Source organism: Neofelis nebulosa, chromosome 4, assembly GCF_028018385.1.
Source record: "Neofelis nebulosa isolate mNeoNeb1 chromosome 4, mNeoNeb1.pri, whole genome shotgun sequence".
Classification (NCBI taxonomy): Eukaryota; Metazoa; Chordata; class Mammalia; order Carnivora; family Felidae; genus Neofelis; species Neofelis nebulosa.
Window position 1 is genome coordinate 162,437,677 of NC_080785.1, and position 126,704 is coordinate 162,564,380.

Genomic DNA, 126,704 nt, shown 5'->3' on the forward strand with positions numbered 1-126,704 from the left:
CTGGGGGGCTCAGTCGGTGGAGCTCATGACTTTGGCTCAGGTCACGATCTCCTGGTTTGTGAGTCCGAGCCCCGCATCGGGCTTGCTGCTGTCAGCGCAGAGCCTGCTTCAGATACTCTATCTCTGTCCCCCCCCCCCTCTCTGCCCCTCCCCTGCTCATGCTCTCTCTCTCAAAAATTAAGAAGAAGAAGAAGGAGAGAATCCTGCCACTTGCAACAATATGGATGAACCCGCAGGACACCATGCTGAGTGAAATAAGCCTGACACAGACAAATACCGTATGATCTTGTGTATATGTGGAATCTAAAAGAATGGACCTCACAGAAGCAGAAAGTAGAATTGTGGCTTCCAGGGGCCGGGGAGTGGGGGAAATGGGGAGATACTGGTCAAAGGGTGCAGACTTTCAGTTATAAGATGAACAAGTTCTGAGGAGCTGATGTACAGAATGGTGATTGTAGTTAATACTGTATCGTACAGTCGGAATTTGCTAGGACAGCAGTGTTCTCATTACACCCCAAAATAATAACTAAGTGAGGGGCTGGACATGCTAATTAGCTGGATTGTGGTAATCATTTCACAGTGTGTACGTGTATCAAATCCTCACGTCGTGCGCTTCAAATATATGCAATTTTTGATTATTGATGATGCCACGATAAAGCTGGGGAAAACTTTTGCTTCTTAAACTTTCACAACTGGGGAGCTTGTGAAAAATACAGTTTCCTGGGACCTACCAGGTCTGGGAGAATCTGATGCCAGGGCCCAGGACTCTACATTTTTACCCTGTGCTGCTCCTGATGTGACCCATCCGTGACTTCCAATTTTCAAAATGCTGGTTTGGAGGCTGTAAGATACCCCCCCTCGCGCAAATGGTCTCCTCGCTCCTTCCGCTTGATGAGCTGGTTCAAGACTCCCAGGCTACAGTTGGGAGTGTGTGAGGAAACTTAAAAAAAAAAATGTTTGGTTTATTTGAGAGAGGAGAGAGAGAGAGAGAGAGAGAGAGAGAGAGAGAGAGAGAGAGAGAGAGAGAGAGAGAGAGAGAGAGAGAAGGGGCAGGAGAGGGAGACACAGAATCCGAAGCAGGCTCCAGGCTCCGAGCTGTCAGCATGGAGCCCCGATGCGGGGCTCAAACTCACAAACCGCGAGGCCATGACCTGAAGTCGATGCTTAACTGACTGAGCCACCGTGGCACCCCGGTGTGAGAAAACTTCCAGAGGCACCCCCAGTGCCCTAATTGGAGACTGTCTGGTCACCTCTCTTTGCCAGCTGGTTTCAATGACTTAGCGATTGCCTTCGGAGAGGCAGTTGCGGTCAATTAGTGGTCATTTCCAGGAAGGAGCTGTTTCACGTGAAATTCCTCTGATTTAATGGCCAGGGCAGGCCCAATTCTCATCCCTGCTCAGTGTGGCGAGGAAGATTTTCTTTGCAGTTCTAGAGCGGACACTGTGTGCTTTCACTTTGTGTGCCAGGAGGTGGGTCATTCCCCAGGGTCTGTCCACTGTTTTCCTTTAGGGTCTGGTGGCTGTAATGGGTGGTAGCCATGGGACTCAGGCAGGCTAAAGAAGGCTGCGGTGGACTGAGGGAGGCAAGGCAGGATTTGAGTGTCTTAGAAGGAAGGAAGGAAGGAGGCCCAAGCTTGAAGTGGGTTAGAGAAGTGGGGAGAAGTACTCTAGTGATTTACATAAATAGAATCATGCGGTGCGTCCTCCTCTATGCCTGATTTCTCTCACGTGTTTTTGAAACTTGTCTGTATTTTTGCATGGAGTAAGAGTGCTTATTCTCAATACTGAAGAGCAGGGTTCTGTAAACTATAGTTTGCAGGCCAAATCCACCCCCCAGTCTGTTTTTGCAGAAACTATAAGCTAAGAATGGTTCTTACAACGTTTGATTGTTGGGGAGAAAAAGAACAATATTTTGGGACATGTGAAAATAGTAGGAGATCATTGAAATTTCAAAGTGTCTATAAATAAAGTTTTATTGGAATATAGCTGTGCTCACTCAGTTACATAATTGCCAAGGGCTGTTCTTTGCAACGGACGAATTGAGTTGTTGCAACAGAGACTCTGACCCACTTGTCCTAAAATATTTACTATCCGACCCTTCCCAGAAAAAAAATTGTGACCCCTAGGTTTAGTATTCCATCGTATAATACGTAACTGTTTTATTATCGTTAGTGTTGATGTGGTCTTCAGGTTTTAGCTAATGCGAATAAAGTTCCTATGAATATTTCTGTACGTTTCCTTTGGTGGATAGAAGCATTTACTCCAGGAGTGGAATTACTGGGTCATAGGGCAGGAGTACATTTAGCTTTAGCAGACATTGAAAAATGATTTTGCAAAGTGGCCATACCATTTTGGACTTCTCTAGTAGAGAGTTTTGGTCTTGCTAACACTTGCAACTTTTTCCTTTCTTTTCATATTAGTCATCCGTGTGTGTGTGTGTGTGTGTGTGTGTGTAAGCTAACATTGCATTGAGGTTTTATTTTGCATTTCCCTGATGACTCATGTTGGGCAGCTTTTCATGGGAGTCTTGGCCATTTGGATATCCTCTTTTGTGAAGTGCCTATTCAGCTCTTGTCCGCTTAAAGCTCCAGACCATTATTTTTTTATTAATTTGAAGACACTCTGTGTGTATAGCAGATAGGAATCCTTGGTCGGTGAACATCTATCTATGGCTTATCTTCTAGTGATATCATTTGATGGACAAAAAAATCCTCTTAATCCAGACTAAAATTTTCTTTTATGATTAATGTACTTTATGTCCTGTTAAACAATTGCCTATCCCCAAGTCCCAAAGATGTTGTATGTTTTATTTTAAAAACTTTCTTGACTTTGCTTTCCTATATAGACCTGGAAGTCATCCGGAATTGAGTTGTGTATATGGTGTGAGGTAGGGATCAAGATTTACCTTCTTCCATTTAACCATCCAATGGGTCCCGCATCGTGTACTGAAAACACGAGCCTTTCCTTGCTGCTTTCCCAGTTGTTTTTATTTGACATAAATAACCACATGCATTCCAGAAAAAGCAAAATAAAAAAAAATCTTCAGAAAAACTCCTTTTCCTGCCCAAAGCTCCTACCCTGCTAGTTAACATTCCTTATCTCCAGGAAGTTAACCATTTCTTGTTTCTTTCCCAAGGTTTTATGTATAAACAAGTAAGTACACAGAATTTTCACCACTTTTTTGCATAAGCCGTATCACACTATGCATTCTGTTCTACATATTTTTTGTTTCCTAGTAGCAATTAAACAGAAAACTCTAAGGTATTAAATGGAAAAATATCCCTTTTGTTGTTGTTGCTGCTGAGATCTGTCACTGTGTGAATAGAATACGTCTTTAGCTTGATTTCACTGATGGAGAACTAGTTTTTTTCCAGTCCTTGGCTACAGACAAAGCTTAGTGAATAGCTGTGTCCACTTCTCATTTTGCACATGTGAGTGAATCTTGTGAGAAATTCCTGGAATTAGAATAGCTGAATAAAAGGGTGTATACATTTGTCATTTTGCTGAATGTTTGCAGACTAAACATTTAATGTTTGGGGGAAGGGGGGAAAGGCATCACACCCTCACCTATGCAGGGTTCTATGAACCCTTTTTTTTTTTTTAAGTTTTTTTTTTTATTTTGAGAGACAGCACAAGCGGGGGAGGGGCAGAGAGAGCGAGAGAAGGAGAGAGACAATTCCAAGCAGGCTCTGTGCTGTGCCTGACATGGGGCTCCATCTCCTGGCAGTAAGATCATGACCTGAGCCAAAATCAAGAGTTGGACACTCAACTGACTGAGCCACCACAGTGCTCCCCTTTTTAAACATGTTTATTTATTTTTGAGAAAGAGAGAGGGAAGGGGAGGGGAGGTAAGGGAGGGGCAGAGAGGGGGATGGAAGACCCAGAGCAGGCCCAGCGCTGTCAGCACAGAGCCCGACTCAGGGCTTGAACTTCTGAGCTGTGAGATCATGACCTGAGCTGAAGTTGGATGCTTAATAGACTTATTCACCTGGGCACCCTTCCACACCCCTTTTTAAAGTAATCTCCATGCCCAGCGTGGGGCTCAACTCACCCTGAGATCCAGTAGCATGCTCTACTGAGTGGGCCAGCCACGTGCCCCTCCATGAGTCTCTATTGTGTGCCAACTATATCCTGGGCACTTTGCTAGGTATTGGGCATAGGGGGGTATGACTGACCTAAACCATCACCCCCAAAATATGTGATCACCAGCTAAGGTAAGGACTCTAAAAGAGCTGTGATTCTCAGAGCCTCCCAGACTTCTGTTGGGCTGGGGGAGATCGGCAAAGGCTCCTCGAAGGGGGTGATGGTTGAGCCAAAGTAGAAAGAATGGATTAAAGATTTTCCAAGCAGGAGAAGTGGGTGTGTGGAGCAGCAGAGCTTTCCAGGCCAAGGGAACAGCAAATGCAGAAACTTTGCAACAATGGCCTCTGGTTGTATCACAAAACCCCCACAGTCTAGTGGCTTAGAACAACACCCATGTATTATCCTTCTCAACCCAACTGTGAGTTAGGAATTGGGCAGCAAAGTGAGTCGTTGCAGCTTGAGGGCTCTCCTACGTTACTGTCAGGTATTGCTGGGGCTGGAATAGCCACTTCCGGAAATGGCCTGCTCACATGGCTGGCTGATTGGTTCTTCTTGCCCTGCCCCCGCCCCCCCTCCACCCCCACAAGGCTGCTTGAGCCTCCTGACAATATGGCCGTTGGCTTCCCCCGCAAGAAGAAAGTGGTGCTGCAATGCATCTTATGACCTAGCCTCAGAGGTCCTGTACGTTCAGTTCTACATTCCTTTGGCCCTGGCTCCAAGTGGGAGAGGACCCCCCCCCCCCCAAGAGGATGAATACCAAAAAGGCAAAGGATGTTGGGGACCCTCGTGGAGACTGGCTACCACTGGAGACTGGCAGGAAAGGGCTGGGAATGACCCGATGTGGCTCAGCCGGGGTGAGCCAAGGAGTTATGTATGGCAACAGCTGACGTGGGTGGGGCTAAGTGCATGGGGTTGGGTTGGCCCTAAGAGCACAGACACGCCATGGGGTAGGGAGGAAGTGACCTGATCAGATGGATTCTGAGAAGAGCCCTCCCACTGCCATGGGATGCAAGAGCTGATTCTGTGGTGGGAGGGCTGAGTGGCAGCCCGGGAAAGAGGCCGGGCAGGCATCCGGGAGAGAGAGGTGAGGATGACCTAGGTTGGAGGCAGTGGCCTTGGAGGAGCAGATCGGCACACTGATTCAAGAGCTGTTGGAAGGAAAAACCTGCTGAGCTTGGTGGCAGGCCTCCTGTGACCCCAAATAGAAAGCCGTCTGCCTGTTCAAGGTCCCTGCAAGGAGCAAGTGGGTCCGTCCGGCACACTCCCGAGTTGGTTTCCCCGGCTCGGATTCCCGGCCACTTGAGCCCAGAGAGCGTGCTTGAGAGACCTACCCTGTGGGTCTCTTCCTGCCTGGCCCCTGTCTGGGGTGAGTGGCAGTCCCTTTTGAAACCTGGAGCGTCAGTGCCACCGCCTGAGGCTCTTGCTGGGCCTGGCACCAAGTGAGAACTCAGCAGCCGTGACTAATTCCCCAGCATGTGGGGTGACTCAGCTCTGGCCTTCTGGCTCAGAAGGCATGTGGCTCCAGGCATGTGGCCGTCCCTCCAGCAGCCCTGGCACTCGGGGCTGCCCTGACCTTGGTTGGGCTGACACCTAGCCTCTCCTGGCTTCTGGAGTGTGGCCCTCCCGCTGACGGCTGGAATGTGGTCTGGAAAGCAGGGAGTTCAGGCCTGTTAAGTCTTTCTCTTGAGGTGTTTATGAACGCTACTTTGGAGGTTGAGAGGCGGAGGTGGCTGAATGCCAGCAAGAGCTGAACCTGGTTTCTTCTGGAAGTTCCATTTGCTTCTCTCAAGGGAGGAGCCCATTTTTAGGTGTGGGAAGGGTCTCCAGGTCACTCTGGAGGTGCTTCGAAGCCATAAGTAGCACTTGGGCAAATCTATGTCCCTGAGCCCTTGCCTGGTCTGTAAGGCAAGTTGAATCCTCCCTCGGCAAAGGGATTGTGAAAAGAATCCTCTGAGAGGGGGCCTCCACTAAATGCAGCTGCTCTCCTGTGAGCTGAGGTCCCTGACAAAGACTCACGGTCTATCTTCTCTCTTTCCCCTGTCCTGTGAGCACCCTGTTTCCTAAGGGGTGTTAGGGGCCCAGATGCTGGCTTCTGGCCGGTTTACATGGCCCGATTCACCTTTTGGTGAGATGGTCTTCCATCAACTACACCCTTCCTGCTCATTAATTTACTCCCCCCAGCACTGCTACTGGGCCTCCCCGGGGCCTGACAATTGGGGGGGGGGGGTGTCCAGAGTTTTGCATTCAGGTTCTGGAGCTAAAGACCCTTTGGATTCATGGTCCTGCTGCTTACGGAGTCTATGATCTTGGATAAGCAGCCTCTGAGCCGGACTCCTTTCTGACAAGTCTCCCAGGCCATGGGAAATGGGATCCTGGGGCACCTGGGTGGCTCAGTCGGTTGAGCGTCTGACTTTGGCTCAGGTCATGATCTCACAGTTCATGAGTTTGAGCCCCACATGGGGCTCTCTCTGTGCTGAGAGCAGAGAGCCTGCTTGGGATCTTCTGTCTCCCTCTCTCTCTCTACCCCTTCCCTGCCCTCACAGTCTCTCTCTCTCTCTCTTAAAAATAAACATTAAAAAAAAGACAGAAAGAAAGAAAGAAAGAAAGAAAGAAAGAAAGAAAGAAAGAAAGAAAGAAAGAAAGAAAAGGGGTCCTGATCCTTCCCTTTACGGTTAAGAATTAAAATAATTCTCTAGGGGCACCTTGGTGGCTCAGTCCGTTAAGAGTCCGACGTTGGCTCAGATCATGATCTCATGGCTGCATCGGGCGGGCTCCCTTCTGTCCGAGCAAAGCCCACTTGGGATCCTCTGTCCCCCTCTCTCTCTGCCCCTCCCCTGCTCGTTCTCTCTCTCTCTCTCTCTCTCTCTCTCAAAATAATAATAAATAAACTTTAAAAGAAAAAAAAATTCTCTAAAGAGCATAGTATAGTGTATAAGCGTTGATTAACTATTAAACTGATAGCTATGAATTTTAGTCTTATTAATATTTCAGTCTTCCTGAATCCTGCCATGTGTGGGTAACCCATAGCAACCAGAGTCTGAGGTCCACGTCTGGCCAGGCTGACCCCTTCCGACCGGCTGTTGGGGGAATCTAGTTTACATGTAACTAATAAACCTAGTTTATGTGTATGTTTACAAATAAATTCACTTGTAAATTCTGTAACATAAAAATGTAAAAACGTACCATTATTTGTACCATAGTTTGTAACTCTGTTCTGGTGCTTTTTCCTTTGCTGTGGCAGATACATTTTTTTTTTTTTTTAAACTCAGCCCTATATTATTAATGGTTTATTTTTATTGTGGCAAGAAACACATAGCATTTACCATCTTAAGTTTTTTTTTTTTTTTATGTTTTTATTTATTTTTGAGACAGAGACAGAGCATGAGCAGGGTAGGGGCAGAGAGAGAGGGAGGGAGACACAGAATCTGAAGCAGGCTCCAGGCTCTGAGCTGTCAGGTCAGAGCACGATGCGGGGCTTGAAGTCACGGACTGTGAGACCGTGACCTGAGCTGAAGTCGGACGCCCAACCGACTGAGCCACCCAGGCGCCCCTTAAGTACTTTTTTTTAACGTTTATTTATTTTTGAGAGAGAGAGAGAGAGAGAAACAGAGCATGAGTGGGGGAGGGGCAGAGAGAGAGAGAGAGAGAGAGAGAGAGAGAGAGAGAGAGAGAGAGAGAGACACAAAGAATCCAAAGCAGGCTCTGGGCTCTGAGCTGTCCGCACAGAGCTGGTTGCGGGGCTCGAACCCCCCAACCATGAGATCATGACCTGATCTGAAGTTGGATGCTCAGCCACCTAAGCCACCCAGGTGCCCCCTTCCTAAATATTTTTTAAGTGTATGATAGTGTTAACTACATGCACACTGTTGTGCTGCAGATCTCTGGAACTTTCTCATCTTGTTTAAAAGAGATTCTGTTCCCACTGAACTACTTCCCTTTTCCATCTCACCAGTCCTTGGTAACACCGCTGTTTTTTTGTTTGTTTAGTTTTGATGTCTTTTTTTTTTTTTTTTTACTTTATATATATATTTTAAGTAATCTCCCCACCCAGTGTGGGGCTCGAACCCACAACCCCAAGATCAAGAGTCCTCCACTCTACTGAGTCAGCCAGGCACCCCTTGTTCTTTGTCTTTCTGAGCGTTTGACAACTTCAGATACTTCAAATAAGTGGAATCATGCAACATTGGCCTTTTCATGACTGGCTTCCTTCACTTGTCCTGATGATCTCAAGGTTTGTGCAGGTTTTCACAAAGGGCAGGGTTTCCTTTTTTTAAAGGCTGAATAATCCATTGTATGTAGATACCAAATTTTCTTCACCCCTACATCTTTCTGGGGCATTTGGGTTACTTCCACCTTTTGCCTCCTCTGAATAAGGCTGCAGTGAAGGTGAGCGTGCAAATATCTCTTCAAGATCGTGCTTTCAATTCCTTTGAATATATACTCAGAAGTGGGATTGCTGGCTCATATGGTAATCCTATTTTTTTTTAATGTTTGTTTATTTTGAGAGAGAGAGAGAGAGAGAGAGAGAGAGAGAGAGAGAGCACAAGCAGGGAAGGAGCAGAGAGAGAGGGTGATAGAGAATCTGAAACAGGTTCTGCCCCTGCAGCACAGAGCCCAACGTGGGGCTCAAACTCATGAACTGGGAGATCACGACCTAAGCCGAAATCAAGAGTCGGATGCTTAACTGATTGAACCACCCAGGCACTTCCTCATAATTCTATTTTTAATCTTTTGTGGAACCTCCATTCTTTTCCTTGGTGGCTGTAGTATTTTTACATCCCCACCAATAGCACACATGGGTCCTAATTTCTACATTCTTGCCAGCATTTATTTGTTTTTGTTGTTGTTGTTGTTGTTGTTGCTGTTGTGTGTGTGTGTGTGTGTGTGTGTGTGTCATTTTTATAGTGGTCATTCTAATGGGAATGAGGTGACTTCTCAGTGTGGTTTTGATTTACATTTCCTGGATTAGTGAAGTTGGGTGTCTTTTCACAAAGTCTGTTGGCCATTTGTGTATTTTTAGGTAATGGTTTATTCAAATCTTTTGCCCATTAAAAAAAAAAATGTCTATTTTGAGAGAGAGGCAGAGAGAGAATCCCAAGCAGGCTCCATGCTGTCGGTACAGACCCTGATGCAGGACTCCATCCTGTGAACCCTGAGATCATGACCTGAGCTGAAATTAAGAGTTGGACGCTCAACAAACTGAGCCACCCAGGCACCCCTTGTCCGTTAAAAAAATTTTTTCTTAATGTTTTTATTTTATTTTTGAGAGCGAGAGAGAGAGCGTGAGCGGTGAAGGGGCAGAGAGAGGGGGAGACACAGAATCCGAAGCAGGCTCTAGGCTCTGAGCTGTGGGCACACAGTCTGATACAGGGCTCGAACTCACATGACCTGAGCTGAGTGAGATCATGACCTGAGCTGAAGTCGGATGCTTAACTAAGCCAGGTGCCCCTCCCTTGCCCATTAAAAATTTTTTTTTAATTTAATTTTTTATTATTTTTTTTTAATTTTTGAGAGCAGGGAGAGGGGCAGAGAGAGAGGGAGACAGAGGATCCAAAGCAGTCTCCGAGCTGTCAGTGCAGAGTGCAATGCTGGGCTCTAACCCAAGGACTGTAAGATCAAGACCTCAGCTGAAGTTGGATGCCTAATGTTTTTTATTAGAGAGAGAGGGAGAGAGGGATGGGGAGAGAGAGAGAGAGGGAGGGAGGGAGGGAGGGTCTTAGGCAGACTCCACACTTGGCACAGAACCCACGACCCTGGGATCATGACCTGAGCTGAAATCCAGAGTTGGACGCTCAACCGAGCCACGCAGGTGCCCCTCTTTTGCCCATTTCGAAAATCAGTTTGTCTTTTTTTGTTGTTGAGTTGTAGCTCTTTATTCTGGATATTAACACCTGATCAGATACATGGTCTGCAAATATTTTTTTCCCATTCTGTAGGTTGCCTGTTCACTTTGTTGACTCCCTTATTGTGCATAAATGAAATCTGATGCAGTCCCATCTATTTTAGCTTTTGTTGCCTGTGCTTTGGTGACCTAATAAATCATTGCTAAATCCAATGTTGTGAAGCTATCTTCCCTCCCCTTTTGTTCCTTCCCTCCCCCCTGCTTCTAAGAGTTCTATGGTTTTAAATCTGCATTTAGATCTTTAATCCATTTTGAGTTAATTTTTAAATGGTGTAAGGTAAGGATCTAACTTTACTTGTTTGCATATTGATACCCAATTTTCCCAACACCATTTGTTGAAGTGACTATCTCAAGTTCTGGTGCTTTTTTTAAACACACAGGCTGTGGAAGTGGCCTGAGCCGCCCCACGCCGGGAGATCCTACATAGTTTGTGCATTCTCAAGATTTTCTGCGATTAGCACCTTTTTAAAGATGAGGAAATGGAGACTTGTCCAAGGTCGTTATAGTGAGCATATAGATGGAATTGAGTTCAAGTCCTCAGTTACAATCCCAAGAGCCCACATGCTGGAACCCCGACGCTCCCTGTTTTATCCCCAGCATGCTAGGAAGAATGAATGAATGAACCTCTCAAGCAAGGCTCCCAGCAAACAGCGGAGTTTGGATGAGCCCACTGCTCCATATGGGGGTGTGCGCCGGTCTCGCGCATGCGCGGCCCCTGTGCACGACCCGCTCCGCTCCATCTGCCGGCACATGGTATGGCCTCTATCCCTATGGTATGTCCCGCCTTCCCCCACGCCCGGGCCGAGATGGTACGCCCCGCCTCTGCTCGCCGCCCCTCCCCGTTGGTTTCCGCGCGAAAAGCCAGGGCTGCCTCTGCCGCCGCGGTCTCTGCTGCAGTTTCCGAGATGCCTGCCCGCACTGCCCCGGCCCGGGTGCCCACGCTGGCTTCCCGGGCCATCTCGCTGCCCGATGATGTCCGTAGGCGGTAGGTGCTGTGGGGGGGGTCCGTGAACTCGGATCGGGGGTGAGGGGGAAGTGGCACGGCGTTGGGGGTGGGGGGGGGGGTTGCTTCCCCTGTAGGTAGCCCTTGGCTGCCGCTGACAGACGGGCGCGCATGCGCGGGACGGCTCGGCGGCGGTTGGCGCGGGCAGGGTGGCACTTCCGGTCGCGCGCACCCCTGGCCGTTTGGCGCCAAAATGGGCCGAGGCCCTTCACAGTTCCCTGGTGACTCGTAACTTGGGGGTCCTTCCTGATTTCAAAGTAGAGCGAGCTTTGGGTTCTCCTCGGGGAACGCCAGCCCAGAGGAGCCACGGGCCTGGCTCCTGCCGCCGGCCGGCTCGCGCAGGAAGTGGGCAGCCCGCGGCCTCAGGACACCCCTCGGCCCGGGCACTTCGGCCTCCACTTCCGGTGCCCGGCCCGCTTGGGGGGTCGAGCTGGTCCGGTCCCCGGGGGGCGTTTTGGGGGGCCCCCCTTGGCACCCGGCGCAGCGCATCCCGATGGCGGCCTCCAGAGACAGACGTCGCCGCTCGGGGCCCGGGCGCGGCCGGCTCAGGTTTGCGAGCCCCGTCTTTCTTGGGGGGCTTCCTCCATCTCGGCCTGCCGGGGAAGTCACGTTCTGGAAGGAACCCCCACCGCGCAGCGCAGAAGCGGGGCTCGGGCAGCATGAAGGCTGTAAGAGCCTTTCCCAGTAAATCTGTGCCTGGGAGCGGGCATCAAGGAAGCCTTGCTAAGCTTCTGTGCACGGGGGTTGGGGGGGTCAGAACACTGGGCTCCCCTTTGTGAAAGGGCTCCAATTTCAGTCCTGAAAACTTGCACCCCTTGGAACACGAGTCCCGGGAACCTCGCCCAGGCCTGAACACTTCAGCCGGATTTGTGAGCCTGGTTGAGCCTTTGCCCGATTTCCCTGTGCCGGTTTCCTATGGTCGTGCCTGGCCAGTCGGATGGGGGCTTTTGGAGTTGGAGGTGTGTATGTGTGTGTGTATGTGGGGGCGGTGTTTGGGACTCCCTACCAGGTATTTAAGGTTCAGGCCACTTCTTAAGCACAAGAGGGGGTGTGTCTTGCCCAAGAAGCTTTACCTGTAGTCTCCAGGGATATGACTTAGAATGTAAACAGAATTGTGGAAGTCCCTGGCTTCATGATGTTGGACCCAACCTAGAGGCGTTTGGGCCTGATCTTCTTTACTCCTATGGTGAGACCTCCCATCTCCACTGGCTTGTTTGACCTGGGGCGAGTGTCATGAACAAGCTATCGGTGCGGACTAGATTGACATGGGCTCGAAATGCATAGTGGATGAAATGAGAATATGCCGAGACATAAAGGCCCACCTGTTAGCATTGTTATTGGCTAAGCCAACTTTTTTTTTTTTTCAGTTCTGCCAGTCAATTGTATACAAAACTTGACATACTCTCATTTAATCCTCAAGAGTTCTTTAGAGTGGGTGCTGCAGGAGTTCATCAAGAGGAAGCAAGGATTCCTGCTGATGTCTGCTTTTTGCCAAAACCGTTCCTTTCAACTAGGGTCTTTGAACAGGCCACTGGCTTGGGGGTTGTCTTGGGCCAGTGCAAGTGCTTGGCTGAATTTGAATGCTCTTAGGTGAGTTTTACAATCCACCATTCACCCTAGGTTCCATATCACTTTGAACTAGAATTGCTTACTGTAGGTGTGGTTTGGTGTTTCTGCCTTAGACCACGTGGTGGACATTGAAATGGTCTCATGTGACTCTCAACAGCTTTTCTTACATTTTGAATTTCAGTGTACAAAATCCACACATAAACATGGCATTCAACACTCCCTTAAAAGACTCATAAATAGAGGTACAACTTCTTTATGAGAATTAGAAGTATGATTTATAACACAGGAGGTCTCTAAGTCCAGTAGAATACTCTAAGAACAAAGTTAGGCCTGGTCCTCCTGCATTTGTCACTTCTACTTGTATATATATATCAGCTTGTTTTTTTTAGAGGGTGAGCATGGGAGGGGCAGAGAGAATTTTAAGCAGGCTCCACTGTCAGAACGCGGGGCTCGATCTCACAACCCTGAGATCGTGAACTGAGCCGAAATCAAGAGCCTGATGCTTAACTGATTGAGCCACCCGGGTTCCCCATGTCAGCTGCTTTTTTTAAACACACAGTTCCATTAGATATGTATCAAAGAATTTTCAATGTCTGGGTTTTTAAGTCTTTAACTTCTTTTTTGAAGTGTACTCTGCCCCAAATCTAAAAATGTTGCCTTTTTGGGACAAGCCGCATTCTTCTACTTATTTTTCTTACTCTGTCGAAACCACCATTTGCACAGGAAAAGCGAGAATTCTTTCACTGGTCTTCCTGTTGCCACTCAAGGCTTTTCTAGCAGCGGAAACTGTGATCCTCTTAAAAAAGTTGGATCTGATGGTTTCCTTGCCCCGCACTGGTCCTGAAGTTCAGAATCCCTGTCCACTTGCGTCACTCATCCTGTGTTCCTCTCACAAGCCATACAGACCTCCTTTTAGGTTCTCAGGGCCTGAGACCTTGCAGAGCAGCTGGTGTGAGGCTGAGCTCTAGCTACTCCTTCCCCAGGCTGGCTACTGTCCATTCGTCCTTAAGACCGTCCTCGGAAAGACCATCCCTTTTCCCCATAATAGGAAGGGTGTCGAATTCTATCTGTGCACCCGCATGCTGCCTTTCCAAACCTGGAGCTGATGGTGATTCGTTTGCCTTGTTCACTGTATCTGTAGCTTGTGTAGACTCTGAAAGGCATGCATGCCAGACTTTCCCCTTTTATGAAGCCTGGATTCACACATTGATTATAGCAACCTCCTTTGCACAACTCTGATTAGCTTTCGTAATTGTGACAGCTCTTTTAACTGCTAGCCATTCTGTGATTAGATTAAGCTGTTTTTCAGGTTTTAAAAAATGTTATTTATTTATTTGTTTGTTTGTTTGTTTTTAATGTTTTTTGAGACCACAAGCGGGGGAAGGACCGAGAGAGAGGGGGACAGAGGGATCCGAAGTGAGTTCTGTGTTGACAGCAGCAAGCCCGATATCAGGCTCGAACTCACAAACCTCGAGAGCATGACCTGAGCCGAAGTCGAATGGTCAACTGACTGAGCCACCCAGGCGCCCTTCAACTTCTTAACTCTAGTTCCATGGCTCCCACTAAGTGGGTATTGAATGGACTTACCCTTTTTTTTTTTTTTTATGTTTATTTATTTTTGAGAGAGCGCGTGCGCAGAGGGGCAGAGGGAGAATCCGAAGCAGGCTCCAGGCTCCGAGCTGTTGGCACAAGCCTGATGCAGGGCTCAAACCCACGAACTGTGAGATCGTGACCTGAGCTGAAGTCAGGCACTTAACCGACTGAGCCACCCAGATGCCCCGGGACTTCTCTTTTCTAGTTCTCCTCTGCAGGAGTATTCTAGAGGTGCAGACTGCTGGGGTTCAAATCCTTCCTACCATAGCTGTAGGACTAAGTTGTTTAACCTCTTGGTGCCCTATCTGTAAAATGGTGTGGCGCTACCTGCTGCCCTTGGGCGTTATGAAGACTCGCCCGGCTGATAGGTGTAAATGTGGCGGGGGAGCACCTGCAAGAAAACCCGTGCTGCTTATCACAAGGTCACCTGTGTGTGTCATTTCCATTAGGGGAGCATAATTTAGTGCAGCAACATGCACATCTTATACTGAGGCAGATGCTCGTGTAGCAGTGAGTGCCGTTCAGAGATGATGTAAATTCCTGCTAATCATTCCAACCTTCACCTTGGCTTGGCTGCTTATAGAATTGTCTGGTGGTCTGGACTTGTTCCTTCTGCCACCTTAGCTTTTGTGCCAGGTATCCAGTCCTACTCTTTTTTTTTTTTTTTTTCTTTTAAGTGTGTTTATTTGGAGAGAGGGGGGCAGAGGCAGACAGAGAGGAAGAGCAAGAATCCCAAGCAGGCTCCGTGCCAGTAGCACGGAGCCTGATGCGGGGCTTGATCTCCTGAACCGCGAGATCATGACCTGAGCCGAAATCAAGAGTCAGACGCTTAACCCACTGAGTCACCCAGGCACCCCCAGTTCTACCCTTGATCAGACATTCTTCTATTAAGGATTGAGGTGGTGATCTATCCTTTTTCATCTCTCAGTATCTTGCTTTTTAATCCTTTCTATCCTTGGCTTTTGTGATGCTGTTTACTACCAGGGATGCTCTTTCTTCATCAACACCCCCCCCCAACCCCCTTAATCATTTTTCTTTCATTCTTGGACCCTTATCTCTTCTAGTCCTAGGACTTTGTTGTTGTTGTTGTTGTTGTTGTTGTTGTTACTTATTTATTTAAATGATTTTATTTTTTAACATTTATTTATTATCGAGAGACAGAGACACACACAGCGTGAGCAGAGGAGGGGTAGAGAGAGGGGGAGACACAGAATCTGAAACAGGCTCCAGGCTCTGAGCTGTCGGCACAGAGCTCGACGCGGGGCTCGAACTCAAACCACGAGATGATGACCTGAGCGGAAGTTGGTCACCCAACCAACTGCGCCACCCAGGCACCCCTTAATTTGTTTTTTAATGTTTATTTACTTTTGAGAGGGAGAGAGAGACAGCGTGCGAAAAGGGGAGGGGCAGAGAAAGAGGGAGACACAGAATCTGAAGCAGGTTCCAGGCTCTAAGCTGTCAGCACAGAGCCTGACGCGGGGCTCGAACCCACAAACCTTGAGATCGTGACCTGAGCCGAAGTTGGCTGTTTAACCGACTGAGCCACCCAGGCTCCCCTAGTCCTAGGACTTCCGTGTAGCAGTTGGGCCTGTCAGCAGGACAGGACTACCTCCAGTTTTGATATCTCTCTCAGGAGAGCCTCTTTTAATTTTTTTTTTTATTTTTTTTATTTTTTTTTTAACGTTTATTTATTTTTGAGACAGAGAGAGACAGAGCATGAACGGGGGAGGGTCAGAGAGAGGGAGACACAGAATCCGAAACAGGCTCCAGGCTCTGAGCTGTCAGCACAGAGCCCGACGCGGGGCTCGAACTCACGGACCGCGAGATCGTGACCTGAGCCAAAGTCGGCCGCCTAACCGACTGAGCCACCCAGGCGCCCCAGGAGAGCCTCTTTTAATCTCTAGCTGCTGAATAGCCATCTAGAGAGCTGCTATTCATTGAACCATCACTCCTCAAACTCCTGGCCTTTTTACTTTTTCCCTACCAAAATGTCCTGAATTTCTGATACAGTATTCGTTTTCAGTTGTAGCCATAACTAGTTATCTCAGTGGCTTAAATAACCCATACATCTGTTTTAACAGTTCTATAGGTCTGAAATCTGGTTTGGGTCTCCCTGGATGCAAAAGTGTCCACAGGCTGCATTCCTTTCTTGCAGGCTCTAGGGGAGAATCTGTTGCTTCCTCTTGCAAGTTGGCAGAATTCAGTTCCTTGCGGTTGTAAGACTGAGGTCGTTCTTCTCTTGCTGGCTCTAACCATGCCCAGCTTCTGGAGGTGATGTATCCTTTGGCTCATGGCCCACTTCCTCCCATATTTAAAGCCGGTTCTCCTGTCACATCTCTCTCTGAACCTTCTGTAGTCACATCTTTCGAAATGCAGCTGGGATTTTTTTCTGCTTTTAAGGATTTAAGTGATTAGTTTGGGCCCACCTGGCTAATCCAGGATAATCTGCCCATCTCAAAGGCTCTAACCTTAATCACATCTGCAGAGTCCCTTTTGCCAGGTAAGACAACATATTAATAGGTTCTGGGGGATTAGGGCATGGACATCTCTCTTGGGGAGGGGTCACTATCCTGCCTACCACAGATACTGTCTCAGATGGCCCTACCCTGACTGCCACGTAGACAGTTACAAAACTCCGTTAATTCTGCCTCTTGTAACTTCGCTAGCGTGCTCTCCATTCCTGCTGCTAAATCCCGTTTCAGACCAGCATTTCTAGTTTCAGGGTGTTAGGGAGTGATTTAACATCTTGTAATCTCTTCCTGTCTAATCTACATCATGTATTTTTGCCAGATTAATTTTCTTAAAACATGGCTCTGATGTCTTGGATTCCTCCTCCCCCCATGGTTCCTTCAGTGGTGTAACTATGGAAGAAAATCAATTTTTTAGCCTGGTGTTGCCTACCTCCCTCAGACTGGCACTAGCCTGACTTGTGTGGGTTTCTTGGGTGTACCCTGAGCCAGCTCCCTGTTTGGGCAGGTCTCCCTGCTCCGTTCCCACTGAGCCCTCTCCACTCCCCTGGGCCAGTCCTTCCTGATGGTGTTCTTAGACCTTTGCTCTTCAGAAGCCCTCAGAACTGTATTTGCTTTATTCCTTCAGTTGTTGATACACGTTTTTAAAATGTATTTATTTATTTACGAGTGTGCTTGTGCAAGCAGGGGAAGGACAGAGAAAGAGGGAGAGAGAAAGTCTCAAGCAGGTTCCACTCTGTCAGCATGGAGCCCGACGTGGGGCTCGATCTCCTGAACCGTGAGATCACAACCTGAACCAAAGTCAATAGCTGGACGCTTAGCTGACTGAGCCACCCAGGGACCTGGATATGTTTTTATTTCCCTTCTAGGACTACTGCATGAGGGAAGCAACTAGAAATGAATCATGGGATCTTGGGCTGGAAGGGACCTAAAGTTTTATCTCATAACATGGCTGCCGTTCTGAGTATTCTACCTGGTCCTTCACGTCTTTCCGATCCTCCGGCCCTGAATGTAAAGCAGATGTGTGGTGGTGTCATCGGTTTTGCCGGGGAAGGGATGGACTCTCCGGTGAAAGCCTGGGTGTCAGGGGAGGTGCGCTGACCAGCTTCCTCCTTGCCACACTCTGGCTCCTCAGTGCCTGCCCTGGGCTCTTAACCTTCCTCTCTGGGGCCAGACAGGTTAAATCCAGTCTTTGCAGGGCATGACATTTTTGGTATTCTGAAGATTTTTTGGTTTTTCTCTGCCAAGCTAGACAATCCCAGTTCATAGGAGAGGTCAACAGCATTTAGACCCACAGATCTGTCTCGTGCCCAGATGTAGGGGTTGTCAGCATTGGTGAAGAGGGTACTTTGATGGGCTTCACAGGCAGCTGAGCATTGTTCTTAATGCCTGACTTGAGGATCAAGGGGCTGTGTGTTGCCACAGTTTTGTGAGTGGGATGACTGGGAAGTCCAATGTTCCATTCCTGTAGCGGGATGTGTACCTCTGGCTGTGCATACAGAGTTGTGTAGCTATTCTCATGTGGCTCTCCCAGAACCTGGGTTACTTTGAAAGTGGAATGACTTGGGAATGCAAACTGGTACAGCCACTCTGGAAAACAGTGTGGAGGTTCCTCAAAAAATTAAAAATTTTTAAGATCTACCCTATGACCCAGCAATAGCACTGCTAGGAATTTACCCAAGGGATACAGGAGTGCTGATGCATAGGGGCACTTGTACCCCAATGTTTATAGCAGCACTTTCAACAATAGCCAAATGATGGAAAGAGCCTAAATGTCCATCAACTGATGAATGGATAAAGAAATTGTGGTTTATATGCATAATGGAATACTACTTGGTAATCAGAAAGAATGAATTATGGCCTTTTGTAGCAACATGGGTGGAAATGGAGAGTGTTATGCTAAGTGAAATAAGTCATACAGAGAAAGACAGATACCATACGTTTTCACTCTTATGTGGATCCTGAGAAACCTAACAGAAGACCATGGGGGAGGGGAAGGAAAAAAAAAAAGGGGCGCCTGGGTGGCTCAGGGGTTAAGGGGTTAGAGGGGCGCTTGGGTGGCTCAGTCGGTTAAGCAGCCGACTTCAGCTCAGGTCGTGATCTCGCGGTCCGTGAGTTTGAGCCCCGCGTCGGGCTCTGTGCTGACAGCTCAGAGCCTGGAGCCTGTTTCAGATTCTGTGTCTCCCTCTCTCTGACCCTCCCCCGTTCATGCTCTGTCTCTCTCTGTCTCAAAAATAAATAAACGTTAAAAAAAAAAAAAAGTTAGAGAGGGAGAGAGCCAAACCATAAGAGACTCTTAAAAACGGAGAATAAACTGAGGGTTGATGGGGGGTGAGAGGGAGGGAAGGGTGGGTGATGGGCATTGAGGAGGGCACCTGTTGGGATGAGCACTGGGTGTTGTATGGAAACCAATTTGACAATAAATTTCATATTAAAAAAAAAAATGTAGAATGACTTGGCCTGGAAGGGGTTACATGCAAGGAGTGTGTGTGTGTGTGTGTGTGTGTATAATATATATAGTATATACTGTCACCATATCTGCAGTCAGTCTTGTCTATACTATAGAAAGACCTTTCCTGACCCACCCAGGTCAGGAGGTCCCTGCCCGGCAGTCCCTGCATCCAGTTACCCAACTCATTGCCTGGAATAGGGCTTGGCATAACAGGGACCCATAGATGTGTTGGGGATCAAAGCTAGAGGCGGGGTCCACATGCACTTGGAGCAGCCACTGTATGACCTTAGTCCAGCAAAGCCTGTTGCTTGCATTCCTGATTTTGCTGCTCGCATTTGCCCTTGGAAAAACCAGCCGGGAGAGCCCTGTTCTTGCCCTTTCAGCTGGTGATAGATAACGGGTTATGCCATCTGTACAGGTGCTGAGTGGGAGGGTTCAGAGATGATGAAGGCCTGGTCCCTGCACAGGGTACTTCTTCTCCAGTGACAGATGCTAACCAAGCTGGTTAGACCTGTTCTCCTCCCATGTCTACAGCTGGCACCCGGGCTAGGAACCACAGCTTGTTTCTTCCTCTCTCTTTCCTTGGTGTCTTCTGCTCTTGCTCCTTTCCTCTTCTCTCCTGCCACTGCCCCCCCCCCCCCCCCCCAAAAAAAAAAGGCAAGACGCTAATCCTCAATAATCAAATCAGGTTGTGCTTTTCCAGCCAAACTCCTGACCAGTGTGCACTCCTAAGAGATTAGGTACAGACACTCGAAACGAAGAGATCTTTGGTGAGGTGCCAGCCAGTCTTCTCACTCCCATCTGTTGCCTCTGAGTGTGGGCGCCTCTGCTGCCCCAGATGCCTTTACTTCCCCAATGCTTACATTCCTCATTAGAATGCTGCCTACCCCCCCTCCCCACATCCCCCCAGCCTTTGGGAATGTTAGCTGGCTGTTCCCCACAGCATCTTGTGGCCTTGGTCTACTCACTCCAACGCTGGCCACCCTGTGGTGTGCCCTTCCTTGGGGTCTTGCCAGAAGAACTAGAGGGAGACCACCTGTAAGTCAGTGAACAGGAGGACCCCAACTGTGCGGGCTGCTTTCACTGTCCCAGTTCCTTTGGAAATAGCACCTGTTCTCTCAAACTCCTCTAGCCCCTCACCTTCAGAAAAAGTGAAGAAGAAAAACTGAAAAACTAAAGAGGCGGACCTCCTTCAGGTTGCATGTGCCTTCTTAATGACTTTGTAGGCATTCTAGCAGGACTTGAGGACCTCAGGAGGAGGAGAAAACCACCACATATATATATATTTTCTAACACTCATATATATCCAGTTTATTTCCAAAGTTCTTGTAAAACTGTGGTATTAATTCTTAAAGTAAACAAAGTTGCTTAACAGCCTTTCTTTCTCCCCTGTTTTCTTCCCACAGGCTCAAAGATTTGGAAAGAGATAGCCTTACAGAAAAGGTAATCCCCACCTTAAATTTTATTACCAAATGTGATTATTTGACAGACACTTTGTGCCTCAAGCATTTTTTTTTTTCACGTACGTTTGTTTTTGAGAGAGAGAGAGAGAGAGAGAGAGCACGCAAGAGCACCCAAGTGGGAGAGGGACAGACAGAGAATCCAAAACGGGCTCCAGGCTCTGAGCTGTCAGCACAGAGCTTGATGTGGGGCTTGAACTCCTGAACCAGGAGATCATGACCTGAGCCAAAGTCAGACACTCAACTGAATGAGCCACCCAGGTGCCCCTGTGGCTCATAAAAAGTTTAAGTTGGAGTTGGCTTATCCCCATAGTTTCAAGGATAACGTAAATATTCTTTTTCTTAAAAATTTTTTTTAACGTTTATTTATTTTTGAGACAGCATGAATGGGGAAGGGTCAGAGAGAGAGGGAGACACAGAATCTGAAACAGGCTCCAGGCTCTGAGCTGTCAGCACAGAGCCCGATGCGGGGCTTGAGCTCATGAACCGCGAGATCATGACCTGAGCTGAAGTCGGACGCTTCACCGACTGAGCCACCCAGGCGCCCCTAGATACTATTCTTAATGTGCTGCTAATTTGGTTCATTTTTGGTAACTCATTGACAAGTTTCCCAGTCTAGGTTCCACACCATCAGTTCTGAATTGTAACTTATCCTGGTCTTATTCCTCAAAAGCACAGTTTTTCCTAAAACACTGTTCTAGGTCTCTGTCCCACATCTAGCCTTTCATTTTTCACCACTCTGGAGATACATTTGTTAAGATCACATTGTACCATCACAAATGTGTCTTGTGAATATTCAGTTTTTTAAGGCAGAATCAGCATTTCCTGCCATTCGGTTATTTTGTGATCAAGCAGCTTAATTATCTGTGTTATTAGTCCATTAGTTAGTAACTCGGGTGTTTGAGGACATCTAAACCTATATTCTTCCCTTAGGAATGTGTGAAGGAGAAATTGAATCTCTTGCATGAATTTCTGCAAACAGAAATAAAGAATCAGTTATGTGACTTGGAAACCAAATTACATAAAGAAGAATTATCAGAGGTAAGTCACTTCTTGACATCCTGGCGTCTAGGAAACATCCCCTCCCGTGTTAACTCCTGTGTGACCAGGGAGGCAGAATCCTCCCAGCTCTCCCTGTTACCCAATAGTTATAAAGGAAATGCGTGTTTCCTTATTCTCTTATTGCCACGTGTTTGCATTCACTGCTACTTAAATTATCCTTTCCTGCTATAGGAGGGCTACCTGGCTAAAGTCAAATCCCTTTTAAATAAAGATTTATCCTTGGAGAATGGAGCTCATGCTCTCAGTCGGGAAGTGAATGGATGTCTAGAAAACGGGAGCCAGACAAGTGGTGAGGACCGCAGAGTGGGAATGGCAGAGGAAAACAAATCCCCCAAGCCTGTTTCCAAACTTTACACACCCAGAAGAAGCAAATCGGACGGAGAGACAAAGTGTAAGACCCCTTGACTCCTTTCATCTTGGTGGAGACTGGCTGTCCCCTTACACGGTACCAGACTTGGAGCCATAGGTCCCCTGGGGCGGTACTTCCTGGTTTGTTTCTTGTCTATACCTCCTAACTAGCTTAGATGTATATGCTGTACTTCTTCAGTTTTTTTTCTTTAACCAAATATCGAGCATTAGATCCCAAAACAGCTAAACTCATGCTGTATAAGGTAACAGGAGTTATTAATACTTATTGTTTCTAAGTTCTATGCCCATTGAAGCTAAATGTATAGACTCCTTCCCAGTTTGTAGTCAAAGTAACTCTTCTGGAATTTTTAAAACTCAAAGAGCATGGGACTTGAGTGCAGGTTGGGTTCTTGGCCACTTTATCTTTTGATGATCTGAGAGTTTGTTTCCTTGTCTGGTTCAGGGTCTGGCCCCTCCAATAAGAGCTCCAGTAACATGGCTCAGCAAACTGGCAGGTGCTAATTGCTACCTTTATCAAGACTGTTCCTGGTTAGAACAAGAGAAGGGTACTTAATCTTCAGAACCTGATTCTCTGTGCTATCTTGGTAATGCCAAAGAACTGCACCTTTTCTGTGAACTTTTTTATTCATAGTGGCTTTTTTTGTTTCTTTTTTCTTTAAACAGCTGAAGTTTCATCTAGCCCCAGGATTACAAGGCAAACTACCAGGCAGACCACCATCCTATCTCATTTCTCAAGGGGGTCAGTATATAATGAATCGACCACCGCCTTTTCTTGGGGCCAACTGTTTCTGGTAAAACAGGAATGGAATTAGGGTATAATGTAGCAATTTTTTTTTTTTTTAAGTTTTATTTAGAGACAGTGGGGGAGGGGCAGAGTGAGAGAAGGAGAGCAAGAATCCTGAGCAGGCTCCATGCTGTCTGCAGAGCCTGATGTGAGGCTCGATGAGATTATGACCTAAACCAAAATCGAGAGTTGGACACTTAGCTGATTGAGCCACCCAGGTGCCCCTAATTTAGCAATTCTGACTTCCACATTGCATAGGTTTTCATCTTGCAGTTTTTTTAATTAAATATTCACGATGAGCATTCTCAAGACCTCCTGTCTACTTACTCTTATAGGAACCTTCAAATATACACAAAACTAGCCAGGACAGTAAAATGAACACCAAGTACCTGTCCCCCAGTGGCCATAGTTATCAGCTGGCCATCTTTTCGTCTGTAAACTCTCCCCCAGCTGGATTGCTTTGAAACCCATCTCAGATATGTCCTTTGAATTTTTTTTTTAATGTTTATTGATTTTTGAGAGTGAGAGAGACAGAGCATGAGTGGGGGAGGTGCAGAGAGAGAGAGGAAGAGAGACCGAATCCGAAGTAGGCCTCAGGCTCTGAGCTGTCAGCACAGAGCCCAATGCGGGGCTTGAACTCATGAACTGTGAGATCATGACTTGGGCCGAAGTCAGACGCTTAACTGAATGAGCCACCCAGACACCCCCTCAGATGTCATTTGAAACCCATCTCAGAAATGTAGATTTCTAGATGATAAAATATTTTTTTAACCTTTTATTCATATTTTTCTAGAATTACTAATGTTTAGCAAACATGTTTTATCTTTTTAAAAAGACTAACTCTAATATTTTCATACTTTATAAAGCATAACAATTCCTTACTATCAAGTATGTAACCAGTGTTTGTATTTTCCCGTGTGTGGCAAATTGTGTTTACTTGATTTGTTTTTAAGCCCTTCAAATTATAGATTCCTTTTTTCTTGCCATTTATTTGAAGAAATTAGTTCACTTGTCCAATAGAGTTTCTAGGTCTCGCTGACTGCATCCTTTGGTGGTTAATGTCTTCCTTGTCTTGTTTCTCGTAAACTGGTAGTTAGGTTTAGAAGTTGGATCAGATTCCAGCTCTATCATTTTCTGAGACTTCTTCACAGATGGTGCCGTCTTTCCATCAGAGGCATGTGATGTCTCTTCTGTGATGCCAGCAGCTGTTGATCAATGTCTAGCTCCGTGATTTCTTAGGTGTGCAAAGTGGTGCGCTTCTAACCCGTCACTCAAGAGTTAAAGCCTCTTTCGATATCCTGGCAGTGAGGGCATTTCCTTGGAGGGAAGAAGGCACCCATGCCCTGAGTCTGTCTTAAAGAGGCCGCCTTTGGTAGGGAGGAATACAAGTCCTCTCATGCCTGGTGGAGGTCTAGGGTCTGGTGAAGCTAACGGTCGGCTTTCCTGTCTGTGTCAGCCCTGCCAAACGGAAACCTGAGGAAGAGCGTGAAAAAGCGAAATCGGATGATCACATCGAGGAAGACAAAGACCAGGTAGGGCTGACATTGTCAAGTTTCTTCACTCTGCCTTCCTTTGGTATTTTGCCGGTAGCCCTGACTTTACACTTGACCTATCTAAATGGACTTGAAGTGACCAAGAAGGTGTTAGGACCTGTCCCTGGACCTGGGTAGTATGAAGTATGTCACAGTTAGGCCTGAGGGCTCCACAGGCCCCTGCTACTCACAAGGCAGCCCCATAACTTCAGAGTCTGTTACTTCCTGTGTCTGCTTTCTTACTTCTCTAGCTGACAAGATTGGCCATCAACTGTGACATTTTATTCTTTGGGCTTATTTATTTTGAGAGAGATGGAGAGGAGAAAGTGAATCCCAAGCAGGCTGCATGCTGTCCACGCAGAGCCTGATGCGGGCTCGAACCCGGGAACCGTGAGATCATGACCTGAGCTGAAACCAAGAGTCAGATGCTCAACCGACTGAGCAACCCAGGCGCCCCTGTTTATTTTTTAAAGCTTTTTTAAAAAAATGTATTTTTTTTTAAAGTTTTCTTATTTTGAGAGAGAGAGAGAGAGCGAGCGAGAGCAGGGGAGGGGCATAGAGAGAATTCCAAGCAGGCTCTGCACTGCCAGAACAGCCTGACACGGGGCTCGAACTCACAAACCACAAGACCACGACCCTAGCTAAAATCAAGAGTTGGACACCGAACCAACTGAGCCACCCGGGTGCTACTTATTTTCCTTAAGTTTATTTATTTTTGAGAGAGACAAAAAGTGTGAGCCGGGTAGGAGCAGAGAGAAAGAGAGAGAATCCTAAGCAGGATATGGCGCTGCCTGCTGCGGAGCCTGACTTGGGGCTTGAATCCATGAACCATGAGATCATGACTTGAGCTGAAACCAAGAGTTGGATGCTTAACCAAGTGAGCCACCTAGGTGCCCCAAATGTTTATTTTTGAGAGAGAGTGAAGGAGGGCAGAGAGTGAGGGGGGAGAGGGAATCCCAAGCAGGCTCTGCACTGTCAGCGTAGAGCCCGATGCAGAGGTTGAACTCACAAACCATGAGATCATGACCTGGAGCCAGGCTCAAGAGTCGGATGCTTAACCAACTGAGTCATCCAGGTGCCCCCAAAACTTTAATCAATTAATTAATTAATTAATTTTGAGAGACTGAGAGCAGGGAGGGGGTAGAGAGCAGGAGAGAGGGAGAATCCCAAGCAGGCTCTGTGTTACCAGTGCAGAGCCCAATGTGGGGCTCGATCTGACAAACTGAGATCATGACCTGAGCCAAAATCCAGAGTCGGGTGCTTAACTGACCGAGCCACCCAGGCACCCCGAGCTGTGACATGTTTAAAGCATTTGCTTCTGGGGCGCCTGGGTGGCTCAGTCGGTTGAGCATCCGACTTCGGCTCAGGTCACGATCTCACGGTTCGTGAGTTCGAGCCCCGCGTCAGGCTCTGGGCTGATGGCTCAGAGCCTGGAGCCTGCTTCCGATTCTGTGTCTCCCTCTCTCTCTGCCCCTCCCCCATTCATGCTCTGTCTCTTTATTAAGTTTAATAAAACTTAAACATTACGTGACATTTAAATAAACATTTAAAAAAAAAAACTAAAAAAAAAAAAAAAAGCATTTGCTTCTGCCGTCCTTAGCTCCTTTTCCACATCCAACTTGTCTAACAGTAGAGCATTAGAGTTGCTATATGTAGTGTAATAATGCTACTTAGACCTCATAGGTTAGAAAACCAGTGGCTTACTGAAGTGTCTTTGATACAGAAGATGTTAGTCCGTGATGGTACTTTCCCTTGTGACTTGAGGCCCAAACCTAGATAATACCAGATGGTCGCACATCAATTTTCTTTTTGATTTTGCTGCAGGATTAGCTATGTACGTTGAAGGGAAGTCTGTAGGTTTATGTGTGGGTAGTAAATGCCTTACTGCTACTGATAGAGCGACCGTGGCATTACTGACTTTTGGGGCTAGATAATCCTTTGCTGTGGAGGCGGTGGGGCGGTCCTGTGGTTTATAGCATGTAGCAGCATCCCGACCTCTACTCTCTAGGTACCAGTAGTAATCCCCCTCTCCCCTCTCAGTTGTCACCACCAAAAATCATCGTCAGACACTTCCAAATTGGGGGAAGGGGTAAAATTACTCTGGCTGAGAAGCACTGGGCTAAGGGGTATCAAGTGTCACTGGGCTACCACTCTCCTTGAGGTAGGCTTGACAACCTGTTGTAAGACCCTTGGATTCTGTTTTTAGAAACCACATGTAGGGGCACCTGGGTGGCTCAGTCGGTTAAGCGGCCGACTTCGGCTCAGGTCATGATCTCACGGTCCGCGAGTTTGAGCCCCGCATCGGGCTCTGTGCTGACAGCTCGGAGCCTGGAGCCCGTTTCGGATTCTGTGTCTCCCTCTCTCTCTGCCCCTCCCCTGTTCATGCTCTCTCTCTCTCTCTCTCTCTCTCTCTCTCTCAAAAATAAAATAAACATTAAAAAAAAAAAATTAAAAAAAAAAAAAAAAAGAAACCACATGTTACTGTCCATGACCTTTATTCTGATGTCTATAGTTAAGTTTAGGTTACCTGCTTTTAAGTGGGAAACTGAGGCACAGAGGGAACCATGTGTTCAGATCAGTGGCCAAGTCTCTTGTCTCTTAGGAGAAAGCATTCCAGACAAAACAGGCTTGCTCTTGTAATATCAATAGCTCTCTTCCACATGCACCTGTTTTAGAGTGGTTTCTTGCACCCTAACCTTTTAGAAGGCTTGTGTACCCTTTTCATCTGGCTTTTCAAGAAACCTACCATTTCACTGGCAGTTTGTGTGAGGCCTGGGAGGCTTTGTTTATGAAGGCTTGTAAAAACATTGTCGCAATATGCTAGATAAGACTTGGTGTATCCAGCCAGCAGTGTCAGATAGTTTTGTCACATAAGTCCTCATACAGGGATCATCTTTTTTAGTCCATTTAAAGTTACGAGAACTTATTATGTTTTAAAAATGGGTATTACATGCATTTAGTAAAACTTCTAAATAGTATAAAAGGATGTTTGGTGCATAGATCTCCCTTCCTCCTGACCGTCCAGAGCGGGGAAGAGGCAAGGATTTATCAGTTTCCTCTATGTTGTCTGAGAGAGAGCGAGAAAGAGACTTAGTATGAAATCTACCATTAGAGTTCTCTAGAGAGACAAGATGTATGTGTAAGATTAATTTTAAACTTGGCTCCTGCGGTTAAGGCTGGCAAGACTAAAGCATGCAGGACAGGCCAACAGGCTGGAGACTCAGGGAAGAGCTGGTGTAGATCCAGTCTGAAGGCAGCCTGGAGGCAGAATTTTCCATCTACGCACCTACATATACCACAGATGTTTGTGTATGTGTTGCCTATAATAGAATACAACAAGGTTCTGTGTACTTCCCTAAATTTCTCCAGTGGTAACATCTAGAACTGTAATACCTCAGCAAAACCAGGAAAGTGACCTCGCTGTACAATCTAGACTTTATTCACATTTTACCAGTTTTCGCATGTGTGTATATGCACTCACGTGTATGGAGTCTTGTAACCTCTACCCCAAACAGGATCCAGATCTGTTTCGTCACTGCAATATATCTATCCCTCTTAAATACACGTAGATACCCTGGAGACGGCAGACAGTGTGAAATGGTACACCAGGGTGTTCGTCCGGGAAGAGCTAGTGTCCTCACTTCCTGCTGTGAATCCCAAATTACTATTTTGTTTTTTCCTAATACTAAAGACTTCCTGACCGGGGGTGGAGGATCTTTGATTCTTTTATAGAGCGTCACTGGAAACCTCTGGTACGCGGGCCTGTGCTGGGCCAACTCCTGGGCCTCCTTCGTTTTGAGGGTAGTGGGACGGCACTACCAGACTGATGCTTATTACCCAGATCTTTCCCTTAAACCCAGCCCCCCCGCCCCCATTTTTAACTGTGCCAAATGTATTTAATACTGTCACTCATGCTTTTCATGTTGATCTTCTTTGAAATGAACGTTCTTGTCTTCCTTCTCTCCACACAGGAGGAAAAGAGGCGGAGAGTTACATCCAGAGAACAGTAAGAACGATTAATATACCTGTTCTGTACAATGTGCAATCTTCATTACCGAAATTACTTTTCTGCAAAGTTTTAAAGAGCTTTCTTGTGAGTTGCCATGGCGACCATAGATGGCTCAAGAATGCTGAATTTGGGGTCAGATTATTAGCCTTTAATTCATGTAGAATTCTCATTGCAAAGAATGAATTGAGGGGAACCGGCCGTTGTCAGAACCAGATTTAAAGGTCTGATTAAATATTAAAGTAGTATGTGCCTTTCAGGGCCTCTGAGATGGAGATTGCTCTCTGGGGTAGGAAGAGGAGGACCTTAGGAAAACTGCTGGCAGGGGAGGGGTTGGGGAAAGTCACCCTTGGGGTGTGTGTTACTTTGCTTGACAGAGTTGCTAGACCGCTCCCTGCAGAAGAACCGGAGAGAGTAGGACCTGGAACACACATGGAAGAAGAGGAGGAAAGAGACGAAAAAGTAAAGCCTGGTCACATCCGAGTTTGTCCATTGTACTTTACTTGGAGTCCCTGTTCGGTTTCAGGAAGGGGGTCACTGGGAGGGGGGCCACATGTAGGAACAAAAGGACTTTCTCTCCTGATCAAAATGACCTTGACTTTAGTCAAAATGCTTTTCAGACTTCTTTTTCTGTGATTCTCTACCCAGAAGGGGGGTTGTGTGGCTTTCGTGATAAGGACACTGCGTTAGGCTTGGGGAGCAGCTGGACCTTCTGCTATTCCATCAGTGACAGAACTTCAGTCTGTGCCCCTGCCCATCTGCTTCCCTTGCTCACCAAGTCTTTGTGGGAATCTGACTTTCAAACACAAGGGGTGCTGAAATTCTATAGCATCATCCAGATATAAAGTTGCATTCTTTTTTTTTTTTTTTTTTTAAGTTTATTTATTTTGAAAGAGAGCAAGCATGCGAGCAGGGGAGGGGCAGAGAGAGAATCCCAGTCAGGTTCCACGCTGTCAGCACAGAGCCCACGTGGGGCTTGATCTCCCCAGCTGTGAGATTATGACCTGACCTGAAATCAAGAATCAGCCACTCAGCCAACCGAGTCACCCAGGTGGCCCTAAAGTTGCATTCTGCATGGCGATCAGACCAGATCTCCCCAGGTCTTCCTCAGACCTCCAGTTTCTTTGTACAATCCGAATTTAAGGTTCTGTGAAAGACCGATGTGCCACCTGAACCCCCTCGAGGAGAGGATAGGGGAGGGAATGGGGGTTTGATAATGGGAAGCTTACCATTGGACAGTGTTGTCCTATATGACAGAAGGGCTAACGTTGGGCAGCCACTGGCAACAGGGCAACATTGGGTCCTGTTTTGGGGCGTCTGGCTGGTTCAGGTGGTTCAGTGTCTGACTCCTGAATTCGGCTCAGGTCATGATCTCATGGTTCATGAGACTGAACCCCAAGTTGGGCTCTGTGCTGAGCATGGAGCTTGCTGAAGATTCTCTCCCTCTCTCTCTGTCCCTCCCCCTCATGCATGTGCCTCTCTCTCTCTCTCTCTCTTTCTCTCTCTCTCTCTCTCTCTCTCAAAATATCTAGAAGTTTCTTACAAACTTGAATGGAGGGTAAAGGATGGGTGTCTGTTATTGCTCTAGTTGGGGATCAACTGAGTGACCATTCTTGAAGAACCATTTGGTATAAAGCTAGCCTTTAATCGATCACCTCTCCTACCCTGATACTAGTAAGATAGCAGTTATACTCCAGCTCATTTGGGAACAGGCAGTTCTAGTGGGCTTGCTCAACTACCCTCAGGGCACGTTGGGCAGGATTGAAATTCCTTGCCTGTGGTCAGACTCCCAGTACCTCTTCTTGCAGTAGATGGGTCTTCAGTGTGTTTCTTCTCTTGACATCACTAACCCTTGTGGTCTCTTCACAAAATGTGGAGTTTGAGGCTGAATTCACTCGGGACCTTTTCCACAAAGGTGTGTTTAGCTCTTTTAAACTTGGGTTCAGAACGATCGTCATCAGTGTTTGAGGCGGAGCACTTGTTGAGAGTGGGCCATCCCGTTTCATGCTTTTATTATAGATTCCTAGTTCTGTTAGCCAGTTGTCCGTGAGGTCGTCCACACGTACTCATGACGTGTGATAGAGGGGTTTGGGGGCAAAGCACTTAGATTACAGAACTCTTAGATCCTGCAACTTCCTGCTTACTTACCACACCCCCCCAAAAAAAAAAAACCCAAAAAACAAAAAACCTTGCTATCTTGAAGATAGATCGTATTTACTCCCACCAGCTAGACTGTAGGATCAGTTTAGGTATTGTTTCCATAGAACAATGGAAAGATCAGGGCATGGGGGAAAATTAACTAGTTTCTTTTTTACCCCCTTCTTAGGAAGAAAAGAGGCTCAGAAGTCAAACCAAAGAACCGTAAGTATAGTTAACATGCCTTTGTACTTCCTAGTGTGAAAATCGCTAAAATAAGCGTTCTGGTAAAAATAACGGGTTAGGCAGAGCATTAGGTACTTAAGTTCTATGTGTGTGGGTGGTTCCACTTGGGGAAGGTCGGAGTACCGGAGTGAAGGCTGAGCTCAGCTGATCTTGACCCGAGGCCCTTCCTCAGTGGTGGTCATTCAACACGTAGTTTGTGAGGTGGTGAGAAAGGGCATCAAATGAGCTGCTGCGTTCCTCCCCCGTTGGCTGTGAGGATGCCGGGTAATTATGGTTGCTGAAGCTCAGTGGCTTAAGACCTCATTTACTGAGTTTGCAAGTCTGCCTCCTGGTGTCTGTTGACTGATCTTGGCCAGGCTTGGTGGAGATGATGGGGACGACCTGGCCAGCCCGGGCGTGCTTTTGTGGCGGTGGCGGAGTGTGAGGGCAGAAGTCAAGAGCACTTCAAGTCTCTGTTGGCATCCAGTTGGCTGGAGGAAATGTCGAGACCGGGCCTGTGTCTAGGGGTGGGCAGAGCACCCAAACGGAGGGGCAGAGCCCGTGAAGTGAAGATCCCGTGTGGCTAGTCGGCTTTCCACGGTTACTGATGCAGGTCACACATCCGACCGGCTGTCGTGAACCCACACGGGGTCCACCTCTGGCCCAGACACTTGCCTTCTGCCTCTGTGGGCAGAATTCCCATCAGGTTACAGGAAATCGATGGAGTCCTATTTGTGTGTGTGTGTGGGGGGGGGGGGGGGGGGAGGTTATTTTGTTTTAAACTGTTCATTTAAGCTGTTTGTTTCATTTATATGAAATGTTGATGGCATCTCTGAAGATCATAAGTTCTGAAGTAATAAATGGCTTTCGGGCTTCCTATAGGGAAGACTTGCCCTTCAGCTGGGAAAGGCAGTCCATGCTCTGGGTCCGGGGAGGAGACTGTAAGCCATCACTGGGGGTGCTTGCAGTGGTGTCCGCCTCCCCGACCTGATTGCGTGGATGCGTCTGGTTTTGTGTGACAGAACACCTAAACTGAAGTCGAAGGAGGAGCTGGACCGAGAAGGAAGAACAGGAGCGCAGGCTGAAACGGATGAAGGAGACGAGAGGGTAAAGACTGAATCTTTGCTTCTTAAATTCCACTTTTCTTCTATTCCCATTTGGTCGGGACACATGGTGTGGGGCAGGGCTCAGGGTTCAAATCCAGCCCTACCTCCCCACGGGGCGACTCTGGGAAAGTTCCCTAATCCCCCTCATGGGGGTTGGTGGTTGTCTCGTGTCTGTGTGTACAGTGGTCTGCTTCCCTGTAACGGTGGACAGGGCCTGTGTGCACCTTGACGAGGGTGTGTGCGCGTCTGGCTGCACTTGATCCTCCCCTCGGACGCGCCAGCCACACCTGTGTTGCTCTGCCAGCCTCCTAAGTTCCGAGTCTAGGTCTCCCCGTCCTGCCAGCCTCCCCCGTTCAGCTAAGTGAACATACTTAAACTCTGCAACTTTATGCATGGAGTGGGGCTGGGCCTTCGTACAAGTGCAGGATGGCAAGGTCATCTGCAGGGCGGTCCCGCTGACTGAACTCCAGGGAGGGGAGGTTCGTGCACTGGGGGGCCGCAGCACGGGACTCCCCAGCTCTATGAGCCGTGTGGTCCCTGTCTAAGAGAAGTCCAACTGGGATAATCCCAGGGTCGTCTGGTTTTTCTGTCTCTTGAGATTTAGATGGTGGAGCCCATGGTCACGGACTTGCTGGGTCACGCACTTCCTTACTTCTGACCTGGCTGGCGACAGGCATCCGTTCTTGTTCCGTGGCGTTTGACCCTTTTGGTGTCGCCTCCAGCATGCTCTGCCATCTGAACTGTCTCTCACCTTTTCTGTCCAGATACTGCTTATCTTGCTGTCGGCACTTGCCTGGAATCCCTGCCAGGCCCCCTACAGAGATCCTAGTGATGGTGTCAGACTGCCCATTCTCTGCAGACAGAAACTGGCGGGAGCTCTTGCCTCATGGTAGAAAGAGATGGAAGGATCAAACATTTGACCCTTTCTAATATCGTTGGCTCTCCTCTTTTTTTTTTTTTTTTTTTTTACGTTTATTTATTTTTGAGACAGAGACAGAGCATGAGCAGGGGAGGGGCAGAGAGAGAGGGAAACACAGAATCGGAAACAGGCTCCAGGCTCTGAGCTGTCAGCACAGAGCCCGACGCGGGGCTCGAGCTCACAGACCGTGAGATCATGACCTGAGCCGAAGTCGGACGCCCAACTGACTGAGCCACCCAGGCGCCCCGGCTCTCCTATTTTAATAAACCTAACAGACTTGTTAATCTATGAAGATAAGCTCAATAAATTTATCAGAAAGTTATTTAAGCTCAGAAGACACTAGATTGTTTATATATAACAAGGAGTTGGTGACGGAGTTGGGAATTCTTTTATTTCTTAATTTTCCATGCTAGATTGCTAAGTTTTGTCCTTGTTTTTCCTGCTGTCCCGATACCTTTCTATATGACATCTTCACCTCTGACCAGATGACAAATGGAAGTATAGGCATTTGGCCAACTTAAGGTACATGGGTATAATCCCTTTTACAATGAGGTTTTCTGGGACAGAATTGGCAAATTATGGCCCAAATCTGGCCCTTTGCCCATTTTTATAAGTTTTTTTGGAACACAGTCGTGCCTTTTCACTTCTGTGTTTTCTCTGGTTGCTTTTATGTTATAATGGTGGGATTGAGTACTTGTGACACAGACCACGAGCCTTACAAAATCTGAGAATGTTTTCTGGCTCTTTATAGAAACCGCCTGCCCAGTCCTGGCCAACTCTTGCTTGTAGGGGGTTAGGGAATGGAGTTAAAATGTGAAGTCTCCTCTGTGCCCTGTAGGCCTGTGTAGATTTCCTGTTCTCCAGCTTCACGGCGCTGTGATCATTAATGGGTACTTTCAGTTTGGTCTTGCTCTTTTCTCAGAAACTAACTTTTCCCCTCTGTCTCTCTCCACCCCTGTTTCACCCTCGCAGGATGAAAGGAGACCCAGAAGTCAACCCAAAGATCTGTAAGTGGTTGAAATGCTTGTGCCTTTGTGCTGTGCTTTGTGTAATTTTCGTTACTGAAATTACCATTCTAGAGATCGGTGCTGATGTAGAGGTTTACACGGAGGTGCCGATGTGCTCAGAAGACTGGATCCGCTCGGGCGGGGTTGGATAAGAAATTAAGCTGGGCCTCCTCTGCCACTTGGGTGGCCGTGCCACCCCTGCACGTCTTGTGGGTCCCTTCCCTCCCGGCACTTCTCGCTCGGCCCGCGTTGGAGGGGTCATGGGGGCTGCTTTTGGAGTTCAGACAACTTATCAGTGCTCCTTTTAGAGCCACCGTGACAAGGGGCTTGGAAGGAAGAATCTTACCCAGATATATTCTGAATATTTTGCTTTTCAGTATGGAGGCATTAGTTTTTGTTTTCGATGTGAGTTGGCAATAGGGTTATTCGGAGCAAAGATCTGGCATATGTTTATTTACCTAACAGAGCTGCCAAACGGAGACCTGAAGAAAAAGAACCTGAAAGAGTAAAACCACAAGTTTCTGAAGACAAAGATGAGGATGAAAAGGTAAGCTCTTGTTTTTTAACCCTTTGTTTCCTACATCCCAAAGTGACTTTTTTTTTTTAAGCAAACTTTTGCTTCCGGAGACATCTGAGCGTACCCCGAAGTAGGCCGAATAGGGCAGGGGGCCTCGTGTTCTCATCGGCCTGCAGCGGCTCTCCGCTCATGGCCAGGTGTTTGAGTCGGTCCCTGCCTGTTCTCCCAGCCTCCCTCACCCCTGGGTGATGCTGAACAAATCCCTGACGTTACTGAGACAGTTACACGAGAACTTCCTGTGAAAGGACTCTCTTCTTAAATATCCCCACAAGGTCATCATTAATACAATGTCAAGGTCTAGCCTGTTCAGATTTCCCTGCCTAGAAAAAAGAAACAACGGGGACTCTGAATCGGGACCCAAACAAGGCCTATACAGTGAATTTGGTTTCTGTTTGTCCTGTCTCCTCCAGAGTCTTACCCCCTCATCTGCCTTGCAATTTATGAAGGGAACCGGCTTCCCCATAGAGTTTCTGGGTCCTGGTGTTTTGCTTGCACCCCCCTCGAGTTAAACCTCTCTCCAGCCCTATCTCCTGCAGACTGATGGTTAGGTCCGGGGGCTCGACCAGATGCAGGTCCTTTGTTGCCCAGTGGACTCTGAGGGGGTGCCAGGTGCTTCCTGTCATGTCACACCGGAAGGCACAGTTGTCTATTTGTGGTGTTAAGACTGATCCATCCATTGTAAAGCGTCTCTCTGCTTCTCACCTAATGTTTGTAACAGTCATTGCTTAAATCTGTTTCACTGGGAGCTGCAAAGTGGTGGTAGTCCACAGTTCTCTCATTCCTTCATTCGCCGAACATAACCCTAGAAAGAAGTTTCCTCTTTTTTTAATGGCAGACTAATCCAGTGGTGCACTCTGGGTGGTTTAAACAACAGACGTTTATTTTTCCACAGTTCTGGAGACTCAGAGTCCAAGATCAGAGTGCCGCCAGGGTTAGTTCCTGGTGAGGCCTTTCTTCCTGGCTTGCTGACGGCTGCCTTCTCACTGCGTCCTCCCAGGCTCTTTCCTGTGTGAGTGTGGAGGGAGAAGAGGGAGCCTGGTGTCCCTTCCCCTTCTGAAGAGGACACCAGCCCTGTTGGATTAGGGCCACCCTTAGAACCTTGGTCACCTCCTTAAAAGCCTCTTCTCCAAATACAGCCACATTCGGGGTTAGGGCTTCAACGTGAACTTTAGAGGGACTTAATTCAGTCCATAGACCCCTCATCAGTTGTTTATTTGCCTTGAGGTACTGCTGGTACGGGTAAGCTAAGCTTTTTTTTTTTTTTTTTTAATGGTTTTTGTTAGGAGTCTCTTAAGGAAGTCTTTAGTTATAAGAATTTTGAAGAGAAGACTCTAGACACTGGAGATGGCTTGGACCTCACTGGTCCTTTGACTCTCTTCCTCTCTGCCTCTGACTAGGTTTTGTGATAACTGTGTATATAAAATTGTGGAGCATTGGTGCGCCTGGGTGACTCAGTCAGTTAAGCATCTGACTTCGGCTCAGGTCATGATCTCGTGGTCCGTGAGTTCGAGCCCCGTGTCAGGCTCTGTGCTGACAGCTTAGAGCCTGGAGCCTGCTTCGGATTCTGTGTCTCCTTCTCTGCCCCTCCCTTGCTCACGCTCGGTCTCTCTCTCTCTCTCTCTCTCTCTCTCTCTCTCTCTCTCAAAAATAAATAAATATTGGGGCGCCTGGGTGGCGCAGTCGGTTAAGCGTCCGACTTCAGCCAGGTCACGATCTCGCGGTCCGTGAGTTCGAGCCCCGCGTCAGGCTCTGGGCTGATGGCTCGGAGCCTGGAGCCTGTTTCCGATTCTGTGTCTCCCTCTCTCTCTGCCCCTCCCCCGTTCATGCTCTGTCTCTCTCTGTCCCAAAAATAAATAAAAAGCGTTGAAAAAAAAAAAAAAATTAAAAATAAATAAATAAATAAATAAATATTTAAAAAATGTAAAAAATGAAATTCTGGAGCATTGTCCAGCTGTAAAATACTTTTGTACCCTCTTTTTTTCTCTCCATTTAGGAAGAGAAGAGACGCAAAACTACGTCCAAAGAACCGTAAGCACTTATTGTTGTCTTGGTACAAAGCGGATCATATTAAGATTCTCCTTCTAGAAAAAAAGATGAAGGGGTTTTAATGAATTGCTAGAGCAGCCTTAGCTTAGCTTTGTTTCTTATGGAGTCTGTGAGCTCAGGACCCAAACGCTCCAATTCTGCGTGAGCCAGGTCCCCTCCTTGTGGTACGGAGACACCGAGGACCTGGCACTTCTCCCTCCAAGGCAGCAGCTGGTGCTCACCTGTGTCAGTAGATTAGGTGTAACTTGGGTAGCTTCTCACACGTTCCTATAGGATTAAAAACACACAAACTATGTTCTGCTTTATTCTCAGAACGGAGAAAAAAATGGCTCGAACCAAAACCGTGGTGTCCTCCAAGGTAAACCCACAACTGGGAGTAAAACGGGCGCTGTGGCGCGTGTGGGGTTGCCCAGAGCCGGCCCTCTGAGTGCTGTTTGTGTTCGTGCCCCCAGCCCAATCCTCTGCGGTGTGTTCAGTGTGGACAGTACCTGGACGATGCCGAGCTGAAGTACGAACAGCATCCCCCCGACGCAGTAAGTTCCGGGTCTACTTCCAGCCTTCTCTTTCCTGCCTCTGCCTCAGCCTAACGGTCGCTGTCTCTCAGGTGGATGAGCCACAGCTGTTGACGAACGAGAGACTCTCCATCTTCGATGCCAACGAGTCTGGCTTCGAGAGTTATGAGGCCCTTCCCCAACACAAACTGACCTGCTTTAGGTAACGCATACGCTTCTGCCTCATTGTAATAGAGCACTTTCCTGAAGGCGCCGAAGTTCTTGATGTCCTCGTGAGGTTCTTTAGCGTTTGACCCGTAGCCTTTCTCAAGTTGCTAACGCCTCCTGGACCAGAGCCCCAAAGATGGTGGGAGTGTAGTAGATCTCCGCCGTGTGGGTTGTTAAAACCGTACATGTCTAATCTTCAGTCTGTACGCATCCTGAAGCTCTTTCATCCAGATGAGGGCCAACCGTGTGCTAGGTCGGTACTGACTTAGGTGTTATGGGTACAACACCGTGGGTCCCTGCTTTCCTGGGGGCAGAAGCTAAGTTCTGCGTGTCAGGTGGTAGTAACGGCGGCACATGTGAAAGGCATGGTGAGCAGAGAGGGGCTGGGAGAGTGTGTTTGGGACAGAGGGGAAGTGACTCGAGCAGAACCCTTCGTGGCATAGAGCGTAAGTCGAGGGGACAGCTGGGGAAGGACACCCCAGCTGGAGGGAACAGCAGGTACAGAGACCCCGAGGTGGGCTCCTGTTGGCTGCGCAGGACTCAGTGATGAGGCTGGTGTGGCCAGAGTTGCGGGAGCAGAGGGCCCGGGAGGGGGCTAGACCAAGCAGGGCTGCACAGGCTGTGGCAGTGGCCCTTGAGGTTCTGGAGTGAAGGTCCTGGCGTCTGGACTGCGCCTTTGGCAAGGCTCAAACAAGCCTGTGAGTACGCAGTCCCGTGTTCTGCACCCTGTGCTCCATTCTGCTCCTCGCTGGGGCTGCAGTTACTCTGAGGCTCCACTTTATTTCTTTGTGGGGAATGGCTCGGCTCCAGGACGCGTCCACTGTTTCTTTCACCTGCTTTAGCAGGTGCTTTTTCCCTCCCTGAGGAAAATGTGGGGTGGATCTCCTCTACCATACCTGTTGTGGGCATCACTTTCCTAACACCCCTGCCCTACAGCAGGTTAGGGGTTCTCTTGCCCCGAGACAAGATCCCCAGCGTGTTTCTTCTGCAGCACATTTCATACTCCCTGTGGTTGGTGGTTGGCTGTATCCCCCTCTCGAACACCGTCAGGATCCTGCTCTGTGTCGAGATGCTGTCCACCTACCAGTGACCCCCAGGGCCCGGCCCAACCTCTGCCTGGTGGTGCAAGTGAAATCTACTGTGTTGATGCGGCTGATGCTCATGCCCTCGTGCCGCCCTGTTGCGTGTCTCAGGACAGAGGCTCGGGAGAGGAGCAGCAGCTGGAGCCCGGGCTGCTGTAGTCAGGAATGTCAGAGCTTGGGGGTCTCTTGGCTTCCTCCTTGAGAGAGGGTCTGCTGTAGACCCTTTCCCGTAGGGTGGGGAGGCGGCACTAAGGACACGCTTCGCAGGGATAGTGTCATTGTAGCCGGACTGCCGGAGTTATTTAGGGCCTCTGTTTACCTCTGGTACTTGGGCTGAAAGTGGCAGGTGAAAGCAGTCTTGGGCAGGGTCCATTTTGTGAACTAGTGGGTCCTGCCTCTGCCTAGGACTTAGAACTTCTCCCTGTCGTCGTGGATAGCTTGCCAGGCTGGGCACTGTATCTTCCCCTTCTGTGGGTCCTCCATATCCTCCCCTCCCTGGCTATGTGTCCGTCTTTCCCACTGGACTTACGTCCCGAGGGCAGAGAGATGACCCGTGTCTATCTACCATACCTGACACGTAGTAGGGGTTTCAATTCAGGATGTTCGTGTCTGTCCACCATGCCTGGCACATGGTGGGGGTTTCAGTTCAGGGTGTTCGTGTTTGCATTCCTGAAGTTCTGTGCGGTTTCAGGATGAGGATTTCTGGCTTCCAAGGGCCTAGGCTGTGGGAGTGTGATGGGGGGTGGTGCTCTCAAGACCTGCGGATTCTGTGTCACCCGCCTGGGCCTTTGCACCACGGGATGGTACTTCTTGCCCGGAAGGTGCTCTTTGGGGCCAACACGAGCGGTTCCATAAGCAGAAAGACCCCCCACCCCCGACACACACATACACACCCTGATTTCATGTTCTTCTGAAGTTTGACGTTTGGGTGGTAGGACTGTGGATGGATGCCCTCAAACTCCAGATTTAACCCTCCAAATGAGGTGGAAGTGTGTCCTTCCCATATCTTTACATCTGTTTTCATGCTGTTAGGTAATAGGTCTTACTGTGCTTCTTATTAAGGTGAAGTTCCTATGCCATTAAGCATGTATGAAACACTGAATGCGTAAATGCAGAGAAAGCAGAGTGGGGATTGCCAGGGGCGGGGATGGAATAGGAAGTAGTGACTGTTTAATGGAGAGAAGGTTTTCTTTGTGGGCAGTGAAAGCATTTTGGAGCTACATCGAGGTGGTGGCCACAGCCGTAAGCAGCATGTGTCTGAGAAGCCAGTGCTTGTCCGATAGCAGTGTGCTGAGGGAAGACGTAGTAGTGCGTTGATCCCTTGTGAGGTTTCCTGTCACCCCACTGTAAGACTCCCTGACTTCTTGGTGTCACCTTTGTAGATGCCTAGGTCTGCAGACATCAAGATCCTCTTGATGCATAGGTGGGAGAATTGGGTAGAAACTGGGTGAGGACACTGTGCCAATGAAGTGTTCTGACAGCCGAGAAGGTTAAGCGTCTAGGACTTGCACGCGGTCTCGTCACCTTGGGTCTGAGCTTGATTGTGCACTTCTGCCTGCCTTCACTGGTCGGCTGGTAACTGCTCTCTGTCGCCTGTCTAGCGTGTACTGTAAGCGTGGTCACCTGTGCCCGATCGACACTGGTCTCATTGAAAAGAACGTTGAGCTCTTCTTTTCCGGTTCAGCAAAACCAATCTACGATGATGACCCGTCTCTTGAAGGTCAGTGGAACGTTCCAGGTAATGTTTGGGCAGAGATCTTAAAAACAAAGCTTACCTGCAAAGCACTATTCAGTTGGAACGACTGTCCCTTAAAGTTAGGGCTTGAGACTGTGCTGTGAACAGCTATTAGCAAACTCGCTCTGGTGGCTCTGAGGACTGCCCAGTTTGGCTGACAAGAGAAGTCACCTCGGGGGCACTCAGAGTGCCACTGGCCCTTCTGGGGTTTGATAGGAGTCCTAGTTCTTAGTCCATTTCTTTTCAGGACACTTTCTTTTTCCTAGGTGGTGTTAATGGCAAAAATCTTGGCCCCATAAATGAATGGTGGATCACTGGCTTTGATGGAGGTGAAAAGGCGCTCATTGGCTTCAGCACCTGTAAGTGTGTGGCCAGTTGTGGACCGTGATGGAATCGGAAAGGGGCCCTTGTTCCTGTCCTCCCCTGGGCTTGGTTGGGCTTGGGTGGGATGTTTCAGCCTCTCGTGAATGGCACGTGACTAACTTGTGACTATTTGGGAACCATGTCATTGGGATGGTTTCCATTACGAAACCATCAGGATGACTTTTTTGTAGGGGTTACAGCTGGCCCTCCAGTTAGAAGTGCCAGTCCTATTCTTACAGCTCAAACTCCGACTGAATTCCAAAAACGAGAGGAGCCCAAATAAGGCCACTTGGCCAGTCTCCCATTCTCTAGCTGTCTTCTTCCTTTTTTAAAATTTTTGTTTATCTGACACACAGTGTGGGGCTCAAACTCCTGACCCTGAGATCACAAGTCATGTGCTCCACTGGTTGAGCCAGCCAAGTGCCCCTTTAGCTGCCTTCTTTAAGATTTTATTTAAGTAATATTTGCACCCAGTGTGGGGCTCGAACTCAAAACCCTGAGATCAAGAGTCCCATGTTCCACCGACTGAGCCAGCCAGGCGCCTCCGTTCCCTAGCTGTCTTAGGCCACTTCTGAATGGGTTAACTCCGAATGTCCTTTGTGTTTTGTTGACTTGTGCATATGGAATGACTTTTAGACTATCCCATAGTCTTCGTAGACTCATCCCTGCCCTTTGGCCATCATAGCTGCCATCAGATTCAGACCACTTTTTAAAATTGCGGTTTACTTCAGCTTTTGCCGAATACATTCTGATGGATCCCAACCCAGAGTACGCGCCGCTGTTTAGTGTGATGCAGGAGAAGATCTACATAAGTAAGATTGTGGTTGAGTTCCTGCAGAGCAACCCAGACTCCACCTATGAAGACTTGATCAATAAGATCGAGGTGAGGGGCTCAGGGTCTCCACAACCCGAGATTCATGCCTATTTACATGCGGCACAGATGTTGCTAGAAAACTCCTGTCTAAAATCAGAAACCGCTTTTCAGTTTGATTAGAACGGTTTTTCTTAAGCCTAAGAGAAACTTCTGATCTTTTTCTTAAAGACCACTGTTCCTCCTTCTGTGCTCAACCTGAATCGATTCACAGAGGATTCTCTCCTTCGGCACGCCCAGTTTGTGGTAGAACAAGTAGAGAGTTATGATGAGGCTGGGGACAGTGACGAGCAGCCCATCTTTCTGACCCCCTGCATGAGGGACCTGATCAAGTTGGCTGGGGTCACCCTAGGAAAAAGGTAAGGACGCAGCCGGCATAAAACTGAAGACCGGAGACCAGAGAAGGTAGAGTGTCCTGTGCACTCCTCCCCAGCCTGCTAACACGATGGAAACCTCTGTCCCAGGCGAGCTGAAAGACGTCAGACCATCGGGCATTCTGCCAAAGAGAAGGACAAAGGCCCCACTAAAGCCACCACTACCAAGCTGGTCTACCAGATCTTTGACACTTTCTTCGCAGAGCAAATCGAAAAGGATGACCGAGAAGACAAGGAGAACGCCTTCAAACGCCGACGGTGTGGTGTCTGTGAGGTAACCTCACCTGGGCCGGGCTCCCCGCGCAATCTGAAGAACTTTTCTCCTGGCTGAGACTCTCCCTGCTCAAATGTGACCCCTAACATGGAAGCTGGGAGAAAGTTATCGGGGCGGGGGCGGGGAGGGAGAGGATCGCATGCCTCACGGGACAAGCAGATTGGCCGGACAGCGGTGGAAAGAGGTGTGCTTGGGCACCGCGCTGTTGATCCACTGTAACTGACTAGCCTGGCCTCCTGGGTGGCATTCGCTCTACCTGCATAGCACTGTCTAGAGGCCTTGGTGTGAGTGCAGAGGAAGGGATTACCCCACAGAAGTGCTGCCCTCTCCGAGGGGGGGACATCCCCGCAGGCCTGCCTCGCCTTGTGGTGTAACTTTCCCAGGGCAGTGGGGACTCTGTCCAGGATGGATTGGAGGGCTTCTAAAAGCCCTCTCTTCCTGTGGAATTTTTTAGATTTACTTCACTCAGTATTAGGGGGATTAATTTCTCCAGTCACCTAGAGAAGAGATACTTCGGTATCCGCTACAGGCATATCTTGTCTCACTGCACTTTGCAGATACTGGGTTTTTCATTTTGTTTTCTATTTTTTTAAACAAACTGAAGGTCTGTGGCAACCCTGCATCGAGCAAGTCAATTGGTGCCATTTTTCCAACAGCATTTGCTCACTTTGAGACTCTCTATCACGTTTTAGTAATTCTTGGAATATTTCAAACTTACTTACTGTATTTATGGTGATGTGTGACCGGTGATTATAGCTTGCTGGAAGCTCAGATGATGGTTAGCATGCTTTTAGCAGTTTTTTTTCTTTTTTTAAGTAGGTTCCACGCCCAGCATGGAGCCAAACACAGGGCTTGAACTCATGACCCTGAGCTCAAGACCTGAGCCAATATCAAGAATCGGATGCTTGGGGCGCCTGGGTGGCGCAGTCGGTTAAGCGTCCAACTTCAGCCAGGTCACGATCTCGCGGTCCGTGAGTTCGAGCCCCGCGTCAGGCTCTGGGCTGATGGCTCGGAGCCTGGAGCCTGTTTCCGATTCTGTGTCTCCCTCTCTCTCTGCCCCTCCCCTGTTCATGCTCTGTCTCTGTCTGTCCCAAAAATAAATAAAAAACGTTGAAAAAAAAAAAATTAAAAAAAAAAAAAAAAGAATCGGATGCTTAACCAACTGAGCCACTCAGGCGCCCTATCAATAAAGAATTTTTTTTTTTTTAATTTTTTAAATATTTGTTTTTTTTTTTTTTTTTTTTTTTTTTAATTTATTTTTGGGACAGAGAGAGACAGAGCATGAACGGGGGAGGGGCAGAGAGAGAGGGAGACACAGAATCGGAAACAGGCTCCAGGCTCCGAGCCGTCAGCCCAGAGCCTGACGCGGGGCTCGAACTCACGGACCGCGAGATCGTGACCTGGCTGAAGTCGGACGCTTAACCGACTGCGCCACCCAGGCGCCCCTAAATATTTGTTTTTGAGAGAGAGATAGCGCGAGCAAGCGGGGGAGGAACAGAAAGAGAGGGAGACACAGAATCCCAAGCAGGCTCCAGGTTCTGAGCTGTCAGCACAGAGCCCGACGCGAGGCCCGAGCCCATGGACCACGAGATCATGACCCGAGCTGAAGTCAGATGCCCAACTGACTGAGCCACCCAGGCGCCCCAAGAATTTTTAAATTAAAAAATATACTTTTTTTTAGATTTCATGCTATGTAATGACACATTTAACAATTGAATAGACTATAGAATAAATATAACTTGTATATGTACTGGAAAGCCAAGAAATTAATTTGACTAGCTTTATTGGAACTGCACCTGTAATATCGGAAGTATACCTTATTTGACTGACTTTGGACAAAAACTGAAATGCAAAAATACCACAACTGCCTTCAGAACCTGTGTTCACACCGTCGGCTGGACTCTGTCTTTCCCTTTGTTTTATTAACAGGAATTCACATGTTCTCCCCATTCTTTTGGTTTTATTTTTTCACCTAGCACATGTACATGCACTGTCCAGAGCTTCCTGAACACACACAACTGGTGTTTGCCACTGTTACGTGTTGCTACAAGTAATCTGGTGGACGCATTCCGATTATCCCACAGTATTTCATTATATGAGTATTCCAGTTTCTTCCTCTGTTATAAATAATGCAGTGGCGACATCCTTGAATGAGGCTTCTTGGGATCGTCTCTACATAGAAGCAGAATTGCTGGGGTGTGGGTTTATGCTTAACTTTGGTCTGGAAAAGTCTCCAGAGCGGTAGTGCCCCCCCCCCCCCCCCCCCCCCCCGTGAGCATGGCGAGTTCTCAGTTCTCCACACTTGTCCCAACATGTGTCCTGCTTCTTAATTCTCACTAACCTGGAGGGTACGAATGGGATCTTGTTCTGAACTTCTTTTTCCCCTTTCCCTGATGAGGCCAAATACAATTTTTTAAATTGGTAATTCGCCCAAAACAAACAAAAAACTGGTTACCAATGGTTACTAATGGCCATTTCATTCCCTTCCTGAATACTTTTTTAGGTGTGTCAGCAGCCCGAATGTGGAAAGTGTAAAGCCTGTAAAGATATGGTTAAGTTTGGTGGTAGCGGACGGAGCAAACAGGCTTGCCAAGAGAGGAGGTAGGTTTGGCCGACGCCGCTCTCCTGGCAGAGGAACATGAGCTCTGTTCGGGGCAGGTGGGCTGAGACGTGCAGGGAAGGCAGCGCTCCCTCTTCTGGTGTTGTCGCCAGGCCTGTCCCCATTACCCAACTAAAACAGCCCCAGTAGGTTTTACTTACCCGAGGGGACTTGCCTATAACCACTGACTCTATAGGTGTCCCAATATGGCCATGAAGGAGGCCGATGACGATGAAGAAGTTGACGACAATATTCCAGAGATGCCGTCCCCCAAGAAAATGCATCAGGGGAAGAAAAAGAAACAGAACAAGAATCGGATCTCTTGGATTGGAGAAGCCGTCAAGGTAATCCTGGAGAAGACCTAGCCTCCTGCCGCACCTCTGAGCATCAAGTCACGCCTGGTGTTGAGCAGCCTGAGCCCCAAGCGGAGAAACCTGCTCATTTGCCTGTGAGGAGCAGGGCCAGCGAGAGGCCAGAAAATGTGTTTTTGCTTGTGTGCCCACAGACTCCTGTTTTCCTATCCTTCCAAAATGGGCCTTTGACGCTGTCCTAGGAGGGGTCAGGCTGGTTCCCCTTCAAAGCTTGTTTCGAAGAGAGCCTTCACTGCCCCATCCACCCCGGCCTGGCAGTGGGTGTTTTTGTGACACTCGCAGATGGCCTCCCTGCCGTCCTGTGACGGCCCATCTAAGGCACAACTCCTTTACCAAAGCCAGAGAGCGAGTAATCTCTCCGCGCTGCTTCCTTGATGTCTGGGAGCCAAAGATCTGGTCTGCAGCGTGAGGCCTGCCCCTGCCAGATGCTGCTGTAGGCCTGAATGGGGCTGAGCCCCTGTCCTGTGGGGCTGAGCCCCTCGTACAGGAGGACAGGCGTGTGTTCTGTCCAGTGAGTGGAGGACTGGAGGGAGGTGGGGACCTTGGAGGCTCCTGAGGAGGCAGCGCATCTGAGTTGAGACCCAGAAGGTTGGTGAGGAACCAGCCTCAGAGACCTGGGGGCCAGTCAGGGCAGAGGCCCTCAGGTGGAAACTAGCTTTCCTTGTGGGAGAAGTAGGTCCTTGTGGCTGACAGAGTTGGAGGCGGGATGTGGCATTAGGACCACTGGGAGGGGTTGGGACCGGCACTGTTCAGAATGAAATGTTGGAATCTGATTTGCTACTGACACTGAAGCGCGGGACTGACGAGGAGGGAACGTGTGTGCTCTTAGTTGCAGGTTTCCAGCCAAGGGAGCGAAGGTTTTCTGTAGCAGCCAGGGCAGTAGAGCTCAGGGCTTACCAAATTGTCAGGAATTAGGCTTTTATACAAAATAAGAGGAACAGGGGGGGGTCAAGCCTAGCATACACCTTTGAACCCATCCTCACCTGAAACGAAGCTCTCGTTTTCAGACTGATGGAAAGAAGAGTTACTTTAAGAAGGTGTGCATTGACTCAGAAACCCTGGAAGTGGGGGACTGCGTCTCTGTTATTCCAGATGACTCCTCCAAACCGCTGTATTTAGCCAGGTTTGTACCTTTTCCTTTGCTTGACCTCAGCACACACTTTCTCTTGAACACCTAGGAGATGCTTATGTGTGAATACAGCAGTGGCTCTTTGCCCTGGGCCAGACACACTGCAAACGCAAGTTCCCCTAAGTAGACTCGGTCCAGGTTTGCCAGTCGGGTTAGCAACTTTCTTCTGTCTCCAGAGTCACTGCGCTGTGGGAGGACAGCAGCAACGGGCAGATGTTTCATGCCCACTGGTTCTGCGCGGGGACAGACACAGTCCTCGGAGCCACGTCGGACCCCTTGGAGCTGTTCCTGGTAGACGAATGTGAGGACATGCAGCTTTCATACATTCACAGCAAGGTGAAGGTCGTCTATAAAGCTCCGTCAGAGAACTGGGCCATGGAGGTGAGTGCCCGGCGCCCCTTGGCGTGCCCTTCCCCTCCTTGTGTGGGCTCCTGGCTGACACCGGGTCCTTGTCCTCAAAGGGAGGCATGGATCCTGAGCCTCTGATGGCGGAGGACGATGGAAAGACCTACTTCTACCAGCTGTGGTATGATCAGGACTACGCGAGGTTCGAGTCCCCTCCGAAAACCCAGCCAACGGAGGACAACAAGTACAAGTGAGTGCTGGGCCCGGGCCCCGGGCCCCGGGCCCCCTCTGTGGGGCCGCCTCTGTGGTGCTCCAGGGCCGTGTGCTTATCTGTGCATCACTCTGGCCTTTCACGTACTTCTCTCTGGTGGGGTTTCTTTCCCCTGCTAATCAGAGACCAGCCTGACTTGGTTGCAGTTGCTTTAAGTGTGTGGACAGCTTGGGCACGGAGTTGCCTTTATGAGAAGTTCTCGTAGCCAGGAGCAGTATGCAGCTTTCTGTCTTCAGCCTCTTTGTGTGTAGCTCAGCGTTTCTGCTACGTATCTTGCATGTTTCCTTCTGTTTTTTAGATATTTTCTTTCATGAGTGGTATCTTTGATTCCATGTCATTCTAGCTGATGAGTGACTGCTTTTAGGGAGGCTTGGTTGTTTTTGTCTTTAAAAAAAAAAAAATGTTTATTTTGAGAGAGAGCAAGTGGGTCAAGGGCAGAGAGAGCGAATCCTAGGCAGGTTCCATGTTGTCAGTGCAGAGCCTGACACAGGGCTCGATTCCATGAATTAGGAGACCATGACCTGAGCCAATATCAAGAGTCAACCCCCACAGGGGTGCCTGGGTGGCTCAGTCGGTTAAACGTCCGACTTCGGCTCAGGTCATGATCTCACAGTTGGTGAGTCCCAGCCCTGCGTCGGGCTCTGTGCTGAGAGCTCAGAGCCTGGAGCCTGTTTCAGATTCTGTGTCTCCCTCTCTCTCTGCTCCTACCCCACTCACATTCTCTCTCTCTCTCTGTCTCTCTGTCTCTCTCTCAAAAATAAATAAATGTTAAGGGGAAAAAAAGGCAAACTCCCAACCAACCAAGCTCCCCAGGTGACCCAGGAGGCTTGCTTTTTTAAATTCTTTTTCAATGTTTAGTGCCCTGTGCCTTCCTTTGTAACCCCTGTACCTCACTTGTTCAAACTAAAGTCGCATTGGCACCTCTGGAGCAGCAGTTCGGCCGATGGGGTGGGGCTGGGAGGGCTGGCTTACGTGCCCCCAGTGTTTCTCCAGTCAGTCTGGTGCTGCCTCTTGATTTGATCTCTAGTGAAGGCCATTTCTAGCTCTCCTTTAAGGACTTACTAATCAGAAATGTTGAATTTTACCAATTAGCTTTTCAGCCTTTAGAGGCAACAGTAGGAAACTCCTCTGATATCGAGCTGTGACCGGACCACTCTCTGCATTCTTGCTTGTGGCATATTCTTTTCCTTATTCTGCCTTCTGTTTGTCTTAGGGTTTTCACATCAAATTCTCAAAAGTGGAATCAGCTTGGCATTTTCTTGTGTTTCATCTCTGGTCTTTGGTCCCAAATAAGTGTTTTCAGAGTGTGAACACAGACTGCAGGAAAGCTGGTTTCTTCAAGTGTCTGCAGACATTCTCTACTGGTCACCAGAAGCTCCGGGTGAAGCCAGCTCAGGGCCCCTTGTTTCTGTTCTTCGCTCCTTCAGGTTCTGTGTAAGCTGTGCCCGTCTGGCTGAAATGAGGCAAAAAGAGATTCCCAGGGTCATGGAACAGCTTGAGGACCTGGACAGCCGGGTTCTCTACGGCTCGGCCACTAAGAACGGCATCCAGTATCGCGTCGGGGATGGCGTATACCTGCTGCCCGAGGCCTTCACTTTCAAGTGAGTGCCCCTTTGGCCCAGGTCAGGGCCATGAGCGCTGGGCCAGTGCAGGGTTGGCTCTGTGGTCTGTCCCCCTCCCTGTACCCCCAGGACTAGCCGCTGCCTGGACTGTTGCCTTAGTATCTGTGGTGATCAGCAGTATCCCGCCCTCCGTGGTAGAGTGACTATCGTAAGTCTGAAAGAAGTCAGAGTGTGTGCTGGCCAAGCATAAGTGTCTGTGGTGGGGGCCTGGCCCCGCCCAGCCCTGAGGCTTTGGGGCAGAGACCATCTCCTGTTGTTCTGGTCTGTCACGTGGGAGGAGTATTTCACCTGCCAGGCTCTTGGGATGAAGTGTGTTAAAGGGCCTAAAGGAAAGATTGAATGAACGTGAGTTGTAATCCCATTTGCCAAGAAGTATCAAGATCTCTTTGTGTATCAGAGGATTGGGGCTCTTCAGGGAGAAATCGGCCGAGTTTCCACACTCGATCCAGTCTTTGTTCTCAGAACTAGCACGTGGTTGAATTCCAACCAACATTTTCAGAACTTCTCAGTTTCCCAACTTGCAGTTCCTAAAGTCCCAGTTCCCAACCTCAGTTCAGTCATTACGAATTACAGAGCACGGAGGTCAGGGTCTTCTCAGCCTGTGCAGCTGGTGTGAGTACCCGCTTTAGCCCCGGCTGTCCTCGGTGTGGAGGGGAGGACGCCCGTAGTGCTGTCTGCCCAGGTGCTCCCTGCACAGAAGACGTGTCCACACAGGTGCTCACAGGTACCTTCGGAGCCCAGTGGACTAAGGAGGCCTGGTGGGAAAACATGGCAGCTGCTTTCCTGAACAGCAGCCTTCAAGCCTGCAGCCGAATCCGATGACCGGTTTTACCCCCGTAGTCAGGCCAGGTTCAACTTGCCCAGACTGTGAGTCTCCACCCACGCCCTTTCAGCATTCCCTCTAGGTCAGCACCCCAGTCGGGAGAGCCTAGGTCATGCTTGGTGACCCACAGCCCCACAGCTGTGGAAGTTGCCTCCCTGCCTGGACTGCGTGTCCCTCGTGGTTCAGCAGGGCACTTGGCCTGTTGGGTCACTCGGGGGCTTGGGCTGGTGGGAGCACTGGCTCCTCGGGGCTGCCGGTCTGAGCCGAGGGAGAGCGTACTGGAGGCAGCTCAGCATTCCTGCCAGCACCGCTGTGTGTCCTTTCTCGCACTCGCTGGGCAGAACGAGGCACATGCCGGGAAGTGCCGTCCTGTCCCGCGGCTGGGAGCTGGGAGCTGGGCCTATTCAAACAGCATCAGCAGCTACCGTAGCCAGCGGTACACAGATGGAGAAACCCGCTTTAAACTGGATGAGGTTTCATCTTTCTCTGTAAATCTCCAGGCGCTTAGCTGCACTGGTTTAGAAGGTGTCTGGATTTAAGTAGTAGTGTTACTGGCCAGTCACACTGAGGTGATTCCTTTTTATGGCTTTGTATTCAGTTATGCGTAACACTGGCTTCTCTGCAGCATCAAGCTGTCCAGTCCCGTGAAGCGCCCGCGGAAGGAGCCTGTGGATGAAGACCTCTACCCAGAACACTACCGGAAATACTCCGATTACATCAAAGGCAGCAACCTGGATGCCCCCGAGCCGTATCGAATTGGCCGAATCAAAGAAATCTTCTGTATCAAGAAGAGCAATGGCAGGCCCAATGAGACCGACATCAAAATCAGAATCAACAAGTTCTACAGGTCAGTGAAGGCCTCTGCTCTTCCAGGATGGCGGCAGACTTCTAGAAGTCTGAAATGGGGTTGTAACAGCACACACGGTGGTATTTTAAGACTTCGGTAGAGGTAGCTGTTTTTCTAAGTGTTTCTAATTATCTGGTGGGTGCTGACAGGGACTAGAATTGTAATTATATTTCATAGCTTTGCTTTAGACCTTTGTTTTAGAGCCGCAGAGTTGTCTCCCCCAAAGAAATCCTTAAGCAGAAGTCAAGAGTATGACAAGATCGTGGGGCACCTGGGTGGCTCAGTCGGTCGAGCGACCGACTTCGGCTCAAGCCGTGATCTCATGGTTTGTGGGTTCGAGCCCCGCGTCGGGCTCTGTGCTGACAGCTCAGAGCCTGGAGCCTGCTTCGGATTCTGTGTCTGTCTCCCTCTCTGCCCCTCCCCCACTCATGCTCTGTCTCAGAAATAAACATTTAAAAAAAAAAAAAAAAAAAAAAGAGTATGACAAAATCAGGAGTGGGACGTCCTGGGCTCTGCCTAAGACACCCTCAGAGAATCTCAAGTTCTGTTTACGATTGTCTGAGTTGTGTCCCCTCCCCCCCGGTTCCCCCCATTCTCTCTTCCTGTTCTTCCTAGGTGCCTCTTCCTGTTTCTGGGCTTTCTCTCTGTCTACACTTTTCCTAAGGTCTTGGCTTCACTCTTTTTTTGGGCACCCTAGGAACTCATACTGATCAGGAGCTAACTGATAGAGATGGGTATAAGGTTGCTTCACTTCTTAACTAATATACGTGAAAGATTATTACAGTCTCTGCAACAGTCATTTGTGTCTACAGAAAAGAAACCAGGCTGGCTAGTGTAGGCAAGAGGAGGAAGGTCTAGATCCTTACTGGGCAGCAGGCGGCGGCTGCTCTGGACGCAGGGCGGGGCTGTTTGCACCGCAGTCGTGGGTGTGAAGAGCAAGCAGACAAGCAGACCAGCCGCTGAGTTCGTGGCAAGGAGGCCCACTCTGGTGGCGGTGCCGGCTAAGGGGGGGTAGTAACTGATCCCCTTAACTGGGGGGTTGTGGTCTTTACCCATGGGTTTTCTGAGCACCCCCAGAAATGGGGGGCCGTTTAATTGTCCCGTTCGCAATAAAGGAGATTGTTAACAAAGAGTCTTCCACGCTCAGGCCAGAGAACACCCACAAGTCTACGCCGGCGAGTTACCACGCGGACATCAACCTGCTTTACTGGAGTGACGAGGAGGTGGTGGTGGACTTCAAGGCCGTGCAGGGCCGCTGTACCGTGGAGTACGGGGAGGACCTGCCAGGCGGCCTCCAGGACTTCTCTGCGGGTGGCCCAGACCGCTTCTACTTCCTCGAGGTGGGACTCCGGGCTTATCGCAGGGAGAGGCTTCAGGTCACAGTCACAGCCCCTACGAAAGCAGTTGACTTACCCAGAGTATGAATCAGTGGCATTCAGATTCCTCTGGAACGTGACACTTGCCTTTAAAAGAACGGAGGGGTGCCTTGGTGGCTCTGTCAACTGAGCGTCCAACTCGGGTCATGATCCCAGGGTTGTGGGATCAAGCCCGCGCGTTAGGCTCAGCACTGAGCACGGAGCCTACTTTCCCTCTGCCCCTCTCCCCTGCTTGTGGGCGTGCACACACTCTCTCTGTAAAATAAGAAGACTCTATAACGCAGAACATAAACATGGGAGCATCCTTCTGCTTCTGCGGTTTATTTGGAGACTATTTAGGTGGCCTCCACCAGCCCTACTGATTCTTTTAGGGTGAGTTAGGGAAAGGTGCCCCTTTCCCTGGCGGACTCAGCCCTGCCCCAGGCAGTCCCAGTCCCTTCACCCAGGCATCTGCGGCCAGGTGAGGTCTATACACTGGGGCAGTGGCCGTGGTGATGGAGAAAGGATCCAGGAGTCTGTCGATTTAAGCTGATCACTTTTAAATTGTTTGAGCGTGGCTTTTCTGTGTTACGTTCTCTGAAGTTGGTACATGCCTGGGTTTCCCCGGGTTCCACTGTGGATGGCCTAATATATCACTTTTTCCAGTTTTTAGAATGAGTAGTCCAGGGCTTTGAACAGCAGGAATTCTAATGTTGGGCACATAAAATACTTACATTCTAGAACTTTTTTTCCCTGTTGCCAGTGTAATAAAATCGGAGTATTTTCACTGATGGCTAATTGCTTGTGGCCAAATTTAGGGAGAAATCAAGTGGATCTTCAGCAGGTTAATTTAAATTGTCCTTGTTAGAGAAGAGACTGGTGTGTTTCTCTCCCAGACTATTGTCGTTCTTTCCTTCTCAGGCCTATAATGCCAAGAACAAAAGCTTTGAAGATCCTCCTAACCATGCCCGTAGCCCTGGAAATAAAGGGAAGGGGAAGGGGAAAGGTAAGTTGTTATCCACAGGGTTCTTTTCAAGTCTGCCTTACGTAACTCAGGCTACTGATGAGTCATTTGGTATGAAAATGCCTCTGATGTTACCTCATTCTTTGCTGTTAATTCAGAATGAGGGTTTAGGGACAGCAGGTTAGGGCTCAGACTTGACTTTTGGCCTGTCTCCAGGGAAGGGCAAGGCAAAGTCTCAAACGTGCGAGCCAAGTGAACCAGAGACGGAAATTCAGCTGCCCAAGCTGCGGACCCTGGACGTGTTTTCTGGCTGTGGAGGGTTGTCGGAAGGATTCCACCAAGCAGGTAAATGCCATGGGGTTTTCTCTGCAGAGCTAGTAAAACCGGATCAGGCAGGTTCTACCTGGAAGGCCTTTCTGGCTCTGGTCCCGGTTCTGCCTTGAGCGTGATTCGAGGGGGTGCTTAGCACATATCTGTCCTCGTATCTACCAGGCATCTCGGAAACACTGTGGGCCATTGAGATGTGGGACCCTGCGGCCCAGGCGTTCCGGCTGAACAATCCCGGGTCCACGGTGTTCACGGAGGACTGCAACGTGCTGCTGAAGCTGGTCATGGCCGGGGAGGCCACCAACTCCCGCGGTCAGAAGCTGCCTCAGAAGGGAGATGTGGAGATGCTGTGCGGTGGGCCGCCTTGCCAAGGGTTTAGCGGCATGAACCGCTTCAACTCTCGCACCTACTCCAAGTTCAAGAACTCCTTGGTGGTTTCCTTTCTCAGGTAAACAGAGTAGCAGCCCCTGTGCTCAGGACTGCCTGGCGGTGATTAGACTGCCAGCCCTGGGGTGTGCCGGGGGTAGCAGCAGCTGGCTTAGCCGCTGTACCTGCTGAAGGCCACGTGTGGAGGGGAGGCGCCCGGCCTTTGCTTCCAGGGCATTCGCAGCTGGCTTCTCGCCAGGGAGACGGAGAGTCAGCAGGTGCAGCTTCCCAGCAAGCAGATATCAAGGATTTGGGTGTAGCTTCGGGTAGAGTAGGTCTTTCTCTTCACTTGGTGCGTGCGGATGACCCTCGTAGTCTCTCCCACCTCCCACAGCTACTGTGACTACTACCGGCCCCGCTACTTCCTCTTGGAGAACGTCCGGAATTTCGTTTCCTTCAAACGCTCCATGGTCCTGAAGCTCACTCTCCGCTGCCTTGTCCGTATGGGCTATCAGTGCACCTTCGGCGTGTTGCAGGTAGGCTCTCTTGGGGAAGGGGGCAAAGGTGGGCTGACAGGTGTGTACAGGAGGGGGGCTCAGTGGTTCCTGCACCGCAGCAGATGGTCTCTACCTGAAGGTAGAGTTGAAAAGGACGGGCGTGCAGTGCCGTGAGCTGTGGGGGTGCCGGTGCGGGTGGGGGGAGACGGCAGGTGGGCCCGCACGCCCCGCCGTGAAGCTCGCGGCGTCTGGGTCTGGGGAGCACGGAGCTCGTGTGCCAGTAAGGCCACCTGCCTCTTCTCAAGAGTCACATCCTCGTGCCTGAGGACGGGCCATGTGTTTCCAGCCCCTTCCTCTTGAGAGGCCAGGGTGGTGGCCAGCTGTGGAACTCTAGTAGCAATTTGATCCCTGCGGTGGGGGGCGGGTGAAGCAGGAATGGCAGAAGGAGGCACAGACTAAACCGTCGCGGGTTAACGGTTCTCTCCTGGGTGACTGTACACGTGTACAAACCTCAGGAGAAGGTGGGAGACCGCCCTCCAGGAGCTACTGGCAGCTTTGTCTGCGAGGACGGAGATCTGGGGTGACCAGAGGGAACTAGGCTTGACCTGAAAAGCAGCTACCGTGTACGTGCCTGTTCAGTAATTAACAGCGTAACTAGAGCTGAGACGACGCTCTGACACGAAGCCTGGCTGGAAGGCAGTGAGGGAGCGTCTGCCCCCTACCCGGTCCAGCCTCCCTGGGTCTGGGGCTCACCAGCCAAGCCTTGTTGGCAGCCCTGGCAGCCAAGCCCTGTTGGCAGTGACCGTCTACTGCTAGGTAGGCGGCAGGGCTCCGTGGCCTCTCTGCTCCCTCTTGTCTCCCGAGTGCTGAGACCACAGGGTCCCTCGCAGGGCTCTCGAAAGAGCCGGCTGGAATTGCCAGCAGGGCTTACTCCATCTTCTCCAGAGGCTTGTGGCCCTCACGTGGGATCTTTTGTCCCTCTTACTCGTTAAGAGTAATCCTGCCGAGGGGCGTCTGGGTGGCTCAGTTGGTTGAGCGTCCAGCGTCGGCTCAGGTCACGGTCTCACAGTTCATGAGTTCAAACCCCGCGTCGGGCTCTCTGCTGTCAGCCTGGAGCCTGCTTCGGGTCCACGTCCCCTTCTCTCTCTGCCCCTCCCCCCCAGAAATCAACATTAAAAAGTAAATCTGCAGACTTAACTAGGGGCTTGACTGTGCGTGTCTGGTCCTTTCCACAGGCTGGTCAGTATGGCGTGGCCCAGACCCGGAGGCGGGCCATCATCCTGGCTGCAGCCCCCGGAGAGAAGCTTCCCCTGTTCCCAGAGCCACTGCACGTGTTCGCACCCCGGGCCTGCCAGCTGAGCGTCGTGGTGGACGACAAGAAGTTTGTCAGCAACATAACCAGGTAGGAGCCCCGCTCGCCGCACCTTGTCACGGTGCTTGTTACCCGGGAGGCGTGTTGGTGGCGGGTCTGTCGGGAGACCTGAACGGCGGAGAACGTGTTGGCGCGGACGGTGCAGCGCTTGGCCTGCCACACGAGTGCTTCTGACCTCTGAGCGAGCCGCACGCGGGCCGTGGCTGGACCTGGCTGTAGTCGAGAGCAGGGCCCACACCTCAGGGCCATCCCTGCATAGACCGGCTCTGAGAAGAACGCCGCCCGTGTGGCCTCGGGTGGCCCTTTGACCTGGGAGCTAGGTTGCCCCCCTGGAGAGGGCGGCATCGGCCGTCGGGGCGTGGCACCTGTAATGTGCGGGACAGCAGCCTCCTGGGTCCCCAGAGGTGTCAGCTGCGTGCTGTGCTCTCGCAGGTTGAGCTCGGGCCCGTTCCGAACCATCACCGTGCGGGACACGATGTCCGACCTCCCCGAGGTCCGGAACGGAGCTTCGGCGCTGGAGATCTTGTACAACGGGGAGCCTCAGTCCTGGTTCCAGAGGCAGCTCCGGGGCTCACAGTACCAGCCCATCCTCAGGGATCACATCTGTAAGGTAATGGCGCCCTGCCGGCAGCGTCGGTGTGGTCGGGCCGGTGGCCTCGTGAGCAAGAACGTGTGGTTGGAGCCCAGCCAGGGCTGGGGGTGGGAAGCGGGACCTGATCCAGGCCCCGTCCAGCTCCTACTCTGCCCGTGGCCCTGAGCCCAGACCTCCTCCTCCTCCTCCTCCTTCTCCTGCTTCTCTTCTTGCCACCGCTGTCTGTGCCCCCCCCCCCCCCCCCCGCAGCAGCCGCAGCAGCACAGTCACGAGGAGCATCCGCTCCTCCCGGAATCGGTGTCTGGTCCCCGCTGCCTCTGACTCCCCTCGTCTCTTGCCAACCCTGCTCTCTGTGTGTTCTCCCAGATACGGCAAACCCGCTCTTCCCCATCCGGTTCTCCTCTCATCCTGCGGGGCTCAGCCCACACGTCTCCCCCTCCTCCGAGAAGTCCTATCGGCTTGCCCCAAGCTGTCCTCTCACCCATTTCCCCCCATTCTCTGCCACGTCCGTGCTTGGTTATCTTCAAGGCACGTGCAGTCTGCAGGTCGTTGGGTTGGGCTGCTCTTGGTCTCCCCCGATGGGATACGAGCCCCTCCTTGGTGATTCCTGGTCACCGTGCTGTTTCCGGTTCCTGGGATGGTGGCGCCCAGCCTACCGTGGGTGCTTAGACACTCCATGAATGATGTGACGGCCGGGGCCTGCTGTGACTTTTCAGGACATGAGCGCGCTGGTGGCCGCCCGCATGCGGCACATCCCTCTGGCCCCGGGCTCAGACTGGCGCGACCTGCCGAACATCGAGGTGCGGCTGTCCGATGGCACCATGGCCAGGAAGCTGCGATACACGTACCATGACAAGAAGAACGGCTGCAGCAGCACCGGGGCCCTCCGTGGGGTCTGCTCCTGTGTGGAAGGTGGGGGCCCTGCTGTGCCGCGGCCGGGGGTGGGGGTGCTTCCCGGCCCCAGCCCCCTGGATCCTGATCCCCCGCAGCCCCCCCCCAGCCCCAGCCCCCTGGATCCTGATCCCCTGCAGTGGTCCAGGGGGCTTGGAAGGAGCACTGTTGCCTGGGGTCTCCTAGCGGGAGGTACTGGGGGCTGCCACTCGCTGACCTGAGGACCTGGGCGGGGCGCGGACGTCCTGGCTTTAAATAGCTGCTGAGAGCATTTAAGTGATAAGAGCTTTGGGGACAGGGATTGTCGGCTGCTCAGTCCCTCCCATTCTGTAACCACAGTCTCATGGCAGCCCTCTCTTCCAGCGGGCAAAGCCTGTGACTCCGCGGCTAGACAGTTCAACACCCTCATCCCCTGGTGCCTGCCCCACACCGGGAACAGGCACAACCACTGGGCCGGCCTCTATGGACGGCTCGAGTGGGATGGCTTCTTCAGCACGACCGTCACCAACCCCGAGCCCATGGGCAAGCAGGTGGGTCTGCGGGCCGCGGTGGTGTCAGGGAGGGGACGGAGGCAGGGGCTCACGGTGGGGGTGGCCCCTGGGGAGCCTGCACTCCTCACCCACACCCTTCCCCCCTCCCCCCGCCCCCCAGCCTCTGCTGATGGAGACCGGCTTGGCCATTGAGGCCTGAGGCTGCAGTTCTTCTCCATGTTCAGCTTCCCTCCTCCTGCCCCGAATGGCGGGCGGGCCCAGTCCCGTTCCCCTTCCCACCTCCCCTCTCCCTTCCAGGGCCGCGTTCTCCACCCTGAGCAGCACCGCGTCGTGAGCGTGCGGGAGTGCGCCCGCTCCCAGGGCTTCCCGGACACCTACCGGCTGTTCGGCAACATCCTGGACAAGCACCGGCAGGTCAGCCGAGGGGAGCAGGGCCGGCTCTTCCTCTGTCCCTGTGTGAGGCGTCACTGAGCCCCTCCTCAAAGCGGCCCCGACGGGAGAGAGACCCCTCTGTCTGACCCAGGGTGCAGGTGTTCCGGGGGAAAGCAGGGCTCACGGGGTCACGTCTGAGGGGACACGGAGCCCCCGGAGTTTGTTGGCTGATTGGCCTCAGTATTGCCAGGAAGGGGGCGCCCGGAACGAGAGAGCCTGTCACTGGGACCCAGAGTGCTCGCGGGTCAGGCTGTGGTTAATTAAGCACATTGGTTGTCACTTCACAGCTCTGAGGCAGGTTTAGCCCAAAGGAAAGTTCCAGGGCACTGAACTTGAGTGAAGGAGCAGACAAAATGGGCTCAGGGTGGGAACGAACCCACAGTTCCTCACTGATACTCAGGGTGTTAAGTTTACTATTTCTTAATTACATGTATTTCCATCTAAGGAATGCCTGTTCATGGCTTACAAAGCAATAGTACCCCGGGGGTTCTAGCAACACCCCTCCCTTCCTGTTCTCTGGAAAGAACCCCTCTTGGCTGAAAGTGAAGCATGGTGACCTCCATGTCGATCTGAGTTTTTCTGAAGCCCGTTAAAGGTCCCTTTTCTGTGGGTGGGCCTGGACACGGGGTTCAGGGTGGGGAGTGGGCCGGTTGGAGGGTCCCTGAGCCGTCATGGTGGAACCGGCTCCGGAGGCCCACGTGAGCGAGGCTCACGTCATTGAGAAAAGGCTGCCACTGACCCCGGCCGTGCCAAGCCACGCACCGCCCTCCTTCCCTCCTTCAGGTGGGGAACGCTGTGCCGCCGCCTCTGGCCAAAGCCATTGGCTTGGAGATCAAGCGCTGTATGTTGGCCAAAGCTCGAGAGAGTGCCTCAGGTACGGTGGGAGCTGCTGGCGTGCAGGTCGGGGCCCGGGGCCCTTTCCTCAGGCTGCGCAGCCTGGCTCAGATGCCAACCCAGGCTGGGAACGTAGGGAACCCCTGGGAGCAGGGCGCGGTCTCCCTCTGTTCACTCAGAGCTGCTGCACGTCTCACTTGGAGGGCCATTAACATCGACACCTGGCTGCTAGCCTAGTTCTTGATTTTTCTCTTTTTTTTAAGTATGTTTCTTTTGAGAGAGACAGGGAGGGGGGAGGGGGAGAGAGAAGTGTAAGCAGGGCCTGTGCTGTCAGCACAGGGCCCGACATGGGCTCGAACCCACGAACCGTGAGACCATGACCTGAGCCGAAATCGAGAGTTGGATGCTTAATCGACTGAGCCACCCAGGGGCCCCTAGTTCTGTTTGTTACACTTGCCTGTTGCGTCGTTCAGGGTTGTGCGTGTGCTCTGTGACGACTTTGCCTTTTATTTCTCTTCAGTGAAAATCAAGGAGGAGGAAGCTACCAAGGACTAGTTTTGCCTTCCCGTCACCCTTGTTTCTGGCACCAGGGATCCCCAACATGCACTGAGGTTGTATTTTTAACATGTCAAAATCTGTCAGTTCAAATGTGTTGTACACGGTGTTTGTGGCCTTGGCTGACGTGAAGCTGTTCTGTGAGGTTTGCTTATCAACTAATGACTTAGTGATCAAACTGTGCCGTACTTTGTGCATTCTGGATTTTAAAAGTTTTTTATTATGCGTTATATCAAATCTACCACTGTATGAGTGGGAATTAAGACTTTATGTAGTTTTTATATGTTGTAATATTTCTTCAAATAAATCTCTCCTGTAAATCACCCTGGCTGGTGACTTGTCATTTACGAAGGGCCTCTGTCTGCCTCTTGGCTGAGCCCGGATGAGAATGGGCTCTCAGAGAGCTGCAGGTGATCCCATAGACGTGTTTGTCCGAAGTTAGATCATTCTGCATGTGCTGTGCCTGTGTTTGGGGCTGAGGGTTAACTTGTTTCAGTTCTGGCTGAGACCCAAGTGAATCTCGCTTAGTGTGGCTTCCAGGAGAGCCTTTTAAAGGAACAGTCTTAGTTGGCCTTCCCCATTGTAGCCCTTCTGTGCTCTAGAATGGACTGTGATGCCTGGTGGTGCAGCAGCCATCTGTGACCATGAGCGTGGAGGCCCGTGTAGTGGGTGAGGGGGGAAGAAGAGAGGAGTCCCTCGGAGCCCTGGCCTGGTCCCCCCAGACAGACCCTTTATTTAAGAGTCTGTTAGGTAGGCTTGTTCCATCCTTTCAGCCTAATTCAATCCTACTGAATTCTAAATTTTTTTGTGTGTAATGTTTGTTTATTTTAGAGGCAGAGAAAGCACAAGCGGGGGAGGGGCAGAGAGAGCCGGAGACAGAATCCGAATCAGGCTGCAGGCTCTGAGCTGTCAGCACAGAGCCCGACGTGGGGCTTGAACCCATGAACCAAGAGATCATGGCCTGAGCCAAAGTCGGAAGCTCAACCGACTGAGCCATCCAGGCACTCCGCCCCCCCCCCCCCTTTTTTTTTTTCTTCAATCCTACTAAATTCTAAAACCATCAAACCTCTTTGGTTTGTCTTTGGGAAAGGACTTCCTGTAAAATGCCAACAAAGCAGAAGCAGACAAAGAAGTGTCAGTCACCAGCACACGACTGGGTCAAACTTTGGACTTGGCACATGTAAAAGCCTAGTGGGTACTCTTATAGCGGCTGCATGAGGTGTACAGACTTCTGGGGAAAACTTATCTTAAGGACAAGCCTGCCTTTCGAAGTATAGGGTCGGCCCTGATTATTCAGATATTCTTTTATGTCCCTCAACGTTTCAAAATTTCAAAGTCTTCATCTAGATACTGCCTTTTTTTGGGGTGGGGGGAAGCGAGAGCACACGGGTGGTCGGGAGGGAGAGAGAATCGTAAGCTGGCTCCCCACGCCCAGCGCCGAGCCGGACACGGGGCTCCATCCCACAACCCTGGGAAGGTGACCTGAGCCAAAATCGAGAGTCAGGGGCTCAACTGACTGAGCCACCCAGTCACTCTAGGTACTGCGTATTTCTTTAAAAAAAATTTTTTTTGTAATGTTAATTTATTTTTGAGACAGAGACAGAGCATGAGCAGGGGAGGGGCAGAGAGAGGGAAACACAGACTCCAAAGCAGGCTCCAGGCTCTGAGCCATCAGCACAGAGCCCAGTGCGGGGCTCGAACTCACAAGCCGTGAGATCATGACCTGAGCTGAAGTCGGAGGCTCAACCGACTGAACCACCCAGGCATCCCATGTACTACAGATTTCTTAACTGGATTCCTAGGTATTTAATCCTTTCATTCCTACCGTAAATGGGATTTCTTTTTTGTTTTCTGGTGGGAGGCAGGAAAGAGGCTCCTTTCTTCAGCAGTGGCTCTTCGCTTCTACAGAAAGATTGACTCGTATTGATTATTGACTTTGTGTACTAGGTGGTTTTGTTTCGTTTTACCTAGCCAACCTGAATTCCCTTATTTTCGTGATTTTTTTTCCAGTTGGAGTCTGTGTTTCGGGTATGCAACACACTAACCAAGAACGTGAGGATTCGCTTTAGCGTAAGTGGTAGAAGCTGTTTTCCGCTGTGGCTCAGCCATTAGGTCTCAGCTGGGCAGCGGGCTGTCCCTCGAGGGGTGGCCCAGGGGAGTGACTGCCTTTTGAGGCACACCTGCCTCCGTGTACCCCGAGAGCACTAGCCTGAGCCAGGCCGTGGACCAAGGGGGCGCTGCTGTGCTGGTGTGGGGCAGAGGGAGGGGACGTGGCTTCCAGCAGCTTCCGCCGCCCTGGCTGCCTGGCAGAGAATGTTCTTCCTTCTGTCAGAGTTTGGTTCAGCCTTTTCCTGGGAAGGAAACCCTAGTGGAATTGGGGACGTGACACGAATAGTGATTGTAGTAGATTGCGGTACATTTGATCAATGAAATCCCCTGATGGCTCAAAGCCTCGTGACCATTTGAGGTGACTTATTAAACACAATGGCTGCACTTCGAGATCATTCAGACGGGGACCCAGGCCTTCCTTGTGGCACGAACTCTATTTAGTACGCAGGTGGAGCCCACCGGCGAGGAGAAAGCTCTGTCTGCAATAGAATGGCAGTTAGTAGATGCAGGTGAGAGAATGGATTTCGACGATCCTTTTGTGGCCTCTGATCTAGTGGACTCAGTCAAGAGTCATGGCTGGGCTTGGGGGTCTTCTTCCTGTGACTGAACCTTGCTTTGTTCCCCTCTGGATTTCATTAAGGTGTGTAGATCTTACAAGCGCAGCTGAATTACTTTTTTTTTTTTTTTTAACGTTTATTTATTATTTTTGAGACAGAGAGCGACAGAGCATGAGCAGGGGAGGGGCAGAGAGAGAGGGAGACACAGAATCCGAAACGGGCTCCAGGCTCCGAGCCGTCAGCACGGAGCCCGACGCGGGGCTCGAACCCGCGAACAGCGAGATCGTGACCTGAGCCGAAGTCGGGTGCTTCACCGACTGAGCCACCCAGGCGCCCCCTCAGCTGAATTACTTTTTACGCGTGTGCCTGCCCGTGTCATCACCCCTGCTCAGGTGGACGTGTTAGAAACTCTCATCATGGGGTGCCTGGGTGGCGCAGTCGGTTAAGCGTCCCGACTTCAGCTCAGGTCACTATCTCGCGGTCCGTGAGTTCGAGCCCCGCATCAGGCTCTGGGCTGATGGCTCGGAGCCTGTTTCAGATTCTGTGTCTCCCTCTCTCTCTGCCCCTCCCCCGTTCATGCTCTGTCTCTCTCTGTCCCAAAAATAAATAAAAAACGTTGAAAAAAAAAAATTAAAAAAAAAAAAAAAAAGAAACTCTCATCACCCTGGGAGGATGCCTGGCACCCCTCCCTCCACCCTCAGAGAGCCTCTCAGTTCTGACTTCAGGTGGTGGTTTGAGGATTTCACACAAGTGCTATCGCGTGGCGCCACTTCCTTTGTGTCTCTGATGCGGATTCACGTCACCGTGGGTGTCAGTTTGCTCCTTTATGGCTACATTGTGCCCGCTGTAGAGAAGCACGCGGTTGCCTCTGGCTGCCCGTTCATCTGCCGATGGACTTTTGACTTGTATTATGGGCTCCATCGTGTGCCCCCAAAACTCGTGTTTCAGAGCCCTGACTCCTAGGACCTCAGAATGTGAGTGTCTTTGGAGATGAGGCCTTTACAGAAATAATGGAGTTAAGATGAGGTCATTAAGGTGGATCCTACTCCAATATAAGGACCATGTGATGACACAGGGAGAAGATGGCCGTCCCCAAGCCAAGGAGAGAGGCTTCGGGAGGAACCGGCCTGCCCGACGCCTTGACCTTGGACTTCCAGCCTGCAGGAATGTCCTTGACCCCCAGCCTGTGGTGCTTTTGTGGCGGTAGCCCTAGCCCATGAAGCCAAGCGGTGCCTGGCTTTTAGCCATGGTGAATAAAGTGGCTACGGACGTTCGTGTGCACATTCTAACACGCGGGTCCTTGTGGACGTGCGTTTGTTTCGTATGGAAAATACCAAGAAGTGGAATTCGGTCTACATGGGGAGATCTAGCGAATCGTCCCGAAGCTGCCGCGGAATCCCCGGAGCGTGCATTCCGTGTGTGCGTGTCCTCACCCCCCCTCCTCGTGCGCTTCGCACAGCTGGTTTGCTGCTGTCCTGTGGGGATTCTGGGCGTGGGAAGCATGTCGGTGCTACAAGGGAGAGCTGGAGGAGAGGGACTCGGGCGCTTTTTTTGTTATCCATCCACCGTCGGACTCCAGCTTCTCCCTACGTCCCTGTGCTCCCTCGGGGCCTCTTATTTTTCCTTGGGAGATACCTGACTTTTTGTAAAAGTGATGCATGATGTTTGAGAAAAAGCATTTCGCTTATTTAAAAAAATATATTTTTTCGGTGTTTATTTTTGAGAGAGAGACAGAGTGAGTGGGGGAGGGACAGAGAGAGAGGGAACCACAGAATCCGAAGCAGGCTCCGGGCTCTGAGCTGTCAGCACAGAGCCTGATGTGGGGCTTAACTCGTGGACCGTGAGATCATGACCTGAGCCGAAGTCGGACGCTTAACCGACTGAGCCACCCAGGCGCCCCAAGAACTATTCCGGGGCGCCTGTGTGGCTCAGTCGATTAAGTGTCCGACTCTTTTTTTTTTTTTTTTTTTTATTTATTTTTGGGACAGAGAGAGACAGAGCATGAACGGGAGAGGGGCAGAGAGAGAGGGAGACACAGAATCGGAAACAGGCTCCAGGCTCCGAGCCATCAGCCCAGAGCCTGACGCGGGGCTCGAACTCACGGACCGCGAGATCGTGACCTGGCTGAAGTCGGACGCTTAACCGACTGCGCCACCCAGGCGCCCCAAGTGTCCGACTCTTGATTTCAGCTCAGGTCATGCTCTCATAGTCGCGGGATTGAGTCCCATGTCTGGCTCTGTGCTGGGCATAGAGCCTTCCTAAATTTCTCTTTCCCTCTCCCTCTGTCCCTCCCGTGCTCATGCTGTCTCTCAAAAACAAAACAAAACAAAACAAAAAAGCATAAAGTGCATAATTTTATGTGTATACCTTTATTTAAACCAAAATAACGTATACACATGGTAAAAAGTGTTAACTATAGGAGAAAAGTCCAAACAAAAACAAGCTTTCCTCCCCTGATGCCTTCCTCTTGAAGCATCCCTCAGACACAGTTTGATATTCCTTTTCGGAAAATAGTTCGCGTGTGTCTACCTATATGTGCTACTAAACATTTACACGAATGGGTCCCTATATCATCTGCCATTTTACATCTTGCTCCCTCCTCGTGTCTTGGAGATTTTTTTTTTTTTTAAGCCACAAATCGGGAGTGCCTGGCTGCCTCGGTCAGTAGAGCATGCGGCTCTTGGTCTCGGGGTCATGAGTTCGAGCCCCATGTTGGGGGCAGAGATTACTTGGATAAACTTTAAACATAACCACAAATGGATCCGGTTCTTTGAAGACTGCAGAGCATTACACAGATTGTGGCATAATATACTGTAATCTATTTAACCTATGAGCAGACAGATAGCATTTCCAGTTTTTTCTATCACGAACGAGACTGCACATGTATCTAATTTTTACATCTCCACATGCATTTACAAGTTTTCTCACAGGTTGAATGACTTGCTTGCTCTAAAGAAACACATATGGGTGAGATGGGTGAAGGTGATTGAGAGGTAGAAAGTTCCAGTTTTAAAGTAACCAAGTCGTGGTGGTGAACACATAAGGAAGGCAGTCAATAATATTGGAATAACGTGGTATGATGACAGATGGTGACTGCACTTCTTGTGAATGCTGCATGATTTGTGCAATTGTCAAATCGCTATCATGCACACCTAAAACTGATAGAATATTGTAGCTCTATGCCACCATAAAACAAAATACACATATGTTCATTTCAAGTTTTAGTGGATGTTGTCTGTCGAATTTCCACCCAGAAAGTTTGCATTGGGGCGCCTGGGTGGCTCAGTTGGTTGAGCATCTGATTCTTGATTCCGGCCCGGGTCATGGTCCCAGAGTCGTAGGATAGAGCCCCGAGTTGGGCTATGGGCTGACATCATGGAGCCTGCTTGGGATTCTCTCTCTCCTCTCTCTCTCTCTCTGCCCCTCCCCTGCTCACTCTTGCTCTCTCTCTCTCTCTCTCTCTCTCTCACAATAAATAAATAAACTTAAAAAAAAAATAAAGACCTTGTCTAGAAGAGTTGGTTTTGGAGGGCCACAAGCCATTGTAATACCTAAGGCCAAGAATTATTGTTGGCCCCCTTGGGAGCCATGTGGCTCCCACTGAGAATAATACTCTAAAGGGAGAGTTGGGCAATAAACAAATAAGTGGAAAAGGTCACATCGGAGAGCCAAGAATGTTAGGAGGGAGAATGCAATGGAAAAGGAGGGAGAGAACATCTTGATCATTGGGATCAGGAAAACTCTTCCCAGACTTAGGAAGACCAGCCTTGATTTCTTCAGCGGCAAAACGAAAATGATAATTTCCTCCTCACGGTGCCTGGCCTACAGTAAGCTCTCAGTAAGTGAGCTTTATAGTTATTACGTTTTTTAAAAACTTTTCTCAAAGGTAAATGGATCGCTCCTCCGCTCAGACTGGGGGCCCGCGCCCAGCGGCTCACCCAGCCGGCATCTCCACCTCCGTCCGCAGAGGGCGCTGTGGGCGCTGCGGCCGGGCCGCTCTAGGCGGCACGGGAAGTCTCGTGCTCCCTTCACTTCCGGTCTCTGGCCCGGGATTGGGCTGCGTGGAGAGGCTCGTGAAATGCCGACTGGAGACTTTGAGTGAGTCGGGGGTCCCGGAGCGAACCCTGGGAGGGGGGTTGGGGGCCTAGGGAGCACCATGGGGCCTGGGCACGTCGAGGCGGCGTGGGCCTGGCCTCGCTGACCCAGCCCTCCCCTCCGCAAACTTCTTGCAGTTCGAAGCCCAGCTGGGCCGACCAGGTGGAGGAGGAGGGCGAGGACGGTGAGTATGCCCGGTCGTCCCCGGTCACCTCAGCCAGCCCCCGGGCCGGTCGCTGCCGCCTGCTCCGACCCTGCCACCGCGGTCTGATCCCGTAGGCCCCATCGCGGCGGCCTCCGTCCCGCGCCGTCCTCCGGGCCAGCCTATCGCCAGTTCCCGATGATCGCTGGCCCGGCCCTCCTCCCGTGCCACCGCCCAGCCCTCGTAGCTGCTCCGGGGAGGAAGTTGTAGCAGCCCGCCTCCTGGCTTTATGGGCTGCCCCCGCTTCCATCCTTGCCGTTGCTCGAGGTTACTCCAGCCAGCCCCACGTCCGGGCACGGCTGTCCCGGGGCAGTTCTTCGCCAGCGCCCAGCCCTTGTCCCGCCTTCCCGGGCTCCTGGTGTGGGCCTCCACCCAAAGGGCCCTTCATTTTGTCTCGGGCGCCCCCGCTCCTCCAGCTCACCCTTCCTTCCCACACTGCCTTTTGTAGACAAATGTGTCACCAGCGAGCTCCTCAAGGGCATCCCTCTGGCCACTGGCGACACCAGCCCGGAACCCGAGTTAGTGCCCGGAGGTGAGTGGCGACCTCTGCTCCATTCGGGGCTGCCTCTCCCCAGCGGCATTCCCTCCTGGTCCCCATTCCCCGGGGCGCAGCTCCCTCACCTCTCCTCTCTCCCAGCTCCGCTGCCGCCTCCCAAGGAGGTCATCAATGGAAACATCAAGACGGTGACGGAGTACAAGATAGATGAGGACGGCAAGAAGTTCAAGGTGAGGCTGGAGAAGGAGGTGGGTGCCCTTGCTCTTGGGGGCACTTGCGCCGGGAGGGGACGGCGTGTGTGTGTTGGGTGGGTTGGGCTGGCTGGCTCCAGGTGCCTCAGAGACACGGGAAGTCCGAGCCTCTCCCCTCCCGTCCACAGATCGTTCGTACCTTCAGAATTGAGACTCGGAAGGCCTCAAAGGCTGTTGCGAGGAGGAAGGTGAGACCCTGCTCCTGTCTCGGGGGCTCGCCCAGGGCTGGCTCAGAGGAATTAGGAACCCCTTTTTTCTGGTGCCTTTAGTTTTAGGCACCTATTGTGTTGGAACACGGCTGAGGTCCGGGGTGTGTGTTCTGCTGGGGCACTGAAAAGTCAGTGGGGTTAGATTCTCAGTCCTCTCAGCTTGTCCACCAGGAGGAACGGAGCCAAGCCCTCCCCTGAGGTGGTCACAGCAGTTCCTGATTGACTGGGCTGCACGCTTGGGGAAGAAGTAACGATAAATACGTTTGGCACAACTTTCTATGCCCTTTCTCTGTGCCAGACCCCGTGCCAAGTGCTCTGCGGGAAGTGTTCTCTCATCGGATCCCCCTAGCAACCCTGGGAGGCGGGGAGCATTTGTGGTCCCCGTCTTCTAGGGGAGGAGGCCGAGGCCTAGCTTGTTTAACTAGCTCAAGTCCCCTCATGGTCTGGGTGACCCCTGCACACCCCTGAGCATATGCGCTTCCTGTGGGAGCTGGCCCACCTACTGTCACGGGTCCCCGGGAATGGTTGGCTGTGTGGCTGCTTCCTGCCGGGCCTTGGCTCTCTCATCTGGAACTTGGGGCTGAGAGCTGTCCCTACCTGCCTCCTGGAGCCGGAATGAGGTTGAGGCCCGGCACATGCCAGGAGTGGTAGACACTAGGAAACAGGAACTGTCATTGTCACCGCTCGGGGGGGAGGGGGGGGGACTTTGGGGGAGGGCGAAGAATGTGGTTCAGGCCCCGACAGGCTACTGTGGTCTGGGATGTCAGCGAAGGGGGTCCCACGTGGCCTTAACCTGTTCCTCATCCCGCCCCGAGCCCAGAACTGGAAGAAGTTTGGGAACTCAGAGTTTGACCCACCGGGGCCCAACGTGGCCACCACCACAGTCAGTGACGATGTGTCCATGACGTTCATCACTAGCAAAGAGGTGAGTGGGGCAACAGGGCAGGGCCAGTGGCCGTGATGGTGGTGGCTGGGGTGTTGGCAGTCCCGCTCTGAGCGTCCCCTGACTGCCCGCCTAGGATCTGAACTGCCAGGAAGAGGAGGACCCAATGAACAAGCTCAAGGGCCAGAAGATTGTGTCCTGCCGCATCTGCAAGGGTGACCACTGGACTACCCGCTGTCCCTACAAGGACACTCTGGGGCCTATGCAGAAGGAGTTGGCGGAGCAGCTGGGCCTGTCCACCGGCGAGAAGGAGAAGCTGCCTGGAGGTGCCCGGGCCTGGGGATGCGGCTTGGCGGTCCGTGGGGCGGGGGTGGGGAGGACCGCGTGCACCTCCGGGAGGGTCCTTGGTCTTCACCTGCCGTCTGGGGACGGGGCCACCCCCCTCGCCAGTTGTCCTCTCACGTCAGCACCGCGAGGCTGGCTGCGGTCTGGGTGTGCGTGAGAGAGCGTGGCTGGGTTGGTGACTGCTGGTGATGTCGTGCATCCTTTCTCGTTGGGGCTGGCAGACCGTTGCTTTCCATGGCTGTGTCTACACCGCACATGCTTGAGACTTGCCAGCTGTGGTTCTGTTGTGGACTTGAGTGTGCCGTGTCTGCCACAGACACGACCACGGCTCTGCGTGCGTGCGTGCGTGTGTGTGTGTGTGTGTGTGTGTGTCTGGACAGTTGTACACCTGTGACTTGATATGCAGCATACGTGGCACTTGCCTGAGTGTGTGGGACCTGGGGACTGTCCCTGCGTGTTCCTGTGTGTTGTGAAGCTGAGCGGTCCTCTGGCCCTCAGCTAAGATTGCCTTGGGTTGCATCAGCGTCTGTGGCTTCTTCGGACTTCCTGGATGTGACCTTTATGTCCATGTGGCCACGGGGCCTGAGAACCGGCCAGATGCACGCAGTTTGATAGACGGTGCCCGGCCCGGCTTGGGGCCAGAGCTGCCAGCATCCTGGGGTGGGCCTGTCCCTCATCTGCGCCGGGTGGAGCCTGACCCAACTGCTTTGGCCTCCAGAGCTGGAACCGGTGCAGGCTGCCCAGAACAAGACCGGGAAGTACGTGCCCCCGAGCCTGCGGGACGGGGCCAGCCGCCGCGGGGAGTCTATGCAGCCCAACCGCAGAGGTGAGCCGGCGGGAGGGCGCCTCCCGTTCCCCCGTGACGATCCTTCGTCCGGGGCCTGGTGAGGGCTGTTCTCTTACCAGCTGCCTCTCCTCGCCTGTCCAGCTGACGACAACGCCACCATCCGTGTCACCAACCTGTCCGAGGACACTCGCGAGACTGACCTGCAGGAACTCTTCAGGCCCTTTGGCTCCATATCTCGCATCTACTTGGCGAAGGACAAGACCACTGGCCAGTCCAAGGTGGGCTGGTGGCTGTGGGGGTTGGGGAAGGGGTCGCCTGGCCTGGTCGTGCCCCTGACTCTGCCCCCCCCTCCCCCCTCCCCCCCTCCCCCCCGCCAGGGCTTTGCCTTCATCAGCTTCCACCGCCGTGAGGATGCCGCACGCGCCATCGCCGGGGTGTCTGGCTTTGGATACGACCACCTCATCCTCAATGTCGAGTGGGCCAAGTAAGACCACTGCTGCACCCCTGCCTCCCGCCCCCTTGTCACAGGCAACACTCAGGCAGACCGTAGGCCCTGCGCCAGTTTAATGGCCACCAAGCTTGTTCCGAGGGACGGGTCACTTACTGTCCTTTTGTTAAGGAGGCCCCACTGCTCCTTGCACCTTGTGCACCCTGCCCCCCCCCCCCCCCCCCATTGCCACAGAGGCCCCAGTTAGTTGTATGTAGCAAGGAGTCTTGGAATTCCCTTTGGGATCTGAACTCCTCCCCTACAGGCTGTTCTCACCACCCGTTTCTCTCTACAGGCCGTCAACCAACTAAGCCAGCAGCCACCCGGCCCCCAGGGCCCCCACGGAAGGCAGCTCCTCCGAGCGCGGGGCTCCCGGCAATAAAGAGGTTGCGGTTGTCACGTGCTGTCTTGTTTATTCACCTTGTCTAGTCACCTGCTCTATGGCTAGTGGGGGCCAGCCCTCTCGGGGATCAGGGCTTCAGGCAGAAGTTCCTGCCCTCCCTGGCCTGGGCACCCACAGTCCCCCATCAGGTCTTTCTGTAGACCACGGAGGAAGTAGTGGTTTGGGGCCTGCCGTGCTCTCGGATGGATTCCAGGGCAGGCGGCAGCGGCTCAAAATAGGCCAGGTCGTCGGCTCAGCTCGGGGGCTAGGACCCTGAGGTTTTGGGAGTGGCTGTGACATTGAGGGGCAGGACTTGGCCAGAGCTCCTGGCGTCCTCGGGGGGTTGGCTCTCCCCGCAGCCGAGGCAGCTTCCTGGACCGGGGCGGCAGCCGAGGCTGGGTGCCACAGCCATGTAAAGCAGAGGGTGGATGCAGATGGCCACGGGCATGAGGCCCCGCGTCACCTGGTGGCTCACGTAGGTCCTCCAATCCAGCGCCGCCTCGGCCTCAGCCGAGTTAGCGAAGCCCGGGCAGCGGGCTCTCCAGTGCTGCCGGGCGGACACGTTGAGCACCAGCGTCACGTAGTAGGGCACGTAGGAGCCGGCGTAGAGGGCCATGCCGCTGGCCACCAGCACGGCCACACGCAGCTTCTCCGCTGCCGTCGTGCCGTGGCTGCGCAGCACCGCCCACCCGAGGGCGCCGTAGGCCGTCAGGGTGAGCAACAGCGGCAGGCCGCAGCCCGCCGTGGCCAGCGCCAGGCTGTAGGCTCCGTAGGCCTCGAGGCGCTGGTCCGCCGTCCCCAGGCACTTGGTGCAGGCCCCCGGCCTGGCCACAGAGCAGTCCCCTTCCTGCTGTGGCCGCTTCAGGTGGGAGAAGTCGAGCGTGGGCGCGGCCAGCACGGCTGCCAGCACCCAGCCGGCAGCGCTGACGGCCCAGGCGTGCTTGGCGCGCAGGCTGCTGCGGGTGAAGAAGGGGTGGACGATGCCCAGGTAGCGGTTTAGGCTGATGCAGGTGATGAAGAGGACGCTGCCCAGCAGGTTGCAGGTGAAGAGGAAGCGCTCCAGGCGGCACGCCAGCTCCCCGTACTGCCAGTTTTTGGGGGGGTAGAGGTAGGCGGCCAGCGGGAGCAGCGTCAGGGCGTAGAGCAGGTCGCTGACGGCCAGCTGTGCCGAGAAGACCACAGCCGGGTGCCACGGGCGCCGCTCCCGCGTGCCGAAGCGGTATAAGGCGAAGCCGTTGCTGGCCGCGGCCACCAGGAACTCCACCACCAGCACGGGCCACAGAAAGTCTTCCTGGAAACGACTGAGGACGCGATCGGCAGCGGCCGAGAAGTTGGTCGGGCAGGGTATGGCACCTGTGGGCAGATGGTGTCACCAAGTGAGCGCCGTCCCTCCTCGCGTGGCTTTTGAGGCCTTCAGAGCCCAGTCCTTCAGGTTACGTACCACGTGGCAGGCTGCACCAGCCCTTTGGGGACACACTTTCTCGGAGTCCTTCCCATGCCCAGGAGGGGACACCAGCCACAGCAACTTCTTACGGAGGAAATCGGGCCCAGAAACATCAGAAGCCCGAGTCCCTTCAGGTGATATCTACTAGGCTAGCTCTGGGTCCTGAATTCCAGAACTAGGTAGTCATTGCCTTCACGTGACAGCCAAAAGCCAGCAATGACAATCCACAACCACCAGGCCTGCGTGGAGGACGGGGAGTCCGGGGGAGTCCCCAACCCCATCGTAGCCCTCCCAAATCCATCAAGCCTTGCTGCCTCCACCTTCAGAGTTGGTCACTTTCTCAGTGCCAGAGGCACTGGCCTCCCAGCTCCCAACGACCTCCCTACGTGTTCCCCCCACGGCCTCCAGAGGGCACCCAGACACCCGAATCAGGCGGCTTTCACCTTTGAGGCTCCCTCCTCACTGGGAGGAAAAGGCAGTGCTCACCTCTGCCACAGAGGGGCCCCAGGAGCAAACCTCCGTCCAGCTGCTCCCTCTCATCTCCCTGTGACTCATTCCCTATGTCTTTCCCACACTAGCTTTGTTTTTTTCTTCCCACACTGGCTTTCTGACTATTCCTTAAGGCACATTCCACCTCAGGGCCTTTGCACTGATTCTCTCTTCCTGAGCCACCAGTGCCCCCACTCACCTCCTGGTCTTTAGCCCTGAGAGAATTTTTTTTGAGAGGCATATTCTGACCCTCTAATATCACAACTGCACCCTGTCCCCCTCATTTCTGCAAATCCTGTGCTTCCATCTGACCACTGTTGGGAGGGGAAAAAAAAAAAACAAAAAACCAAACCCAACCCAGAAGACCTCTCCTGAGGGCAGGGAGTGCCCCACAACTGGCTTCCCAGAGCCGAGAACAAGGCCTGGGACACAGCAGCGTGGACCAGAACAGAGATCTGGAATGTACCCAACTTAGCCTCAGCTTTGGGTGCACAGCCTGCTCCCAGTCTGTCCAGCAGGCTGGCCACGAGCTCCGTGCAAGGTGCCAGCGGCCCTCCCTCCCCCACGCGACTGCTTCCCCAACCACGCTTCTGCCTCCTCGTCCCATCTCTGCCCTGGGAGGAAGTCCCTGTCCAGACGTGATTAAGTCCCTCCCGTCTGCCTCCCAGGAGCTGGCCACCCCCAGCCTCGGTCCTGGGCAGCGCCACAGGGGCCAGGACCCTCACCTGATGTGGCGGCAGCCATTGCCCACGTGCCCTCCCTCCGGGTCCAGCGCCGAAGCCGCGCCACCAGGAGCACTGGTGCCGAGCCGAGCCGGTGCCGAGCGAACCAGTGGCGTGCCGGGCCCCTTCCTTCCCAGCAGCTCCACCCTCTTTCTCTCAGCGCTGGCAGATCAGCTCCGCCCACTGCCAACACCAGCCAGCTTCGCTTCCACCCCCGGCTTCCTTCCTGCTCACACTTTGCCCTCCAGAGCAGCCCAGTCACTGCCTTGCAGGTAACGGGGGCCTGGGGGGCTAGGCTGGGGACAGGCCCAGGACTCCCCGAGGCACCAGACTGAATCTGCCCATTGCCCTCACCTGCAAAACAGTTCCTGCGTGTCCACTGCTCAGGATGTGGGCGCGAACCTAGCCCGGTTCCCAGAAGCTCCTGGCCCCGAGCGTCTGGGCTTTCTACCACGGGACTCCAGCTCTCCCCATTCCCAATGCAGACGCAAGACTCACGGGAAATCAAGCATTCACCAGCGTGGGAGGTTGGAGAAAACCGCTCCTTTATGAAAGGAAACCGAGGGCTGCCCCTGGAGGCCCAGGTGGAAGCCCAGGGCAAAGGCTCTTGGGCCCCAATTTGGGGCATTCCATCCACTGCACCAGCCTGGCCTCAGACTGCTTTCTTTGGTGGCCGTGCTCGGTCCCGCTTGTGTTCCCAGGCAGCTCCTCTGCGTTCCAGCTTGGCCTGGGCCCGCTGGGGCCTGCCCTTGGCCTTTGGAGGCCTCCGGTCAGCGCCTCGATCTGGCCTCTGCCCCCTTCCTCGCTGCTTCTTGCCCGGGGGCCCGGCAGGCCGTCTTCGTTTGGCTGCCTTCGGAAACATGTCTGTGGGGAGAGACCACGTCAAGGCCACCAGGCCACAGGGACAGGCTCAAGGTGCCCAGCTGCACCAACCCCTGCCACATACCCTCATCAGGCTCCTCTCCCACTGCCTGGCGGAAATACTCGGCTTCATCCTCCTCTTCCTCTCGCTGGCCGGTCCCCTCTGGGGGGGCGCCGGGGTCCTCGGCATCGCTATCCCCACTGGCCTCTGCCCGCGCCCGCTTCATGCCTGCCAGGCTCTTCTTCCTGGAGGGAGAGATCATTTAGGGTGGCGGCCTGCACCTGAGACCCTGCCTCACCTGCATGGCCCACGGCCACACACCTGTGTGCCTCCCGCTGCTCCCGCTTGCGCAGGACATTCTGGGCCTGCTGGTCCTGCCTCTGGGCCTTGAGCCGTAGCTTCTCCTCCTTGGCCGCCAGGATGGCCTGAAGCTCCTCTTCAGTCTTGTGCACTGAGCGGGAAGAGATGGGTCACAGAGACCCAGATGTGTCAGTGCACCTCGCGACCCACCCGTGAGGGCCTTGGGCTCCCAGCCCCTTGCTTCCCCAGCCCCGTTCTCACCGAAACTGTGGAACAGCACGTTCCCCTCCCCAACACCCTCCTGGATTTTGATGAGCTGCAGTGTCATCCGGGGCCCAATCTGGAGGGACATGGGGGACGAGTCAGTCCTTCTTCAGGGCCGGGGGAAGTGGGGGGGTACTGCCAGAAGAAGTCACTTCTGACCCTGGGCCTGCCCTGGGCTGGGCCTCACCTCAGTGAGCCGCACGGCGCTCTGCTGGGCCCGCATGTTGCCGCGTCCCGCGACGGCTTGGGGCAGCTCCGTGATGTTGTGCTCCCCATCGGGCTCTGCCTCACTCTCGGACAGCCCCGCGCCCCTGTGCAGAGGACACACTGGTCAGTAGGGGATCCCAGGCCTGGAACAGCTCCGGGGTCTCTGGCGCGGTAGTGATCTCCCCACCCGGTGCCCTCCTCACGTGGCCAATAGCTCGCTGATGTCCTGTAGACGGCTCATGTTGGGGAACTTCTCCTGTAGAAGCTTCTTCATCCCACGACTTGCGCCCACAGGAACGACTTTGATGCTACTGCAAGACCCAGGGTGTGACGAGGGGGGTTAGGGATCCTGAGACTGGAGGTCAGCTCTGCCCCCCTCCCCTTTCCACAGTGCGTCAGGGCGTTTACTTTGAAACTGAGCAATCACAGAGCCTCAGCAGGAGCGTTGTCATCAGCCACACGTGGAAGCCCTGCCTCCTCCCCTCCCCCCCGCCCCTCAACAAGAGCACTCACTAATGACGGAAATCTAGCTCCTGGGAGTCAGGATTGTAGTTGATGAGAAGGCAGCGCTTGATGGTGTTTAGGTTCACCTGGAAGGGAGAGGCGAGGGCACAGCAATATGTCAACTGCCCACGGGCTTCCCTGTGTGCTGGAGCCACAGCAGGCCCTGGCCCTGTTCCAGAAATCTCTCAGCAGGGAGATGTGGCACTGGGGGGACTAATGGACTGGCAGGCGCACTGGCTAGAGTTCTTGGTTCTGAGACCCACCGAAGCCGTCCACACCGTGGGTGGACTGCTCCCTGATGATCAGCATCTAACAGGCCTAACCTGAGACCAGCTGGTGCCAGGCATTAGGAACTAGGGCTCTGGAGCCAGACAGCTTAAAAAACCCAGTCCTGCCCTCTGCGTCTAACCTCTGACTAATGACTTCCCCTCTGTCAGTCTGTCTCCCCATCCGTCAACTGGTGTCCCAAGTACCTGGCACGCTGCTCAGGCTAATACTCAATCCCCACTCAAGAAATAAAGGACAATCAGGATCATTCTCCACCTTTCAGAGAGGAAGGAAGCTCACGAGGGAGTCTCTTACCCCAGGGTCTTGAACACATGAGGGAGATGTGACCTCAGGAGCCGGAGCGCTCTGCCTCCGCGCTGGGAGGCAAGGACTGAGCAAACAAGCCAAGGGCCTGCATGTGGTACCTACTGTCCGCCCTTCCACCCTCACCTGCCACCACCCCAGGCCCAGCCCACCTTGTGCACATTGATGGAGGGGAACAGGTTCTGGAACATGGTGGCCATGAGCTTCACATGCATGCCATGGGGGCCGAAGCTGTTGAGCACCAGGAGGGGCGGATGGGCAAACTGCTGCTCGTGCATGCGGTGTCGGCGCAAGGAGGAGACCACGTCGCGCATTAGTGTGTACTGCAGGACGGGGGGAGGAGTGAGGCCCGACAGCCACACATGGCTGGCGCCCTCCCTGAATTCATCCTCTACCCAACATGGCCCTCATTACCTCTGACCCTTACCTTATTGATCCGGAAGGTCAAGGTGGGGCCTCCTGGGAGGCGCATCAGCTTCTACGGGAAAAACAAAACAAAAGGACTGGTCAGAGTCAAGGTGTCCAGCTAGGCAGCAGGGAGTGGGAACCTCCGCCCCATCTCTTCAGAGCGTTTACTTTGAAGCCAGAATCATGGCAACTCAGAGGCATATGGGTTCATCGTGAGAGTTGGGGGAGGAGGAGGGCAGGGGGAAGAAGAGGGGTGTGGATGTGTTAACTCACAAAGTAGATGTTTGTCTCCGTTTTACTCAAGATCAGAAAGTGTGTGACCCCAAGGGGCCCCGCCACTGCCACACAATCCTTCAGAGTGTTTTTCTTTCGTATCTGAGAATTACAAACACAAAATGGAAAGATCGTTAAGTATCCTCTCCCCGAGCAAGGGCTATAAGCTGAAGCTCTTATGCCCTTTCTTGCGTTTAACCTGTCGCAGAAAGAAAGGAGTGGAATGTTCTTGACCTCTGAACCTAACCCGACTTAAATTTGCTCGTTTACTGTGCCTGGCCCATTTTGCAGATGAGCCACCTGGGCCCTGCGACGTTAATTAACTTTCTCCAGGCCTTTGAGAGAACCCAAGTTTCCACTCTAGCTTTGCTAACTCTAGTCCCTTCTTAACCACCAGTCTTAGACATCCAGCCAAAGCGGGTTCATCTGTGCCCCCTCGCAGCTGCCCCACAAAATCCGAAGAGGCAGGGACGATGGTCCCCATAAAGGTCCCCTTCTCCTGCCAGGAAGACTGAAGGCTCGCGCGGTTTTGCGGTTTGGAGCCACCTCCGTAGCGGCGAAGACGGGGCCAAAAGCTGATGGAGGCGCGGTGGGAGGTGCAGACCTGCAGGCGGGTGGCGGTGAGGGGCTCCATGACCCGACGAAGGTCCAGGCTGAGCTGCCGGACGCCGCGACCCGCGCGACCCCGCGCGAACACGAACGAGTGCGGCTGCGCGGCGTAGGCCTCGAGGTTGCGGAGCTGCGCCTGGGCGCGAGCACGCTTCTGGTGACGGGACTGCAGGGGCGAAAGGCGAGCGGTCAGCGCCACGGCCCCCGCAGGGACCCCCACCCGCCCCCCACCGGCCCTGCCCGCACCCCCAGGCCGCCGCGCCTCACCCGCCCCGACTGCCCCATGCCGCCAACTCCTCCGCTGGGACGCTTCTGCCGGGTGCTTCCGGCGCCGCGCCGCTCACTTCCGGCGCCGACGTGAGGCGGAACTGCGCGGTGACGTCACCAGGCGAGCAGAAAGCCACAGAGGGGTTGCTACGGAGACACCTGGTGCTTGTTTCTATGGAAACCGGGCGGGGCCAGTGTCTCAGCGAAGCGGCGGCGGCTTCGGAGAAAAAAGTTGTGGGTTCGAATCCTACTTCGGCTCATTTATACCAGCTGGGCGATTTTGACAGCCATTTTATCCACTCCGAGGCTCCTACAAGTATTCTAAAGAGAGGATGGTCCTCATTTCTCCTCTGATCCACTTACTAAGAAAGATGATGCACAATGCTTGGCACAAAGGCACCAGGCACTTGGGGAACAACCAGAGAAATGGGTAGAGCATAGCAATTACGTATATAGGCCCCCAGCTCCTGAGGGCCAGCGGTCTTCCCCGGGGGCCCTGTCTGCGGCGGAGAGATGGAAACTCCACATCACCTTCTGGAAACTTAGGGCAAGGCGGGCGCTTTGTGAATAACTCACCCCCTCCCGGTTTCCGCTCAAAGCCCCAGTCTTGGCCTCAGGCCTCTGGCTTCTTCCCCAGAACCTTGGGGTGGGGAAAAGGGACGCCCCCAACGCCTCTTTCCCTGTCCCATAGGTTTCCTTCCACCATCTGCTTCCCCTCCCCCATTTGCTTCCTCTCTCCTGTCTCTCCTTCCCAATTCTTTCTCCTCTTCCCCTCCTCCGTCTCCCCTTCCCCATCCTTGTCTTCTTCCTATCTCTGTCTCCCTCTGCCCCACTTTGTCTCTGCCGTCAATTGTCTCTTTCATTGCCTTCAAGTTTCCATCTCTCTTATGTCTCTATCCCCATCTCTCTCTTCTCATCCCTCTTCCTGACTCTCCCCGCCCCCCCGTCTCTGTCCATCTCCTCCCATGTCTCTCCCCTTCTCTGTCTCTTGTACTCTCTCTCTCTCATCTGTCAGTCCCTCTCTGTGACTTATGAGGTTTCTTCTCTGCTGCCAATGGAGGAAGCTGGAGGGGGCTGCGGGTGGGGGGCCGGGGGGCCCAGTGTGGGGGGGCCCCAGCCCAGGCCTGGAGCCCAGCCTGGCAGCCTCTCTCAGATCTGGGACGACCATTTCCTCTTTCAGCCCGGGAGTCCACTCGGGTTACGAGTTCAGGACAGTAGGAACCAGGCGAAGGAGGCTGCTCCCTGAGAGTGTGTCTGCAGGTCAGTGAGGCCTTTGTGCAGGTGGGAGACCCTAGACCAGGCCTGGGGGGCTCTATGGGGGGTCCCTTTGTACCTCTGAGGAATGACCGCATGTTTTCTGTCCCTGCATGATTTGACCTGAGGATGTGACAGTGTGCGTGGGAGACAAATGGGAACATGTACACTGTGGTGGGCAAGTGGGCAGGGACCAGGGTTTCACTGTCTACCTGGTTAGCGCCTCTGTGCTTGCCAGTGTGAGACCCCACTCTGCCCACAGGGTATTTTCCTTTAAGTCGTGGTGTGTGTGTGTGTGCGCGCGCGTCGCTGCCAGAATCTGTGCTGTTTCCAGTCGTGTCTTTATATGTGCCTGTGCCGGGCAAATCCGCAGACACACACACAGATTCCATGTCCACCTTTGTGGCTCCGTGCAGTGGTTTGTCTCACTGGGGACCCGTGTGTCTTGATTTCTGCCCTGTTGTGGGCACACGGTGTGTGGCAGGGTCAGGGTATATGTGTGTGAGTGCGGGAGCCAAGTTACCTGGGCTGAGTTCCACCATTCTCCAGCTGTGTGGCTGTGGGCAAACCACTCACCCTCCCTCAGGCTCAGTTTTCCCTCTTGTAAAATGAGGCTTCGTAGGAACAAAGGTTGTGAAGGCAAAGGCTAAATGAGATAGAAGGCGTGGATTTTAGAGTCACGCCTGGTGGCAGCAGGTGCCAACATTTCCTGTTGTCTTTCTCTGTGGTGTGTCTGTGTTGTCCCCCCCCCGCCCCCCCCCCCCCCCGCCCTCCGGCCTCACAGGGCCTGCAGCCTCCCACGCTCTGTGCTCTGCTGTGGGGGGAACATCCGGAGCACTGACCTGTGTTATCAGGCCCTGGTGGCCTGGGCAAGGGGGTCTGGCCATTCTGCCTCAGTTCTCATGCAAGAAATGATAAATATTTACAGTTGGAGCTCCTGGTCTCAGCACCACGGCTCTGGTTCCAAGCTCTGGAGGACAGGGGTGGTTACCAAGCCTCCTCCCTCCTGCTCTCCCACCAGCCTCTCCCCTTCCTCACTCAGAGGCTCCTCCTGGACCCTCAGCTCCTCCTGGGACTTCGTGTCTGCTGCAAGCCTTGCTGGACTCAGGGTCTTGGTCCTGAGAGGTGAGAGGTGAGAGGTGAGAGGGAAGGAGGGCATGAGGACAGGGGGAGGCCGATTTTACCTGTTTGGCCACCCGGGCTTCTCCAGGCCTCCTTCTCACCCCAGGTTGAGCTCCTGGAAAGGTGGTGGATGTTACACATGTAGTCTGGCTCCAAGGGGTGTGGTCCATCCCTGTCGTGGGGGGCCTGGTGTCGTCGAGGAGGGGGCAAGGAGAGCTCCGGTTTGGTGTGCATATATGATAGCAAATATGCCTTTCTCCAGCTCAGAACCTTCTGGAGCTCGCACCTCAGTCAGAGTGAAAGCCCAAGTCCTTCTGGGGCCCATGAGACCCTGCACGCTTGGCCCCGTCCCCTCCCTGTTCTCATTCCTCCTGCTCTCCCCCCTGCTCGCTCTGTTCCGGTCTTACGGGCCTCTCTGCTATTCCTTGGGCACCTCAAAGGCTCTAGCTCAGGGCTTGCTTCTCCCTGTGCCTGGAATGCTCTTACCTTTGTCTCTTCCTTCAGGTCTTGGCTCCAGTGCCCTCTTCTTAGTAAGTTCTGACTCCTCTGTTTCAAACCGCCCCTCTGGGCACCTGGGTGGCTCAGTCAGTTGAACATCCTCGCCTTGATTTCAGCTCAGGTCACCATCTCACAGTTCATGGGATCAAGCCCCTCATCGGGCTGTGCACTGACAGCACAGGGCCAGCTTGGGATCCTGTCTCTCCCTCTGTCTCTCTCTCTCTGCACCTCCCCTGCTCGCGTGCCTGCGGTCTCAAAATTAAAAAAATCTTAAAAAAAAAAAAAAAAAGGCCTCTCATCCCAGAACCCCCACCCGCATCCCCACTTAAGTGTTCTCCTAAGAACTTACCACCCTCTGACCTACCCACCATCTGTCTTCCCATCCAGGACGTCAGCTGCCTGGGGGCAGGGATTTTGTCTGTGTTGGTCCTGGGCGGGTCCGCTGCCTGGACCGGCTCTTGGCACACAATAGGCACGAAAGGAGCGTCTGCTGAATGTGTGAACAAGGTGATGTGTGTGACCTTGAAGACCTCGAGGCACCTGCCCGTGCGTGTGGCCACCCGGACATGTGGGCTTGGACACAGTGGAACTTGGGGCAGACAGGGGTGACGTGTGGACGTGGGAGACGTGTTCTGAGTACTGGCAAGTGCGTGTGAGAGGCCTGTGTGTCCTCATCTGAGAGGCTGCAAGCGGCTGAACCCCGCGAGAGAAGACAAGGGGAGCCAGGGATGTGGCCACAGTACACGCATAGGAGCTCACCTGTGTGAGCGGGGCAACACTTGGGAGGGTACGACAGAGCTGGGGCATGTGAGTGTTGAGGGGCGTGCACTGAACAAAACCCAGGCTCAGCCTCTGCGAGCGGATATTTTGGTGGAGGAATTCAGATAATAAACACCGGCAAACAAACGAGGCAATTCCAGAGAGAGACAAATACTAAAATGACAAAGCGGGACTGTGATAGAGAGTGCCCAGGAGGAGCAACGCTAAATGGGGGTGGTCAGGGAGGGCTTCTGAGGAGGGGACATCTGAGCTAAGGCCTGAGTAAGGAGAGAGAGGAGGCCATGTTAAAATTCTGGGAAGAATGTTCCAGACCGAGGAAAGGGCAAGTACAAAGGCCCTGAGGCAGGACTGTGCCTGGTGTGTTTGAGGAGCAACAAGGAGGCCAGTGTGCCTCGAACACAGTGAGTGAGGGGTGAGTGGGAGAGGAGGGCAGGGAGGGGACAGGAAGAGGGTGCAGGGCCTTGCGGGGGTGCAGGAAGACTTGGACTTTTGCTCTGAGTGAGCTGGGAGCCGCAAAGGGTTCTCTAGGAAAAGGAGAGACATGACCTGACTCTTTGGCAGCTGTGGGAGAAACAGACCAGAGGCTGATGGCAGACAACTGGAGGCCTGGGGGGCAGCTGCTGTAAGGAAATCCAGATGGTGTCTTGAGCTGGGATCATGGTGGGGGGTGAGCATGGGGGAATGTGGAGGAATTCAGGGTCCAAACAGAAGCGCTGACCCGCCTGGCTGATAGGTTGGATCTGTTGTGAAAAAAGAGGAGACAGGAATGACTCTGGGATTTGGGGAGATGGGGCCTCTGCTACTAGACTGAGTTAGTGAGACTTTATCTCTCACCCCACCTCACCCCTTCTCACCCATTCTCCTTCTGCTCCTGCCTCCCCGTAAGTTCCTTTAATACATCAGGCACTGTCTAGCCTCAGGGCTTTTGCATTTGCTGTTCCCCCTGCCAGGGATGCTGTTCTTCCCCAGATATCCTCATTACTTCCTCCCTTACCTCCTCCAGGAGGTCTTCCCTCCTTTCAAATTGCCAGGGCCCAGATCTCCACATCTCTCTGTTTTCCTGTTATCTTAACACCGACTAATACACTCTATTAATCCCTATAGCTTATTTGTTTCTTGCCCATCAGGGCAGGAAGTTTTGTATTTTCTTCCATACCGTAGTCCCTAGAACAGTGGCTGGCACACAGCAAGCACTCAGTCAATGAATGCATGACATGCCGTCCCGCAGGGCGCCGGAAACCAAGTGGAAAGGCCAGGGTGGGATCACTGGGGCATCTCAGCCTGGGGGCGGGGACCTGGAGCAACGCGGGTTTGGCACAACCCGAGAGCTGGGGGCCCGGCTAGGCTCCCGGGACTCCCCTCCTTCCTGTTCGTCCTCTGCCTTCAGGTCTGCCATGTCGGCGCCTCAGCTGCGCACGTTGCAGCTGCTGCTCCTGCTGGGCGCGACGTGGGCGCGGGCGGGCGCCCCGCGCTGCACCTACACCTTCGTGCTGCCGCAGCAGAAGTTCACGGGCGCCGTGTGCTGGAGCGGGCCGTCCGCCGCGCGCCCGGCCGCGGAGGCCGTGAACGCCAGCGAGGTGGCAGCGCTGCGCATGCGCGTGGGCCGCCACGAGGAGCTGCTGCGCGAACTTCAGCGGCTGGCGGCGGCGGATGGCGCCGTGGCCGGCGAGGTGCGCGCGCTGCGCAAAGAGAGCCGCGGCCTAAGCGCGCGCCTGGGCCAGTTGCGCGCGCAGCTGCAGCACGAGGCGGGGCCGGGGGCGGGTCCAGGACCGGGGGCGGAGCCCGCTGCTCTGCTGGCGCTGCTTGGCGAGCGCGTGCTCAACGTGTCGGCCGAGGCGCAGCGCGCCGCCGCCCGCTTCCACCAGCTGGATGTCAAGTTCCGGGAGCTGGCGCAGCTGGTCACCCAGCAGAGTGGCCTCATCGCTCGCCTGGAGCGCCTGTGCCCGGGGGGCACGGGTGGGCAGCAGCAGGTAACCTTAAAGCTGGCCAGGAATCGTAGCCACTTCCTGTTTGCATCATTTGTAAGATGGGGCTCTTGCAACCCCACGCACGATCTCTGAAACGCAGTTTTGAAATCCTAACAGCTCCAAATACCAGATTCCTACTTCTCCTTCCACAGCTCATTTGGATCAGAACGCGACGGGCGACTACCTAAAGTCTTTACTTATCCACTTAATATAAATATTCATAGTGCCTGTAATCAAGCATATTATTACGTAAAGACCAAGGATCCATGTTAGGGAGGTGTTATGTGATATAAATATAGACCCTGTGCTACTGTTCTAACTTCTGTTATATTATTTTTAATTCTGGAACATGGCTGGCCCTAATTTTGAATAAGATTGTTGCTCCGTGACAACCCATACCTCACAAGGCTGTTGGGAGCATTCAGTAAGCTAATACTCGTTGTTGGAGGTACTCTTACCATCAATACTTTACAGAAAAGGAGAGTCAGAGTCAGATAAGTTAAGCTGTGAACACCAGAGCAGGAATTTAAGCTCAGCGCTGCTCTTGACAGCTAGAGTTAGGCTTTGGGAAGTATCCATTCTAGGGCTGGAACGTGCCCCTGCCTGATCCACCCATTTGGGTGTTGGGAGATTTAGGGGCCCAGTGTCTTTTCAACTGAAGGCTAGTGCAATCACATCTGAGTCTCTTGGTCACCCCAGGTCCTGCCACCGCCCCTGGTGCCTGTGGTTCCTGTCAGTCTGGTGGGTGGCATTAATGATACCAGCAGGAGGCTAGACCCGGCTCCAGAGCCCCTGAGAGACCAGACCCTGAGACAGCAGGGGCCCTTGGCTTCTCCCGTGCCTGCAGGGCACCCTGCTGTCCCCACCAAACCGACAGGTAAGATGAGGGCAGGAATGTTGGGGATGTGAGAAGCTAGGGAGTTCCCAGTGCATTGTGAGGAGATGGAAATAGGAGCCAGGATTTTAATGGCAGATTTCTCTCATGGTAAGAGGACTAGAAGAAATGATGCTTTTATTCTGGTGATCGAACAAGGAGCCATGGCTCTCATCCTGATAAAGACCAAGGTCCTTACTGTGGTATGAAAATAGGAAAGGAAAGGCTTTTCTTTTGGTGAGGGGACAGGGAATTTAGGACTGCTTATTGGTAAGAATTTAAGTGAGCTCAGAGGGTCATGTTCAGGATTTCTACTCTGGTGAGGCTTTAGAACCAGGATTTAAGTACCCCAGGCTCCACATTTGCTGTAGTGAGAAAAGAACGACCCAGAGTATTAACTCAGGTAAGGACATGGGTACTGGGGCTCTTATTTTGGCCAGGGAATGGGAGAGGCAGGACTGCTGTTCTGGTGAGAGGATGAGAGAAGAATGCAGATCTATATACCAACAAGGGGTTGGTTGGTCCAGGCTGTGCCTTCCCCATATCTCTGTACCCACAGGCCCATGGCAGGATTGTGCAGAGGCCCACCGGTCAGGCCACAGGCAGAGTGGTGTGTATGAACTGCGACTGGGTCGGCACGTGGGGTCGGCGTGGTGTGAGCAGCAGCTGGAGGGTGGAGGCTGGACTGTGATCCAAAGGCGGCAAGATGGCTCGGTCAACTTCTTCACCACCTGGCAGCACTACAAGGTGGGTGTGGGCGGGCAGCGGCAGGGCTGTGTCGGGGAGGGGACCTGCTTCTGACCTGCTGACTTTCCTGTCCTGCCAGGTGGGCTTCGGGCAGCCTGATGGAGAATACTGGCTGGGTCTGGAACCTGTGCATCAGCTGACCAGCCGTGGGGACCACGAGTTATTGGTGCTCCTGGAGGATTGGGGAGGGCGTAGCGCACGTGCCCACTATGATGGTTTCTCCCTGGAGCCTGAGAGTGACCACTATCGCCTACGGCTTGGCCAGTACCATGGAGATGCTGGAGACTCTCTTTCCTGGCACAATGACAAGCCTTTCAGCACCGTGGATAGGGATCGAGACTCCTATTCTGGTAAGCAGAGCTCTTATTCTGGGGGGGGAGTGGGGACAGGAGAGGAGGGACTCCTAGGGAGGGAATGTAAAGAATGAAAAGAGTGGAGTGACACTTCCCTCTGGTAAGGATCAGGGTAAGCAAGAGAACAGAGGGGAGGACTTTTATTCTGGTGAGGGGACGGAGAGCCTAGATTCCTTCTTTCATGAGGCAGTTGCTTCCCCCTGTTCTGGTGAAAGGCAAGGAGAGCTAGCAGTCTTATTCTAGAAAGGAAGTAGGGAAGATTTCTCCCTTGATAAAGGTAGAGCTTCTAGTTTTCAGAAAGAGTGGAAAAGGTATAACGTGTACTTTGGTAGGGGGATAGGGAAGGAATTAAAGTTATTACTCTAAAAAAAGAAAGGGGCCAGGGCTCTTAATCTGGTGAGGAGAGAGGATCAGGGTTGCGTTCACTAAGAGTGGGAAGGGCCAGGGGATGCGTGGCAAAAGCCTTGCGCTGAGATGCTAGTAGAGGTTTTTATTCTGGTGAGAGGACATGGATTTTCTCTCTCCTCAGGTAACTGTGCCTTGTACCAGCGGGGAGGCTGGTGGTACCATGCCTGTGCCCACTCCAACCTCAATGGCGTGTGGCACCGTGGTGGCCATTACCGCAGCCGCTACCAAGATGGGGTCTACTGGGCTGAGTTTCGTGGCGGGGCTTACTCTCTCAAGAAGGCTGCCATGCTGATCCGGCCCCTGAGGCTGTGACCGTCTGTCCATCTGTCTCCCAGGTCCCAGAGGATGTTTGTCAGCAGGAGCCCAAGTCGTCCTGGCTGCCCCTGCTTTGTGACTTAGTGTGGGCCACGTGCCACACACTCTCCTGTTGTGAATCTCTCCCCGGGGTCCTGAAAACGGGACCTAGGAATCCCCCTGCCAATGTCGCAGACCCAAATGGCTCCTTGAGGGCATTTAGATCTCAGTTTGAGCTCATATTTTATAACAACACAAAATATCCACAGACTGTGTCCGGTTTGCATCTGCACCTGTCCGGGGTCACTCCCCATGCCCACCCTCGCCCTCCTCCTCCTCTTCCTCCTCCTCCTCCACCTTCAGGTCCTCCAGGATGAGGTTGTCCAGGTCCTCCAGGAGGCCCCCCTGGCTCAGGCAGGTGGCCACAGTGGAGCCACTACTGATGTGGGGGTTGCTGGGGTGCAAGACTTTAGGCAGGTGGTTCTGCTTCCGGCTCTTGGGGTGAGCGCAGGATGTCCCAGGCACGTGGGGCTCTGGGGAGGAAGAGGTTCTGAGGTCATGGAGCTTGAGGCCCACGTAAGACTCTGGGGGAAAAGGGGCTGCAGCCATGGGGGCTCGGGAGGGGAGGGGCTGAGGCTACAGGCCGTAGGGCCAGACCTACAGGAAATTCAGAGATGAAAGTCGCAGGTGTTGAAGCCACTAGAGACCCAGGGACATGGGCATCACCTGAGACTACAGAAGACAAAAGAGGAACCAAGGACACAGAGACCGTGGCAGAGGTCACGAGGACACAGGGGGAACCACTCAGTCTCAGGGGCAAGACCACGGAATGTGGCTGATGCCATGGGAGATGGGTATTAGAAGGGGGAGGGTCTGGTGTTGGAGATCGATGGGGGGCCGGTGCGTGGAAGATGTGAAAGGAGAGGCTGATGTCACGGGATGAGCTACGTGGCTTTGGGGACTGAGGCCTTAGGAGGCACATGGAAGAAGCAGGCAGAGACCTTGGTACTTAAGGCCCGGGAGGTGGATGTCCCAGGACTCAAGGTCACATAGACCGTCCAGAGCGAGGGAGGTCACGGGGACGTGGCAGGCCCTCACCTCGCCGGTTGTAGCAGTCGGCGGCCGAGCAGGAGTGGGTATGGGTGCTGCGGCGGTCCGTGTCCCGGTCCCAGCGTGGAGGGAGGATCCGTGTTGGATACACGGGGAAGCCGCACCCGTAGCAGGGGGACGAGGACCCCATCTGTGCCCAGCCCCTGGGGGCGGGGCACGGGCCGTGAGGGTCCAAAGGTGAGGCCCGGGCCAGGGTGGGACCAGGGAAGGGAAGGGCAGGGCTGGGGGTGGGGGGGAGGGGGCGAGGAGGGGGGGGTGGGGGTCAGCACCCTCACCGGAAGTTGTGCCGACACTTCGGGCAGTGGAACTCAGCCACGCCCCACATCTTGTCACAAGGCACCGGCTCATAGCGCTTTCGGCATTTTCTGCACCGGGACACCTGGGTGTGCAGAGTGGGGGGCAGGCTTGCGGTCAGAGGTGAGCCCCGGTAGCTTGACCCTGGCCACAGTGCACACCACTGATCAGGGGGGTTCAGAAGCCCGACTTGGGGTTGTGGTTTCCAGGTCAGGTTTGATTTCTGTGGTAGATGTCGAACTGTGGAGTCAGAGGACAGGCTCTGGGGTCGGGGAGGAGCTCAGAAGTCCAACTCAGGGTTGGTGGGCGGGGTCTGAGATGGAGGTTGAGCTCTGAGACTGCGGGTCAAGGGTCAAGAGTCAAGGGTCGATATTCTTAGGTCAGAAGTTCAGATACTGAGGATGGGGATCGGGTTATCACCTCCTTCCGCTGGGGTACGCGCCGCCACCAGACATGGTCACAGGAAGAGCAGGCAAACTGCCGATCCACGGCCGGAATGAGGTCTTCCTGCGCACGCTGGAACATGCGGAGGTTGGCTTCTGTTAGTGGCAGCAGGGAGGTCGCCACAGCCTGCAGGATGGGGACAAGAGGATGGTCACGCCTGTTCCACTAACATAAACACATGTCAGCCCTCTTTCCCGTCCCTGTAACATCTCTCCCTCTTGTCGGTAGACATCCCCCACCATCCCCTGGGGATGTCCTCCTCACTCTGCCTCTGCCCCCCGTCCCATACCCTGGACTCACCTGGATGTCCTGGTCCTGCTTCATATCCTCTGGTGGGTCCTGGGTGGAGACATCAGGGGCAGAAACTGGGGATGCAGCTCAGACCTCTTTTTTACCAATGTGTCTTGGGGGCGGGGCTCCTGCGTGGGGAGGCAGGGTCCTGGCCCCATATGATTAGGGTGTCCTTAGCTCAGGAGGTGCTGACTGACCAGTGTCCACTTTTAGAGGGCCAGGCGCATGACCTCAGTTATCCTTAGAGTAGCCTTGAGAGCAGGGGGAGGGGAGGGGAGGGGACACACCTATTATCCCCAGTGCTCAGATGAGGAAACCGAGGCTCTGAGCTGGGAGAGGGGTTGCCCGAGATCACCCTGAGGGAGCGTGGCAGAACGAGCCGCATCCCTGATGAGGGGCATCTCAGAGCCCAGCTCTGATCCTAGGTGGCCCAGGTTTAAATCCCAGCTGCTGCCTGCTTGCTCTGTCACCCTGGCAAGTGACTTAGTCACTCAGTTTCCTCATCTGTAAAATGGACGTGGTAAATAATAGGACTTGTCTCAATGGATCAATAGGGTGATGAAATTCAAAACAACATGTGGAAGTCCCACTGCAGCGCTCTTCCCTAGTATTGTTTCTTTTCATTTTTAAAATTTTTAAGAAGGCTCCAGACGCAACGTGGGCCTTAAATTCATGACCCTGAGATCAAGAGTCACATGCTCCAGTGACTGAACCAGCCACACCCCCCAGAGGCCCCTCCTATTATTTTTAACATACCCTTTACATGTGTTACTGTAAAGAATATAGTGTACTTTGTTAACACTCTTTAGCAACTATAAGAGGTGGAATCCACACTGCACTAGCCACCAAAGTCATTTAAGGGGTCAAGTGACCGAGTTGCACCTGTGCCTCAAAGCCTTTCATCCATCCATCCATCCATCCATCCATCCATCCATCCATCTAGCCTCTCTCTCCTTCCCATCTCCTGTTTATCCCAGCCTGAATGTGTGTTCCTTTGCTTACTCTATTCCCTCTTGCAGGAAGCCTTTCCTGACCTCCAGGGGTCCTCTACAATGACATTAATCCTGATTCATTTCACTGCCTAGTTTCATGTCTCTCTCCCCTACTTAACGTCATCAACATGTAAAGAGTGCCTACGGCTTGCAGTCTCCCTGGTCTAACACATTACTGAAAGGTGAATAAGTCAATGTGGATCGTGAGTTAGGGACTGGTGGTGCACAGAAGGGGCTCATCGTGGATAGGCCAGGTCCCTTCTGTTCCCCCTCCCCAGTCACCCCATCCTTTGAAGGGAGGGGGGCAGTTTACCTGGGCATCCAGATCATTACTCAGTTCCTGTCCATCTCTCTGCTTTACCCCTGGTGGGGAGAGTAAGTGTAAGTAAAAGGTCCTTGAAGGATCTTGTGGGAGTTTCAGGGTCCCCAGAGTCCCAATATAGACCCTCCCCAGGAGATGATCTCAGCGCCTCTTCCTACCCTTAACACAGACCACACCTCTCCTGCGTGCTCCCCACGCCCAACCCCTACCAGGACCGGGACCCCCGCCTGCTCACCATACACGATGGATCGCCCCACGCCGGTGTGGTCGCTGCCAAATTTCCTCATCAGAGTCCCCGCCTTCTTGGAGGATACCTTCCCATGAAACTTCTCCTGGAGGCGCCGGACGCTTTTCTCCAGCTGGGGTGGGCACAGGGGGATTCCGATCGGGTAAGGAGAGGAGCAATCGCCCCTCCCCCATCTCTAGGCATCCTTCTCCCAGCCCGAACTTGATTGACCCTCGGTTTTGGCCTCTCCCCCTGCCCCCCCCTCCCGAATCCCTCCCCCATCCCCCCGCCATCCCTCTACGGCATTTCCTGGAAAAAGCCAAAGTCCCCACAGGGCATTGGGGGAGGGAGCGGACTGGGGCGAGCGTCCCAGACTAAGGGAGGAGGCCGGCCAGGTAACCTCTGGCTCCTGACCCTTGACCCTGCAGCCCCCGCTTTTCCTCGAGGAGGCCGCATTTCACTCTGGAGGATGTGGCGGTCATTCTCCTTTCTGAGGGGAGCCAATGCCAGCCAGGGTGAAGGTCTAGGCTTCGGATGGAGTCTCCAGAAATTGCGAAGCCCCCTCCGCGCCCCCGGCCCCTCCCCAGAGTCTCCTGAGAGACCCCGGCCCAGCCGTAGCCATCTCCTACCTCCACACCTTCTTGAGACATGGTGGCGGCGGCGCAGGTTCCCGCGAGGGTCCGCACTGCGCGCTCAGAGCCCCCCTACCCGGGCGCGCCCGTCGGTCCAGCAGCCGCGCAGGGCAGGGGGCGGGGCCTCCGGGCGGCCCCGCCCTTCCTTCCCGGCCCCCTCTTTCGGTTTCGATTGCGGGGGGGGTGGGGGGGGTGGTGGACGGGGCGCTCTGGCTCCGCCCTGGCTCCGCCTCTGCTCTTGCGCCCCAGACTCAGGAGGGCGGCAGGGGTCTGCACCCTGCGGCGGAGCGCGCGCACCTCGGGCGGTGGAGGCGGCGCGGCCTCTGCAGTCGGTCACATGTCCCCACGCTGCGCGGGGTCCGCGTCTTCACGTCCCTCGTGGGGGCGGGGCCGCATCGGAACGCCGCCTTGGATTTCCGTGTCCCCCTCAGTTCGCGCTCCCCCACTTGATAACCCTCTCCTCTCCTCCCGCAGGAACCAGGCGCTAATTAGGACCTGGGCCCCCTATCAGCTCTGAGTCTCTTAACGGGGCTACATCCCCTTTCTGAACCTCAGTTTACTCCTCTGTAAAATGGGTTGATACAGTGGCTACATCCTAGGTATGTGTGTTTGCCAGGCTTGGAGACCCCGGCCGGGTAGGGCGCTTAGTAGCACCTGGCGTGGGGTAGGCAAACTAGTCACTGGGCCACCTACTATGTGCCTCTGCCAAAGGAGCAGGTAGCTGGACAAAGGAGAAGATGCTTGTTAAAAATACCGGTTGCGGGGCGCCTGGGTGGCGCAGTCGGTTAAGCGTCTGACTTCAGCCAGGTCACGATCTCGCGGTCCGTGAGTTCGAGCCCTGCGTCGGGTTCTGGGCTGATGGCTCGGAGCCTGGAGCCTGTTTCCGATTCTGTGTCTCCCTCTCTCTCTGCCCCTCCCCCGTTCATGCTCTGTCTCTCTCTGTCCCAAAAATAAATAAAAAACGTTGAAAAAAAAAAATACAGGTTGCTGTTCCCTAGGAGTGCGGCAGCAGTCGACTGTTTAGGGGTTCCCAGGAATCTGCATTGTAAATCGGAAGGTTGAGAATGCTCTTGGCCAGAACTTTTTTCTTTTCTTTTCTTTCTTTCTTTCTTTTTTTTTTTTTTTTTTTAAGTAGGCTTGACGCCCAAGGTGGGGCTTGAACTCTCGACCCTGAGATCAAGAGTCGCATGCTCCAGCAACGGAGCCGGCCAGGGGCCCCTATTATATAAAGATATTGTTTAACAAACAAACAAAAATGGAGATTAAAAAGTATAGGTGTTCTAATGTCTTCTACTTGAACTCCGAAGCTTTGTTTGTGGGTCTGTGCACCCCACCTGGAAACTATTAGTGAATATAAACAGTTCATGGTTCTTTGCGACTGGATGTGGAATTTCAGGCAGGGGGCGGGGCCTGTAGTCTGCATAGAGGACCTGGGATTTTATCCTGAGGGAAGTGGGGAGGCATGGAGGGGCTCTCTTGTTATACATATACACAGCATATACATATTATGTATAGTATATTATTACTACTTACCCACTGGAGAGAGAGGTCACAGCCAGGGTGGGTGACAAGCAGGCAGGAAACAGGTAGGAGGCTGATCCAGCTCCAACATGAATCCGATCTGTTAGATTCTCCTAATGGCCAGTGCTCTTACTCTACACCAGGCACTGTTCCAGGCACTGAGCATCGAACAAAAGAGATCCCTTCTCTCTTAGAGCTGACATTCTAGTGGAGGAGACAGACAAGAAAGATATATGTAATAGGACAGAAGACAGTAGGTGCTACAATGAAAAATGAACTGGGGTAAGAGTATGGGTAAAGGGGTGGGGGATCAGGGAAGGTGGTAGCAAGTAACCTCTGAGGGGAGACCTAAAAGGAGGTGGGTGAAGAGAGTTGTAGGCAGAATGAGCAGCAAGTGCAAAGGTCCTGAGGTAGGAGCATGGGACTGTTGTGACCAGTTGTAGTTGTTCTCTATTTGCTGCATAACAAATTATCCCCAGAATCAGTGACTTAAAACAATAAACTTACTGTCTCATATAGTTTTTTGTGGATCAGGGAATCTAGGAGTGGCTTTGTTGTGCTTTCTAGCTCCGGGTCTCTCATAAATATCGTAGTCAAGATTTTGGTCCGGGGCTGCAGTCACCTGAATGTTTGACTGGGGCTGGAGGGTCTGCTTCCAAGATGGCTCATTCAACATGGCTGGCTGGTGGGTGCTTGTTGGCCTGATGCCTCAATTCCTCCCTATGTGGGCCGCTTGAGTATGCCCCCAACTTGGCTGCTGGCCTCCCCAGAGCAAGTGACCCAACAAGAGAAGAACAGCCAGGTGTATCTTTTATGACCTAGTGTTGGAAGTCACACAGCATCCCTTCCACTGCTACCCTCTGTGTGTTAAAATCAAGTCACTAGATCCAGCTTATATTCAGGGCGAGGGAATCAAGACCCCACCTTCTGCCCATTCCCATCCTCCCATCTCCTGCTGGAGCGTCTCTGGATGCACCGGAAGGCAAGGAGAACAGGGAGCCAGTCACTCTGTCAGTCTCTCAGGATGCAGAGTATTAGACAGTTGATCTGGAAGGACAAACAGCTGATACAACCGGAGCATTTGTAGAATTGGGGCATTTGTAGATGGACAGAAAAACAAACATTTCCAGCGATCACATGGGGGCGCTGTCTACCCACCAACAGTTCACTGAGCTTTGTGACCATCTTGGCCCGGCTGACAGAGTGTGGCTTGTTTGTACAGTGTGGTATGAGCATTACTGCCTTTCATCCTTTGTCTTCGTAAAAAGGTGTGGAAAGGGAGAAGATACATGTGCTGATAACACTGATAAGAAGTGTAGCCTCTGACACGTTGGTATAATTGAGTCAAAGACTGAGCCATTAACTGGGGCACCTGGGTGGCTCAGCTGGTTAAGTGTCCGACTTTGGCTCGGGTCATGATCTCACAGTTTGTGGGTTCGAGCCCCACGTCTGGCTCTGCGCTTTGGATCCTCAGTCTCCCTCTCTCTCTGCCCCTCCTCTCTGTCAAAAAGAAATAAACATTGGAAAAAAAAAAAAAAAAACAACCGAGTCCTTACTGTTCAATCCAGTCATTAATTTGACAGAAAGTGCTGGGCACCATTTCTGCCCTTCCAGAACTCATGGTCTTAATGATAAAGAGAAACATGAAGCAGATAATATCACAAGTAATTATTATACTTATGATCTATACCAAAAAAAAAAAAAAAAGAGTAGTAACTGAAGGCTCCATGAGAAAGGGGGACAACATGGGAACCTGACCTGGGGCAGGGTGTTCAGGGAGGGCTTCCTGGAGGAGGTACCTCTTGAGCTGAAGTCCTAACGCTTTGAAACACTGTGAGAAGTGTTTGAAACTATGTATTTCATATGATCCTCGCGGTAACCTGGTGAGGGGGGGCGCGGGGGGGGGCGCGGGGGGGGTGAGGGTGGGGTGCAGGGGGGGGTGGTGATATTACCAATAGGAAAACAGGTTCAGGAACTTACTTGAGGCTCTCCGAAGGGTGAAGAAATTTCCTACTTGAAGAGATGGAGCATGTGCGCATGAGGTGGGAAGGGGTTTGTCCATTACAGGAAGCTAAAGGCCACTATGGCCAAGGGCTTAGTGAGCGGCGGGGGGAGTGGAGGGAAGGGAAGCTCTTGACTTTCAGCCGGACCCTTTGAGGCGTAAGCCTTTGAGGCATAAGCTGGGTGACCAGTTTAATTGTGGAGAAAACGGACACAATTGGAGCATGGGTGTGTTTTTCTTATTTTCCCTCCTTTCCCCTATGTTCATCTGCTGCGTTTCTTAAATTCCACATACGAGTAAGATCATAGGTGTCTGTCTTTCTCGGACTGACTTATTTCGCTTAGCATAATACCCTCCAGTTCCATCCTCCTTGGAGATGGAAGAATGTGTGTGCTTTTCATAATCTAGTCAATTTCCCCCCCAGTTTTACCAAATGAAGAAATTTGGCAGTGCCCAGAGGTGGGGGGGAAAAAGGAACTCTCCAAACTGTTAGTAAGGGCATCTGTTAGTAAAACCTTTGGGGAGGGCACTTTGGCAAAACATACTAAAGCATTATGCATGCCTTTTTTTTTTTTTTTTTTTTTTTTTTTTACAGTTTATTTGTTTGAGAGAGAGAGAGAGAGCCTGAGTGGGGGAGGGACAGAGAGAGAGAGAGAGAGAGAGAGACAGAGAGAACCCCAAGCAGGCTCCACACTGACAGTAAAGAACTCATGTGGGGCTTGAACTCATGAACCCATGAGATCATGACCTCAGCCAAAATTAAGGGTTGGATGCTTAACTAACTGAGCCACCCAGGCACCCGAATTATTATGCATGCTGTTTTTTAAATTATTATTTTATTATTTTTTAATGTTTATTTACTTTGGAGAGAGAGACAGAGAGACAGAGTGCAAGCAGGGGAGGGGCAGAGAGAGAGGGAGACACAGGATCTGAAGCAGCCTCCAGGCTCTGAGCTGTCAGCACAGAGTCCAATGCGGGGCTTGAACCCACAAACCTTGAGATTGTGACCTGAGCCGAAGTCAGACGCTCAACCGACTGAGCCACCCAGGCGCCTCTCCACATTGGATATTTCTGTAACAATTACATTTTTTTTTTTTTTGCAATAAGCACCCATCACTTATGTAAGCAGAACCAAAAAATACGCAATAAGATAAATCCAATTACTTTAAATTTTTTTTTCAACGTTTTTTATTTATTTTTGGGACAGAGAGAGACAGAGCATGAACGGGGGAGGGGCAGAGAGAGAGGGAGACACAGAATCGGAAACAGGCTCCAGGCTCCGAGCCATCAGCCCAGAGCCTGACGCGGGGCTCGAACTCACGGACCGCAAGATCGTGACCTGGCTGAAGTCGGACGCTTAACCGACTGCGCCACCCAGGCGCCCCTAAATCCAATTACTTTAAAAAATTACATGTAAGTCCATCTTTGACAATGACACCTAAGAGATGCAAAGTAGCTTCAGATTTCATAGTTTAGATAAGCCATGTAGACCTTTGCCATGGGCCACATGTGGCATCTGAGCTCTTGATATGTGGCAGATCTTAATCCAGATGTGCTATCAGTGGTGAATGCACACTGATTTTGGAGACTTAGGTAAAAAAACACATCACTGGGTTTTTTTTTTTTAAATTCAAGTTAGACGCAGTGTAGTCTTGGCTTCACGAGTAGAAGCTGGTGATTCATCGCTTACATATGACACCCAGTGCTCATCCCAAAAAGCGCCCTCCTTAATGCCCGTCACCCATCCAACCCATCTCCCAACCCACCTCCCTCCGGCAACCCTCAGTTTGTTCTCTGTATTTAAAGAGTCTCTTATGGTTTGCCTCCTTCTCTGTTTTTATCTTATTTTTCCTTCCCTTCTCCTATGTTCATCTGTTGAGTTTCTCCAATTCCACATATGAGTGAAATCATATGATATCTGTCTCTCTCTGACTTATTTCGCTTAGTATAATACCCTCTATTCCATCCACGTTGTTCCTGGCTTTTTTTTTTTTTTTTACCTTGTTACATGTTAAAGTGATAATGTTTTGGATATACTGGGCTACATACAATTATTGTAATTAATTTCCCTGGTTCCTTTTTACCTTGTTAATGGGACAGCTAGAAAATGTAAATGCAACTTGCCATGGGATTGTGCTTAGAGGATACAAAGCAAATAGTAACCTTCCAAGAGGCATGTAGCTATTTTTATTTCCATACCACCTTGGTTTATGTTGTTTTTTTTCAGGTGTGGCCTGTGGGAAGACAGTCCTCTGCCTGGTGGCCCTGTCTCTGTTCCTGGCAGCAGAAACATGCAAGGGGTAATCACTGATCCCACATTCCAGAAACTGACAGGGAAAGTATTGGGAAAGTGTGTGAAGCACCCGCACCAGACCCTGAGGTCTGGGCCATCCCAAATGACTTCATCTCATCATAGTTGCCATTTTAAAATTTCAGAAATTGTGGCTAGCTCTCTGCACCAAAACAGGACACTTTGCCCTTTCTTTTCCTGATTACAAAAGTGTAGTGTGCTTGTTCTAAAAAAAAAAAAAAAAGTTAAGCATTAAGAAATGTTTGATTTGGAAAGAGGAAATCTGTCTACACAGAAAAATAAAACCTTAAGTTATAATTTTGTCTGTGACCATTGGGGTATCCATAAGCATGGAGGAAAGGAGCCATCAGGACATATAAGCAAACTGGATAGTTCTGGTTCCTGGGGAGGAGAAGAGGGTGGGGGCTTCCCGAGGGGGGCCCCTACGTATTCTTTTCTATATGTCTGCTTTTTGGGGAATCTTTTTGCTAGGATGTCCTCAAGTGTCATTCAAAATAATAACAATAATACAGGAAGGGGCAGTAACTCATTGCCCTTGCCCCGGGATAACGCCCATTAAATCTGATGTATATTTTCCCCAGATCTCTGTCCTTTGAAATACTTCTTTTTCTTTTTCTTTTTTCTTTTTTTTTAAGTTTTTAAATGTAAAGTCCAGTTAGCTAACATACAGTGTCATATTAGCTTCAGGTGTACAATATAGTGATTGAACACCTCTATACAGCACTCGGTGCTCATCACAATGAACTACTTATGTTTCTGACTTCATCGTGGTGATATTCAAAGAAAAACAGGAACTTAAACAAACATGTCTGGATATCTGAACAAACAGCGTTCGGGATTGAAAGCGGAACTTTGTTACCAGGAACTCCAGGAAGATACGTAACCTTTCAGTGCCTCTGTCTTCTCACTCACAAAACAGGAAGAAGACTGTCCCCATCTCAAAGAGTCGCAAGGAGAAGAAAACGTGTTAATGTGCGTGCTAATGTGCATGTGCAGTGCTTAGACCAGAGCCTGCATGTAACAGGTGCTCAGTAAGTGTATGTTTTGACTCTTGTTACAAGATGCAGTCTCAGACCAGAGCCCAAGACCTCTCTTTCTCTGCCACGTACTCATGGGGGACCCTGAGCCCATGGCTGAACCTCCTGAAGCCCTTTGTTTGCTCATCCGTAAAATGGGAACATGGCACTCGTGCCTATTGTAGGGTTTAATAAATAAATGAGAGAATGAGCCACACTGGAGATACCCACTCTGCCTTCAAGGGGTCCCTAGGGGCCTCAAGAAACTACCATAATGCTCCATATGTATGTCCAGGCTGGCGGAGGAGGGAGCATCTGGCCAATGTTCCAGAAGGAGGTGTTATGTGGGGTGTAAGAAGCTTTAGCATGGAGTTGGGTGAGAGAAGGAGGAAGAGCTGAGCTAGGAGTTCTCAAACTTCCTGGAGCATCAGAAGCTCACTGGCAGCTTATTCCAAGGCAATTTCCCAAGTGCCCACCCTGGGTCTATTGGAGATGCTCCCGCACATCATGGGGGTCTTGTCCATCCACTAAATGCCAGGCGTTGCTCTGGGAGTGAGGAACATAGACAAACATCTCTGCCCTCCAGGAGCTGTAGGCTTGTATCTTTCACCACTCCGGGGAGTTTTCAGCCGTTACTTCTTCAAACATTTTTTTCTGGGCCACAATTCTTTCTCCTCTTTTTCTGGAACTCTGATGACAGGAGTCTTGGACCTTTTAATATTATCCCACAGCTCTGTTGTTGAGATTGGCTGCTCTCTAGTGCCCTACCCTCCAATTCATTGCCTCTTTCCTTTTCGATCTCCATCTTGCTACTTAGCCCATCCAGTGAATTATTAATTTTGGTTATTGTTGGTTTCAAGATTTCCATGTGGTTCTTTTTCTTTTCTTTTATGTGGTTCTTTTTCTAAACAACTATTTCTCTATTGAGGCTTTAGTCTGTTTCTGTTAGTTCAAGAGTGTTTGCCCTTACTTCTCAGGTATAGTTATAACAACTGCTTTAAAGTATTTGATAATTCTAGGGGCGCCTGGGTGTTGCAGTCGGTTAAGTGTCTGACTCTTGATCTCGGCTCAGGTTGTGATATCACAGTTCATGAGTTTGAGCCCCGCATCGGGCTCTGTGCTGATGGTGCAGAACCTGCTTGGGATTCTGTCTCTCCTTCTCTCTGCCCTTCCTCCGCTTGTACTCTCTCTCTCTCAAGTAAATAAATAAACTTAAAAAAATTAAAAAATAAAGTATTTGATAATTCTAACATCTGCATCATTTCAGGGTTGCCATCTGATTTTCTTTTCCTTTGTGCGTGGTTAGGGATGTCGCACGTGTTCATATGTTGAGTAACTTTGGATTGAATTCTGGAAATTTTGGATATTATATATAACATGATGTTAAATTGTGATATGCTGGATCTTGTTTAAATCCTACGGAGAATGTTGATATTTTGCAACTCAGGTTCAGGTTGCAAGTTTCAACCCACTTTCTCCAAGATGTGGTTCTAATATCAGTCTGGTTTTCAAAGCCATTGCAGTGCTGTTTGGATCTATCCTGTGTGTGCAGCACCCATTCTCTATGACCTATAGGTCTTCCTTGCCTGCTCATCAGACCAGGATTTTTTTTTTTTTTTGCATTTGTGTGTGTGTGTGTGTGTGTGTGTGTGTGTGTGTAAAGAATTCTTTTTGGGGCACCTGGGTGGCTCGGTCGGTAAAGCCTCTGACTTCAGCTCAGGTCATGATCTCACAGCTTGTGAGTTCGAGCCCCGTGTCGGGCTCTATGCTGACAGCTCAGAGCCGGGAGCCTGCTTCTGATTCTGTGCCCCTCTCTCACTTTGCCCCTCCCCCATTTGTGTGCACGCTCTCTCTCTCTCTCTCTCTCTCTCTCTCAAAATAAATAAAACATTAAAAAATTTAAAAAAAAAAAAAAAAAAAAAAGAATTCTTTTTGTCTTCCCCTAGTGAGTAGTTCTGAGTTTTGGGCTGCCTTTAAGTCTAGGCTGGGAAATACCAGAGGAAAATAATGACAAAATCATTGCTGGTTTAGTGGCAATTTGAGTTGTGGTTTCCTTCCTCATCCAGACTGCTACCACTTATTTAAAAAAAAAAAAAAAAAGACTTGGGCGCCTGGGTGGCTCAGTTGTGATTGACTTCTGCTTGGGTCATGATTTCACAGTTCACGAGTTCTAGTCCCATAGCGGGTGAGCTCGAGCCCCACTTTGGGTGAATATGTGCCCCACTTTGGGTTAAAAAAAACAACACGAGCCCTGGGTAAACCCCGCTTCTCTCTCTCAAAAAAAATAGACTTAATTTTTTTTTAGAGCATTTATAGTTTACAGAAAAATTGGGCAGAGAATACAGAGGCTTCCCACGTACCCTTCCCCTACCCCAGTTTCTCCTATTATTAACATCTTGCATTTTTATGGTACAATTGTTATAATTGATGAACCAATACAAATGCATTATTATTAAGTAAAGTCCATGATTTACATTAGGCTTCACTATTCGTGTTGTATAGTTCTGTGGGTTTGGCCAAATGCATAATGTCATGTATCCACCCTACAGGATCATCCAGAATAGTTTCATTGTCCTAAAAAAACCCTGTGCTCCACCTAGGCATCCCTTTCCATCTACCTTCACCAACCCCTGGCAGCCAATGATCTTTCCACTGTCTGTATAGTTTTGTCTTTTCCAGGAAGTCACCTCGTTGGAATCATACAGTGCATAACCTTTTCGTATGGTTTCTTCCACTTGTTTCCTCCACGTCTTTTTAAATTTTATATTATTTTTAATTTTTTCAAATGTTTATTTGTCTTTGAAAGAGAGAGAGAGAGAGAGAGAGAGAGAGAGAGAGAGAAAGACAGAGTGTGAGCAGGAGAGGGGCAGAGAGAGAGGGAGACACAGAATCTGAAGCAGGCTCCAGGCTCTGAGCTGTCAGCACAGAGCCCGATGTGGGGCTCGAACTCACGGGCCGCAAGATCATGACCTGAGCCGAAGTCAGACGCTCAACTGACTGAGCCACCCAGGCACCCCGATATTGTCAGTGCTTTGGATTTTACCCATTCTTTTTTTTGTTTTAAGTTTATTTACTTATTTCTTTTGAGAGGGAGAGAGAGAGAGAGAGAGAGAGAGTCCGTGCTGTCAGCGTGGACCCTGCCTCCAGGCTTCATCTTACCAACCGTGACCTCGTGACCTGAGCCGAAATCAAGAGTCAGAAGCTTAATGGACTAAGCCACTCAGGCGCCCCTCTTATCATTGAATCTTAAGAATTCTTTGATCCTCTGTATATTTCAGATACAAGTCCTTTACTGGAGTTGTGTTTTGCAAATATTTTCTCCCATTTGTGGCTTGTCCTTACATTCTCTTAATCCATCTTTTCTTCAGAGTCCTCAGATAGCTGTTTTGTACATTCATGGGTGAGATGGGGTAGACTGCTCCTTCCATCCTGATGAGAGCCAGAACCCCTGGGATGGAGTATTAGAAAAAATTTTTTTAATGTTTATTTATTTTTGAGAGAGAGAGAGAGAGAGAGAGAGAGAGAGAGAGAGAGAGAGAGAACAAGAAGGGGAGGGGCAGAGAAAGAGGGAGACACAGAATCCAAAGCAGGCTCCAGGCTCCAAGCTGTCAGCACAGAGCCCTATGCGGGGCTTGAACTCATGAACTTTGAGGTTGTGACCTGAGCCAAAGTCGGACACTTAACCGACTGAGCCACCCAGGTGCCCCATGGGCTGGAGTATTTTAAAGAAATCCTAAATCATCATATGATTTCATCTATCAATATTTCATATTTTTCTCTACTGAGGGGGGTATAGCTCAGGGGTAGAGTATTTGCATATGTCTCTGTAACATATAGGGACTTGTTATTTATTTATTTTATTTTATTTTTATTTTTATTTTTTAACATTTATTTATTTTTGAGACAGAGAGAGACACAGCATGAACGGGGGAGGGGCAGAGAGAGAGGGAGACACAGAATCGGAAGCACGCTCTGAGCCATCAGCCCAGAGCCCGACGCGGGGCTCGAACTCACAGACCACCAGATCGTGACCCGAGCTGAAGTCGGACGCTCAACCGACTGAGCCACCCAGGCGCCCCTATTTATTTTTATTTTTAAGTAATCTCCACACCCAATGTATGACTTGACCTCATAACCCTGAGATCAAGAGTCGCATGTTCCACCAACTGAGCCAGCCAGGTGCCCCCACAGATAAGCACTTTTCATTCATTCATTCATTTATTTATTTATTTTGATTTTTAAAAATGTTTATTTATTTTTGAGAGAGACGGAGAGACAGAGCGTGAGCGGGGGAGGGGCAGAGAGAGACACGCACCCAGAATCTGAAGCAGGCTCCAGGCTCTGAGCTGTCAGCACAGAGCCTGATGTGGGGCTTGAACTCATGAACCACGGGATCATGACCTGAGCTGAAGTCTGGAGCTTAATGGACTGAATCACCCAGGTGCCCCTCACTCAGAACATTTTCGAGGTTCATCTATGTAGCGTATCAGTACTGCAGGGTTTTTTTTTTTTCCTTTTCCTTTTCTTTTCTTTTTAACCGCCGAATAGTATTCCGTTGTATGGGTATTTCGTCTATTTCTCGCGCGTTGTTATTTTTTCTTCAGGTTTTATCACTTTTTATTTCAGTAATGGTAATAGTCATTTGAGGGCGCTGGAGGAGCTGCCTTCGGCACCGGCCTTATTAGCTGCTTTTCCCTTTGCCAGCATGCCCTGCTTCTGCTTTGCCAGGCGCTTCCTGGCAGAATAATGGGTCCCAAGGTAGTGGTCGCGCCCTGGGAGGCCTTGGGCCCCCCGGAGGCACTGCTTCAGCTGCTTGGACAATTCTGCCTGTAGCTCTCGCCTTCCCTCTGGGGACAGGCTGTCAGCCTTTCGTGGGTGATGTTGTCAATTTCATGATTGACTTGGTAGTTTCTTGTCCATTACATCTCTGCTTCAAACGCGCACCAGACGTCCTTTTGCTGGCACTCAGCCCCGCCCCGCCCCCCGGCAGAACTCCCCGTGCAAGCGGTAATACCTGTACTTTGCATGCTGCGGCTCTCAGACTCACGAGGGTCACGGTTCAGTGCACGAGGAAGTCAAAGGCCTTCGTCACGTAGGTGATGGGTTGGGCAGCGAGGTCTGCAGCGAGAGGGTTCTGGATACATATCCTTGGTCCTTGTCCTGGTTGTTCTGCAGGGCAGTGGAGCGCGCAGTAGGCTTTGCTTTTGGAGGGGTTGCCCCCTCCTTTGCCTGCATCTCTTGCCTAATTTGCCCGCTGTTGCTCCTAAGTATTCTTTTTTATTCTTTTTAATTTTTTTTGTATATGTTTTAAAGTAATCTCTACACCCAGTGTGGGGCTCGAACTTACAGCCCTGAGATCAAGAGCCATCATGCTCCATCTACTGAGCCAACCAGGCGCCCAGCTCCTGAGTGCTCTTAAATAAAACTTTCTGGCTAGGGGCGCCTGGGTGGCGCAGTCGGTTAAGCGTCCGACTTCAGCCAGGTCACGATCTCGCGGTCCGTGAGTTCGAGCCCCGCGTCAGGCTCTGGGCTGATGGCTCGGAGCCTGGAGCCTGTTTCCGATTCTGTGTCTCCCTCTCTCCCTGCCCCTCCTCCGTTCATGCTATGTCTCTCTCTGTCCCAAAAATAAATAAAAAACGTTGAAAAAAAAAATTTAAACAAAACAAAAAAAACCTTTCTGGCTAAATTAGCCAGAGTTGTTTGGTTTCTGTGATTAAGCTAACAACCTTTACAAATTGTTACATCTACACTGTTCATGTGTGACGGACATGATTTAAGAATGAAAGAAACGTGCAGAGAAAAGTAGGGTTGGGACTTCATGCAGCCTCAGAGAGAGGAATTGCACATTTATATATGTGCATAGGTAGATACGTATCTGTATCTAGGTTATGCTTGTATGTGTAACCTTTTAGTGCCCTGCTTTCCATTTCCTTGGTCTACGTGGGTTTCAATTGCACCTGTTATGGACAATTCCATGCAATGCAAATTGCTCCCTCAAGAGGGCGTACGCATTTTTCTATTCTCTCCTTCAGCGTCTCCTTGGTTCTCAGCATGTGCAGCTGTTAATGCCCTTTGGGAGAACTCTCACCCAGGAGCTGGCAGGTATCCAGGAGAACAGGGGCTAGTAGATAAATAAAACTAGCAAACTGAATCCAACCTCACATTAAGTAGATTGTATGCCATGGCCAAGTGGGATCTATCCCGGGATATGCTCAGGGATTAGAAGACTCAAGCAGGTATTTGCACATCGGTGTTCACAGCAGCATTATTTACAACAGTCAAAAGGTGGAAATGACCCAAATGTCTATGGACAGATGAATGGACAAACAAAATACTGTGTACCCATACAATGGAATATTATTCACCCATAAAAGAGACAAAGAACAAAGAACATTGGAAACATGCCAAGTGAAAGAAGCTAGAAATAAAAGGCAACATATTGCCTGATTCCCTTTTATGATATATCCAGAATAAGCAAACCCATAGGGACAGAAAGCAGATTAGTGGTTACCAGGGGATGGGAGGTAGAGGGACATGGAGAGTGATTACTTAATGGGAACAGAGTGTTTCTCTGGAGTGATGAAAAACATTTTGAAACTGGAGAGAGGTGGTGATTGCCAAATATTGTAAATATATTAAGTGCCACTGAATTATACAGTTTAAAATGGTTAATTTTATGTTATGTGAATTTCAGCTCAGTAAAAAATAGAGACCTCAATCTATGGTGCAGTGAAAATATGAAAATCTATACTGCCAATGCTATGAGGATCTAATTTAGTAGTACATGTGAAAGTTTAAATTTACTTACAGGTGGCTCTTTCAGGAGCCACCTGAAAGATCTCCCCATGCCCCAAAGAGAATACTTTGAGCAAAAAAATGGAGTAGTATTGGGGGTGCTTGGGTGACTCAGTCAGTTAAGCGTCTGACTCTTGGTTTTGGGTCAGGTCACGATCCCACAGTTTGTGAGATCCAGCCCCATGTCGGGCTCTGCGCTGACAGCACGGAGCCTGCTTGGGATTCTCTCTCACCCTCTCTCTGTCCTTCCCCTGCACATGCTCTCTCTCCTCAAAATGAATAAACTTAAAAAAATCAAGTAGTATTGGGTTATAATCCAATTAGTCCAATTGAATAAATTAATACACGGGGGAGAAGAGACTAGTATCCAGTGCAGAAGAATTCCAAATAATTCATGTAGATATTCTGCTCTCAAGCAAGGGGAACGTAACTTCCCCATAGTATTGACTGGTAGAGAGGCTTTTCTCTAAAGACTGCCTTATGGAAAAGGGAGCAGGGATAGTACTTTAAAGTGGAGAAACCTGACAAACACCCCTTCAGCCAGCTGATCAAGGTCAACATCATTAGTCATGAATCATGTTGATTTATATACCCTTAATATGATGTGACAATGGCCTTTCACTTCTGCAATATTCCTCCTATAACCCCACAATTCTAATCATGAGAGAACATCAGATACATCCCAATAAGGGGTCATCATGCAATCTCCCTGCCCAATGTTCTCTCGAAGCTGTTAGGGACACAAAAACCAAGAAGCCAGAGATATTGTCGCAACCAAGAGGAGCCCAAGGAGCCATGATGGGTAAATGTAATCTGGTGTCCTGGATGAGGTCTTGGAACAGAAAATGGACATTGGGGGAGAACTAAGGAAATCTAAACTGTGGATTTCAGGGAACAAAAATGTAACAATTTTGGTTTGGTAATTATAACAAATGTATCATAGTAATGTAAGGTGTTAATAATAGGAAAACTGCAGAGGTATATAGAAACTCTCTCTGTACTGTCTTCTCAATTGTTCTGCAACTTTAACACTTATCTAAAAAATGAACCCTGTTTAAAAAATGGGCCCGTCCTTTGCTATCAAGAGACATCTGTGCATGGTGTTGAGTGCATAGACTCTGGAACCAGATTGCTTGGGCTCAAATCCCAAACTCTGTCACTAATTGTCGGTGGTTGGTAGCCTCCAAGATGGCCTCCAGGGACCCCTGAGAGTCATGCCCTTTGTAGTCCTTGTCCTCGCTGAATTGTGTTGGCTCGTGTGACCAATAGAATGTTGTGGAAATGATGCTGTACAGTTTCCGAGGCTGGATCTTTAAAGGCACTGTGGCTTCCTCCTTGCGCTTTCTCTCTGATCACTCACTCTGGGGAAAGCCAGCTACCATATCATGAGGACACTCAAGCAACCTTGTGAAGAGGTCCACACGGCCGGGGATTGAGTCCTTCCATCAAGAGCCACCAGCAGCTTGCCAGCTACGTGAGGGAGCTACCTTGGAGGTGGCTCCTCCAGCCTCAGCCAAACTTTCAGATGACAACAGCCCCACCTGACATTTTAATTGCAATCTTGTGAGACACCCCTAAGCCCAAATCGTGCAGCTCACTGGCTCCCTGTGGATTCCCAACCCACCAAAACTGTGAATGATAATACTTACCATTTAAGCCTCTAAGCTTTGGAGTAATTTGTTTCATAGCAATAGATAACTAAGGGACTAATTCAGGGGTAGGCACTTTTTCCCCCCTAAAGGACAAGATAATAAATACTTTAGGCTGTTCAGGTCACATACAATCTCTGTTATACATTCTTCTTCTTCTTTTAAGTCTTTGAAAATGTAAAAAAAAAAAAAAATTCTTAGCTTGAGGGCTGTACAGAAACAAGCCATGAACTGAGCTTCCTCCTTGCTGGCTTCTTTCCTTCTACCTTCCTTTACCTTCTCCCTTCCCCCCTCCTCCCTTTCTTCTCTCTCACTCTTTCGTGTATTCAGTCATTAATTCAGCAAAATGAGCACTTACTATGTGCCGGGCCTTGTGTGAGCTGCTGCAGTTATATTTGTGATTAGGACAGACATCCTTTCTGCTCTCCTGGGACTCCCAGTCCAGTAGGGGAGACAGATGACAAAGCCGTAAGTTAAGAACCCAGTGCTAGAGGGACTGCAAGGCATCCAGAATGGCTTGATCTTGGTGTGTCAATGCCCCTCCCCTGCATTATGCCTTGTAGCATCTACCCCGAAGGAACCGAGCAGGTTGGGGGGAGAGATAAAGGTCCAATTTCAGCTAGCCAGGGTGGCTGGGGCAGGCCTCTCTGAGTGGAGATTGGAAGGATGAAGAGAAAGAAGTCATGGGAAAAGTGTTTGGGCAGAAGGAACAGCTTATGCAAAAGCCCAGAGGCAAGGAAGAGCTAGGAGTTTTGGGGAACCATGGGGGAAGCCAGTGTGGCTGGGGTGAGTGGGATAGAGAGTGGGGAGCCATGGGGTCAGGGAGGTGATGGGCCCACAATGCCGCGCCTTGAGGGCTTTGGTGTCTGAGTGATAGGAGGTTGGGAGGGCTTTGAGCAGAAGTTGTTTGACCTGCTTTTCTCTCTAACCTGTGGATTCTAGCAACTCCGCTCTCTCCCATGGCCTCTTGTCTTCCTCACTGAAAGGCCAGTGAACATTTATTGAATGTTTACTATACACTGGCACTCACAACTACTCTCTGGGAAGTAATTAAAGATGAGGAAACCCGGGGTGCCTGGGTGGCTCAGTCGGCTGAATGTCCGACTCTTGATTTTGGCTCAGGTCATGCCTCAGTCGTGAGATCGAGCCTCATGCTGAGCATGGAGCCTGCTTGGGATTTTCTCTCTCCCTCTCTCTCCCTCTGCCCCTCCCCTGCACGCATGCTCTCTCTCTCTCTCAAAATAAAGAAACATTAAAAAAAAAAAAAAAGAGGAGGAAACCAAAGCAAAGAGAGGTGAGTAATCATGCTAAGGTCACACAGTCAGGAAGAAGTGAAAGCAGAATTTGAACTCGGGCAGTGGCCACCATGCTCTCTTGTGGCCCCACAGCTCCAGCCTCCTCCCCAGATTTCCTGCCAGCAACTCAGTTTTCACCCATCAACCAGCTGGGCTGGTCAGTTCCTCTCCTGCTCAAATACCTTCCGTGACTCCCTACTACCCTTGATAATGACCAAGCCCTCTAGCCTGGTATTTCAAACCTTTTATGAAGTCAGCTCACCCAGCAGCCTCCCAGGCCCGCCTTTCTGGTTCTCCTTCTCGTCTCAGTCCCTCATTGACACACCAAGACCAAGGCATTCTGGATGCCTCGCAGTCCCTCTAGCACTCTTGGGGGTTCCTGGAGCCACGTGGGTTGCTGCCTTGGCTTGGCAGAGCTTTCAGTCCCATCCCAGGCCACATTGATAAAACTTATTCGCTTTCCCCTGCCCCTTGTCTTAGCTCCCCAGTTGCCTGGGGCCCCCCATCTAACCTTCAGTCAGGACCGAGTACAGCATGGGCACCAAATTCATCCATCAACTCATGCATTCGTTAGATAATCATTTCGTGAGCACCTACTCTGTTCCAGCACTTGCCGTAGGAACTGAGAATATCGCAGTGAACAAGACAGACATGACCCCTGGTTTTAAGGAGCTGACACTGTAAGGCAGGAGAAATGCCTATGTAACAATCAAACCAATAACTGTTACATGTGATATATTTATAGGTGTTGTTGAGAGAACGAAACAGGGTAAGCGGAGAGAGAGTGACAGAAGGGGGTCTATTTTAGATATGTCATTAAAGCAAGTATCTTTGAGGAAGTGACTTTTTTAAAAAGTTTGTTTATTTTGAGAGAGAGAGAGAGAGAGAGAGAGAGAGAGAACATGTGCGTGAGAGTGGGAGAGAGGCAGAGAAAGAGGGAGAGGGGGAGAGAATCCCAAGCAGGCTCTGCACTGTCAGCGTGGAGCCCGAAGCGGGGCTTGGACTCATGAACCACGAGATCATGACCCGAGCTGAAATCAAGTCAGAAGCTTAACCGCCTGAGCCACTCAGGTGCCCCAGAAGTGACATTTAAACAGAGTCCAAATAAGGGAAGGGTTCAGTCAATGCAGATATCTGGAGGAAGGGTGTAGTTGGTGGAGGGAACAGTGAGTGCAAAGGCCCTGAGGTGGGAATCAATGTGGGTGTTGGAAGGACACAAAGGAGGCCAGTGTAATTGAAATGGAGTAGGAGGGAGAGGGAAGAGGCAGGTCCACGCGATTGCAGGGCAGGTTGTGTGGGGCTCTTTATTTGGGGTTAAGCCCAGTGGCCTGGGCCTGCTTGGAACAACCACCTGAGGGCAGCAAGCACCTCAGAGTCTTAGGACTCACGGCCATGTGTGCTCATATATTCTGAAAATCCTTCCAGCTGGTTCAGCAATTCCTTCTTGCCCACATCCCCTTCTGCTGACCAATTCATGAGGAATGTCTCCTTGCCCAGGACACAGATGTAACTGTGGGTGAGAGATGGCAAGGAGGGTGAGGGGAGCCTGGTGCCCTGGGGGCGTGGAGTCCTCCCTGTCTTGCTCCTCTGTCCTGATTGGCAGCCTCCCACAGCCACAGGTTGTATGTCCACTCCAGCAGGCCCTCTTGGGTCCCCCAGCCTCCACATGGCTGGGGATCAGAAAAAGCGCCCCTTCCTCTGAGTCCTTATGGCCCCCTATTGGAAAGCCGAATATGTCTACATCTGCAACATCTCCTTGTGAATGGTGTTCCCCGGCATTGTTCAGTGCACAGTCTGCACCTCCCTTCAGGGCAGCCTCGAAACCCAGGACTCCTGCTGTTGGGTGACAGGTGCTAATAGGAGGTGTTGACACCAGGGACTGGGCCAGGATGGGAAAAGGGGACCATGCCTGAGTCCTGGGACAGCAGGAGTCCCCCACGTACTGAGATTGGACTCTCCACAGGTCTGATGTGTGGCCCATGATGTATGTCTCTCATTCTTGCAGCCCCAGGGAGTCATGGCAGGTGGCATGAGAGACGACTTTCCTCCTGGCGAGGGCCAGGGCAGAGTCTGTACCTGGAGGAGAGAAAACCCGGGGTGAGAATGTACACAGGCCTGGCTCTTTCCCCCACTGGGACCCTCGGGGTAGAACCCCACCCTGCCTCTTCTGCCCCGTCGGACATACAACACTCTTGATGATGGCTTGGGGTTTCACGTTGTAGTAGATGTAGCGATTGGAGGTGGAGGCCTTCACAGACTCCAGCTTGACCTTGTACACTGGGAAAGCAAGGGCAGGAGGGTGTCCCGTTGGCATCTGGCCCGCAGGTGGACCTCCTCCTGTCCCCCCGCCACTTCCCACACTCACCGAAGTCCATGCCTGCCTCACAGGCTGCCGCCTGGAGCTCCTCCTGTCTCAGTAGGGCACTGTCCTTCCTCAGAGATGGGCACCGTTCTGGAAGGTCAGCGGCTCGGGCTGCGCCGAGGGAGGGGGCTTCCTCCCCCCCCCCCCCCCCCCCCCGGTCTGTAGGGTGCTCTCTGTCCTCCTCCAGCTCTCTTTCTGGTCTCTTTCTCCCATCTGAGTCTCTTTATGTCTCGCTCCATTTTTGGCTGTGCCTGAGCGTATGTGACAGTCTCTGTCTCTGGGTCTCCTTTTCTCTGTCTTCCTATCTCACGATCTCTCTCGGTCTAAACTCAGCCCTAAGAGACAGCCAGGAGGTGATGCAGGGCTCCTGGGTCCCTAGCCTGGCAGCCCTGGCCTCGGTGTCTCCAGGACCTCACCCTCTGCACATCTGCACACATCTTGGTGACAGATCTTGCGCATGGAAGAGTGCTCTGTGGGCAGGTTGAAGCGAGAGCCGCACCTCCGAGCTGAAAGAGGGACGAACTGCTGTGGGGTTGGCTTGGGCTCGCCTTCCTGGGGGCCGGGTCACCGCCTGGCTCCGCCCCCTAAGCCCCGCCCCTCTCCCCACCTGGCCCTGCCCAGTCATTCTCTCCTCAGGCCCCTCCCCCTTGAAGACTCCTCCCTTCTCGCCCTGCGGGCCTTGCCCGGTCACTTCTCCGTCCCATCCCCTTCCAGACTCCCCACAGCTCTGACTACCCAGGAAGGCCACGCCCCTTATCACCACATCCCTTTCGGTCCCTTTTAGCAACCTTCTTGCTGCCCCAGTGCCCAGCCCCCTCTGGGCCACGCCTCAAACCCCCGTCCTGGCCCCGCCTCATCCTCTGCTCCTGGCCTTGTTCTTCTCAGTCCTCTTGGGGGATACATGTGCACCCCCAGATCCCTGCTTACAAGGCTGGTAGTAGTCGTATACGGTGACCTGGGCGGCCTGCAGGAACTGGGGAAGGGAATCCTGTCTGAGCCACTGACCACGGGGCACTGACCACAGGGCCTTGGCCATAACCACTGACGACGTGACCTTGCGGCCTGAGGAGCTGACCTCAGACTGCATGGCTCTCTGGCAACACTACCCAAGGTGCTGACCGTGGATACTCTGCCCACCGGGTGGCCCACGGGCCCCTGGAGGAGGACACCCAGGCTTCCTCACCTTCTCCAGGTAGAGGACAACGGTGCTGTCGCTGTAGCTCGTCTTGGTCTCACACTGGAAGGTGTACATCTCCACGTTGCTTGTCAGCTGGGGCAGAGGGTGAGGCCTGCAGGTTGGCAGAGACACCCCCCCTCCAACCCGCTTCCCGCTGCCCGGAGGTCCCCAGCTCTAGGACCTCTAGTCAGTGTGAAGTAACTCTCAGAGCTCCCAGCCCTTGTCCCATCAACGCCAGTGTCAGGGAAACGGAGGCCCCATCAGGGCAAGGCCTTGCCTAAGGTCATGCAGGGAGACAATCAGAAGTGGCTACTGACCACGGGGCACTAACCTGCGGGCCTTGACCCCCGTGCCCACACGGGGACTGTGGGATGTTGCTAGGGCATTCCCACCCTGCTCGGCAGCGGGCAGGTGGGACCTCCGTTACCTGTTCGAGGTCATTCTGGTTGGGGTAGAAGCCAGTGAGCAGGGAGACCTCCATGATGCTCATTGTGGCCTCTCGATTTCCCTGGAACCTGGGGATTTCACAGCTCCAGTCTTTCTTCATTCTCCTCCTTCCTCTCCCCCCATGCTCCCCCTGCCATCATCTCAGGCCTGGATGAATGCAGTCAGTAGCCTCCTCCTGGGTCTCCCCGCTACTCCTCTGCCCCCAGCAGCATACAGTTTAACGAACAGGAGTCTCGTGTGTTGCCTCCTTGCTTAACAATTTTAGCAGGCGCTTTGTCTCATCCATCCACTTCACCCCCTCTCACCTCAGCCTTCATGTGATTGCTCTTAAGCATCTCTCTCCTGCCCCTGGACCTTGGCATATGCTGTTCTCTCAGCCTGGAGTCCTCACTCTTCTCTCTCTGCCCTGAAATATCCTTCTTCCATCTTTGCAATTTCCACTGATCCCTCCCTCCCTCTGGGAAGCCTTCTCCAACCCATGCACCTTGTCATTCTCTAATTTGCCCTCCTGTGCCTCTGTAGACCTCTCCTTGGCCATATTTAATCACAGCTGTCATTCTAAATTGATTCTGGATGATTATATGGTGATTGTCTGTCTCCCCTGATAGGCTGCAAGCTCCATCAGGCAAAGAGGGGCTGCCTTGCTCACGGCTGTGCCCTCAGTTCCTAGAACAGAGTTCAACCCATGTTTTTATCTGGGGAAGATCTGGGTGAGGGCATTTGAGGGAAAGGGCAGGACTGGGGTGAGGGCTGGGGTGTCTGGAGAAGATGGGGATGGGGAGGCGGCAGGCTTGGAACCAGTTCTGGGCATCCGGGACGTGGAACATGTTCACGGTGGCGGAGTCCAGCATCCCGGGACAGGGAAGGCTGGGGGACACGACTGGGCAGCAGTATGGTAGACAAGCATGGGAGGGGAGGGGAGGGCAGGATGGGAGGCAGGCTGAGGGGGCATGCACGGAAAAGCAAGCCTGGCTGGTTCCTACCCTCCATTCAGTATGCAGGAAGAGCTGGCAAGGGGTCTGGATGCTGGGAAGCGAGGCCTTCCTCCTGCCCAGCCCCAGATCCTGGTGCCCAGACCTTGTCTCCTCCCAGAGCTGGAAGGTCTCTTCCCCTTTTTTATTACCTGCAGAGAGAAGGCGGGAGTTTAGAGGCTGGGTAACACAGCTTCCTGGGTTCAAATCCTGGCTCTACTGTGTGACTTTGGGCAAGGTGCTTTAGCTCTCTGTGCTTTAGTTACCTAAACTGTAAATGAGGAGCATAATATTCCCAGCCCAGCCAGCCTGTAAGGATTTAATGAGTTAATAGGAGCAAAGGTCTTAACATCGTGCTTTATCACTTCTTGGTAACTGTCAGTTACTATTATTCTCATCACTACTCTTATTGCTACCGCCACTATTATTATTATTGTTATTGTTATTTTATTTTTATTAAAAAGTGTGGCCCGAACCAAATCCTTGGTCACCTTAGTACCTGAAAGTCCTGGGGCTGGGGAGGCTCATTCCCCTCATCTCCACATTGAGTTCCCACTGGCGGAGTCCTGTCTCTTCCTTCTTGGTACCCCACCCAGACTAGGAACTCTAGAATCCCATTTCTGGTCATCTCCACATCCCCTACCCCGGTTCAGCCCCCATCATCTCCCACAGGGCCGGTGCAGTCGCTTCTTCCCTTGTCCCCCAGTTTCTCCCATTGCCTTCTACAGTCTGTGCCAGAGGGAGCCTGTGCAAACCTTCTCTCTCAGAACACTCCATGGCTCCCACTTCACTCAGCAAAAACCAGTGATCTCACTATGGCCACAAGTCCTGGCATCATCTGCCCCCATAACCTCTCCAGCCCTTTTTCCTAAAACCCTACTCTTTGCTCCTCTGTGGGCACAATGGCCTCTTCAAACCAGGTGAGCTCATTCTTGCCTCCAGGCCTTTGCACCTGCCATTCCACCTGCTTGGAATGCTATTCCCTCAGATCCTTCATGGCTCATTCTCTCCCTTCTTTCGTGTGTGAGCTCAAATGCCACCTCCTCAGAGAGCTTCCCCTGGACCTCCTCCAAGTATGTATCATCTTTTCCTGCTTTATTTGGTATGGTACTATCATCACCTTCTACATACTTATTTTTATAGTGTAGATTGTTATAAATAAATAGCAGGAATATAATATACTTATTGTTGTATTACTGTTTGTCTCTCCCTACTAGAATGTGGGACCCAGGAGAAGATCACGCCTGTGTTCCCAGGGTCCAGAAACATGTCATGGCACAGTAAATTCTCAACAAATATTTGTTGAATAGTTGAATAAGGCAATAAATGTGCTTACTGAATGATAGCTAAAATAAAGTGATGAAAAAGAAGGGCTGGGAGTCCCTGGGTCTAGGCTCACCTTCCAGGGCACTATGGAGAGTCACATTCAGGTGGTACAGGGCGCAGGTGCCCTCCTAGGACTCCGGACACCTGCAGTACATGGTCAGGATCTGCCGGGGCAGGAAAGCTGTCAGAGACCATTCCCAACCACTCCCTTCCTCCTCACTCCAGTCCTCGCCTGCCCAGGTTCTGCCCCTGTGGATAATTCGCTTCAAAGTCTGCCCCCTTCCCATAATTCCTGGGTGCAGTGACCAGAACACTCTTTAGGTTCTAGACCATCTCAGTGTAATAGGACTTTCTTCAGTAATGGAAATAGTCCCTACCTGCACTGTTCATGTGGTAAACACTAGCCACATGTAGTTTATTGAGCACTTGAAATGTGGCTGGTGCAACTGAGGAACTGAATGTTTAACTTTACTTAATTTAAATTTCACTGAGGCTCATGGGGGAGTGTGACATGCCCAAAGTCACACAATGAAGTCAGAGATTCAACCGTGACTCCATTGCCAGAAACATGAAAACAGGCTGCCTTAAATTTAGTGAATGGAGCCCCTAGATGTTGGGGAAAGGGTAGAGTTATCCTCCAGGCATTGGAAGGCATGCTGGAGGGAGAATCTTCCCTTGTAGAGCAAAGAGACACCCTTCAGGGACTCAGCATGGGAGGGCAGACAGGTCCAAAGATCTCTGGCTTCTATCTCTCCTGACTCTTGACTTATAACAAGTGAAGACCTTTCTGAGTCTCTCCTTCCCTAACTGGTGAATGGAGTCCATATTTTTACCAACTTTCTATGGGCAGGCTTTGGGGTGTCCTTAACTTGGTTCCTAGCAAATAGTAGTGCCCTAAGTTGTAGTTAAAATTATTGCTAATTTTGATCTTGTCTTGCAGTCTAGATTGCCTCTGTTTCTACCAGTGGCAGGGTGGAGGGGGGTGTGGGGCTGGGCTCCAGTTAAGGATCTCAGGGTGGGACACCAGACCTACTGAGGTTGTGCCTCTCCCACTGTCACTGGCTTTGATCTCTAGGTCATCCTGGGCAGAGAACTGAAAGGAAGTGAGGAGAATTTGAACATGGAGGAAGCATCAAACCATGGCTCAAATGCAGTGGGGTTGGGGAAGAAAGCATGCATGGGCACTGAGGCCTCAGTAACTTCCCTATCTTGGGGCCTAGTGACTCACTGCTCAGCTGTCTCCATGTAGATGGTTTTTCTTTTCCTTTTTTTTTTTTTTTAACATTTATTCATTAAAAGTTTTTTTTTTTAATGTTTATTTATTTTTGAGAGAGACAGAGACAGAGCATGAGAGGCAGAGAGAGAAGGAGACACAGAGCCCAAAGCAGGCTCCAGGCTCTAAGCTGTCAGCACAGAGCCTGATGCGGGGCTTGAACTCACAGACCGTGAGATCATGACCTGAGCCAAAGTCGGACGCCCAACCGACTGAGCCACCCAGGCGCCCCTTAACATTTATTCATTTTTGAGAGACAGAGAGAGACAGAGCATGAGTGAAGGAGGGGCAGAGGGAAGGAGACACAGAATCTGAAGCAGGCTCCAGGCTCTGAGCTGTCAGCACAGAGCCTGATGTGGGGCTCAAATTCATGGACTGAGAGATCATGACCTGAGCAGAAATCGGACACTTAACTGACTGAGACACCCAGGCGCCCCTACTTATCCTTTTTGGAAGAGTATTTGTGGTGGCTACACTGTCACTAGATCAACTACAACTGCCAACTCAGGCTGTGTCCTAATGTATGTCTGTTCAATCTGTCCACTTTGCAGTGTCTCCAGAGTTCCTTGTGCATGGAACCACCACAAGACTTTTCTCCCTGGCATCTTTGCATCTACTCTTGTTTCCATCATACATTATTCCTTCAGTATAGACATTGGTTGTGAGATAACCTTGGAAAGGGAGACTGGCAGAGACATGACTCTTGGCCTCATCCCCAATGCAGACTTCATGTCTGCCCCTCAGTGCCCTACCTTTGCTGACCGCTGCTGGTAGGCATTGTTCTGATCCATGATCCACTCCAAGTTCAAGGCTCTCTTGGGGACGCTTATGTGGACGTGGAGATCCTGGACATCCTCGAAAGGGACAGCTTTGCGGAAGCCGGTGAGGGCCTCAAGGGCCACCACAGTGGTTTGGTGTTGGGATGGGGCTGAGGATCAGCACCACTGACAGCGCCCAGGGCAACACCCAGTGTGGCAAACCAGCACCACGGGCAGCTCCTTCCGGTGGGCCAACCTCGTCAGGACCTCGGCTAGCGCCCCTCCCCAGTCCCCTCTTTCCGGGACCCGGGTCACCTGGGTGGACTTGAAGCCTCTGCCTAGCTCCCGCTTCTCCAGTAGCCACTGGGCAATGGCGTGCGTCTCATTGTAGCGACCTAACTCCAGCTTCTGCATCAGCGCATAGGCTGTGGCCTCAGTGGTGTGTAGGGAGTTCTCATCCAGGTGGTCCACTGGCCAGTGGGTTTTGTCTGGGAGGTGGATGGCCACTTTGTCTCCCAGAACCGGGTCCATCTACCTAAACCTGTCCTCTCCTTGTGTCATCTGGCCCAAATGTTCTCATCTGCTATTTTATTGAGCACTTACTTTATGTGAAACTCTTTGAGGAGGCATATGGACATATTATTTTCAGAACACGCTAGGAGACAGGGACGCTATTTAGAGATGTGGAAATTAAGGTTAAGAGAAGCTCTTCCAGGTTCCACCAGTCCCACTGCAAGCAAGTTTTTCTAACTCCATTCCTCTTGACTCGAGTAATGGAGAGGATGGGATAAGGGCCCTTGGAGATAAGATAAGTACGGCCATGGAATGCACAGTTAACCACATGTTATGACCTTTCTATCCTTGACCACGTCCAGCATTTTCCCAGTTCAGGGTATTTGCACATGCCATTCTCTTAGCTTGGAACGTCCTTGGCCTTTCACACAGGCCCTTTTCACAGAGCCAGTTCCCAGTTCTCCAATCCATACCCCTCTCCTCTCATCATCTCTCCCACCCATCCTGCATGTTATCATCTCAGTGCTTGTATCAATTTGTAGTTCTTTATTGATCTGTTTGTCTTTGTTTTCTTTTCCTCAGGGAAGGTGGGATCTTTGAGAGCAAGGACCATATTAATCTTGTTCACCTTGGTTTCTTGGCGTCTGAGCTCAAGGGGTGGCACACCATAGATGCTCAGTAAACGCTAAGGGATTCATCACATATTGCTGGATTTTAAATCACACAATCTCCCTCCCCCTGCCCCCCATGACTGTGGTTAACACACAGTTGATTAAGAAGTGGCCCACACTCACTACGGCTGGCAAAGCTGTCCAGGCGATCATTGGCTCGGGGGCTCTCAGTGAGGGCCAGAGCATAGGAGACTATGGCTACTGCAAAGGTTGTCTGAATTTGGGGAAGCCATTTCTCCAGGAAGTTACGGGCTCGCTCCATGCTGGCAGTCAAATTCTGGAAGGTCAGAGAGAAGAAACTAGATGGGAGAGATTGGAGGAGAGGGGTCTAGGCGTTAGGAGAGGGATGCACTGAGAGGGACATCAGGATGGGGGAACTTCCTATGGGCAGAGGGTATAGAGGACTCTGCAGAGCCTGACCTCCTCTTTGGGTCTTACCTGTATCTTTCGGCTGCACAGTTCCTTTCCCTCATCTGGGGCAATCAGGACAAGAGCTGTGAGAGATATGTCTGCTTCAGAGCCTCGGTAGCCATCCTGTGGACGCAGGATCACACCCATGATCCCCAGTGTCTTGGAGAGACTTTCCCCAACCTCTCCCGCATGACCTTGACAAACTCCCAGGTGCTCGGCTCTGGGCTGGAGGATGCTGGAAGCAGGATGGGGAGAGAGGAGGAGGAGGAACCACCCAGAAATCTGCCTGTGTGGGGGTCTGCATTATGAACCAAAGCCAACAGCCACGGAAGGTGATGCACTAAACTCTACGCTATCTCAGAACACTCTCAGCAGCTCCATTTTCCTGATAAGGAAAGCGATGGTCAGAGAGGTGGTCTCCCCATTGGTGGTAAATGACTGACTTAAGGTGTGAGTTCCTCTTTAGTCTGCTAGGTCTACCTTCAGTATCTGTCCTGGGTTGAATAGTGTCCCTCCCTCCCCTGAAAAAAATTCATGTCCACTCAGAACCTCAGAATATGATCTTACTTGGAAATGGGGTCTTTGCAGATGTAATTGGTTAAGCTAAGAAGACGTCATACTTATCAGAGTGGGCCCTATCCAGGGATTAGTGTACTTATAAGAAGGCCATATGAAGACACACAAAAAGAAGGATGGACAGAGGTGGGAGGGTTGCAGCTACCGGTCAAGGAATGCTAAGGACTGCCAGAAGCCATCAAGCCAGAAGAGACAAGGAAGCATTCTCCACTAGAGCCTTCAGAAAGAGCATGGCCCTGCTGATGCCTTGATCTGGGACTTCTGGTCTTCAGAAATGTGACAAAATAAATACATTTCTGTTGTTTGGAGCCATCCAGTTTGTGGTACTTTTTACAGGAGTCCCAGGGAATTAATTCCCACCCCACAGTGGCCAAAGAGGTCTGTGAACTCTTGAATCAGATTGTGTCCCTCCTCAGTTTGGAACCTTCCATGGCTCCCATCTCACTTGGAGGAAAATCTCAAGTCCTCCCTGCAGCCCAAAAGAACCTGTGCAATCTGTCCCGTCCCCTCCCTCAACTTCTCCTCCTCCTTCTCTCCTGTTGCTCATTCTGTCCCAGCCACAGGGGACTCCTCACTATTCCTCAAACATATTGGGCACTTCCAGTCTCAGGGCCTTTGCACCTGCTGTTCCCTCTGCTTGGAACACTGTTTTCCTAATTGTCCACATGACTTGCTCCCTCACCTCCTCACCTCCTCAGGTACATAAAAATATCATCTTTTCATGAAGCCTTCCAAATTACCGCCCCACCATCTTGGTTCCCCTTTCCCCACATCTTTCCCCATATCACTTTTAACAAGTCATGTCGTTTAGGTGTCTATCATGCTTATCGCCACACTATGAGAGCAGAGATTTTTGTCTATTTTGTTTGCCCCAGGTCCTCGGTGTTTAAAGCAGTGCCCAGCACACTGCAGGTGCCTGAGAAATGTTTGCTGGTGGAAAGAAACTCTGATCTGTGAGCCTGTGAAACCTGTGTAACCCCTCTCTGTACCACCTTCCTGTACAGCATCTGGATCCTGCTCACACAGGCCTCCACACTCCCTAACTCCCCGTTTCATCTGGGGACACAATCTGTCTTTGCTGAGTTCCTGCATTCACCCAGAGTTTTATTCAGCAAACATTTGCCAACTGTGATAAACCAGATCTGCTTACCTCCCTGGAAGGGCTCACAGAGCAGGGAAAGCAAACCCTGAACAGACTATTTCAAATCCTAAGGCCCCCCCAAGACCCTGTGGGTTTCAGGGCCTGGCATCTCTCCTCCTTCTCAGGCCTCAGGACAAGCTATCCCCTTCCCCAACTTTGGGTTCTGTTCCCTTCCTTTTCCTCAAACGTGCCAGAGCCTCAGGGCCTTTGCACGTGCTGCTCCTTTTGCCTGGCACAATCTTTGCCATTCTTCTCCCACCAACTGTGTTCCTTCATCAGCTTGCTGCTTGGTTGTCACTTCCTTTTGCTGGTTTCCCTGACCAGAAATGACCCCTCTCCTGGTATTTCTTTCCCATGGAACTTAGCACAATTGTGATTTAAACAATCACCAGTTATAATTATTTGGTGAATTTCTGTCTTCCTCCCACACCCCAGCTTGTGAGTACTACAAGGAAGAGGCTGTAAATGTCTTGTTTACTGCCACATCTCCCCTGTGTCTAGTACAAAGCGTGGTTGGAACACAGCAGTTGCTGGGTAAATATCTGTTGAGTGAGTGAATGATAACCCTACTGTCATAGGTACGATAATAGAGACAGGCACAGGGCTGGTATTCAAGGAAGACTCCTGGAGGAGGTGGGTCTGAGCTAAGTCTAAAGAGAAAACAGAATTTGGCCAGGCAAAGAAAAGAAAGGGGATGGAGTGTGGCTATTCCGTGCAGAGAGGGTCTCATAAGCAAAGGGATCTGTGATCGGGGAGTAGTGAGGGGTAAGGCTTGGGAGGAGATACAGAAGAGAGGATATAATAGAGAGATGTTGTCATAGACACTTGGGAGCCATGGAAGGTGTTTGAGCAGGCACGAGACATCCCAGGCTGTTTGAAAGCTACTTCTGGAGGCTGATGTGGAGGTACGCCCGGTAGGGATGGGTGTGTTGGCTGGGGAGCTGCGGAAGCCCAAGCCCAGAGCGAAGACAGCCAGCAAGTGGAGCCTACTGCAAGTCGGGGTGAGAGAGAGATGGCGTCCCAGATATGCCCAGCCTCTTGGACATTGTAACGGAGCGCAGGGTGGTCCAGAGCAGAGGGACGTGAGGCTGGGTGCCGGGCCCTGGCTTTTTCCTGTTCTCGTTTTACCCATAAACAGGTCGGGGACCTGAGATTTGCCTATCAGTGCACAGAGCCCTGGGTTTTATTGGAGCAGCCCAGGCAGGGGGGCAGTGGGCACCACGATTACAGGGCCCTTCCCCAAGAAGTGCCCATCTTCCGCCTGCCTCTGGGTGATGATCCAGTTGTCAGTGGCACAGAGAGACACGGGTTGTCATGGTGGAGTAGAGCAGGGCAAAGACCCGGAACACGTAGCTCGTGAGCCTGTCAGGGGGGGAGGCGGGGCGTGATGACTGGGAATCACAACCAAGGGGATTCTAGGACAGGGGCCTCTACACCAGGGGGAGTCTGCACAATGGACCCCACTGCTCCAGTCTGACCCTTCCTTCGCTGCTCCCCAGGTCTGCAGCACGGACATTAACAACCTTTCTCTCTGATATTCAGACACCAGCTCTCTGTTCAACAATAACCTTCAATTAACATTCAGACACTGTCGCCCCCAAAGTGACCCCTACACCATAGACTCCCAGGTAGCCTTCAGGGAATACCCAAGTAGCAATAGCTCTGGCCCGAAGGCTGCCTGCCCCAAGACCTGTGGTATGGGTGCTCCTGGGGTCATCAGGCCGCAGGCTGGTCCCCGAGCTTCATTCAGGACGGTGCCGGCAGGACTCCCAACCTCCTCGTCCTTACCAGGTGCCTCCCGGGTTTCCCTTGCTGGTGTGGTAGGTGCCGTCTGCACTCCGGTGGGTCAGCATCCGGGTGTAACCTGGAGAAACAGGTGGCAGAGAACTTTCGGGGAGATTTGGCATTTGGGTGTGGCTATGAAGGGGGGTCAGTTGTCAGGCATAATCTGGGGGGGGCAAGGTATGGGTGTGACTTGGGGGTGCATCACATCTAGATGTACCCATACAAGGGGACTTGTCTAGGTGTATCAGGAGGTGGCCGCAGGGCCCAGGTGCGACCGTGGGAGCCAGTGTGCTGTGTTATCTGGGAGGAACCTGGGAAATCGCCCCATCGGGGTACTCTGGGGAAGGGTGTGACTGGGAATTGTCAGAGGGATTGTGGAAGGTGAAACCCAGGAAAAGGGGTACCCTGGGGGCCACTACCTGTGGGTTTCCTCGGGGGCTGTTTCTTGGCTATAAACTAGGGATGTCACCGTGTCTTTGTAGCTTAGGGGAATCTACCCCTGGGTGTCATCTTGGAAGGGCACCTCTCGGATGCATTGTGAACACTGCTACTTGAGTATTACCTGAAGGTTGCTTGGGGGCTTATGGTTTGGGTGTGACTTTGGGGGTGACAGTGTCTGGGTGTTACCTGAGGGTTATTGTTGAGAGCACCTGGATGGAGAGTTGGTGTCTGAGCGTAACTGGGAAGAGGGGTCAGTGCCCAAACTAACGTGAGGGTCTCTGTCTGGGTATAAGCAGGCACGTGAATCTCTGGTTGTTACCTGGGAAGTTTGGCTATAACCTGGGAAGGTGTAACGGGGAGACCACCGCCAGGGATTATTTTGGAGTTTTCTGCTTGGCATTCCCTAGGGGTGCAACCCAAGGCATGGCATTGATTGGGTGTAACCTAGGACAGTGACTGGGTATAATCTGGGGGTGGCTGCTTTGGGGTAAAGCAGGGTGTCTGTTGTCAGGCTATAGCCTGGAAGAGGGGTCCAAATGAAGGAGTAATGTGAGGGTCACTGTTGGGGGTCACCTGGGGGACTTGGTAACAGGGTATAGTCTGGGAGTTGAGTCAGAGTGTGAATGTTCTTGTCTGGGAGAGTCCCATGGGGACCGCCCCCAGCCCTGGGGGTGCCCCCAGCCACCCTTCCAGAGAGTCCCACTCTCACTGCGGTCCCAGGAGGGAACCCAGTCTCACCGCTGATGATGTTCTCTATCACCTTGTCCCTGAGTTCCACTTCAACCTTGCCCCACTGGCCGGCGGCATCCAAAAAGCGGGTCAGGATGACCACAGGTGCCAAGGAGCTCAGCGTCTGCTCAGGGCAACCAGTCAGGACCCTTAGCAGCCTCTGCATTCTTTTAGGTGTCAGGGTGCCCAGGATTGTCTCACCAAGGATGTCACCTGTCTGGTGGGCAGAGTCATCTCAGGAATGACCTAAGCCGCCATGGCTCCCTGATGACCCCACACGGACATCCCATCCTTTCCCTGTGCCTGGGCAGGCCGGGGCAGACCCAGCTCCCTGGTCTCCCACCCCCTCACCTAGGAGTCACCTCTGTCCTAAGCACCTTGGACACTGACAAACATTTCTGCCTCTGTATTGGGCACCTTGCTCAAAAAGTCCTGTCTTTCAGCCCTTCCCTCCATCCTGGTGTGGCCCCAGGATCCCACATGCCTCCACCCACAAACCTTGGGGGTTCAGAAGGATGCTGTGGGATATTTGCTGTATCTGCCCTCCTGCCTGTGAGACACAATGACGAAGCAAGTTAAAAACAACAGCAATGATAGTAATAATGACAATCACAATGACAGTAGGAAGAGGCATTGGTTAGCTATAAAGAGCACAGACTCTGGATCCCAAATACTTGGGTTCAAATCCCAACCCTCTGTGTCCTAGCTGTGTGGCCTTGGGCAAATTACTTAACTTCTTTGTGCCTCGGTTTTCTCATACATAAAAGGTGCCTACCTCATATGGTTGTTCTAACAGCTCAATGAGTTGCTAATTTTTTTTAAGTTTATTTTTGAGAGACAGAGCGTGAGTGGAGAAGGGGCATAGAGAGGGAGACACAGAATCTGAAGGAAGCTCCAGGCTCTGAGCTGTCAGCACAGACTCCGACGCGGGGCTTGAGCCCATGAACGGTGAGATCATGACCTGAGCTGAAGCCGGACGCTTAACTGACTGAGCCACCCAGTTGTGAAATCTAAATATAAATAATTTTTTATGTGAAATATAAATAATTTTCCCAGCTCTCTGATTCTTCCTGGGAGTGATGATTATTCCCATCGTGCAAATGAGGACACGAAGGCTCAGAAAAGTTGAGTAAGTTGTCCAAGGTCACACGGCAGAGACAAAGCTTGAGCCCAAGTCTGACAACAAAGTCCCAAAGTGGGGACTGGGTGACTGAACTTTCAAATTCATTCCCTTGCACCTCACTCGCATTGAAGAGGCCTGGTTGCTTTTTAAAATTACATTTGTTTTAATGTTTATTTGTTTTTGAGAGAGAGAGAGACAGAGCGCAAGCAGGGGAGGGTCAGAGAGAGAGGGAGACACAGAATCTGGAGCAGGCTCCAGGCTCTGACCTGTCAGCACAGAGCCCGACGCGGGGCTCGAACTCACGGACCGTGAGATCATGACCTGAACCGAAGTCGGGCGCTCAACCGACTGAGCCACCCAGGCGTCTGTCTGTCCTGTGATCATAGCCTGGGCCCAGGGGAAGCTCCACTGTCTGCACTAATAACAGGGGTGGGGGCACCCATTACCTTGACCAGGAGTGTCTTCTTCACGTGGTCCTCGACCCCATAGCCCACAACCCTGGCCTCCACGTCCACTTTGCCAGTCTCAAGCCTGACACTGATGTGCTGTGTGGCCTCAGGAAAGCCCCTTAACCTCTTTGTGCCTCAATTTCCTCCCATTGAAAAGCAATGATAGCAGCTGTTTGCTGGGGTGATTGTGCATTTTCTATGAGAAAAATACCTCAGAAGCTTTTCAAAAGGGCAACCACCTTGCTGGCCCCTTTGAATGATGGACACACTCCAGTCCCTTTATAAAATACACTGACAGACGGTCTGTGGGCAGGGGAGGGCTCAGGCTTCACCTTGACCTGGCGGCTCCTGAAATTGTACAGCACGGCTTGGATCTGGACCTGCTCATCCCTGACTACGGAGGAGGGCAACTTGAGATCCACCAAGAACGATTTCATAACTGTCAGCTCAGAGGGATCTGAGACGCAAAGACCTACAGCCAAGGGAGTACGTTGGCATTAACCAGAGGCCAGCTGTCCCAGGGCTGAGCAGGGCCACCGTTCTCCCAACTCCTCGGCACTGGGCTTGTGGGGTCACCTTGTCCAGCCTTGAGGCTGACAGCCACAAACTGCCACGTGGTGATGGAATCTGGCACAGTCACAAGGGTGCTGTTGTAGGAGAGGCTTCTGAAAGTGGCAGGGGTCGGGGGTGGACATCAGTGAGTTCGTGCTGCCTGGACAGAGCCTCTGCATTGGGAGGGTCACTGTCCAGGGGCCAATGGGTCACCCCATTGGAGACCACCATCACTAGAAGGTCATCTTTTGGGAGGAACGGTCGGATTTGTATCGGCATACAGGGAGGTGCCTGTCATGGGACTATACTGAGAGCTCAATGTCACCACTGGGGACACTGGCTCTGATTGGCACCCACTGATGCATGGAAGGACCTGGAACCAGATGCTGGCGTGGAGGCTGTGGTCCTACCCTGACTTACTTTTTGGCAGTGTAAACTTCTTCCAGAGCCAACTCTCAGGGAACAAGGTCCGGACAGGCTGGTCCTCCATGAAGATGTCACCAAAGTCATCGTCTGCATCGGCTGTGGGGGGTAGATGTGGGGCAGCGCCTCTCCCACGTGTCTGTCCCATGGCCTGCCAGACTCCTCAGTGGGGTCCTCCCACCCCATTCCCGCATGGCCCATATCATCCCTTGACTTGTCCCATGGCACTTCGTGCCCCTCAAGCAAGCCCCAGCCCCCTGCCTCCGGCCATGACCTCCTCACATGTTCCCCAAAGCAGCTGTTCCTCCGGGGCCTCCCAAGTCAGGGTCTCAGGCAGGTCCTCTCCTCATACGCCAGCCCCGCCGGGCTCTCCAGGAGCCCCGCCTCACGGCACTTTCGTCCAGCTCCATCTTGAGCTTGTTCCCTGTGGGCCAGAGTTAGGGGGACAGAGGAAGGGTTGAGCGGGACCGGAGGAAGCTGGAACCCATCTGCCTCGATGCCATGCACAGCCTGCCTCGATTTAGCCATAACTCTGGCAGGTGCTGGTTCTAGTACTTTGCCTGTATTGTCCCTCCGAAGCCTCACATTGAACCCATGCGGTGGGTTCTGATGAGGGAGCTAAGCAACAGAGAGGTTAACTCACTGGCCCAAGGTCACACAGCTCCCAGGTGGCAGAGCTGGGACTAAAATCCATGTTTCTGTTGGTTCTGCTTCTCCTTCTTCCCCGCTCCCTCTCTTCCTTCTTCTTGACAGGGGTTGGTAATGCCGTGCTTATGTATTAGAGACACCAGTTAAAATTTCTGATTTTCATCTTGTATTTTTTTAAAATTTTTTAAATCTTTTTTAACGTTTATTTATTTTTGAGACAGAGAGAGAGCATGAACAGGGGAGGGGCAGAGAGAGAGGGAGACACAAAATCCGAAGCAGGCTCCGGGCTCCGAGCTGTCAGCACAGAGCCCGACGCGGGGCTCGAACTCACGAACTGTGAGATCATGACCTGAGCTGAAGTCGGATGCTCAACCGACTGAGCCACCCAGGCGCCCCATGTCTTGTATTTTTTAAACATGCTGGGGCACCTGGGTGGCTCAGTCGGTTGAGTGTCTGACTTCGGCTCAGGTCAAGATCTCACAGTTCGTGAGTTCGAGCCCCGTATCGGGCTTGTTGCCATCAGCCAGTTGGTGCAGAACCTGCTTCAGATCCTCTGTCCCCCTCTCTCTCTGCCCCTCCCCCGCTTGTACTTGCTCTCTCTCTCAAAAAATAAATAAAACACTTAAAAAAATAATGCGCCTGGGTGGTTCAGTTGGTTGAACGTCTGGCTTCGGCTCAGGGCATGAACTTGTGATTTGTGAGTTCAAGCCCCGTATCGGGCTTGTTGCCATCAGCCAGTTGGTGCAGAACCTGCTTCAGATCCTCTGTCCCCCTCTCTCTCTGCCCCTCCCCCGCTTGTACTTGCTCTCTCTCTCAAAAAATAAATAAAACACTTAAAAAAATAATAAAAGAACCACAAAGTCATTAGCATTGCTCGAAGAGACTGAAAAATCTAATATTCATATAATCCATGCTTCCAACACCACTCGGTGCTGACTCCCATCTTCCTTGAACTGCAGGCTCAGAACTCTTTGTCTGGTCAACACCTTGGCCTTGAGGATGGCAAGGCTTGCTAGCTATTATCCACTGGCACTCAGCACCCATCTCTTCTTTTGCCCTTTTTTTAAATAAGTTTTTAAATGTTTATTTCTTATTGAGAGACAGAGACAGTGCATGAGCAGGGGAGCGGCAGAGAGAGACACACAGAATCCGAAGCAGGCTCCAGGCTCTGAGCTGTCAGCACAGAGCCCGATGCGGGGCTTGAACCCATGAACCGTGAGATCGTGACCTGAGCTGAAGTTGGACGCTCAACCAATGGAGCCACTCAGGCGCCCCTGCCTATGTTCCTTCTTGTATCATAGGGATATTCTAGACATCTAGAAGCTACATTTCCCAGACTCTCTTGCTGCTAGGATTCTGGATGGGATTAGATTCTGCCACTGAGATGCTCTTGTGTAAGATTTGGAAGGTGGGAGAAGTGGAGACTGTCTTCCCTACAACAATGGTAGTTGATGGGTGAGCCCCGGTCTCTGTGTGTTTCTGTTATTGGCACAATTCTGTACTTCATTATCTACCCACCAGCATCGTCAGAGATATCACCAGTCGTTTCCTGAGGTTTCATGCATTGCAAGAACTGCAGTGAGGTGATGTTGAGTCCCAGCAATCAGCTTTTCACCTCCACTTCTGTAGTCCGTCTAATGGTTTTGAGAGCACCAAACTCCCATCATTAAATCCTTCCCTCTCTACTTGAAGTACCTAGAGTGGTTTTTGTTTTCTGAATATAGTAGGTTAGGGAGGCAGGAGGGGCATGTCCAGCTTTAGCTCTGACCTGCATTCCTCTTGGTCCCCAGCCTCTTCAGGGAGCAGCGATGGCATGTGGCAGTGGGGCTCCGAGGGCAGTGCCAGTCCAGCGGTCAGAGAGAAGAATGAGGGAGCCATTGTCAAGATCATTGTAACACCCTTGATATTTATTGGATGCTTACTGAATTCTCAGTGCTTTCTATGCATCATTTCACTGAATCCCATAGTTTCCTCACGTTCAAGATTCACCCCTTAAAAGCTGTGCAGTCTTCAGCAAGTCACTTAACCTCTCTAAGCATTAATTTCTCCAGCTATGTAAACTGGTATAATCATAGTTCTATCCATGAGATTATGCATATAAAAGTACTTAACACAGTGTCCAGTTTGTAGTAGACAGAAACTATTATTGAGATCACCATTTATAGCTTAAAGGACACTCCTAGTTGTCCCTGGTATCCACTCCCCCCCCCTCAACTGTGGCAATGAGACCTCCCTCTGTTGCATATCACTCAGAATGAAGACTATGTTTCCCAGCCTCCCTTGCAACTAGGTGGGGCTACGTGACTGAGTTCTGGCAAATGAGATATGAGAAAATGTCTCCTCCTCCCACGTCTCTTCATACTCTTGCCTGGCATAAGGTCCTAATGAGGTACCACCTTGGAATGTAGCAGGGCAACAAACTAGAAGGAGCTTGAGTCCCAGAATGACCTCAGAACTGTTACTGAGTGAGAAATAAACTTCTACTTTGTTTAAGCTACTGTTGGTTTGTTATTTCTATTATTACCCCCATTTTATGGATGGAGAAATTAAGCCTCCAAGAGGAAATATAAGTGGCTCACAGCAAGTGGGAGAGTCCTAGATTTTAGCCTGACAGCAAATCCCATGTTCTCAACACTAGACAACACTGCCCACCCCTTCCCCACCACTGCCCTTCCCAAACCTGATCTTGCTAAGGTGTCTATCCCCCTGCTCATCCTCAGGTCCAATCCAGCATCCTTGAACACAGCAAGTCTGTCTTTCCCACTTCCTACTGTACAGCCAATGTCATGTTCCTCCACCACATCCCAGACCTGGGGGTTAAGAGAGGGACATGGATTTCATGGAAGGAACAATGGTGCATTGTAATTGCTAGCTCAAATAATAATTCTCACACCATCTCACATTTGTCGAGCTCTTATTACCGTCCAATCTCTATGCTGTGCACTAGCTCCTTGAATACTTGCAACCATCAATGCATCCCATTTTGCAGATGTAGAAGCTGAGGCCCCAGTTAGAGCCGCCAGGCAACCTCTTTGTCCAAAGCCCACACATTCTCTCACCTTCTTCTGTGTGGGCTTGTGTTTGCTGTTCAAGACATAGACAGCCTTGTCCACGGCCACCAGCCTCACTGTGGCCTCAGCACCACCTATCACCTTCACTTCCACCTGGCTGTTGGGCTCCAAAGGCTGGAAGTGCCCTTCATTCTTCAAACCAACCTTCAGCTGAGCCAGGAAAAAGAGAGATGTCAGGAAAAGGGGCTCATATGCTACCAAGGGGCTTCCCCAAGTCAATTTTCAAGTTTATGCTCCTTATGGCTCTGATGGAACATCCAGGAACTTCACCAGGCCAATCCCAACTCCACACATTTACTTGCATAGTCTACATGCCCAAGGTTGAGCTTTTAAGGGCACATGCCCTCTTCCTCTCCCCTGCCCCCTGACTGGGAGCCCTTCAGCTTGGACAGACTCTCTGTCTATGCTTTATGATGGTGATGTTCAACTTTAAGGAATTTGGCTCACCGTCCCCATGCATCTGTCATTCATGTCGATCCATATGGAGTCAGCCACCAGTTCAGGGTCCTGACCTTTTG

At 51.6% G+C, this 126,704-nt stretch overlaps 6 protein-coding genes, 1 long non-coding RNA gene and 2 other non-coding genes across 21 annotated transcripts; 3 read left to right on the plus strand and 6 right to left on the minus strand.

The window, feature by feature from the left end:
* Window positions 1-10,817: 10,817 nt before the first annotated feature.
* Window positions 10,818-58,722, plus strand: DNMT1 (DNA methyltransferase 1). 4 transcript variants are annotated; one of them, XM_058728084.1, is made up of 40 exons: window positions 10,818-10,969; window positions 20,476-20,512; window positions 21,463-21,570; window positions 21,763-21,982; window positions 22,624-22,699; window positions 24,201-24,276; window positions 28,248-28,282; window positions 28,660-28,744; window positions 30,609-30,643; window positions 31,666-31,750; window positions 33,641-33,675; window positions 34,141-34,222; window positions 36,246-36,280; window positions 36,611-36,656; window positions 36,751-36,831; window positions 36,903-37,012; window positions 39,701-39,819; window positions 40,101-40,193; window positions 40,929-41,080; window positions 41,240-41,427; window positions 41,533-41,716; window positions 44,220-44,317; window positions 44,512-44,659; window positions 45,694-45,809; window positions 45,992-46,196; window positions 46,277-46,410; window positions 47,859-48,032; window positions 49,502-49,723; window positions 50,871-51,063; window positions 52,000-52,084; window positions 52,259-52,387; window positions 52,535-52,817; window positions 53,130-53,271; window positions 54,468-54,634; window positions 55,037-55,214; window positions 55,913-56,108; window positions 56,451-56,617; window positions 56,876-56,992; window positions 57,794-57,884; window positions 58,365-58,722. In XM_058728084.1, the coding sequence occupies exons 1-40, from the start codon at window positions 10,890-10,892 to the stop codon at window positions 58,397-58,399; spliced, it is 4,842 nt and encodes a 1,613-aa protein (XP_058584067.1). In that variant the 5' UTR covers window positions 10,818-10,889; the 3' UTR covers window positions 58,400-58,722. The 4 variants fall into 4 exon arrangements, with proteins under 4 accessions (XP_058584067.1, XP_058584070.1, XP_058584068.1 ...); XM_058728087.1 differs by having other exon boundaries at window positions 21,803-21,982; XM_058728085.1 differs by lacking the exon at window positions 10,818-10,969 and adding an exon at window positions 11,209-11,536.
* A 6,331-nt stretch (window positions 58,723-65,053) lies between these two features.
* Window positions 65,054-69,219, plus strand: EIF3G (eukaryotic translation initiation factor 3 subunit G). The gene is made up of 11 exons (XM_058728102.1): window positions 65,054-65,163; window positions 65,298-65,344; window positions 65,811-65,894; window positions 66,000-66,088; window positions 66,238-66,297; window positions 67,139-67,243; window positions 67,338-67,527; window positions 68,265-68,372; window positions 68,475-68,611; window positions 68,711-68,817; window positions 69,116-69,219. The coding sequence occupies exons 1-11, from the start codon at window positions 65,144-65,146 to the stop codon at window positions 69,129-69,131; spliced, it is 963 nt and encodes a 320-aa protein (XP_058584085.1). The 5' UTR covers window positions 65,054-65,143; the 3' UTR covers window positions 69,132-69,219.
* On the minus strand, window positions 69,214-76,261 carry LOC131510664 (suppressor of SWI4 1 homolog). 5 transcript variants are annotated; one of them, XM_058728091.1, is made up of 13 exons: window positions 76,143-76,261; window positions 75,871-76,041; window positions 75,267-75,368; window positions 75,013-75,063; window positions 74,738-74,908; window positions 74,004-74,080; window positions 73,694-73,801; window positions 73,471-73,594; window positions 73,281-73,359; window positions 73,041-73,170; window positions 72,804-72,964; window positions 72,635-72,721; window positions 69,214-70,555 (listed from the first exon to the last, which is right to left on the minus strand). In XM_058728091.1, the coding sequence occupies exons 1-13, from the start codon at window positions 76,158-76,160 to the stop codon at window positions 69,468-69,470; spliced, it is 2,367 nt and encodes a 788-aa protein (XP_058584074.1). In that variant the 5' UTR covers window positions 76,161-76,261; the 3' UTR covers window positions 69,214-69,467. The 5 variants fall into 5 exon arrangements, with proteins under 5 accessions (XP_058584074.1, XP_058584073.1, XP_058584072.1 ...); XM_058728092.1 differs by having other exon boundaries at window positions 70,334-70,555; window positions 72,585-72,721; XM_058728090.1 differs by lacking the exons at window positions 72,635-72,721; window positions 72,804-72,964; window positions 73,041-73,170; ... (7 more) ...; window positions 75,871-76,041; window positions 76,143-76,261 and adding an exon at window positions 72,356-72,630.
* Window positions 73,876-73,955, minus strand: LOC131511257 (small nucleolar RNA U105B). The gene has a single exon (XR_009261450.1). It is a non-coding gene; the product is annotated as a small nucleolar RNA U105B (small nucleolar RNA).
* Window positions 75,133-75,219, minus strand: LOC131511249 (small nucleolar RNA SNORD105). The gene has a single exon (XR_009261444.1). It is a non-coding gene; the product is annotated as a small nucleolar RNA SNORD105 (small nucleolar RNA).
* Window positions 76,262-77,322: 1,061 nt separating the features above from the next.
* Window positions 77,323-84,707, plus strand: ANGPTL6 (angiopoietin like 6). 5 transcript variants are annotated; one of them, XM_058728097.1, is made up of 7 exons: window positions 77,323-77,402; window positions 78,439-78,521; window positions 81,184-81,766; window positions 82,463-82,640; window positions 83,197-83,384; window positions 83,464-83,734; window positions 84,267-84,707. In XM_058728097.1, the coding sequence occupies exons 3-7, from the start codon at window positions 81,191-81,193 to the stop codon at window positions 84,455-84,457; spliced, it is 1,404 nt and encodes a 467-aa protein (XP_058584080.1). In that variant the 5' UTR covers window positions 77,323-77,402; window positions 78,439-78,521; window positions 81,184-81,190; the 3' UTR covers window positions 84,458-84,707. The 5 variants fall into 5 exon arrangements, with proteins under 5 accessions (XP_058584080.1, XP_058584081.1, XP_058584076.1 ...); XM_058728098.1 differs by lacking the exon at window positions 78,439-78,521; XM_058728093.1 differs by lacking the exon at window positions 77,323-77,402 and having other exon boundaries at window positions 78,299-78,528.
* Window positions 78,423-81,086, minus strand: LOC131510675 (uncharacterized). 2 transcript variants are annotated; one of them, XR_009261136.1, is made up of 3 exons: window positions 80,953-81,086; window positions 78,620-80,536; window positions 78,423-78,514 (listed from the first exon to the last, which is right to left on the minus strand). It is a non-coding gene; the product is annotated as an uncharacterized LOC131510675 (long non-coding RNA). The 2 variants fall into 2 exon arrangements; XR_009261137.1 differs by lacking the exon at window positions 78,423-78,514 and having other exon boundaries at window positions 78,602-78,704; window positions 79,005-80,536.
* On the minus strand, window positions 84,492-89,073 carry SHFL (shiftless antiviral inhibitor of ribosomal frameshifting). Its single transcript, XM_058728105.1, has 8 exons — window positions 88,748-89,073; window positions 88,128-88,251; window positions 87,884-87,933; window positions 86,588-86,626; window positions 86,264-86,413; window positions 85,825-85,928; window positions 85,538-85,692; window positions 84,492-84,972 (listed from the first exon to the last, which is right to left on the minus strand). Exons 1-8 carry the CDS (start codon window positions 88,766-88,768, stop codon window positions 84,743-84,745), a joined length of 873 nt encoding a protein of 290 aa, XP_058584088.1. The 5' UTR covers window positions 88,769-89,073; the 3' UTR covers window positions 84,492-84,742.
* A 25,235-nt stretch (window positions 89,074-114,308) lies between these two features.
* On the minus strand, window positions 114,309-122,804 carry LOC131508633 (putative protein C3P1). Its single transcript, XM_058723597.1, is given in 11 exon segments — window positions 114,309-114,324; window positions 114,933-115,114; window positions 115,276-115,407; window positions 118,185-118,269; window positions 118,271-118,327; window positions 118,754-118,829; window positions 120,298-120,418; window positions 121,490-121,588; window positions 121,825-121,964; window positions 122,069-122,154; window positions 122,455-122,804. Coding segments are annotated over 11 exon segments (1,155 nt in total). The 5' UTR covers window positions 122,616-122,804.
* Window positions 122,805-126,704: the final 3,900 nt, after the last annotated feature.

Excerpts from the sequence above, each read along its gene's own strand:
- DNMT1 (XM_058728084.1), top strand. The coding sequence starts at position 10,890 with ATGCCTGCCCGCACTGCCCCGGCCCGGGTGCCCACGCTGGCTTCCCGG. Across the intron at positions 24,277-28,247 it reads TCGAGGAAGACAAAGACCAG|GAGGAAAAGAGGCGGAGAGT; the intron begins GTAGGGCTGACA and ends CTCTCCACACAG. Across the intron at positions 44,318-44,511 it reads CAGGCTTGCCAAGAGAGGAG|GTGTCCCAATATGGCCATGA; the intron begins GTAGGTTTGGCC and ends CTGACTCTATAG.
- EIF3G (XM_058728102.1), top strand. The coding sequence starts at position 65,144 with ATGCCGACTGGAGACTTTGA. Across the intron at positions 65,164-65,297 it reads ATGCCGACTGGAGACTTTGA|TTCGAAGCCCAGCTGGGCCG; the intron begins GTGAGTCGGGGG and ends AACTTCTTGCAG. Across the intron at positions 68,373-68,474 it reads TATGCAGCCCAACCGCAGAG|CTGACGACAACGCCACCATC; the intron begins GTGAGCCGGCGG and ends TCGCCTGTCCAG.
- LOC131510664 (XM_058728091.1), bottom strand. Across the intron at positions 73,171-73,280 it reads CGTGCTGTTCCACAGTTTCG|TGCACAAGACTGAAGAGGAG; the intron begins GTGAGAACGGGG and ends CTTCCCGCTCAG. Across the intron at positions 72,965-73,040 it reads GAGCAGCGGGAGGCACACAG|GAAGAAGAGCCTGGCAGGCA; the intron begins GTGTGTGGCCGT and ends CTCTCCCTCCAG.
- ANGPTL6 (XM_058728093.1), top strand. The coding sequence starts at position 78,299 with ATGCAAGAAATGATAAATATTTACAGTTGGAGCTCCTGGTCTCAGCAC. Across the intron at positions 78,529-81,183 it reads TTGGTCCTGAGAGGTGAGAG|GTCTGCCATGTCGGCGCCTC; the intron begins GTGAGAGGTGAG and ends CTCTGCCTTCAG. Across the intron at positions 83,735-84,266 it reads GGATCGAGACTCCTATTCTG|GTAACTGTGCCTTGTACCAG; the intron begins GTAAGCAGAGCT and ends CTCTCTCCTCAG.
- SHFL (XM_058728105.1), bottom strand. The coding sequence starts at position 88,768 with ATGTCTCAAGAAGGTGTGGAG. Across the intron at positions 87,934-88,127 it reads GGGGCGATCCATCGTGTATG|GGGTAAAGCAGAGAGATGGA; the intron begins GTGAGCAGGCGG and ends TCTCCCCACCAG. Across the intron at positions 86,414-86,587 it reads AGCAGGACCAGGACATCCAG|GCTGTGGCGACCTCCCTGCT; the intron begins GTGAGTCCAGGG and ends CCCATCCTGCAG.